General features: G+C 45.5%; 3 protein-coding genes across 7 annotated transcripts; 1 reads left to right on the forward strand and 2 right to left on the reverse strand.

Annotated features, from left to right (window-relative positions):
* Positions 1–6,924: 6,924 nt before the first annotated feature.
* Positions 6,925–16,463, forward strand: BCL2L1 (BCL2 like 1). Of its 3 annotated transcripts, XM_077253078.1 has the most exons (4): positions 6,944–7,131; positions 7,778–7,957; positions 9,317–10,005; positions 14,186–16,463. In XM_077253078.1, exons 3-4 carry the CDS (start codon positions 9,499–9,501, stop codon positions 14,321–14,323), a joined length of 645 nt encoding a protein of 214 aa, XP_077109193.1. In that variant the 5' UTR covers positions 6,944–7,131; positions 7,778–7,957; positions 9,317–9,498; the 3' UTR covers positions 14,324–16,463. The 3 variants fall into 3 exon arrangements, with proteins under 3 accessions (XP_077109195.1, XP_077109193.1, XP_077109194.1); XM_077253080.1 differs by lacking the exon at positions 7,778–7,957 and having other exon boundaries at positions 6,925–7,131; XM_077253079.1 differs by lacking the exon at positions 7,778–7,957 and having other exon boundaries at positions 7,124–7,244.
* A 2,504-nt stretch (positions 16,464–18,967) lies between these two features.
* COX4I2 (cytochrome c oxidase subunit 4I2) lies at positions 18,968–24,781 on the reverse strand. Of its 2 annotated transcripts, none has more exons than XM_077253082.1 (5): positions 24,632–24,781; positions 21,915–22,011; positions 20,142–20,300; positions 19,286–19,417; positions 18,968–19,208 (listed from the first exon to the last, which is right to left on the reverse strand). In XM_077253082.1, exons 2-5 carry the CDS (start codon positions 22,009–22,011, stop codon positions 19,072–19,074), a joined length of 525 nt encoding a protein of 174 aa, XP_077109197.1. In that variant the 5' UTR covers positions 24,632–24,781; the 3' UTR covers positions 18,968–19,071. The 2 variants fall into 2 exon arrangements, with proteins under 2 accessions (XP_077109197.1, XP_077109196.1); XM_077253081.1 differs by lacking the exon at positions 24,632–24,781 and adding an exon at positions 22,502–22,641.
* Positions 24,782–33,140: 8,359 nt separating this feature from the next.
* On the reverse strand, positions 33,141–89,940 carry LOC143765900 (bactericidal permeability-increasing protein-like). 2 transcript variants are annotated; one of them, XM_077253085.1, is made up of 16 exons: positions 89,804–89,940; positions 83,910–84,018; positions 70,689–70,803; positions 68,029–68,157; positions 67,406–67,561; positions 60,090–60,153; positions 59,957–60,017; positions 59,653–59,744; positions 59,405–59,581; positions 57,166–57,225; positions 56,766–56,936; positions 56,624–56,691; positions 43,370–43,412; positions 35,931–35,991; positions 35,633–35,706; positions 33,141–35,057 (listed from the first exon to the last, which is right to left on the reverse strand). In XM_077253085.1, exons 2-16 carry the CDS (start codon positions 84,013–84,015, stop codon positions 34,956–34,958), a joined length of 1,479 nt encoding a protein of 492 aa, XP_077109200.1. In that variant the 5' UTR covers positions 84,016–84,018; positions 89,804–89,940; the 3' UTR covers positions 33,141–34,955. The 2 variants fall into 2 exon arrangements, with proteins under 2 accessions (XP_077109200.1, XP_077109198.1); XM_077253083.1 differs by lacking the exon at positions 89,804–89,940 and adding an exon at positions 88,400–88,457.
* Positions 89,941–144,179: the final 54,239 nt, after the last annotated feature.

Consider the following 144,179-nt stretch of genomic DNA (forward strand, 5'->3'; position numbering starts at 1 on the left):
GGGCAGGATGCGAGAACATATGGCTGATGCCAGGAATGAGACACACGGGGGCTAGGATGGCGAATATTATTACCATAGGGGCTAATTAAGGGATATTATTACTGCAGTAATGTATTTATTTTATTTTTTGAGTATACTGTTTTAAATGGGGGGGCGGTCCTGTTACTTTGTAGAGTGATACTATGTTACCTTCTTCATGTGGTGTAATGTAGAAGTTGGGAAAATTAAGTAATGTGTTCTGCAAGTGGAACTCGAGATAACTGTGTTATTCCCTGCAGAAACGAGTCCTGGCTGGATGAAGTGATGGCGATCTGTTCTGGATGAAAAATGAAAGACTTCACCTAGAGACGTCACTGGTGAGTCAGTGTGTTACCTATACACTGACACTACACTGTACACTATATACAGAGCTCCTGTGTATAATGTCACCGGTGATCACTGTATTACCTGTACACAGACACTGCATACTAAGTACAGATCTCCTGTGAATACTGGCACTGATGGTGATAGTATTGTGGGGTGTTTTTTTTTTATTAATGATCAGTATTGTAGTATTCAGTCACTATGTGGTGGTAATATGTGGTCTGGTCATGGTGCTGTGGTATTTGTTCCTTGTATGTGGTATTATAGGTCATTTTAAAAATTGAAAAATAAATAAAAATAAACCTAAAATGTATTGCATATTTTAACAAATATTTAATAGGTTACAGTAGAGTAGGGCCTGGCCAAAAGTGTCTACCTTGTCATTTTGGTGGCTTAAAAGATCTTTTGGCCAAAACAAAAGCTGCCGGCTTTATGTGTGATCTGGTGATGGGAACTGTCAATGTGTGATAGGTGAGAAGTGGAGATTTTCCAAGAGAGAGCGGTGGGACTGTGGACAGTTCGAGGGGTGGAGCGTGGAGGCGGGGCTGGGGTGGAGCCTGGGCGGAGTCTCAAGGGGGCCCCGAAAATTTTGCCAGTAAGGGGCCCCAAAATTTCTAGTGGCAGCCCTGTCTGAGGTGCCCTGATGTGAAAACATCTAAAATCAGCTACAAAACATATAAAACTGGCACCGACAGGTGTTATTGAAAGCAGGGCCGTATTTGCCACTAGGCACTTGAGGGCACGTGCCTAGGGCGGGGCGACGCGGGGGGGGGCGGCACCTGAGCAGGTATGTGTTTTGTTTTTTTATTTAATAGAGTCCGGTCCGGCCGGGGTCACCCCCCCCCCCGCCCGCCGCTGCCTCCTTGCCACCTTGAAGATATCATGATACAATCATACTCACCTCACCTGCTCCAACGATGCCTGGTCTGCTCTCAGTGACTGCACGCCCTCGCCTCATCCTGTGTGAGCGGTCACATGGTACCGCTGATTAAGGTTCATGAATATGCATGCATATTCATGAACTTAATGAGCGGTACCACCTGACCGCGGCGCTCACACAGGACGAGGTTGCTGCGCCGCCGCTGGGAGTCGGGACAGAGGTGGAGCCGGCCGGGATTCCGTTCTTCTGCGCGGTGTGAGGTGAGTATGATGATGACAGCCGTCAGCCAGGGAGGACGGGGGGAGCCGGGGAGGATGAAGCAGGACCGTGGATGGGGGGCGGCGGGGCAGCCGATGAGCCACGAATTGGGGGGGCGGGGGGGGGATGGGAGATGACGAATCTGAGCCGCCCGCACCCATGCATACAGAGGGAGAGGGAGATGAGCCACGCATGGGGGGGGGATGGGAGATGAGCCAGCCACCCATGTATACAGGGAGGGAGGGGGGATGAGTCACGCATACAGCCAGGGAGGGGGAGATGAGCCACGCATACAGCCTACAGGGGGGGATGGGAGATGAGCCAGCCACCCATGCATACAGGGAGGGAGAGGGGGATGAGCCACGCATACAGCCAGGGAGGGGGAGATGAGCCACGCATACAGCCAGGGAGGGGGAGATGAGCCACGCATGGGGGGGATGGGAGATGAGCCAGCCACCCATGCGTACAGGGAGGGAGGGGGAGATGAGCCACGCATACAGCCAGGGAGGGGGAGATGAGCCACGCATACAGCCTACAGGGGGGGATGGGAGATGATGAGCCTTAGCCACCCATGCATACAGGGAGGGGGAGATGAGCCACGCATGCAGGGGGGGATGGGAGATGAGCCTGAGCCACCCATGCATACAGGGAGGGGAAGATGAGCCATGCATACAGGGGGGGATGGGAGATGAGCCTGAGCCACCCATGCATACAGGGAGGGGGAGATGAGCCACGCATACAGGGGGGGGAGATGGGAGATGAGCCAGCCACCCATGTATACAGGGAGGGAGGGGGGGATGAGCCACGCATACAGCCAGGGAGGGGGAGATGAGCCACGCATACAGCCTACAGGGGGGGATGGGAGATGAGCCAGCCACCCATGCATACAGGGAGGGAGGGGGGGATGAGCCACGCATACAGCCAGGGAGGGGAGATGAGCCACGCATACAGCCAGGGAGGGGGAGATGAGCCACGCATACAGGGGGGGGAGATGGGAGATGAGCCAGCCACCCATGTATACAGGGAGGGAGGGGGGGATGAGCCACGCATACAGCCAGGGAGGGGGAGATGAGCCACGCATACAGCCTACAGGGGGGGATGGGAGATGAGCCAGCCACCCATGCATACAGGGAGGGAGGGGGAGATGAGCCACGCATACAGCCAGGGAGGGGGAGATGAGCCACGCATACAGCCTACAGGCGGGGATGGGAGATGACGAGTCTTAGCCACCCATGCATACAGGGAGGGGGAGATGAGCCACGCATACAGGGGGGGATGGGAGATGAGCCAGAGCCACCCATGCATACAGGGAGGGAGGGGGAGATGAGCCACGCATACAGGGGGGGATGGGAGATGAGCCTGAGCCACCCATGCATACAGGGAGGGGGAGATGAGCCACGCATACAGGGGGGATGGGAGATGCGCCTGAGCCACCCATGCATACAGGGAGGGGGAGATGAGCCACGCATACAGGGGGGGGATGGGAGATGAGCCAGAGCCGCCGGCACTCATGCATACAGAGGGAGGGGGAGATGAGCCACGCATACAGCCTACAGGGGGGGATGGGAGATGAGCCAGCCACCCATGCATACAGGGAGGGAGGGGGGGATGAGCCACGCATACAGCCAGGGAGGGGGAGATGAGCCACGCATACAGCCAGGGAGGGGGAGATGAGCCACGCATGGGGGGATGGGAGATGAGCCAGCCACCCATGCATACAGGGAGGGAGGAGGAGAGGGATGGGAGATGACGAGCCTTAGCCACCCATGCATACAGGCAGGGGGAGATGAGCAACGCATACAGGGGGGGATGGGAGATGAGCCAGAGCCACCCATGCATACAGGGAGGGAGGGGGAGATGAGCCACGCATACAGGGGGGATGGGAGATGAGCCTGAGCCACCCATGCATACAGGGAGGGGGAGATGAGCCACGCATACAGGGGGGGATGGGAGATGAGCCTGAGCCACCCATGCATACAGGGAGGGGGAGATGAGCCACGCATACAGGGGGGGATGGGAGATGAGCCAGAGCCACCCATGCATACAGGGAGGGAGGGGGAGATGAGCCAGCGCACACAGGGGGGGGATGGGAGATGAGCCTGAGCCACCCATGCATACAGGGAGGGGGAGATGAGCCACGCATACAGGGGGGGGGATGGGAGATGAGCCAGAGCCACCCATGCATACAGGGAGGGAGGGGGAGATGAGCCACGCATACAGGGGGGGGGATGGGAGATGAGCCTGAGCCACCCATGCATACAGGGAGGGGGAGATGAGCCACACATACAGGATGGGAGGGGGGGTGGGCCATTATACAGTATGCATGTAGCATCATATGTGGCCCTTATAAAGTATGGAGCATCATGTGGGGCCATTATACAGTATTGAACATCATGTGGGGCCATTATACAGTATTGAGCATCATATGGGGTCATTATACAGTATGGAGCATCATGTGTGGTCATTATACAGTATGGAGCACTGTGTGGCCATTATACAGTATGGCGCATCATGTGTGGCCATTATACAGTATGGAGCATCATGTGTGGTCATTATACAGTATGGAGCATCATGTGTGGCCATTATATAGTATTGAGCATCATGTACGGTCATTATACAGTATGGAGCACTGTGTGGTCATTATACAGTATGGAGCATCATGTGTGGCCATTATAAAGTACGGAGCATCGTGTGTGGCCATTATACAGTATTGAGCATCATGTGGGGTCATTATACACCCATGCATACAGGGAGGGGGAGATGAGCCACGCATACAGGGGGGGATGGGAGATGAGCCTGAGCCACCCATGCATACATGTATGCGCCGCCTACACCCCAGCACCTTAAGGTAATGTCCTGACCCACCAATGGAGTTATAGCCCTCAGTTCCATGTTGCACATGGCCCGGGCATTTTCCATACTATTGGCTCACATAATGTATTTCCCCCTAGAGGTCTCCAACCCATGGCCCCTTTTGCCATTCATGCAAGCTACTCTTTGCTACCGCCGCATACAGCCTGTGTGGAGCCTTGCATATAAAGGTATTGTCTCCTAACACCTTTCTCTATGCACTATTGCTTTATATACGTTCTAACCGAATGCCACCTGACTTATACCATTTTGCCTGCAGAAGTCCCCTGTCTTCAGCTTCATTGTAGCTGCAGCTACCCATCTACTAATATTGCCAGAGGAACTCCACAAATAGCCCCATACTACCAGTAGTCCTAGGTAATATCCTGTATAACCGTTCCCTGTATAACACCTTTCTACTACCCGTATATATTCTAACCTGGTGCATTTATAATAGGCAGTACCTACGTTACGTTAGACCCATCTGTTGTCCATATACCACACGAGGCTAATCCTCTTACTACCCACAGAGCCTGCCAGGTAATACTATATAGCATTGTTCAACACACCCGCTTCAGGTTATGGCTATTTATATACACCCTAATTCTGTGCACTCTGTATAGGATTCGCTTTACGGCACAACAGGAATATCGCATTCTTTGAGCTACAAACATACCTTTAGTACTCCCACCAACTCTGAAAGGTAAAATAATCTTCCGATACCATCATTGAATATGCCCTTCCATGTGTCTTGTTCCATCACACATTCCTATTCCATGTATCCCTAACAGACTATACTTGCGGTACCATAAGGAAAGGCCACCTGCCTATTATTAATATCATTTTGTAAGGTAAATCCTCCTTATATTCTGGAATAGGTTGCATCTCATCTACGGTCCTTACTAACACCTTTTATTCTTTATAGATACTCTTTATGCTACGAGGATACTATTTATGCTATACTACTATTCACCTTGCTAAGGTAAACGTCACTTCGGCCTCTTCTCGAACTCTCCGTCCTCTGAACTTTACGGAATCACCTCAACCACGCGGAATGACACCTTCACCTATAGAATGGCGATTCTTTCTCACCTGAGACAGGATCAAATACCTGTACTATGCTATGTCCTATATGTATATATTGTGTTTTTTTTCTCTCTCTCGGGTTGTTATGTGCTACCATCTTGTATGTAAATTATGTATATATTTGATGTACAGTCACTTACACTTGTTCTATTCTTTCCAGCGACCATTTGATAAAGACTCGGGAGGAGTCGAAACGTTGTCAGTTTGACTTCTGGTCGCATTCTGCATTGTTGAATGATATGTTTATAGCACTTCAATAAATTTCAAGTTTTCAATAATGATACACTTAGAGTGTGCGGTGTATTAAATTTAGTCTTATTATACAGTATGGAGCACTGTGTGGCCATATTTGTTTTTGGTTATAATTATTGTATATGAAACAGTGTGATCAGCAGTGCTAAATGGGTGTGGTAGGGACGTGGATATGGATGTGGCTAGTTGTGAAATGGGTGTGGTCAGAGGTGTGGCCTAAAATTTGCCACGGCGCATGTAGTGCGCCGCAACCTTTATGCCTCTTTCCCTTCAAGAGTTGGGAGGTATGGTACCGCATTTGCCAGATCACAGCAAGTGCCGCAAGTCCCATAGAGAATGAATGAAGCCAAACGCAGTGTTGCCATAAGTGATCCGTTACGCGGCAGATGCGAAAAAACTGCCCGATCTGCTGCAAAAGGCGACTTTCACAACAGCGATTGTTGCCAAAGTCACTGGCGATAGTGTCATACTCACCAAAGGGGGAGGCAACACTAAAAGTGCCTAGGGCAGCAGAAACTCTAAATACGGCCCTGATTGAAAGAGCTAAATGACTTTGATCACTGATATCACACGGCCATTACTCAGCTAGTGGCGGCCCGCATCAAATTCAGGTAACTCCAATCTGGTCAAAATGAGTCCCGGGTATCAGAACTGGCATAAAAGTGGGCAATTCACCAATTTTCACAGTTTTGAATAAGGATTCGGTGTTTTCAGGGATTAAATGACCTTGGGCCACTGATCTCACACCAGATTTATATACATAGTGATGCGTCTCATCAAATTCAGGCCACTCCAGCCTGGCCCAAACAGGTTCTGGGCATCAGAACTGGCATCACAGTGGGCAATCAGCCAGTTAGCTTTGTGCCAGGCTGGAGTGACCTGAAGGTGCTGAGGTCACCACGATCTGTGCGTCTGCAGTGTGACATCAGTGGCACAAGGTCATTTAACCCTTTCAATGACACCCTTTGGGACCCGTTTTATATTTTGCGCAGCTGCTGTTAGGTGTTGTCACACCAGGGCACCACCTCTATGCACTGTATTTGATTATTGTGAACCTTTTTGTTATTAATCCTGTAAAAAAACAGAAAGAAAAATTGCTGAATAAGAAACCAACTTCAGCCCCAAATTTAAAAAAAAAAAAGTATTCGACGAAAAGACATGGCCGTCGCTGAGCATGACGCAGCCCTTTCATCATCCCTTAACCTCAGGAAGCAATGCATGTCGGGAAATGTAGTCCACTGACGCTGCGCATGCTCTGAGCTGTCGGGCGCTGCCAGGACAACGGTCCGCTCACTGCCGCGCCCCCTGATTGGCTGTACACGGTCACTAAGGGAAGGGGCGGAGCCTCAGTGGACGGCGCGTCTCTGGGGGTTGTGAGGGGGACAGAGAGGTGTAGGTGTCCCCGGAGGGACGGACGGAGAGCCCAGCGGGGCCCCTGCTGTGTGAGTATCCCGGGCCCGCCTCCTTCCCTGTGTCCGGGGTGGGGACATATTTATAATGGGTGTGTGTCCTGTCAGAGATTTATAGCTGTTTATCCCAGGCTGTGCTGTGTGCGGTATGTACCCTTCTTCCTACCTGTGGCGTGCATGGCATTGGCCATATTGTGGGGGCCCCTATTTCTTATGCCCCCTTAATCTGCATTTGGCTCCTCAGCGTACATTCCCATAAAGCATTGCAAATTATCGCTCCCCCATTCATTTAAGGGGATGGTGCCTCTTCTCATAAGGGGGTGTTCCCCTTTAAATTCCCCATAGTGGCCTATGGGGTAAGGTAACGCCCCCTGCGCCACACATCTGGATCATATTTCATTGCCCCATGCCCAGTGTCAAGTGCCCACGATTTCACCAGTTCCATTTAATGTTTTGGGGGTCTTCCGTAAGAACAGCTGTTGGCAGGTGTGGAGCTACAAGTCCCAGCATGCCTACAGCTCCCTCCTGCACACTATACTTCTGCGCTGACTCATGGCTGGTTGTTGTAGGGTTTGTCCAATCTGTATCCCCTGTCCATTGATATCTCTAGAGCCCTTGATCATGTGCTCTCTGGCCGGTGTGTAATACGGTTATTACACTACAGCTCACTATATTGCAGTATTTCCTTCCATCATCACAAGATGTCCACTCTCTGAATCACTTTCCTGGAATATGACCTAAAACAACACAGCAAATCTACTCAGCACCCTTCTGTGTGTGAACGATACCCCGATTGTCTGAGCTTTTCTCACACCGCGCGAAGCTCACTACAGATGAAGAACTCCTCCGCTATCAGAGTGTAACGTTATATTCTGTACATAGGGGGCAGTATTATAGTAGTTATATTCTGTACATAGGGGGCAGTATTATAGTAGTTATATTCTGTACATAGGGGGCAGTATTATAGTAGTTATATTCTTGTACATAGGAGCAGTATTATAGTAGTTATATTCTTGTACATAGGAGCAGTATTATAGTAGTTATATTCTTGTACATAGGGGCAGTATTATAGTAGTTATATTCTGTACATAGGGGGCAGTATTATAGTAGTTATATTCTTGTATATAGGGGGCAGTATTATAGTAGTCATATCCTTGTACATAGGATCAGTATTATAGTAGTTATATTCTTGTACATAGGATCAGTATTATAGTAGTTATATTCTTGTACATAGGATCAGTATTATAGTAGTTATATTCTTGTATATAGGGGGCAGTATTATAGTAGTCATATCCTTGTACATAGGAGGCAGTATTATAGTAGTTATATTCTTGTATATAGGGGGCAGTATTGTAGTTATATTCTTGTACATAGGATCAGTATTATAGTAGTTATATTCTTGTACATAGGATCAGTATTATAGTAGTTATATTCTTGTACATAGGATCAGTATTATAGTAGTTATATTCTTGTACATAGGAGCAGTATTATAGTAGTTATATTCTTGTACATAGGGGCAGTATTATAGTAGTTATATTCTTGTATATAGGGGGAAGTATTGCAGTTATATTCTTGTACATAGGATCAGTATTATAGTAGTTATATTCTTGTACATAGGGGCAGTATTATAGTAGTTATATTCTTGTACATAGGGGCAGTATTATAGTAGTTATATTCTTGTACATAGGAGGCAGTATTATAGTGGTTATATTCTTGTACATAGGGGCAGTATTATAGTAGTTATATTCTTTGTACATAGTGGCAGTATTATAGTGGTTATATTCTTGTACATAGGGGCAGTATTATAGTAGGTATATTCTTGTACATAGGGGCAGTATTATAGTAACTATATTCTTGTACATAGGAGCAGTATTATAATAGTTATATTCTTGTACATAGGAGCAGTATTATAATAGTTATATTCTTGTACATAGGGGGCAGTAATAAACATAAGTGAGAGCCTCTTTAGATGTGCAGCTCAGGTGTCACTTCTGTCCTCAGTTGTGTCACAGCACATACATGGTGGAGTTACAGGAGGACCCTCTGCTCAGGGTAGAGAATGACGTTTGTGCTGTATCCTCAGGTCTGATGGGAGGAATATGTCACATAACAGCAGTTTTGCTATAGACAGGAGGTTCTGATCGTTCCCTGCTTTCTATAAGCTGTTGGTCATTATGTTCCTATATTTACCTTTTTCATGCTCTTCCTTCTTTTGCAGATGATCTCGATTTTCCCCTCACTCACCAGTCCATTTGGGTTTATTTACATCAGGCCTGAGTGATGCCCATCATGCCCTTTCATTGGAAACTCTAGATCCACATCTCCTACCGCCTCACATCGGTCTCTCTGCTTTCATGTGGTGCGGTGTTCAGCTGCGACCTCTCTATCCCAGGACATGATATGTTCTCACTCCTGAAGATGGACGGAGGCAATAAGAATCTTGTACATAACTTTATATGCAAAAAGCTTGCGCAGAAAGGCTTTAACCTGAGCTGCTGCAGTGATGGCGAGCCTGCAATACTGCTGAATGGATCCTCGCCCACTGCCCAGGCCGGTGCCCACGCTGCTGCACCCCTGCCAGACAGCGTGGCTGAAGAAGTGCTGCAGACGCTGCTGGACGCCTCGGTTGAGTTTGAGTTGAGGTATCGCAGGGCCTTCAGCGACCTCACCTGCCAGCTGCACATCACCCAGGACACTGCGTATCAGAGCTTCGAGCAGGTGGTGCACGAGCTGTTCAGAGACGGCATAAACTGGGGACGCATTGTAGCTTTTTTCTCTTTTGGGGGGGCGCTGTGCTTTGAAAGTGCAAACAAGGAAATGGAAGATCTGATACCTAGGATTATCGAGTGGATGGCCACCTTTCTGGACACGGCTCTAGGACCATGGATACAAACAAATGGAGGCTGGGTGAGCAGTGGGCTTGTGGGGTGGATGGGCTGTGGGTCTTTGAAAGCAGGTGAACAGCGGGTCACTAAGGGCTTGGCTAGTGGTTGAGCAGTTCAGGATGAGTAAGCAGCGGCTTTGTACTGTGGAGAATTGGTAATAAGTGGTCATGGATGTTGGTGGGCCGTGGATAAACATGGGTCATCGATGAAGGGCGGAGAAATAATGTTTGTCATTTCAGTTTGATGCAAGTTCTCACCCCCTTGACACGCGTGGGTTCTTGATGATTTTCACATGGGTTCTTAACCATAGTGATCGGTGGCCACCAGTTACTGCTTATAGGACATGTTGAATGTCATCCACCTAAGACCCCAGAATCAGGACCCCTGTGCCTTTTTTAATCACCAGGTCCCTTCATCAGTCCTGTGCTTTCTGCCCGGGGAATATTGCCTGACAAGGGGACTTCTCGTTGCCGCAGCTATTTACCTAGCTAGTATTGACTGAGAGTGTCCGCAATTGCGTGGCTTAATGCGGAGAGTCCCTACTAACTTGCAACAGTGCCAGCAACTTAATTTATTCATGTTCCTCATACCTGTGGGGATGTTGTAGTGGAAGCGGGGAATTCCAGACATCCCATTCACTAAATATATGACTGTAATATACTGTGGTTATTGCTCTGAACAGAGCACCCCTCCGCAGCCTACGTTCCTGCATGCTGTGTAGCTGAGCACTGTGGCCCTTCTGCTCTCTAAAAGTACAACTCTCCATCCCATCCACCATCTTTCCTCGGCAGCTTAGACCAAATTTATTGGGGGCGTGCATAATATGCAATAGTGTTCCAACCCAGAATAAAAAATCTTAGGCACAGACCACATAGTGCAAGCAGTGGTACTAGGCTAATTGCCCAAGCCACTCATCCCAATAGCTGTGGATATACTCCCACCAATTTGTAAACATGCAAGAAAGAATAGAGTATTCCAGCCACCATGGAATAAATTATCACAAAATGTTATTAAAATTAAAACAAAAAGGTGCTTGGCATCAATACCAAGTGACAAGAGTTACAGAAAGGGAAAGCAGGTGCAACACCACTTAAACAGCGTCATAGGCAAGAATATATTGTTTCAATCCATATCAAAGTAAAGTGACAGTGCAATAATGGATCCAAAAACCCGTTGTGGTCACATCAGCATAGACATAGTGTATCCTCAAGTGAGGTAATTGTACAAAGCTAGCCATATAGACCACAACCAGTCACATATCATTATTCCTCTTACCCATCACTGTAAAGGGTGTCTCACATGCCGCCCCGACGCACGTTTTGCTTGGGCTTCTTCCAGGGGGCTACTGCTACGTGATCTAATCTCATTTGTCCCCATAAATACTAATCTGCCAGGTGTTCTTACCAGTGTTCCAACCCAGTACTACCCAGCATCTGCTACTGGGAGAATCTAGGGAAAGACTTTAGCATTGAGCCACCAGTGCAGGAGCTTTCTGTACAGGCGATGGTGCCGGTGGATTATGACACCATGTAGCGCCACCCTAAGTGTAGTGATGTCAGTGGCGACACCTGACCTTGTGTGACCTCCTGGTTCCTATATCTATAGTGTAGAGACCACTGCATTGCTATCGGCATGAACACTACATCGTCCGCAGTGCAGCACATCTGGCCGTGTTCTGTTGGATTTTGCTAGGTGCAGATTGAAAAGTGAGTGTCTGAAAACTTGGCCCAGGTCCTATAATGCAGTGCATTCAGGTACATGCAAGAGCAATGCATTGTGGGAGCTGGGACAGTAGTGATATAGACATGCTGTTTGTCACAAGACTGGAGGGTTGATGAATGCATCCAGAAGTCAAAGACTGAACCCAGAAACTTGAATTATTTGTGAATGGAGAATTATAACACATTGTTCACCTAAACAGATCACAAGGCTGCATATTTTACAACTGTCCACTCGTCTGTCTGATGGCTACCTGTCTCGATATCCCCTTATACACAAGCACGCTCAGCCAAGAGACAGATGTCAGGAAGCCCCCATGCACTTTAGATGGCCAACTTAAAGAGGTTGGCCAGTACTTTTTATTGATTGCGTAGCCTCAGGATAGACCATCATTATCGGAAGGGATGTAACACCCAGAATCCCCCCCACCACCACCACCAATCAGCTGTTACCAGTGGGAGCCATAAGTTCTTGGATGCTGCCGGAACACGGCAGCCCTGTCATTTCTAAAGTGGTCGCAGTCAGGTATTGGAGGTGTAGATATCGCCTCCACTGATCATATATTGCTGGCTTATCCTAAGGATAGGCCATAAATTAAAAAAAAAAAAAAAGTAATGGTCAGTCCCTTTAAGACACTGAATCAGCAGGAGCAAAATGGTAATGAGTTGACGTGCAGCCTGAAAGCTAACAGAAAATCAGCCCAGCTCTGTATGTGACTATGGGATAAGACCTAGAGATGAGCCATTAGATTCTCACTGTCCTGGTCTGTAGTCCGGTCCGGTCCTCCATGGCAGCCAGTCTGTAATTCTGCGCCTGGTATCCTGAGCCCCACTGGCACTTACTAGGCACACAGTGTCATGATTACATCAGGCCTAGTAAGTGCAAAAGGTGTCCAGGATGTCGGGTGCAGAAGTAAAGACTGGCTGCCATGGAGGACCGGACTGACGTCAATCAGGGCAGTGCGACTCGCATTGCTCATCTCTAGGAAGACATATTGTAACAAGATAAGTGAAGTGTTTGCAGAGTTGCTCAATAGGTAGCATAATGTTGAAAGTCCTAAAGGTGCACCCTTCTGTGAGCTCATCAGGGTCGTGCGCACCTTTTCTACAGGCGAGTTACTAGGGGTGAGTTCACTGATGATGATGACTAGCCGGTGAGCAATGTCAAGAATGTTATTGTCTTCTCCTCACCTCCTACCGGGGACACTCCTGAGAACAGAACTGGGATTCATGCCTGGACTTAGCCGGCCGCTCCGCAGATTGCACTGTTCATTCTTCTGTAGCCGCATGTAAACATCTCGCTGATGCCCGAGACATTCCTGCACAGGGAGAGCTGGCCGAAGATATGTGGCTTGTGACGAAATCCTCTGTCCTCTCACATAATGACTAGGACTTGTTCTGTAAAGGTGGTCACACGGGCCAAGTGGGGATTTGCCTGCAAGCATTATGGGGGCTCGCTCACCTGGGCAGAGAGATGGGGGGGGAGTATCTGTGCTGGCTTATGTTAGGGCCTGTGGGAGGCAGATTGATGACGCCACGATGCATCCTCTCGCATGTATAGGCCCCGTCTCACATAGCGAGATCGCTAGCGAGATCGCTGCTGAGTCACTAGTTTTGTGACGCAACAGCGACCTCAGTAGCGATCTCGCTATGTGTGACACGTACCAGCGATCAGGCCCCTGCTGCGAGATCGCTGGTCGTGTCGGAATGGCCTGGACCTTTTTTTGGTCGTTGAGGTCCCGCTGACATCGCTGAATCGGTGTGTGTGACACCGATCCAGCGATGTCTTCACTGGTAACCAGGGTAAACATCGGGTTACTAAGCGCAGGGCCGCGCTTAGTAACCCGATGTTTACCCTGGTTACCATCGTAAATGTAAAAAAAAACAAACACTACATACTCACCATCTGTTGCCCGTCAGGTCCCTTGGCGTCTGCTTCCTGCTCTGACTGCCGCCGTAAAGTGAGAGCACAGCAGTGACGTCACCGCTGCGCTCTGCTCTCACTGTACGGCGGCAGTCAGAGCAGGAAGCAGACGCCAAGGGACCTGACGGGCAACAGATGGTGAGTATGTAGTGTTTGTTTTTTTTGGTAACCAGGGTAAACATCGGGTTACTAAGCGCGGCCCTGCGCTTAGTAACCCGATGTTTACCCTGGTTACCCGGGTGCTGCAGGGGGACTTCGGCATCGTTGAAGACAGTTTCAACGATGCCGAAGTCGTTCCCCTGATCGTTGGTCGCTGGAGAGAGCTGTCTGTGTGACAGCTCCCCAGCGACCACACAGCGACACAACAGCGACGCTGCAGCGATCAGCATCGTTGTCTGTATCGCTGCAGCGTCGCTGTGTGTGATGGGGCCTTATAGCACTGATCCAGAACTGAGTGGACTGATGGGATTACTTTGGTGGGAGGAGGGTGAGCTTCTGTGTCCCCCTGATGTCAATGCCGGACATTTTTGTTTTATTAACCTCCTTTTCCTTCCCCACAGGAAGCTTTTGTCAGCCTTTATGGGAGCGACGCCGCAGCCAAATCCAGAAAAAGCCAGGATCGCTTCGGGAAGTGGCTGCTCACTGGAGTGACGCTGGCCGGAGTCTTCATGTTGGCCTCCTACATGATCCGCAGATAGACCTCCGCCCGCCGGACCCAGATAAATCGGAAGGGAGAAGTTTTCACTGTTGACCCAGACAAAGAATGTTTTATCCCCTTCATCATACAGGATGCAAAAAAAGTTTAATAAAAATACCAAAATACCTGGGATTCCCTGTAGCCAACACCAACTTTTTTTTTTTTAACCTTTTGTTAGCTTGTTTTAAGTCTCTGTTCTGTGGATCAGATCCGTAATCTGTATCTAAATAAATAGGTTTTTCCTTTTACCCGTTTGTGCTGGATGTCACCTTGTGTCCTCGTCCTTGTCCTGGATGTTTGTGACATCACTGAGATTGGTCCACAATGCAGTGCAAGTCCCAGGAGGGTCACGTACCTCTCTAAGTAATGACAAGACCCTTATCGTAAATGAAAGGGGGCTTATCCACATCACCAGTACATAAGCGGCTGGCAGACGGGGGGTGTCTTTATTAGCCAGAGGACTCTGTCTCCTTCCAGTACAGGGGATGCCCATTCCTTTACGTGGCAGCTGCTCCAGTTGATGGCAAGAGGTCTGGACTGTTGAAGTCCCTAGTGATCAGCTGATATTGCCGCGTATATCTGCTAAGTAATAAACTATCATAATTGAATAAATTGGGTAGCCGTATGATACATGGACATTATTGTCCTCTACGACAAAGGGGATCCCAGGCAGCGGCACTATCATCAGGCATAGGATTTTGGGGTTCTTATCACACCGTCCCCAGCATCCTTTCTTGTAAGGCGGTGCGCTCCTCTCCAATGGCACTGGTGTATTCGTAAAGGCGAGAGCAGAACCATCCTGAGCATCATATCCTGCCCTGGGGTTGAAAAGCTCAACATAAGTCAAGTCTATGGATACAGGGATAGTGAGGGGTGCTGGTGGGATCAAGTTGCACTAGAAGAGCTCATATTTAATCTCTACCAGTATCTTAAGGAACTGGATGATAAATTTGGATTTTACACTTAATAGCAGCAGTAGTACTATTTGCTATCTTCTAGGGGGGATCTATAAGTAGATTTATCACCCCTATATAGAGCCTGATATGTGAGAACAGAATAAAGAAGATGTAAATAGAACTGTATCCTCCAACTTGCGGCTGTTGGAGCATGCTGGGAGTTGTAGTTTTGAAATAGGTTGGAAACCTTGAGGTATTTGCGGTAAAAGATGAAGGAGATGATAAATTGTATAACCATATAAGTGTGACTATAGTATGCCAAAAATAATATATTCACTAATCCTGGCAAATTAATAATCCTTAAAGGGGTTATCTGGAGCTTTCCTTTCTTTTTGCTAAGATCCCACCTGCCTGTTATGCTTGGTGCCATTTCAGAGTGGTCAGCTTCCAGTGACGACATGTCGACAGTGCGGCTTTTTTCACATTCTCTGTTGACGGGGTGTGACTGCTGACTCCTTGCTGCCTAACTGCAGGGAGCAGGCTGTCAATCAGCATGACGCCCCATCGACAGAGCGAAAGAGAGCTGCTCTGTTGACGTGTCGACACCTGAAGCTGCAGAATGACAGGCACGAGATGTCTGTAAACCACTTTGAGCCAGCAAACATAGGCAGGTCGCTAGCAACGCCATGCCTGTAAAACCTTGGCTCCATAATCTAAAAATAATCAAAATCCCAGATGATAAGTCCTTTCTCATTAAAGGGGTTACGATCTAAGCCCTAATGTCATGCTTAAAGTGAATGTTCATCTTTTATCATAAGGTAATCATTTCTACTGATTCATTTGATCTATTTTTATAGAGATCGAAGTGCTATTTTTTTTATTTATTTTTTTTTTTTTTAGTACAGAGCTCCAAATCTCCTGCACAGAGATAAATGATAGCTTTGTGGCTTCCTGCAGCCATCACCTGGGGGATCCTACTCTTGCCTCACTAGTAAGTACTGTGTATGACCAGTGAGCAGGAGGCTCCCTCTAGTGGTGGCTGTAGGGCATGTAACTACATTTATGCATGGGATGGGTGGTTGGAGACTTGTGGACACCTAATGATCACCTCTGTTACTTAGGTCGATTCAGCTTACTCGTCACTCTGTGAAGTTTACTGATCAATTTCACCTTTAAGATCTGAGTAACAATCTCCTGACACAAACAAATTCCATTGTGAAAATTAATAAATACATTTTCTGTAACAGATTACTCCTGTCTGGTTGTGTTTTTTTAAATATTATTTTGATGATTTTATTAAGTTATTGTCCAGGGCCTTACTGTCATATTTGTCAGATTTCCACTTTATTTATTAGATATTTTCTTTATTTTCACAAATAACATGTTGCAATAGCATAGCACTATACAATTTGTTTCCTGAATATTTCACAAGCCGTGGGTATGGCTGTAAGCTGAGGGGTACGCCAATAGGGGAATTAATGAGATTCTCTAGAAGGAGGGTTGGGCGTCTGGTGGTTTTAGAGGGTGGCCTAGAGGACCAGATGTTTCATTGGGATCCATGAAATTCCTAATTAATGGGGAGGATGATCCATGGGCTGCTTCCCCCTGAAGACAACAGGTGATTGAGGCTCCATAATTGAGGCATCTTTTAATTAAATGTAGTTGGCTATATTAAACACCCCTATTAAAGTGAATGTCCCCTTCATAATCTTGTACCGATCCTCAGTTATAGCCTGACCCTCCAAATCTACACTCACGATCTTGCAGACTTTAGAGGTGAAGCTGCCAGCAGCCCCTGCTTGTTATTTGTTTGCAGAAAACTTACCTTGGCAATTTGGCCTCGACCAGTTTTTTTGGCTAAGTGGCCATTACTGATATGTAAATGACAAAAGCAGGAGGAACAGGCCAGTGTGTACTGGGTGAGAGCCAGAACAGGATCTGCAGAAACTGGTGAGAGTTGAGTATTGATTCTTATTAGCGATTAGATGGAGGCCCGCTGCTATCGCATCGGGTGGGCGGTAATGTCATGACGGGGGCAGGCTTTGCAGCGTTGAGAATCTCTCCCCCCCCCATGTGCTCACCCACCTATCCACTCTCTAGCTCCTGGGCAGGGGAGGAAGCAAAAGACAATACTGACATTACAGCAGGAGATCAGAGGATACATTTTGTGAGGTAAACTATTGTTTAAAAACTGTGAAATATTTTACCTCACAAAAGCAATCCTCTTTAATCCCCTGCTGTAATGTAAGGCTATGTGCACACGTATTTGTGAGGGCTGTGGATTTTTCCACAGCGATTTTGAATAATCCCCCGAGCCAAAACACTGCGTTTTTCCTGCAGATTTATTGAGGATTGAGGCTACGTTCACACGATCAGGATTTCCATCCTTTTTTTTTCCTGCCCGTTTTTGGAAAACGGCAGCTAAATTCCGCAGTGAATTTGAGCTGCGTTTTCTGATCCTTTTTCTTCAGCGTTTTCCACTGCGGGTTTCCAATAGCAGTTTCCTATTGGAGCTGCTGGAAAACCGGTGCGGAATCCGCTGAAAGAATTGACATGCTACTTCTTTTTTCCGCTGGAAAATCCGCGCGGATTTTCCAGCGGAAAAACGGATCGTTAGCACAGCGGTTTTGGTTTTCCATTGGGTTACATTGTACTGTAACCAACATGGAAAACTGATCCGGATCCGCAGCTGAAAATCCGCTACGGATCCGGATCAAAATCCGGATCGTGTGAACGTAGCCTTACCGCGGTTTTTGTGCGGATTCCACTGCGGTTTTACACCTGTGGTTTTCTATTATGGAGCAGGTGAAATCCGCACAAAGAATTGACATGCTGCGGAATGTAAACCACTGCGTTTCAGCACGTTTTTTTTCCGCAGCATGGGCACAGTGGTTTTTTTTTTCCATAGGTTTACATTGACATTACAAGGTAAATTTTTATATGTATGCAAATGTGCTCAGATAAGGTGTTATCTGAGCATGCTCAGGTGCTGAGTGACTTCGGCGTGCTCAAAACATGTTCAAGTCTCCGCGACTACATGTCTCATGGCTGTTCGACAGCTACTAAATACTAAATAAAAGGAAAGTATATATGCAGTAACTCCACCAGCAGAATAGTGAGTGCAGCTCTGGAGTATAACACAGGATGTAACTCAGGATCAGTACAGGATAAGTTATGTAATGTATGTACACAGTGACTCCACCAGCAGAATAGTGAGTGCAGCTCTGGGGTATAATACAGGGTGTAACTCAGGACCAGTACAGGATAAGTTATGTAATGTATGTACACAGTGACTGCAGCAGCAGAATAGTGAGTGCAGCTCTGGAGTATAACACAGGATGTAACTCAGGATCAGTACAGGATAAGTTATGTAATGTATGTACACAGTGACCCCACCAGCAGAATAGTGAGTTCAGCTCTGGGGTATAATACAGGATGTAACTCAGGATCAGTACAGGATAAGTAATGTAATGTATGTATACAGTGACTGCACCAGCAGAATAGTGAGTGCAGCTCTGGAGGATAATGCAGGATGTAACTCAGGATCAGTACAGGATATGTAATGTAATGTATGTACACAGTGACTCCATTAGCAGAATAGTGAGTGCAGCTCTGGATGCACATGATGTAAGTCAAGGCAAGCAGACACAAGGTTGTTTGCAGTTTATCATTAGTTTTGGGACTACAATTATGGAATACAAATAGACCCTGATAGGATTGTCAGTAACAGAAGACACATGCACACCCGATCATGTGGATTGCTGACAGTTTATTTGCAGACAGTTGGTGAACTAGTACATGGCATACTGCAGTTAGCTGTTTACAGAGGGTGTGTGGTGGCTCCTATCTTGTCTTATTTTTTCCAGTCGTTCTTTTCGTAGTCCCATTTGGAGGAGAAGCCTTCAATGGGCCCCACACGCATGTCCAGCATTCTGCGAATCTGCATTGCTATCCAGTCTTCATGCAGGGTGTGTGGGAGAGGGGGGAAGACTACAGGGACAGAAAACATGGGGTCAGTGCCACTAAAAACAGGTCCCACAGAGCCCTGCCTCCCATATTATCCTCACCATGTACTCTCTGCCACCAGACTATGAGCCCTGTTATCCCAAAGAAGAAGAAAATGGCACCAAATACAGTTTTCCACTCGTTTGATGGTTTATTCAACTCCGCGTACGTCAGGTTAAACTTGATGCGGTAAACTGTAGGGGGATGGAGAGAAAGAAAAGAGTTAAAGCAGCACCAAACAAGGATCAACTTTACCCTAATGGGGTATGTACCATGGCAAGGGTCAAAACAGATCTTGGGCAGTTCATCATAATAAAAAGACTTTTCAAACCAAGCATAGAAACTATGTGCACCCTTGGCGCAGCCAGAAAAAAAAGTTCACTACATTGTCACACCTGCATATTTTCCATCTATCTCCATCCTTCTCTGATTCCCGTAAAGACAGAGCTGTCAATCAAGGAAGAGATGGATGCAAAACAAGTAGGTGCGAAGATACACTGAGCTGCTCCGCCACACCGAGGGTGCACCGAGCGCCTGTGCTTGGTTTGAACAGTCATTTTGTGCTCATAGATTCCCTTTAACTTCAACATTTTAATTTTGTGCCATTTCTGGCTTTAGTAATATAGATTGATTGATATTTTTCAACTGGAGCACCTTAATGGTGACCGTCAGGTATGTTAAGGCAAGGCAAGTGCTTAAAGGGCAAATTCAACCTCGCCTCATATACCATAGAAGCATATCAGCAGATCAGAACCATAGCTATTAAGCTTGGACCCATGCTTCTTTTTAAAGCTACAGATCATATAAACCAAATTAACGACACCCACAGGTTTCCATCACTGGACCAATACCAATCAAATCAAGAGTCCCAGTAATGTGAACCAGTAGACAACTGATCCTGATCACACTGTACATTACGTGATATCTTGTCTTCTGGACTCAGCTGCTTCCAAGGTCCTTTCTCCTTTTCCTTAAGAGCCTTCTCCTGTGAGCTAAGACCATCAATGAAGGGAATATCAGGTAATGGTAGAGTTCGGTGGTCAAAGTATGCCGGCTTTGTGTAATATGGTACCGCATCTAATGATGGAAAAAAATAATGCTGTTAGTCCAAATACTGACACCATTGCATTCATATTTTCATATTTATGGAGGCAGTATTATAGTAGTTGTATTATACAAAGTGGGCAGCTTGCCACAATATTGTAGTAATGTTTTTTACATAGGAGCAGTGTTATAGCAATTATAATCTTTTACATACAAGGCAGTATTATAGTAGTTATATTCCTGTACATATGGGCAGTAGTATAGTAGTTATATTCTTGTACATAGGGGGCTGTATTATAGTAGTTATATTCTTGCACATAGGGGCAGTATTATAATAGTTATATTCTTTGTACATAGGGGGCAGTATTATAGTAGTTATATTCTTGTACATAGGACAGTATTATAGTAGTTATATTTTTGTACATAGGACAGTATTATAGTAGTTATATTCTTGTATATAGGGAGAAGTAATATAGTAGTTATATTCCTGTACATATGGGCAGTAGTATAGTAGTTATATTCTTGTACATAGGGGGCTGTATTATAGTAGTTATATTCTTGCACATAGGGGCAGTATTATAGTAGTTATATTCTTTGTACATAGGGGGCAGTATTATAGTAGTTATATTCTTGTACATAGGGGGCAGTAGTATAGTAGTTATATTCTTGTACATAGGACAGTATTATAGTAGTTATATTTTTGTACATAGGACAGTATTATAGTAGTTATATTCTTGTATATAGGGAGAAGTAATATAGTAGTTATATTCCTGTACATATGGGCAGTAGTATAGTAGTTATATTCTTGTACATAGGGGGCTGTATTATAGTAGTTATATTCTTGCACATAGGGGCAGTATTATAGTACCGTAGTTATATTCTTGTACATATGGGCAGTATTATAGTATTCATGTACATAGGGAGAGAAGGTTTATAGTAGTTATATTCTTATATAGCGTGCAGTTTTATAGTTGTAGTTTTTTTTCTTTCTTGTAAATGTCTTGCCATTTCTGCTTTCTATCTGGGAAGCTGTAGCCTTGTTTAGATTTACCTATACAGACATGATTGTGAGCCTTTTTGATATAGGATTTTCCCAGGCAGTGTCAACACATGATGCTTTGCGTCTGGTGTTTTTAGGGGGTTTTGATGGAGGAACTGTTGTCACTGGTAGTAACCTATAACTAGAGAAGCTCCTGAAAACCTCTACGTGTCTTAAGCTCTTGGTTTGGTAACTGAGGTTCACACACTTCTACATCTCGTTTGTTACTGACTCTTTGTACAGGAGCCTCATTCTGTGCTGTTCTCACTTCGGAAACTCAGTACAGGCGCCTCACAGCTAGTTTTGGGCCCTTCACAATTTTTCTCCTCAGTCTCAATATAATTTATGCATTATACTGGATGTACTTCATGCCTCATTCTGTATGATAAGCTGTTCCTTATTAGTTGCCTCACGTTTGTGTCCTTGTTATTTACAGCTGTCTCATTGACAGATTTTCTTAAAGATGCCTGGTTCTATGGGATAACCACAGGAGCTTCCCGCCATTATTTCTGGTACCTCATGCCAGAGCTTTTATGTGGTTCATTCTGTTAATTTGTCAGTCAGGTCTCCTTCTCCCAGTGTGATATGATGTTATGACAAGCACTTACCACTGTCCCCATGGCCATGGGCCGCCCTTACGCTGACAGCTCCTAGTACCCTCATTTTAGCCAAAAGCGGCGACCTCTGTGCCAGAAGCGACAACATCTGTAATGAAAATGATCATAAGTCAAGATCTGCACCATTATATGTGCCCAAGCCTCTCCTGCCCCCCTTTATTGGGAATGAGGGTCATGTCCTATGAAGTACGAACAGAGTGGCGCTGTGTGGATCGCCCTGGCACTGCCACTTGGCACCTGTGTTGAGCATGCTTCTAACCTCTAGCAACTGGGAAAGGTCGAAACGTCTCATCCTGTGTCCGTCTATGTGGATGCAATAAGATTGTCAGCTTTTTGGTACAAGCTACTACTTTGCAAGGTAGGAGAGAGATTTGGGGTCCTGCACGGAAAACGATATGAGGTTACTACATGCACTGGCCTAGCCGGTAGATTAGCAGGGCCTTCTTGTCCTCGCTGCCCTGGCATCAGCAGCCGGTTTTTAATCCATTGCACAGAAATCGCTTTATCCCCCTCCCCCTATGTATCGAACAGCACCCACATTTTGGGAGATGGCAGCACAGGCCTTTTGCAGTACTCACAGTGACGGGGTAGGGAGCCGAGCTGTAGACTCTGTAAAATGGAGAGAGACTGAGGGACAAGGTCTGGGATCACAGCCAAACAAAGATTTTGAGAAAAAGCCAGGAGCAGTGCATTCTGGGACAGAGAGCCTTAATCCACCCCCTCCCCAGCAGATTGTGGCAAGAAATCAGAAAAGGAGGGGTACACACTAGATCACCACCTTCTTCCCGTCTCCTCCTCTCTGTTTGAGTCTTTCCCTTTTTCATTGTGCCACCAGCCATGAAAGACCCTACTGTCTACCACCTCCCCCGTTTCCTCCTCCGGCCTTTAAGGCTTTTTTTTTTTTTTTTTTTTTTTAAAGGGGCCCAGTTACCAATTTATGTATCAACAAGGTCGCCATAGTAGCTGACCCTATTATATAAAGGCCTACGGAAGGGGGAAATAGATCATATTCTGTCCCCTTAGCATCGCTTTTCTACAAAGCCACCCTGATGTTAAATAATAACCAAAACTGGACCATGAGACCAATAAAAAAAAAAGAAAAATCTACTTCCAACTTTAGAGCACTAAAGTTTTCTATGTGGCCGCAAAAACAGGGCCGCAATAATTCCACGGCGCGCCATGCACCGTATGGCCGTATTTACGGCTGCGACAAAAGATCGAGCTTGCTCGATCTTTTTCACGGCTTACGGACACGGCCCCCATTGTAAATCAATGGAGCCGCAAAAACAATGGAAGGTTGTTTTTGCGGTGCGCCGTCACTTCCGGTTTTGCGGACCGCCATTTGTTTTTCCCAATACTTTTGCTGTAGTATTCAGAACCTGGAAAACGGCAATCCGCAAGTTTTGGGGGGTCCATTATAGCGGCAGACCTTGAAAATTGCGGCAATACGGCCCGCAAAAAAGACCCGCAATAACGGGCTGCAAAAAAACACGGCAAGTGTAAAAGAAGCCTAAGGAGTACACCCAGAATTCTACAATATCCCACAAATTACTGTTCGGCCCCCCAAAATTAAATAAACTCTCAGTGTTTCAGACTACCAAATTTGAAGGTTTATTAATACAAAAGACTCCACAAACAAGTGACAAAAATCTAAAAAAAAAAAAAAACACAATTCAAATCTAATAAAGCAGTGTGGTCACAATAGAGTATGTGCACACTGAGGGCTCGATTCATTATTGCATTTCCGCCAGGTTTGCAGTGTAAATACCTCATTTTTTGTTTAAAAAAAAAAATCATCTATTCAGTGGCACACATAGAAATCACAGGGCCCCATAGCAAAATAACTCATTGCATTGCCCCCTTGCCTCTTACTAAAAAAAATAAAAATTATATTATATATATTAAACCAAGAGAGTCGTGGCACATACAGTACACAGTGACAATGCCCCTATTGAAACCCCTTAGTGTTGTCACCAGCAATAAAAGGGGTATGGTCATTATAGAGTATGATGCTCCCAATAGCATAAACTAAGCATGGCATCACCACAGTTTTACCCCACAAGTACAGTGCCACCAACACAGTATAATACCCCAAAGCCCCTTACACTCATACAGTATCATGGCCTGGAAGAGTGATGCGCTTACAGCCCCGTTGTCAGGTTGAGGGCCCCCCACAATCCCTCACACAGTATAAGAGCCCCACAGCCCACAACTCAATATGGGAGCCCACGCAGTTCCCCATAGACCCTCACACAGTATTGCGACCCCCCACTAGCCCACCTCCCACCAGCCTGCCCCTCATTCAGTATGATTGTCCCCCTCAATTATGGACATTGAAAGAAATAAGAAACAAACAAACAAACAAAAAAACACTCCTTGCCCCGGCACACTGTTCCCATCTGTGTGAGTACTGAGGCTTGAACACAGCAGGCGCAATGTAGTGACGTCTCTGCGCCAGCAGTGCCCAGAGTCAGACTCACCGGCACAGTCTGAATGGTGCATTACGGATCCGCAGCATTTCAGAGTCAAACTTAACTGGCTGAAATCATGCAGCCAGTGCCTGATACTTTGGACTTTGCCAAGTGTGGGATTGCACTTTTTTTTGCAATTTCACCACACTTGGAATTTTTTTTCCCATTTTCTAGTACACGACATGCTTTATTAGGGGGTCATGAATGTGAATATAACACCTGTAGTTATATACTCACCGCAGCCACCTTCACCTGTTTTCAGCCCCGTTCTGCCACCACGTGACTGCAGTTGGGAACAGCCAAATCACACAGATGAGTGAGGCGGCGGAGGTCCCTTTTTAAAAACTTCTCAATGCAAGTCTATGGGAATTAAGGATGAGGCTCTGTAGCCTCGTTCTGAGCCCCATTAACTTGTATTGAAAAAAAAAGTGACTTCCACTACACACAGTGATGCGGTGACTTACAAAGGCCGTAACGTCCTGCCGGAGCAACCGGAAAACAGATGGAGACACCAACTGATGAGTATATACAGTAACTACATTCAACATGTGATCCCTAACCAAGGGAACAAAAAACAATGGCTGAAGTAGGGCTTTAAATATGGTGCCCACCTAATGGCATATTAGTGGACCACATGGGAAAAAAAAAGTATATTGGGACTACCCAGAGGTTGGTAGACGCTGAAGATTCCTGAGGTACAACTGGGTGTTGTGACTTTGACAAATGTTATCTATCACCACCACCCTCAGTCCTTTCTGGTTTTGGCCTACAAATACTGATGTAAAATACTGACCAAATACTGAACTTGTGAACATGGCCTTAGGAGTCATGACTGACGACATGAGCCGACGTGGATTTACTGAATATTTCACACCTAGAAGATTCATAGAGTAAAGGAGGAATCTATTTTTCCACACTTTGACTGCAACTTGGGGAATAAATATATATATATATATACACTTATACAGCTCTGGCAAAATTAAGAGACCACTGCAAAATGTTCAGTTTGTCTGATTTTTCTCTTTATAGGTATATTTTTGTAAAATGTAAATTGTTCATTTATTCTATAAACTTCTGACAACATGTCTCCGAATTTCCAAGCAATAAATTTTGTAATTTTTTTCTGAAAAGGAGAAATGGTCTCAAAATAAAAAAAAACAAAGAAAAAAAACAAAAACAACAACAACAAAAAAAACAGTACTTTCAGACCTCAAATAATGCAAAGAAAACAAGTTCATAATCATTTAGAAACAATAATACTAGTGATGTGCGAATATACTCGTTACTCGAGATTTCCCGAGCACGCTCGGGTGTCCTCCGAGTATTTTTTAGTGTTCAGAAATTTCGTTTTTATCGCCGCCGCTAAGTGATTTACATCTGTTAGCCAGCATAAGTACATGTGGGGGTTGCCTGGTTGCTAGGGAATCCCCACATGTACTTATGCTGGCTAACAGATGTAAATCATTCAGCTGCGGAAATAAAAACTAAATTTCCGAGCACTAAAAAATACTAGGAGGACACCCGATCGTGCACGGGAAATCTCGAGTAACGAGTATATTCGCTCATCACTAAACAATACTAAAGTTTTAACTCATGGGGTCTGTCTTATTACAGGGTCTGACTATGCGGGTGCTGCCTTATTACAGAGTCTGCCTATGGGGGTGCTGCCTTATTACAGGGTCTGACTATGGGGGTGCTGCCTTATTACTGGGTCTGCCTATGGGGGCTGCCTTATTAAAGGGTCTGACTATGGGGGCTGCCTTATTACAGGGTCTGACTATGGGGGTGCTGCCTTATTACAGGGTCTGCCTATAGGGGTGCTGCCTTATTACAGGGTCTGACTATGGGGGTGCTGTCTTATTACAGGGTCTGCCTATAGGGGTGCTGCCTTATTACAGGGTCTGACTATGGGGGTGCTGCCTTATTACAGAGTCTGCCTATGGGGGCTGCCTTATTACAGGGTTTGACTATGGGGGTGCTGCCTTATTACAGGGTCTGACTATGGGGGTGCTGCCTTATTACTGGGTCTGCCTATTGGGGCTGCCTTATTAAAGGGTCTGACTATGGGGACTGCCTTATTACAGGGTCTGACTATGGGGGTGCTGCCTTATTATTAGGGTATCACGTGCAGTAATAGGGACACATACGGCAGCAGCGGCTAAGTATTGGGATATCAGGTGCAATAATAGGGACACATACGGCAGCAGCAGCTCAGTATTGGGGTATCAGGTGGAGTAATAGGGTCACATACGGCAGCAGCGGCTCAGTATTGGGGTATCAGGTACAGTGATAGGGACACATACGGCAGCAGCAGCTCAGTATTGGGGTATCAGGGGCAGTAATAGGGACACATACGGCAGCAGCGGCTCAGTATTGGGGTATCAGGGGCAGTAATAGGGACACATACGGCAGCAGCGGCTCAGTATTGGGGTATCAGGTGCAGTAATAGGGTCACATACGGCAGCAGCGGCTCAGTATTGGGGTATCAGGGGCAGTAATAGGGACACATACGGCAGCAGCGGCTCAGTATTGGGGTATCAGGTGCAGTAATAGGGACACATACGACAGCAGCGGCTCAGTATTGGGGTATCAGGTGCAGTAATAGGGACACATACGGCAGCAGCGGCTCAGTATTGGGGTATCAGGTGCAGTAATAGGGACAAATACGGCATTAGCGGCTCAGTATTGGGGTATCAGGTACAGTAATAGGGACACATACGGCAGCAGCGGCTCAGTATTGGGGTATCAGGTGCAGTAATAGGGACACATACGGCAGCAGCAGCTCAGTATTGGGGTATCAGGGGCAGTAATAGGGACACATACGGCAGCAGCGGCTCAGTATTGGGGTATCAGGGGCAGTAATAGGGACACATACGGCAGCAGCAGCTCAGTATTGGGGTATCAGGTGCAGTAATAGGGACACATACGGCAGCAGCGGCTCAGTATTGGGGTATCAGGTGCAGTAATAGGGACACATACGGCAGCAGCGGCTCAGTATTGGGGTATCAGGTGCAGTAATAGGGACACATATGGCAGCAGCGGCTCAGTATTGGGGTATCAGGGGCAGTAATAGGGACACATATGGCAGCAGCAGCTCAGTATTGGGGTATCAGGTGCAGTAATAGGGACACATACGGCAGCAGCGGCTCAGTATTGGGGTATCAGGTGCAGTAATAGGTACACATACGGCAGCAGCGGCTCAGTAATGGGGTATCAGGTGCAGTAATAGGGACACATACGGCAGCAGCGGCTCAGTATTGGGGTATCAGGTGCAGTAATAGGGACACATACGGCAGCAGCGGATCAGTATTGGGGTATCAGGTGCAGTAATAGGGACACATACGGCAGCAGCGGCTCAGTATTAGGGTATCAGCAGGATGAGGGGTTTGTGCAGGTTGGGAATAGATGGTGATGGGGCTGGAATATGAGAAGTGAAATGTGTCTGTTGTAATCTCTGCAGCCGAGTTGTAGCTGGAAGAAGTTGTCATGTCGGTCTGGGCCAGATGGAAAAGACGGGAAAAATGAACGATTCCATCAGAAAGAACGTCAGCGGTAAGTCATTATCTGTAACTGTGGTGTGATCTCTTATATGTTCTGTAGGACTGGTATCTACCACTGACCATATGGTGGTAATATCCATATTGGTCTTTATATAGAGATTATCTTCAGTAACAACGCGGTCATCTGCTGAGGTTTTCCTCCAGTATTAGGGGGCGTCACCCAGCTGTAATCAAGGTTACCTGGTTAGGGGCCCACTCAGAAGCTTCTCCCCCCCTGAACCAAAACCCTAGCTATGCTTCAGCATCCAGATGAAAGGAACTTATCTCCGTCATGTTTTAGGATAAAACCATAATTCCGTAATGTACAGTTTCATCTGCTATGCGGCCTCTCAATATGTCAGAAATTGAAAAGAGGAAAAAAAAGTAGCTTTTTTTTGTCTGTTTTTTTTAGGACATAAAAAATAATTTTTTCAGTGACCGCAAAATAAATTGTATGCCGTGCATAGTTACATAGGTTGAAAAAAGACCAAGGTCCATCAACATCAACCTTTCTCCACCGAATACTTTTTTTTACTGCAGTTTTTTATGCTGCGTATTTTTGATAAAATGCGAGTAACCTATTTTACTTACACAAATGGTGCAGAAAATCTGCAACATCAAAAACTCACCAAAAGCTCATCTTGGGAACGTAGCCGACTCTCCAATCAAAAGTCTTGGTTTTTGAACCTGCTGTGAAATAAACAGTTTCAGCTCTAAAGTTTTTTGGAGCCTAAGCCCCTTTAAGAAAAAAAAAAATCAGCTGGCACTTTGCTGTTGTATTTATAGCGCTGGTATATATTTTTTTTCTGTATTTTCTATTAGACTACGTTCCAACTATGAGCTTTTGATGCTGTAGATTTTCTGAAGCATTTCTGCGCTTATTATGTAAAATAGGTTACTTGCATTTTTTTTTTTTTAAATATGCAGCATAAAAAATTCACCAAAACTTATCATGGGAATGTAGCTTTAAAGTGGCAAGCAGCTTCTCGAAAAATGAAAGTGCTATTCCTTTTAACTAGATCAAGCTTTTTGAACACTGAAGCAGTTAATAGGAGCAAAAGCCTGAATATGTGCACAGTAATGTTGTTTCTACATTGTGGTGCACCATGTTCACTTTTTGCTGTGTTTTTTGTTTTTTTTTTTAGTCAAGTTTCACACCAAATCCATCTGAAAAAGATATTGTGTGCACATATTCTTAGGGCGTGCACACAGTTTTTCTAAGGCACCTAAAAACGACTACTTTGTAATTGAAACCACATCAGGAAATGCTCCTTCTTTGGGGAGTTTTTTTTGTTAGGAGTTTATCAATTACTGAAGAGGTTTTAAAGATTTTTTTTTTTCTGAATCGTGTTTTTTTTGTTTTGTTTTCTGCAGCCGTCTGATTGGACTGTATCTAGACAGTAGCTTTCAGTTTTCTCACCGTTTTTCACTACCTGAAGTAGAAAAAAGTGCTAAGATAAACTGAGCGTATGACGAGGTTTTATAGCAAAACTAATGAGTTTTTCAAGTGTATGTGAGGCAATATTTCAGTAATATTTCAGGTTTTTAGCTGACTCACTTAAAGGGAACCTGTCACCAGGTTTGGGCAATATGAGATGTGGCCGTCACCTTTCAGGACTTATACACAGCATTCTATAATGCTTTACATCTGCCCCCACCTGACCTGGAAGAACTGTAAAATAACTTTTATTATACTCACCTGCGGGGCGGTCCGGCCCAATGGCTGTCGCTGGTCTTGGTCCGGCGCCTCCCATCTTCTTATGATCGCCGCCCTCCTGTTGCTTCTTGTGAATGGCGCGTCCCTTCGTTATCCACACCATCTCCTCGGCATCATGCTCCGGCGCAGGTGTGCCTATCTGACCTGTTGAGGGCAGAGCAAAGTACTGTAGTGCATGCGCCGGAACAGGTCAGAGCACACAGTGCCTCCATCTGCATCATTACAATGGCCCTGTCAGTGCAAATGTCCAAATCCTGTTTTCCAGAGCTCCAGTTGTAATCCCCGATGGAGTCACTGATGAATGGCTAGAATGCAATATGAACATAGACTTACTCAGCACCAAGATTTCCTTTGAGAGCGGTGGTGTGATATCGGTAGCGGTAGCTGGGCATCTGGCTCATAGCTCAATGTCGGGCAAATGCCTTCTGATGGTTTGTGTAGACACTATTTGATGTCTTAATCTTGGTATTTCATATATTAATCATGGAACCAGTGGTCCAGCCATTCCTCTAGTGTTCAAAAAGCCGTTTTTCAGAATGACATCAGGCAGCATGATCCTCGTGCTAACGTGAGCAGCCTCCGTGTCCAAAACGTGCTACCATGGCCTGCAGTGTTTCCAGACTTGTCTCCTATTGAGCATATCTGCAATTGTAAAAGGAGCTGACAGCAGCGGATCTCGATGATTTGCCCAAGTGCATTCAGTGCGGCAGAACATTCCTCAGGCAACCATTAATAATCAAATGTAAGTAATGAAGCAAACATTTTTTTTTTTTTAGTGAGGAAAATTAATCATTATCACTAGGGTTGAGCGACTTTTGCTTTTTTAGGATCGAGTTGGGTTTTGTGAAACCCGACCTTCTCGAAAGTCGGATTGCGTGAAATCGGCCGATTCTACTGTAAAGTCGGGTTCCGGACCGGAACACGAAACCCAATGCAAGTCAATGTGGATCGATATCTCTCTCTCTCTCTTCATTCAGTTATGAAGTTATACAGTTCAGGTATTGTTGATTAGTCAACATGGAGGAATTTTAGCTCATTCCTTTCTACAAAACAGCTTTCAGCTCTGTTTTTAATCACTCTTTGGTTGTTTGTGGTTACTCCCTTTTGGTTCTTGTTGGGTTTCAGCTCTGTTATGTTGGTGGGTTTGCTCCCATGAGCTGCTCGTATCAGGTTTTTCCCAACATTTTTATAGGATTAAGATCAGGACTTCAAGAACTTTATTCTTCTTTAATCAATCCTTTGTATAATGATTTGTGACTTTGGGTCGTTGTTTTGCTGTATGAGCCATGTGCTCTTGAGATTCAGCTCATAGCTCAGATGCATCAATACTGGCCTAAACCATGATGATGCTGTCACCACCGTGTTTCACAAATAGTATAAGCTTTTTATGCTGTATGTGGGTTGTTGTTTTTTTCTCCAAACATAACACTTCTCAATTAAAGGGAACCAATAAAGTAAAAAAAAACACTATTAGCTTGTAGATATGGGATTAATCTTTCAGGTTAATAGTGTCAGGAAGTCGTGCAACTGCGGCACTGAAAGCTCTGCTGCCGGGAGGAAATTCCTCCCGGCAGCCTCTGGCTTTCAGTCAGAGGCTCGGCCTGCATGGCTTCAGTCACCGCTCAGAACATAGTGAGTGGCCGTTATAACCACGACCCGGCACTAACTGACAGTCGGCACACAGCGGTGCATCAATACAGAGTTAGCTGTCAGTCAGTGCCATAGCGTGGTTATACCGGCCATTCACTATGTACTGAGCGGTGACTGAAGCCGCGCCTTTATGACTGAAGCCCGATGCTACCGAGGTAAATAAAGTTCATTTCCTCTTGGTAGTTGCACTTTCAGTGCGGTGGTCGCAAGGATTCAAAATGCTATTAACCAGCAGATTAACACCATATCTGAAGGTCAATACCATTTTTTCACATGACCGGTTCCCTTTAAATCAAAAGCTCTATTTTGGTCTCATTCATTCACAAGACATTGTTCCAATAGCCTTCGGGCTTGTCCAGGTGATCTTTAGAAAACTGCAGACAGATAACATTGTTCATTTTGGAAAGCAGTGGCATTCTTCTTACGATTCTGCCATGAACACTATGGCTGTTCAGCAACCTCCTAATGAGGAACTTATGAACAATTACATCAATGTGAGAGAGGCCTTTAGATGCTTAGAGGTTATCTTGGGTCCCTTTTGTGATTTCACAGACTACTATACACCTTGCTCTTGGAATGATCTATGTTGGTTGAACACTTCTGGGGAAGGTAATGATGAATTTCCTTCATTTGTGCACAATCTGTCTGACTGTGAATCGTTGAAGGCCAAACTCTTTACATATGGTTTTGTACCCTTTTCCAGCCTGATGGGCATCAACATCTCTTCTTCTTAGCCTCTCAGAAATATTTTTTGTTTAATGCCATGATACACTTGCACAAAGACAGTATGTGTTGTGTAAATGAGAAATTGATAGATCCCTGTTTTGTTTTTTTTTAAATAAAACTGGTAGCACACTCACATCTGATTGTGATCCCATTGGTTGATTGAAAACACTAGGCTCTAATCAGACCTGTACATAAAACTAATGAAACACCATAGAAAATGTTGTAATTGGGACCCCTTAACTCTTGGAATAAAAAATATATATATTTGGCTATTCAATGATGTACTTGTCCTGATGATGCAGATGTTGCTGAAATCATGATGACGGGTGGGGGAAGGGGCAGGTGCTAAGAAGCGCACTGCCCCCCTGGCTTACGCACCCATAGTGACGGCGTGGTCTGTCACTATAGGTAGAATGCCTCTGGCTCTAATTTTACCCTCAAATTTTATGCTTATTCTAAAGGTTCACATATTTTGCCACTCAGACATGTGATATTGGATAATTTTTCTTCATTTAAAAAAATAACAAAGTATAATATTTTTGCCTCACTGTATTTGGTTCTTTTTCAGCTTTCAAACCTTTTTGAAAATGTGATTCCGGAGGGTTCACAAACTTTCTCTCGTAACGGGTGTGCAAGTCAGCGTGGCTATGGATGATATGAGAGGGCCAGCCGCTCCTACCCGGGCTAGGCTGTAGTTTATTGATAGTCATAAATTGATAAAACCTCACATGATTCCAAGTAATAAACAGAACATAAAAGAGGCGATTATATCTGGTAATTTCCAGGCGGCTTTATTACAGCGAGCGATTTATCAATCAGGGTTATTTTTGGACACTTCTCAACTTTCTGTTTCAGCTTTGATAAATTGCATTCTATTATTTCCATAAAATTCACATGGGACTACAGGAACCATGTTATAAATCTGGATGAGCAGGTTTGAAGAATTAAAGGTAGTTTCCAAAATTGTGCGGGATTCCTAAATCACTGATCCTGTCTGAGGATGAGACATGTACTGTCTGGATGAAGTGACCTGTCATGTAGGTATATTTTATTATCCAGTGGGACATCAGAACGCGCTAATTATACATTCACAGACAAATCAAAGGACAATAAGTTCCAATTAATAGATTTATTACAATGTCCAAAAATCTGCATTATGCATCATTGTTCTCTGTCACCACCTGGTGGCCATTTGGCGTACTGCATTTATGAGCTAAATTTCATTTTCTCTGTCACTTTAAATACCAATCTTCACCAGTTCATGAAGATTTTGAGATTGTCTCTGTTGCCAGAGAGCCATTCCAACATACTAGGGTTCACTAAAAAGTTTCATAGTTCTAGGTACGTTGTTAATAATTGCTGGGGGTCCCAGCTTGACCCCCACAATTCTGAGAACACAGATCCAGATTTCCCTGATTTAAATGGTGGTCAAGCATGCACAATGCTGATTCATCATTAATTGTCCATGGGGCTGATGGAGTGCTGTACTTGGTTATCTCCATCACTCCCATAGTCTTTGAACGGAGTGGCATTGTCTATGCTCCCATGCAGTGCTAGTCAAAAAGGAGACGAGAGACAAACAAATTACGACGTTTCAAATTTTTTTTTTTATGCCCTACTGTTGGCAAAAACTGCTTAATGAATCCTCCCCATAGTCTAATGGACCATGCACACGTTGCGGATTTGGCTGCGGATTTACAGCAGTTTTCCATCAGTTTTACAGTAGCATGTGCAGTGCACACAATGCAGAAAATTCCGTGTGGAAACGCTGCGTTGTATTTTCTGCAGCATGTCAATTCTTTGTGCGGATTCCGCAGTGTTTTACATCTGTTCCATAATTGGAATCCGCAGGTGTAAAAATGCAGGTGAAATCCGCAGGGCGTTTCACCTGCGGATTTTTCAGAATCTGCGCAGAAAAATCCGCAATGGAATCCGCAATGTGTGCACATACCCTAAGAAAGGCTTTATAGACCTAATGGTGTAGCACACTCTGCTAAACTGGCTGTATCAACAAAGGGGTTAATGTATTTCTGCCATCTAGTGGCAAAACGTGAAACTACATCACACCGCAGTTCTAACGGCAACGCGTTTGGAAAAACGAGGAAACCTTCTTTTATGTCCGACCTTGTATGAAGAACCTATGTAATCCACAGAACTGGAATTTTTTTTGCCGATGGATCCTGGACCCAATGAGGCACCTTTTTTCTAGCCGATTGTTCGTAAAGAAAACAAAAATGGAGTCAAATCTCACTTTGGTCTGTGTCCTGGATCAAACTCATCAATGCAAATCAATGGCCCCATGAAAAGAGAAAAAGGGAAAGTGCATGGATGTCATCCGTATTTTACTATTTGACATTTTTTATTTTATATGAGAAAAACTGATTCAACAAAGATTATAAAAGAACAGACACAAGGATCAAAAATGGATCCAGCATTTGGGGAAAAAAAGAACGGACCTTAGTTACACTGGATCTCTGACTGTCGATTCCTGGCTGTGTGATGCCGCGGAGCCGGCCACATCCATCACTGTGGTTCTGGGACGTAAGTCATCCTCAGCATTAGGCCACTCGCTTTCTTGGCCTCACATTAAAAAGAATTATTGACACTTCTTCCTCGCCCTAAATAGTGGAGCCTGCAGCTGCGGACTCGGGTGTGGGACTGGACCTGAAGGGCAGTTTATTATAATGGAGACGGTTTTTATATAATATTATTAGATAACGTCACAGATCACAGTGCAAACCTCAGTTATGTGGCACACCATGCTTTGCACTGCGGCTCTGCTTGCTCATTTTGCGTATCGAGAGCTGGTTTTCTTGACACCCAGCCATGACTGATAACAGAGAACAATAGATCCAATTACAGTAGGCTTTTTCTGATGATCACATCGGATTCTGCGTTGATGTCACGTCTCCGTGGGTGACGGCTGAGATCAGAGCACAGCGAGCGGCTCCCTGTAGGGCGGATACTCAGACTTCATAGTAGGGCGAGAGGATGGAGTCACTTGGAGATCAGTCATGATAATTAAATAGCCCTGAGGAGAGAGGAGAACCTGGTGATCATCCACGGGGAAGAGCCGGGTATCTAAGCCCATCGTGTACAATGCTGTATGATAAGACCTCATCCAATCATGTGTGATCATACATAAGCCTATTATGTGTGATACTGTGAATCTAATTCTCCTGATTTGTTGTATATTGTCAGGGTATCTAAGCATTTCATGTGTCTACTACTGTACCTAAACCAATTATGTGTGATACTGTTTGCTGAGCTCCTGCATTCAAAACTATGATGGTCAATACTGACTGCTGAGACGGAATATGTTATCCTTTCAGTTTACTGTATCTAAGCTTATTGTGTGATATTGTCTGCCGACTTGGTGTATCTAAGCCTATTGTATAATATTGTCTTCGTTGCTTCTGTATCTAAGCCTATAATGTGTGATACAGCCTACTGAAATGCAGTATTTAAGCCATTTGTGTGATACCATCTGGTTAGCTGCTGTATCTAACTTTATGAGATGTGATACTATCTGCTGTGCTTATGTACCTAAGCCTATCATATGCAATACTTTTTGCCCAGCCAGTGACTTAATGGAGGGGACTTCACCTGCAGCACACGAACGATGGGGTCTTGGAGCCGGACCAGAGGTGTTGGCAGTGGGAACATGTTCTTGAGTCGCTCTGCAGACAGATGACAGAGGTGAGAGACGCTGTAGTGTTCATCATGGGGGTTTATCACTCATAAATCCTCTGCCCCTGCGGGGAGCTATTGGGCTTCCTGGGCTACATTTTGTGTAGCTGGATGGACACAAGATGACTGGTTAAACATAAGATGGTCTGGGCAATGGCTGTCTGAGGACCCTCTTTGACCCACCGTAACATAACTCATATTAAAAGACCCTTACCATTCAGGAATGGGGTCATTATTTTCAGGCCTAAGTTAAGAGTTTTCTGCAGAGAGTCCATCTAATAGAAAAATACATGAAACATAGATCATAGAAGGTTCACATATTGTGCATTCATAGTGAAGCAGCGCTGCAATGTAAAGTATGAAGGTGGGAAATGGACTCCAAACTATGTACCTAAGGTGAAGTCACTGATTACAGCTGAGGTCTAAACGAGCAGAAATAAAAAGCAGCCGCATCCGAGGAATGGAAATATAAAAAGCTAATATAAAGTATGTACTCCACAAAGGCATTCAGTGCTAGGAATCTTTAGGCTATGTGCACACGTTGCGGATTTTGCTGCGGATCCGCAGCGGTTTTGACGTTGCGGATTCGCAGCTTTTTCCCATGAGTTTACAGTACCATGTAAACCTATGGGAAACAAAATCCGCAGTGCACATGCTGCGGAAAAAAACGCGCCGAAACGCTGCGTTGTTTATTCCGCAGCATGTTCATTCTTTGTGCGGATTCTGCTGCGGTTTACACCTGCTCCTCAATAGGAATCTGCAAGTGTAGAACCGCAGGTGGAATCCGCACAAAAACCGCATAAAATCCATGGTAAATCCGCAGTAAATCCACAGGTAAAACGCTATTTTTTTCCCTGCCTATTTCTCAAAACGGGTGAGGAAAAATCCGCAGAGGTTCCATCTACGTGTACACATACCCTTAGACTTTGTACTCCACAACATTGAAATTACACCAAGAAGGAAAAGTTGTGGAATTATGGAAATCACAGGAAGGAGACGTTACTGATCTGCAAATGATGGGAAAAAAACATTTTTAAAACATCTTGAGTTAAGTAATAAATCCCAACACTTACAGCCTCGGCTGGTATCAGTGAGGTTATTGATGGTTGTCTGAGGAAAGTTCTGCTGTGATTAATGCATTTGGAAAAATCATCAAGATCTGCTGCTGGCAGCTCCCTTTGCAATTGCCGAACAATGAAATCCTATACACCATGTTCCAAATTATTATGCAAATGATATTTTTCTCGGATTTTCCTAAATGGTCGGTACAAATGACAGTCAGTCTAAGGGTATGTGTCCACGTTCAGGATGGCCGGCGCTTTGGACGGAGCGGAAAACTCGCTTCGCCCAAAGCGCCGCCCCCTTCTGTAGAGGCGATGATGCCGGATGTGCTCATTGCAGACATCCGGAATCATCGCACCCCACACATAGGGCCCTGTGTTGTACCTTGTGGCGGCGCCGCGGAATCATCGCACCCCACACATAGGGCCCTGTGTTGTACCTTGTGGCGGCGCAGCGGCGCCGCAAGGTAAATGGACATGCTGAGTTCTAAAAAGACGCACCGCATGTCCGGAACCGCAGGGCCGCTGGATGCGTGTTACCACGCATAGTGGAGACGGGATTTCATAAAATCCCCTCCACTATGCTGTAACATCTGGACGCTGCGGATTGAACACTGCGGCTCCACGCTGCGTTCAATCCGCAGCTATTCCGGATGTAATACGGCCCGTGGACAAATACCTAAATAAGTCATCACCCGTTAGAGTATATATCGAACTTTATTGAAGAAACCTCCCAATGATAACAGTATAATCGCCAAAATGAATAAAAACTCAAAATGCAATGTTCCAAATTATTAGGCACAGTAGAATTTCTAGACCTTTGATATGTTTTAAAGAACTGAAAATGCTCATTTGTGGAATTTGCAGCATTAGGAGGTCACATTCACTGAACAAAAAAGCTATTTAACTCCAAAACCTCCTAACCGGCCAAGTTACATGTTACCATAGGCCCCCTTCTTTGATATCACCTTCACAATTCTTGCATCCATTGAACTTGTGAGTTTTTGGAGCGTTTCTGTTTGTATTTCTTTGCATGAAGTCAGAATAGCCTCCCAGAGCTGCTGTTTTGATGTGAACTGCCTCCCACACCCTCATAGATCTTTTGCTTGATGATACTCCAAAGGTTCTCTATAGGGTTGAGGTCAGGGGAAGATGGTGGCCACACCATCAGTTTATCTCCTTTTATGCCCATAGCAGCCAATGACTCAGAGGGATTCTTTGCAGCATGAGATGGTGCATTGTCATGCATGAAGATGATTTTGCTCCTGAAGGCACATTTCTGCTTTTTATACCATGGAGGAAAGTGGTCAGTCAGAAACTCTATATACTTTGCAGAGGTCATTTTCAAACCTTCAGGAACCTTAAAGGGCACTACCAGCTGTTTCCCCATGATTCCGGCACAAAACATGACTCCTCCACCTCCTTGCTGATGTCGCAGCCTTGTTGGGACATGGAGGCCATCCACCAACCATCCACTACTCCATCCATCTGGACCATCCAGGGTTGCGCGACACTCAACAGTAAACAAGACTGTTTGAAAACTAGTCTTTATGTATGTCTGGGCCCACTGCAACCGTTTCTGCATGTGAACACTGTTTAGGGGTGGCCAAATAGTAGGTTTATGCACCACAGCAAGCCTTTGAAGGATCCTACACCTTGAGGTTCGAGGGACTCCAGAGGCACCAGCAGCTTCAAATATCTGTTTGCTGGTTTGTAATAGCTTTTTAGCAGCTGCTCTCTTAATCCGATGAATTTGTCTGTCAGAAACCTTCCTCATTATGCCTCTATCAGCACGAACACGTCTGTGCTCAGATTCAGCCACAAATCTCTTAACAGTATGATGATCACACTTAAGTTTTTGGTAAATATCTAATGTTTTCATCCCTTGACCAAGGCATTGCACTATATGATGCTTTTCGCCAGCAGAGAGATCCTTTTTCTTTCCCATGTTACTTGAAAACTGTGGCCTGCTTAATAATGTGGAACCTGCACAAATTCTGCATAAAAAACGCGGTAAATCCGCAGGTAAAACGCGGTGCCCTTTACCTGCGGATTTATGAAATCCGCTGTGTAAAAATCCGCAGCCTTCAAAAATACGTGTGCACATACCCTTGCAAGGAAAATAATTTTTTTTTTGTCTTTTTTCCGCCAAGGGTTATTTGGACATTTATACCATTCTTTGGCGCTGTACCAAATTATTAACTTGGATATTGTCGTGCTATATTTGGTCAAACATTTAATTACCTCACCCCCAATGTGATGACAGGAACTGCTTCTCTTTGATGTGATGTGTGATGCTTGGTGGTATGGATGATGTTGCTACTCTTAACTGCTTTTCCAGGTTTGCGGCAGTTAGTCTCGAGCACAGACGAATCTTTGCGATGATAAGTTTTGTTTAGAACTCGCAGCAGTAAGTCATACTGAACTCAGATGTATAGTACACTGCAGGTCTCCTCACACGGGGAAATTCGTCATAGCTCACATTACATTTACAGAACTCAAGTAGTGGGAGGTCTGCATAAACATCACATAAAGGATACAGAGACTGCTGTCTACACATTACCTAGAAGACACCAAGACTGCTGTCTATAAGTCACATGGGAGAAACCGAGACTGCTGTCTATACATCACATGGGAGAAACAGAGACTGCTGTCTATACATCACATTGGAGCCTCCGAGACTGCTGTCTATACATCACATGGGAGACACCGAGACTGCTCTCTATACATTACATGGGAGACACCGAGACTGCTGTATATACATCACATAGGGGATACAGAGACGCTGTCTGTACATAACATAGGAGAAATCGAGACTGCTGTCTATCATCACATGGGAGAAACAGAGACTGCTGTCTATACATCACATGGGAGAAACCGAGACTGCTCTCTATACATCCCATAGGGGATACAGAGACTGTTGTCTATACATCACATAGGAGACACATAGACTGCTGTCTATACATCACATAGGAGACACTGAGACTGCTGTCTATACATTACATGGGAGACACCGAGACTGCTGTCTGTACATCCCATAGGAGATACAGAGACTGCTGTCTATACATCCCATAGGGGATACAGAGATTGATGTATATATGCAGTGCCCCAGAGTCCTGGTCGTTGCAGTACTGTCGCTCCGCCAGTAAGGGGAGTGATGGTACGTCTGATGGCACTAAAGGAGTTCACCTGACCAGGTATCACAGTCACACATTACACTTCACACTCTGGCCACCAGGGGGAGCAAAGGGTTCTATGTATTAGGCCACTCCTCACACTCTGGTAAAACTGGGGGTTGGATAGGAAGTTAGGGAGAAGCTGACTGGGTTTTGCCCAGGTAACATCTAGTGAGAGGAGAGCGTTCGTTGGGAAGATCCAGGGGGGTCCCTGTCAGGTGTGGGATCCTGACAGAGGCCTAGCACAAGGACAGATCGTTACAGAGCCGCGCCTGCACTTCATTGCGGTGGCATCTTAAGAAAGGACACGAAGCGAAGTATATTGTGGAGAAGTGAGAAACGAGATCACAGCACAAAGGCGATAGAACCAGTAGGAGTCATGCCCCGAGATCGGCAACATCCTACTGAGGCACGTAGCCGGTGGCCGGAACGCCGAGGAAGTATTGGGCTCTACGCATTACTTCAAACCAACGGCAGGGCAGTTAATTTTAGGTTGGCTGCCTCACCTTAATCACCTAATGAAGACAACGGAGGCAATTGTGGGAGAGGGGCATCTCTAGGGTCCCTATAAAATAACTCCAGGCCTACCCCGTCATACGGGTGCGTCCTATCCATATCATCTGGGGGACGGAGAGAGAAAGAACAGAAACATACATGACAGTTGTGAGGACTATCCCGTGGTGCTCAGCAGGGAAGTACTACAACACCCAGGCGCTAGTAGGTAGGCACTGATTTCCACCTGCAAAGTGAACTCTGGATGTGCCTTCGGACCGGCCGGTCTCAGCCAGCCCTGTTAGCAGTGCTCTGGATTGCGGATGCTGAAGCCTTCAGTAAAGAGGTAAAGAGACTGCAACCTGGTGTCCTCGTCATTTACTGCGACCTACATCTGCACCTACATCTTTAATTGGGCGCCCCTTAGCAGGGCCACGGACCGGGTCAGGCCACCGTGACATCCCCAGCACCGAGAGATAGACCCGGAACCGAGTACCCCGCTGCCCTGTGTTTGGGGGCCGCTCCATATACATCACATGGGAGACACTGAAACTGCTGTCTTTACATCCCATAGGGATACAGAGACTGATGTCTATACTTCACATAGGAGACACCGAGACTGCTGTCTATACATCACATGGGAGACACCGAGACTGCTGTCTATACATCACATGGGAGACACCGAGACTGCTGTCTATACATCACATGGGAGACACCGAGACTGCTGTCTATACATCACATGGGAGACACCGAGACTGCTATCTATACATCACATGGGAGACACCGAGACTGCTGTCTATACATCACATGGGAGACACCGAGACTGCTGTCTATACATCACATGGGAGACACCGAGACTGCTGTCTATACATCACATGGGAGACACCGAGACTGCTGTCTATACATCACATGGGAGACACCGAGACTGCTGTCTATACATCACATGGGAGACACCGAGACTGCTGTCTATACATCACATGGGAGACACCGAGACTGCTGTCTATACATCACATGGGAGACACAGAGACTGCTGTCTATACATCACATGGGAGACACCGAGACTGCTGTCTATACATCACATTGGAGACACTGAGACTGCTCTCTATACATCATATGGGAGACACCGAGACTTTTCTTTATACATCACATGGGAGACACAAAGACTGCTCTCTATACATCACATGGGAGAAACCGAGACTGCTCTCTATACATGCCATAGGAGATACAGAGACTGCTGGTTACACATCACATGGGAGACACTGAGACTGCTGTCAATACATCACATGGGAGAAACTGAGACTGCTCTCTACATCCCATAGGGGATACTGAGACTGCTGTCTATACATCACATGGGAGACCCTGAGACTGCTGTCTATACATCACATGGGAGACACCGAGACTGCTATCTATACATCACATGGGAGACACCGAGACTGCTGTCTATACATCACATGGGAGACACCGAGACTGCTGTCTATACATCACATGGGAGACACCGAGACTGCTATCTATACATCACATGGGAGACACCGAGACTGCTCTTTATACATCACATGGGAGACACCGAGATTGCTCTTTATACATCACATGGGAGACACCGAGATTGCTCTTTATACATCACATGGGAGACACTGAGACTGCTCTTTATACATCACATGGGAGACACTGAGACTGCTCTCTATACATCACATGGGAGACACTGAGACTGCTCTCTATACATCACATAGGGGATACACAGATTGCTGTCTATACATCACATGGGAGAAACCGAGACTGCTCTCTATACATCCCATAGGAGATACAGAGACTGCTGTCTATACATCACATGGGAGACACCGAGACTGCTATCTATACATCACATGGGAGAAACCGAGACTGCTCTCTATACATCCCATAGGAGATACAGAGACTGCTATCTATACATCACATGGGAGACACCGAGACTGCTGTTTATACATCACATGGGAGACACCGAGACTGCTATCTATACATCACATGGGAGACACCGAGACTGCTCTTTATACATCACATGGGAGACACCGAGACTGCTCTTTATACATCACATGGGAGACACCGAGATTGCTCTTTATACATCACATGGGAGACACTGAGACTGCTCTTTATACATCACATGGGAGACACTGAGACTGCTCTCTATACATCACATAGGGGATACACAGATTACTGTCTGTACATCACATGGGAGACACTGAGACTGCTCTCTATACATCACCTGGGAGACACTGACACTGCAGTACAGAATGGATCAATGATGAAACCAGTAGTATGGTCATTTCACCAAAGTGTCCCAGGAGCAATTTTTTATCCCATAACACCAGACCGAATGTTGCTTGTGCTATCGTGACCAGCCTGCATGGCTTAAATATGCTACCGTGGGCTCCAGGGTCTCCGGATTTGTCTCCCATAGATCACATTGCTGACATCATTAGTCGGCAACTGCACAAGGAGCTGTCAAAAGCGGATCTTGAGGATTTGCCCAAATGCTGTCAACGCAGCAGAACATTCCTCAGACGATCATTAATAACCTCACTGATAGCTTCGAAGGATGTAAGTGTTGGGATTTCTACCTGTGGCTAATACTGATGAAATTTAAATGTTTTTAAAATGTTGATTCCATTTTTTTCACCTTTTGCCGATCAGTAACGTAACTATCTTTCCTGTGATTTCTATAATTTCACAACTTTTCCTTGAGTAGGGAGAGCTGTGGCCAATCCATGCATTAGCAGTCCGTGCTCTGGACGGTTTGCACGGACGTCTGATTGAGCATTTAGCGTTGCAATTAAAATGTTGATTATAGGGTACAAACTAAATTACCAGAAATGACCAATAGGTGGCAGGCCTTCCATTGAAAGGAATGACAGGAGCTTCATTACTAAACAATAGATAATGGATAAGGCACTCACCTTCACAGGACCCACATCAGAATGTATCAGTGTCAGCGAAAAACTACAAAGAAAAACTGGAGTCATCTGCCAGAGAATGACACATCTCATCTGCACTTTGCTTCTGTAGAGCAGCAGTCTACAACCTATAGCCACTTTGTACATAAATTAGTCTTGTACTGATGGTATGTGCTCAATCATTCCACCAGCAGAGTAGTGAACGCAGGTCTGGGGTATAATAAAGGATGTAATTCAGGATCAGTACAGGATAAGTAAAGTAATGTATGTACAAAGTGACTCCACCAGCAGAATAGTGAGTGCAGCTCTGGAATATAATACAGGATGTAACTCAGGATCAATACAGGGTAAGTAATGTAATGTACGGTATGTAAAAGTAAATCCACCAGCAGAATAGTGAGTGCAGCTCTGGGGTGTATAATACAGGATATAACTCAGGATCAGGGCAGGACAAGTAATGTATGTACACAGTGACTGCACCAGCAGAATAGTGAGTGCAGCTCTGAAGTATAATACAGGATGTAACTCAGGATCAGTACAGGATAAGCAATGTAATGTATGTACACAGTGACTGCACCAGCAGAATAGTGAGTGCAGCTCTGGAATATAATACAAGATGTAACTCAGGATCAGTACAGGATAAGTAATGTAATGTATGTACACAGTGACTCCACCAGCAGAATAGTGAGTGCCGCTCTGAAGTGTAATACAGGATGTAACTCAGGATCAGTACAGGATAAGCAATGTAATGTATGTACACAGTGACTGCTCCAGCAGGATAGTGGGTGCAGCTCTGCTCAGCTGCTACTCACTGTGCTGATTGTGGGTGCGGTCGCTGCTGAACCTGCAGTGTGCTCCTGAGCTCCTGAGAACCACCACCTCTCCACCCGGGGACCTGCTCTCTCTCTTACCCAGGGAGGGAGTGGGTTTCCTGGGATGAGTGAAGGAGCCAAGTCCCAGGCTTCTGCTTCCCAGACCAGGCTGGCGGGGGGCAGAAGGAACCAGCAACCAGCCTGCACATCAGAGGATTCGGGGGTGAGACGCTCCACCAGGAGTCGCAGCAATGTGGCTCCTACTCCCCCCAGGTCTGCAGAGACCCAGAGAAGCCGCAAGGCTTCCATGGAGGAGAAGCCTGCTAGTGTGCAAGATGGCAGTCCTTCTGGAGGAAAGCTGAGTGCTCACGGAGGTGAAGCCGACCTCACTGAAGAGGGTTGGGCGCTGCAGAGCCCCCGGGAGTCTGTGTCCACCTACGCTTCCCGGGTCATGAGCCACCTTCGTGAGTATGAAGACGCAAGCAAGACCATCACGAGGCTCCGAGAGGAGCTGCGCTGCACAAGCAACAAAGCTGCAGGTTCCTCCAAACCGAGGAAGAATCAGCTCCAGGCGGAGGTAAGGAGACTGAAGGATGACATCAATGAGCTTGAAGTCAGAAAAGCTCTCATCAGAGAAAAAAGTGGACCATTTAAGGAAAAACTTATTAATGAAGATCGATTCAGAGAAATGGCTGATAACAGAGAGCAAAGGCAGATGGGGCTGCAGCCTGAGTGCCAGGTGGATGATGATGATGAGGAGGAGGATGATGACCAGCAGAAAGCTCCACCTGGCAGCCTGCTTAGTCACTCACAGGCCACGTGCAGCGAGGTCCCTGCTGGACAGGCGACAATGACATCTCGTCGCAGTTCTGCTGGGGAGGACAGTGACATCGACCAGGGAGGGGCACTAATGGCAGAGATCAAGCTCCTGGAGTCCCCAGTGTGCCTTCAGAACTTCCATCTTGGTGATGATTTGCCAGAGGAGGCACCTGGGGGCCGGAAAAAAAAGGTGAAGAAGATCAAACCTAAGCTGCAGGAAGCGGTAAGCTATGTATATGCCCCCCTCCCTGTACCCCCTGAGTCGGCTGCAGGGTCAGCTCGCTGTATAAGCCCCGTTGCCCAGCCCAGCCCGGGTTCTGCTGTGGATCCGGTGCAAAGGCGCGGGGAGACTACAAAGCAATGTAGTGAGGCGCAGAGCTCCGTTTCTGCTTGTAGTAGCAGGGACGTAGCAGCAGGTGCATCAGCCGAGAGGCTGGACAGTGAGGGCGGCCCGGCGGCGGGCGAAAAATCAGGCCACGATACTGTGGTGCGCTCCCCAGTGGGAGGGGGGAGCAGCCCGGTGTCAGGGGCAGCTCCGGTAGCCTCGGTGCCCCTGAATGCTGTTGCCGCTGATCACTTAGTTGAGAAGCGGCGGCAGTGTGAGGGGGTTACCGGGGCTGGGCGTTCCGGTCCTCCCACCAAAGTCCTGTTCTGTGTTGGCGCCGCTGGTCAACAAGATCCTGATGCTAAGGATCAGCGGTGCCTCACAACAGCGAAAGATCAGCGGCGCCTGGTAGCAACCATGAAGCAGCGGAAAATATCAACTGATGATGCGGAGGGCACACATAAAACCAGGGGTGAGGTCACCTCCAGTTCTGTGGAGGAGACTCAGCCCCTTGTGCCTGATGATGCGGAGGCCAAAATGTCACCCCCTGTTGTCACTGGTCCAGCAGGAGTGAATGTGGTGGTGGGTATGGATGAGGAAAACTCTTTGTCTAGTGGTGTGGTTGCTGGTTTGGTGGAGGGTGAGGAGGTTATGGAGGTGGGTAATGGTGATACTGTTGGTGTGGATGTGGTCACTGGTCCGGTTGCCCCCCCGGTGGTGGCAGCACCTGTCAGGAGTTATGCCGCTGTCACCTCCGGGGGAAATAGGGCGTCCTCCTCGTCTCTGGGCTCTGGGGACGGCATGTTGCAACGGCGTCTCCTGGAGGCTCTAAAGAAGGGAGAGAGATCACTAATGGTAGAGGGTCGAGAGGTTGATCTATCCTTCTGGATAGAGAGGCATGGCCTCGGGGCCTTCCGAGAGCAAAGAGGGGGGGATACAGTGTGGTCCCTCCCAACAGCCGGGCCGGGTAGTGTGCGTAGGAATGTGGTCCGTCTTCGGTGGAGGGGCAGTGATGCGTGTCCTCCAAGGTCGAAGGTTGTGGAGCTCCTGCTGAGGATGGGCTTCAAGGCGATTGACATCTACGCCTTGATACATCCCTATTCCACACCTGAGTTTGATGTCAGCTTTGTTCGGCCGGAGGGGCTTGAACTTTTCTGGTCGAACTATGAGTTGGCAAAAAGTGAGCCCGGCTGGCGAGACTTTGCCGTTCAGGCGGTGTCTCGCCAAAATCAAGTCAAGAAAGTGACCGTGATGACATGTAACGAGTCGCTTTCTTGTTATGACATCATGACGTGGCTTGGCCGGTATGGAGAGGTAGTGGAGATGCCAAAGAAAAACCGTGACGAGTTTGGTATCTGGTCAGGGGCCTGGACGTTTATGGTAAAACTTAAGCGTTCAGGTGGTACGGTTGCCCACATACCATCATCTGCCTTCCTGGGTAGGGATCGTATCCTGGTCTTCTACCAGGGGCAACCGAAGCTCTGTCACAAGTGTGGCGACCCCACACACTTCAGCGCAAACTGCACTGTGCAGAAGTGTGCATTGTGTGGGGATGTCGGCCATCTTGCTGCATCTTGTGTGGAGATTAGGTGCCACCTGTGTGGTGAGTTAGGTCACCCATTCAGCCGTTGTCCTCGCTCCTTCGCTAACGCAGTCGTGACCCCGGTGGGAGAAAGCCGTGAGGCTGATTCTGCTGGGGAAGGGACTAGCAAGGGTGAGGGAGCTGAGGGGCCAAGGAAGAAAAGCAATAAAAAGACGCCTGCCCAGCTAAGGCGTCTAGACAAGCGCAGACAGGATAGGGAGCTGGGCGAGCCTCGGGCTACTGGGGCGGCCCCTGTCCTGGATGCCAGTCTTGCTGCTGAGGCCCCAAGGGATGATGAGTTGGATGAGGAGGTCAGGAGGATCCACAGGGAGGAGAGTGCCACTGCCTCAGAGTCCTCCCATTATGAAAGTATGGATGAGGATAATAGGCAGTGGCTAGAGGACAAGCGTAAGCTCGGCACCAAAAAGAAGAGAAAGAAGGGAGATAAAAAATCTTCTCTCACTCTGACCAAGGTACCTAAGGAAGGAAAAACCGACTCCCCTCTGGTTGGTCTTTCTAACCGGTTCCAAGCCCTTGAAAACATCTCTTCCTCTGAGGAGGAAGCTGAGGGTGAGGTTCTGGCTTCGGCGGGGCTCACAGGGGGCGCCGAGTCTCCTCCTTCTGGGAACGTAAGATCCTTGGAGGGAGGGACTGGCCCAGAGTCCGGAGACGAGGACGAAAAAAATAAAAAACGCGTGGAAATGGATACCTCCATGTCATTAAAGAGGGGGAAGGATTCCTCCTCTGAGGCAGAGGATAAGGGGAGTGGGAAAAAGAAAGCCATCTAACTCAATCACCAATGATGGCGGAACCCACTCCGTTGACGCTGGCGTCCATTAATGTCGCCAGCATAAAGTCAAATACAGCTAGATTTGCGGCCTTTGATTTTCTCAGCCGGGTTGAAGCTGACATTTTCTTTTTGCAAGAGACCAGGCTGCCAAACATGGCAGATGTGTTTAAAGCTAAGAGGGAGTGGAGACTCGGGCCCTCCTATTGGTCTCTTGCGGCCGAGCCGTATAGCGGAGTGGCGGTCCTTTTTACCGCACCGGTGGAATGCCGACGGGTTATTGAGTTAGAAATGGGGAGGTGCCTGATCTTAGATGTCCTCATGAAGGGACAAGAGCTCCGGCTCATTAACATCTATGGTCCCCAATCTAAGTGGGACCGGAAGTGTCTCTTTATGAGGATCAAGCCCTACCTTTTTACAAGTCGGCAGGTTGTCTTTGGAGGGGACTTCAATGCTGTCACGAGGCCCCGAGATAGAGGAGGTTCCAGAGACAAGCTGACTTATGATAGCGTCGCCCTTAATAGTATAGCTAGTGAGGCTCGCCTGGTGGATGTCCACATTCGGCACACCCCAGGCCACGAGGGGTTCACCTATCATAGAGGTAACTGTAGGTCCAGAATAGATAGGTTTTATTTAAAGGAGGAAGCTGTCTCTTCAGCAGTGTCTGTTGTTGAGGTGGAGTTCTCCGACCACTGTTTAATTTTGTTTTCTCTGAATGTTACAGAGACCCTCCGGATGGGAAGAGGCTTTTGGAGGCTCAATTCGTCTCTCTTGGAAGAAGCGGAGATAAGACAGTCCTTTGAGGATTTTCTTCAGAGCCAGGTACCCTTACTGGATCTTTGTAGTAGTAGGTCAGAGTGGTGGGAGATGTTCAAGGAAAGGGTGGCGAGATTCTTCCGCCAGCTCTCGAGCCTCAGGAGTCTGAGCAGGTACCGCCTGTATCAGGGTCTGAGGAGGAAACTCGAGCATCTTGTCTCAACTGGAGGTAGCCGCGAGGAGATCTCCAGAGTGAAATCTTTGCTTATGAGGTGTCAGTACGATAGACACGCATCTTTGGTTTTTGAGAGGGATTACGGGAAGTACCGCTCACCCGACCCTTACAGAAACTGCAAGATGTCAGTGAATAGTAAAGTGGTTACAGGACTGGTCGACACTACGGGGTCCCTGAGGCGATCCAGATCAGGGATCCTGGAGGTTGTCAGATCCTTCTACTCGCACCTCTTGGGGAAGAGGGATCTTGATTGGGATGAGATGTCGGCTTTCCTGGCAGAAGCTGTCCCCGAACCAGGGGTAGACCCCTCTCTTGACGTTTTGACAGAAATGATCAGGGAAGAGGAAGTTCAGTTGGCGATTGAAGGGCTTGCTCCCAAAAAATCGCCTGGTCCAGATGGCTTAACATCTGAATTCTATAAGACCTTTAAGGACGTTTTGGTTCCCCTCTTGACTGAGGTATTCAATGAGTGTCTTTCCTCGGGCACTCTGCCGAAGTCAATGAGGAGGTCTGCTCTGATCATCTTGTCAAAGGGTAAGGACCCGTCTTGCATTGAGAATTGGCGTCCCATAGCGCTTCTCAATGCAGACAGGAAGGTTCTAGCAAAGGTGCTGTTTAATCGGCTGGTGAAATTTGCACCCCGACTCCTTTTGGGGGCCCAGCATTGCTCTGTTCCAGGCCGCAGCACATTTAGTGCTGTGCTCTGTGTCCGAGAGGCAGTGGAGCAGGGTAGGGCTGGTCACTGGAAGGGGTACATGCTGTCACTGGACCAGGCAAAAGCGTTTGATCGGGTTAATCACGAGTACCTCTGGTCCGTCCTTCTGAGATATGGCCTGCCGGGGGGGTTTGTTGATTGGCTTAAGACCTTGTACAGTGGGGCAGAGAGTTTCCCGCTTGTGAATGGTTGGATTGGTAGCTCTTTTGAGGTTGGGTCCGGTGTTCGCCAGGGTTGTCCCTTGAGCCCGCTGCTGTACGTGTTTGCGATTGACCCTCTTCTTAGGAGGGTGGAGCGTGGACCGTTGGCCGGGATCAGGATGGATCAGGCAGCACCGGAAGCCACTCTGAGGGTGGTGGCGTATGCCGATGATGTCACTGTGTTTGCTTCCTCTCACGAGGAGGCAGGGTGGCTGATGTCAGAGGTAGATCGCTACTCGGAGGCATCCGGGTCCAAGATCAACCGGGATAAGTGTGAGAGTCTCTGGCTGGGAGGAGGAGATCCTGGTTTTGATCTCCCGGACACCCTTCCAGGACCCAAAGTCTCTGCAAAAGTCCTTGGCATCGAATTTGGCCAGGGGGATTACCCCAAACAAAATTGGGACAGCAGGCTAGAGATCGCCACTCAGAAGGTGAACCAATGGAAGGGTTGGTCTTTGACCCTAAGGGAAAGGGTAAACCTGAGCAAAACTTACCTGCTCCCTTTACTGATTTATCTGGGCAGTGTGTGCATCTTGCCGGAATCTCTCTGGACTCGGGTCTACAGTTTGTTCTTCCAACTGTTATGGGGGAATAGACTGAACCTGGTCAAGAGGGAGGTTACTTACCGTACGAGGAGACTAGGAGGGTTGGGTATGGTCAACCCTGTGGTATTCCTTGTGGATACCTTCATTAAGATCAATATCGCAAACCTCTGGAAAGAGAGGGCTCCTCCGTGGGTATTCTCCTGTAGGGGATGGTTTCAGCCTTTCTTCCAGGAATGGGAGACAGGAGGGCAAGTGAAGGATCTTCGCACACCGCATGGACATCTTCCGGCTTACGCTACCTTGGTTCTGAAGGTAATTCGTCGGTGGGGTCTGGGAATGTGGGAGATCAGGACTCTGCCAAGGAAATTACTTGACAGTAGGGTTCTGTTGACCCATTTCCAGAGGCCTCTGGCGCTCAGGGACTGCCCAAGTCGGGATCTTGGGGTGGGTTTGCATCTTTTGAATTCTATCAGGATCCCCTCGAAGTTTTGGGACTTGGCTTGGCGCTGCTTCCATGGGAAACTGTGTGTGAGGGACAATCTGAAGTGTAGGAGCTCTGAGGACAGGAATTGTCCTCGGGAGCATTGTGGTACCTTGCTGGAAAGCATGGACCACTTCCTGCTTCATTGTCCCTTCAACACAGAGGTGTACAACAGGGTGGGCGCCTTCATTGGCTGGTCTCGGCTGGCCGGTCTCTCCTATGCGGAATGGGCCTATGGAGCATTCGGAGACCTGGGTGGTCGGGACCGCTGCACCTTATTTCTAGTTAGCGCAGTGGTTAGGTATCACACGTGGAACCGCACGGTGCTTAGTATCGACGCAACGAAAAATCCTCCCAGTGGACGATGTGTTTAGGACCATACTCGGTGACCTGGTGAAGGTGCGCTCTCTGGAGTAAGGGAGACTGGGCGCACGGAGGGCCGCGCTCCTCTGGAGGGGCTTTTCTTTTAGTGTGCCCTAGTCTGGTCATCTCCTTTCCTGGTGGTGGGCTGCTGCTGACACTGTAGATTTTTGTTTTGTTTGATCATTATACAGTGATGTAGGGCTGCAGGCGCCGAACTTGGGCTTCGTGTTTTGTAATTATTGTGGTGTGTGCTGCTGTATATAATGTATATGCAGCGCCCCAGAGTCCTGGTCGTTGCAGTACTGTGGCTCCGCCACTAAGGGGAGCCATGGTGCGTTCGATGGCACTGAAGGAGTTCCTCCAATCAGGTATCACAGACACCAATATGTTTCACAGCTGGGCCTCCGGGGGGAGCTAAGGGTGCTATTCATTAGGCCACTCCCCACCATAGTGGGTAAACTGGGGGTCAGGCAGGAAGTTAGTAGAGAAAGCTGACTGGAACGAACGAAGCAACACCTAGTGAGAGAGGGTGTTGTGGAGGAAGAGACAGTAGGGTCTCTGCCAGGGGTGGGATCCTGGCAGAGGCTTGGCATTGAAAGAACGTAACGGGACCGTGCCTGCTCAGAATAGCGGCGGTGCCCTAAGAAAGGATTAGAAGCGAGATAGATTGTGCTGAGTGAGAAACGAAATCAAGCAGAAGGAGAATACCAGCAGGGGTTTTGTTGAAAGAGGCAGCACCTTGCTGAGGCGCATTACCGGTGGCCGGAACGCCGAGGGAGTGGAATAATATACAGCTTTAAGCCATACTCCAAACAGTGGCAGGACAGTCAGTCTCAGGCGGGCTGTCTACCACATATCACCTATGAAGTCTTTGGGGGCAATTGCGGGAGAGGGGCGTCTCTAGGGTCCCGGAAGAACTCCAGGCCTACCTGACAAACGGGTGCCGTTCTTACTGTAACATCAGGAAGGGACGGAAGATTAGCAGAAGATCAGTTAATCGAGTTGTGAGGGAACTTAAGAAACAGACACAACAGTTGTGGGGTACTTTCCGTAAGCATAGCAGGGAAGGACTACAACACAAAGCGCTAAGAAGGAAGGCACTGATTTCCACCTGTGAGGAGAACTCTGGAAGTGCCATTGGACCGGCCGGACTTGCGCAGCCTGGTGGACCGGATTCCGGACTGAGGACCGAGAGATCTCCAGTAAAGAGGTAAAGAGACTGCAACCTGGTGTCCTCGTTATTTACCGCGACCTGCACCCCACAACTGCACCGCTACACCACCGTTAACAGCACCTATTTGCAACGGACGTCCCCCACTGACAGACAGGGCCACGGACCGGGTCTAGCCACCGTGACAACCCCAGGACTGAGATCCCAGAGGCCCGGCTCCGGGTACCCCTCGGCCCTGCGGCGGTGTGGGGGCGCTCCAAATCTTGGCGTCACGAACAGGATCTACTTAAGCCTGAAGAATCAGGTCATGTGTGCCTAGAGACTGTGATTTACTGTACTTGAACCGTACTTTATTGAAAAGACTGTGTGTTGTGCCATTTGTCGCCAAAATCCGCCGCCATTGCAGCGCTGAGGAGAGCGCAGGAAGAGAAGAGGGGCGTGGAGTGGGCGTAGACAAGTTGGAGAGCGCGAACAGCAATGGCCGCCCAGTCTAAATATTTCTGTGTGTTGAGGACGTGCCCGTCAACAGCAGAGGTCCGCCTCCTGATCCTGGCCGGAGGGTGGAGACCATGGGGACGGGGCCGCCCACGGAAGAGACCGTGGGAAGGAGACGCGGGAAAAGAACAAGAAATGGCGGCACCAGGAGCACAGCGCGGAGCTGACCCGGCCCAGTCCGAGGCCGCACAAGCTGGGACAGGCTCCGAAACGCCAACGCTGCGGGGTCTGACCCTCACCGAGCCACTGTTGGGCCGACCCCCTGTGCCACTGTCCGAAGAATGTGTGGCTGCAGCCGAGGCCCGACAGCTGGCCCGCCGCCTGAAGGCTGATGCCCGTGCCCTCACCTGGGTGGGCCAGCCCACCGAGATCAAGTTGTCTCCTGTTGCTGCTTACCCGGCCGCGGCGGAAGGTACGCTACCCGCACCGGGCCTGAAAATCATGCCGGATGCTGAGCACTTACGGCGTCTTATGGCAGAGTGGCGGAGCCGGCCCCAGGCGGAGCAAGTTAATTTGATTAGTGTTCCGGAGATTCCGTCCTCACACTGGGGTGTGGTGGTGGCCTTCAACCCCCGGTATGGAAGAGGGGTGATCCAGGAAATTGGAGAGCCGCTGCAGATCCGCGTGGACCGGGAGGAGGTGGAGCCTTGCAGCGGAAGGTTCGATCGTGACCTGGAGCCGGGAGACGCCGTCACCTACACGAGGTGGAGAAGGGGCACTGGAGAGACGGGCTGGTTCGCCCGAGGTGTCCAACGATGCGTCGCCCTCCAGGCTGCGGCGGAAGCACCGGAAGGAGATAATCCCGTAGGGAAGGCAGCAGGACCCGGCCCCGAGGAATCGCGAGAAGCTCGGCCTCGCCGTGCCCCGGAGGGACGGGTGCACCTGCCGACAAGGAGGACCTCCCGGCGAGGGATTTTATCGTTACTGGGACCGGAACGGCGTCCTGGCTCACCGGTGCGATCTGTTGGCCTGGTGAGGCCGGATAAGAGGTCGCCTTCCGCAGAACCCCAGTAAGATTTTATTGCTTCTAAAATGTAAATAGTTACTGTTTGTTCTTTAAGTTGCTGCTAAACCCGTCCAGGGTAAACTTTAAAAAGGTGACCCCTTTGTTGACCCGGGGTCACTATTGTTGTTTTCTTGAAGTTTTGCACAAAGTTACACAAACTGCGAAATCATGGACTGTGCATGATTTGAACTTTCTTGTAAATAGTTTGCACCTTCTTAAAGGTGCTTCCTACTGGTTTTGTTTAAAGACATTTTGCGAAGATACCATTCCGGAGCCTTTGCATGGACTGGTAGGCTGAGAAGAAGAGCTACCTCAGAAAGACTTGATCTTCTCTTAAAGGGGAGGTTAGAATTGAACTTGAAAGTGATACTGTTTTGGAACAGTAATGTCGAGATAATGCTTTGAAGGAAATGTAACTGTTTTTCATGGAAAAGTTATGTGTGTTTAATTTGTTTAAAATGTGAAACCTAGATAATGTTCTTTGGAGAGAAAGATGCAGAAAGCCCGTAGGGGTAGATGTAGAGTTCCATTTAACTGAAAGTAAAGAAGTAATAACGAATGTGAGGATAGAAGGTAAACCCTGCGTCCCCATAGAAAGTTAGTTCGTTACTAAGGACAGAAAGTAGACCCGTAGGGGTTAGTGAGTGAGTCCTTATAGGAGCCAAGCAGAGTGTGCTCCATGCTCTCAAATTGAAAGGCAATGTTAATTTATTGTTCCAGCATTTGCACTTAGTAGAATACCTGGTTGGGTAATGAGAGTTAATTGTAGCCTGTTGCTATGATATTTGATTATGTTTTGTAACGTTAAAGTGTCCTCACCTCCCATAAAGGGAAGCCTGTTCAAGTATGCTTATTGTTTTGCACTCAACAAATTTGTATGTCTTTTTGCTAACCTGTATTGTTGTTTTCTTCCCAGTCCCGGAGTACTGTGTTTAACCAGGGGGGAGTGCAGCGCCCCAGAGTCCTGGTCGTTGCAGTACTGTGGCTCCGCCACTAAGGGGAGCCATGGTGCGTTCGATGGCACTGAAGGAGTTCCTCCAATCAGGTATCACAGACACCAATATGTTTCACAGCTGGGCCTCCGGGGGGAGCTAAGGGTGCTATTCATTAGGCCACTCCCCACCATAGTGGGTAAACTGGGGGTCAGGCAGGAAGTTAGTAGAGAAAGCTGACTGGAACGAACGAAGCAACACCTAGTGAGAGAGGGTGTTGTGGAGGAAGAGACAGTAGGGTCTCTGCCAGGGGTGGGATCCTGGCAGAGGCTTGGCATTGAAAGAACGTAACGGGACCGTGCCTGCTCAGAATAGCGGCGGTGCCCTAAGAAAGGATTAGAAGCGAGATAGATTGTGCTGAGTGAGAAACGAAATCAAGCAGAAGGAGAATACCAGCAGGGATTTTGTTGAAAGAGGCAGCACCTTGCTGAGGCGCATTACCGGTGGCCGGAACGCCGAGGGAGTGGAATAATATACAGCTTTAAGCCATACTCCAAACAGCGGCAGGACAGTCAGTCTCAGGCGGGCTGTCTACCACATATCACCTATGAAGTCTTGGGGGGCAATTGCGGGAGAGGGGCGTCTCTAGGGTCCCGGAAGAACTCCAGGCCTACCTGACAAACGGGTGCCGTTCTTACTGTAACATCAGGAAGGGACGGAAGATTAGCAGAAGATCAGTTAATCGAGTTGTGAGGGAACTTAAGAAACAGACACAACAGTTGTGGGGTCACTTTCCGTGAGCACAGCAGGGAAGGACTACAACACAAAGCGCTAAGAAGGAAGGCACTGATTTCCACCTGTGAGGAGAACTCTGGAAGTGCCATTGGACCGGCCGGACTTGCGCAGCCTGGTGGACCGGATTCCGGACTGAGGACCGAGAGATCTCCAGTAAAGAGGTAAAGAGACTGCAACCTGGTGTCCTCGTTATTTACCGCGACCTGCACCCCACAACTGCACCGCTACACCACCGTTAACAGCACCTATTTGCAACGGACGTCCCCCACTGACAGACAGGGCCACGGACCGGGTCTAGCCACCGTGACAACCCCAGGACTGAGATCCCAGAGGCCCGGCTCCGGGTACCCCTCGGCCCTGCGGCGGTGTGGGGGCGCTCCATATATATTGTAAAAAAAATGGGGATATAGATTTGGGTGTAGGTGTTAGGTTGGGTGGTGGGAAAAGGGGGGAGGTGGGATTATCTTGTGGGACTATGGGACACCGGGTTGTTTGGGGGAAAAACTGGCACTGCCTGATCTGGCCTATGGACGTGGACATGGACTGAGGCATGAGACGCAGGACCAGCTCTCAGGTCAGTGCGGGGGGTTGGGAATGGAGGATAGCTTGTAGTATTGTATGTATTTGTTTAATTTGTAGTTATTTTATTTAAAACTAAAAAAAAAAAAAAAAAAAAAAAAATAATTCATGTATATAGTCTTTGTTTTCCATTGTTTATTTTATTTGTTATTATTATTTTGTTTGGTGACCGGACCTGAAGTTATTGTTCTGTATATACTGTATAATATGTGTGAGAGGAGAGAATGAGCGGCTGGACCAGTGTTCAGTATACTGATTATTTTCTGGCTAATATTTTTGTTATATTTTCTGCTATTATTGTTATGTTTTTCATTTTTATAATAAAAGATCTACAGGATATAACTCAGGATCAGAGCAGGACAAGTAATGTATGTACACAGTGACTCCACCAGCAGAATAGTGAGTGCAGCTGTGGAGTATAATACAGGATATAACTCAGGATCAGGGCAGGACAAGTAATGTAATGTATGTACACAGTGACTGCACCAGCAGAATAGTGAGTGCAGCTCTGGAGTATAATACAGGATGTAGTGGATTTAAAAATAAAATTACCTTTTTAAAGGTGTTTAAATGTAGGCTTACCCTTTAAAGAAGTTGGTAAATGAAATTTGCAAGGTTAGAATTTGGTTTTTGACTAATATTGATTTTTGGCTACATACTTCTTTATGGATATAGTTGCTCCCACTGTTTCTTCAGATAAGATCACATTTACTGCAGTCTCTGAGTCCTGTGCAGAGAATACTAGGATCATTACATGGATCATTAGTAAGACTCACATCATCTCTCCAAACAGCAACTCACGGCCTGCATCTGGAAAACTGGGAACCGCGTCTGGTTCGGATACACGGCAAATGCCTGGATCTCTGCAGACACCTGCACTGTTAGAGAGTCCAGCTGGCAGCTAACGGATGGGGCTGATCGGGCAGAGACCTGGAGGACAAGTGGCGGGGAGTCCGGGAAACATTTGGGGAGCTGTGGATGAAGGGGGAGACACTGTAGTTTAAAAGATTTTTGGGATCTCATACACTTTGTTGGTACTACCAACGCAGCGTTTTTGCTGCCGAAAAAAAACCAGAAATAAAATAAAAAAACACTGTGTGTACATCCACTTACACAATGTCATTTGGTTAGTAAGTCACAATCAATGATTGTCATGGAATTGCCACATCCAATATTGAGCAGATTCACAGGAGACTCTTACCTCCGGCACAAACATGGCGAGACTCTTCACATTCAGGCGGAGAGGAGATTGCTTCGGGATCTAAAACCAGAGCAATAGTAATTAGTGATGAGCGAGTGTACTCGTTGCTCGGGTGACGTCCGAGTATTTTTTAGTGCTCGGAGATTTAGTTTTCATCGCGGCAGCTGAATGATTTACAGCTACTAGCCTGCTTGATTACACGTGGGGGTTCCCTATCAACCAGGCAACCCCAACATATACTCAGCCTGGCTAGTAGCTGTAAATCATTCAGCTGCCGCGATGAAAACTAAATCTCCGAGCAGTCATAAATACTTGGAGGTCACCCGAGCAACGAGTACACTCGCTCATCACTAATAGTAATCCTTCTCATCACGTCGCAGACAATTCCCTCCCGAAACATAAAAAATTCCAGTAAATGTCGATTCTGATTAGCCAAGTTTCTACAGAACTCTCCACCCATCTCCTGCCCTGTGTTAGATATTCTTCAAGAGTTGGAGACCACATTTGTTAAAGTGGTCTGGCCTAGAGTCTAATTCATTTATGGGATCTAGTCTGGGTCTGTATTAGTTTACGCGGTCTGTTCTGGATTCTAAATAATTTTAGGGGTTTCATCTGTGTCTAAATTTGTTTTTAGGGGAGAATATATTCAAGGTGCCTGATTTAGTTAGGGGTCTGGTCTAGGGTCTGAATTTGTTTAGGACCTTAGGTTTAGAGAGTGTATTTATTTAGGTGATCGGGTTTGGGCTTTGCGTTTGTTTAGTAGTCCTCCACTTGGGTCTGTATTTGCTTCGGGGTGTAGGGTGGGGTCTATATTTGGGTTAGGAAATCTTGCTTGGGGTCATAATTTGCTTAGGAAGTCTCCTCTGAGGTATGTATTTGCTTATGGGGCCTAGTTTGGGTTTCATATATTTGCTTATAAGGTATTTTCTGAGGTCTGTATTTCTTTAAGGTGCCTGCCCAAAGTCTGATTCCGTTATGGGTCTGGTCTGAGGTCTGTATTTGTTTCAGAGCTCTGGTTTAGGGTCTGTATTTATTTAAGTGGTCTAGCAGGAGGTCTGTATTTATTTAGATGGTCCGGGATCCGAATTTATTTAGGGGTCCTAGATTGTGCTTTGTATTTGCTTAGAAGTTCTCAACTGGGGTCTATATTTGCTTTAAGGCCCCGTCTCACATAGCGATTTACCAACGATCACGACCAGCGATACGACCTGGCCGTGATCGTTGGTAAGTCGTTGTGTGGTCGCTGGGGAGCTGTCACACAGACAGCTCTCTCCAGCGACCAACGATCAGGGGAACGACTTCGGCATCGTTGAAACTGTCTTCAACGATGCCGAAGTCCCCCTGCAGCACCCGGGTAACCAGGGTAAACATCGGGTTACTAAGTGCAGGGCCGCGCTTAGTAACCCGATGTTTACCCTGGTTACCAAAAAAAACAAACACTACATACTCACCATCTGATGTCCGTCAGGTCCCTTGCCGTCTGCTTCCTGCTCTGACTGAGTCCCGCCGTACAGTGAGAGCAGAGCGCAGCGGTGACGTCACTGCTGTGCTGTGCTCTCACTGTACGGCCGGATCTCAGTCAGAGCAGGAAGCAGACGGCAAGGGACCTGACGGACATCAGATGGTGAGTATGTACTGTTTGGTTTTTTTTACATTTACGCTGGTAACCAGGGTAAACATCGGGTTACTAAGCGCGGCCCTGCGCTTAGTAACCCGATGTTTACCCTGGTTACCAGTGAAGACATCGCTGGATCGGTGTCACACACACCGATTCAGCGATGTCAGCGGGACCTCAACGACCGAAAAAAGGTCCAGGCCATTCCAACACGACCAGCGATCTCACAGCAGGGGCCTGATCGCTGGTACGTGTCACACATAGCGAGATCGCTACTGAGGTCGCTGTTGCGTCACAAAACTTGTGACTCAGCAGCGATCTCGCTAGCGATCTCGCTATGTGAGACGGGGCCTTAAGGATCTGGTCTGGGGTCTGTATTTATTTTGTGATCTGGTCTACGGTCTATATTTGCTTAAGAGCTTGGGTCTGAGCGCAGTATTCAGGGGGCTTGGTTTGGGGTTTATATTTGCCTAGACGGTCTCGTCTGGAGCCTATATTTATTAAGGGTGCCTGCCTAAAGTCTGATTTGGTTAGGGGTCTGGTCTTGGGGTCTGTATTTGCTTAGGGGTTTGGTCTTTCAGGAAATTGGACATCTGTTTCATAGTATGAGGCACCTCTGCTTACCATGTCATCAGTGACGTTAATCCCTAGTACCCCCGCCTTATAGTGCACAAATCCGGCAGAGTTTGCTGTGATCTCGGACAACGCCAGGAGCAGCATGCGGGAGTCGACATCTGGCAGGACCAGCTTCACGGGAGGAAACGGTAGATCCCAGTGCTGATACCGACCCTCAAATTCGCCCTAGTGGGAAAGACAAGTAATAATGGGGCCATATGTTCACTGGCCACTGACCCATCCAACATATCACTTACTTTCACCAGGAGATCAAAGCTATTTTCTGTGATGGGTGGAGGACCCAGCAATGAGACCTCAAATATGGAAACCTGGTCCACTAGTAAGGAAACTGCAGATATAAACAAGGTGGCATTATATTGTATTACTTTATTATATACTGTAAGATCTGTGTCAGTCTTCCATTTAGTTCTGCCGTTCTACCCATATAGAGGGCATGAGTACATAGAAATATGGGAGGACACAAGAGGACATCCCTCCCTGATGGGGCACATCAACTGGGGCAGTGGACTGTACAGGTGGGTGTCGTTGCAGACTGATTACCTGGTAATTTGCTCAGAATTTCCTCCATATATTGAACCGCTTTTGAAAACTCTGGACAAATCTAAAGGAAACAAAGTAGTCATGAAGAATTCTTCATCTACCCTGACCCTGGCGTGAGCATCCATGTTCTTACCTGTGTGTGTAGAGCATCATGAATGGGGCCCAATATTGAGTCTTTAAACATGTTAAGTAGCCACCTATGGATAGGTAGAGTTTCAAGAAACTAAGTGAACCCCATTGGAACTACCCATATTCATGCATTGATCACTACAAAAAAATTGGTCAGATTGTGTTTGTTTTTAATTGTGACTTAGATACAATCTAAGTCACAGTCACAGCTCACGAAGAAAAAGTAAGTGAACCTGTCTGATATAAATTTCTTCCATAGTTAAATGGCAAAATGTATTTCAATTAAGGAGGTGAAATTACAGGCGCACAATGGATTTTATAGATTCTTTGACCATTAAATTAAAGACAGAAAAACTCTGGTTACTGCTAAAAATCTGTTCTTTCAAGAAAGTATAGGATGAACAATACCCCTAGTCAGACACTGTTAAAGAACGTTTTTATGAGCAGACAATCCTTTATCATTCACAATAAATCTGTAGGGTAAATTGGTTGAGTGACCGAACGATATGTGCATAAATGCTCGTTCATTGTGTATGAAATCGAAAAGGCGACCCAAAAAAATAATTGCTGCTTAAATAATTGTTGGTTCAATATTGCTGGTGGGCTCCCAATTATCTAAGAGGTTAAATGTTCGCATGATTTATTACATGATCCTTCTCCTAAGTAAATACTTGTCTCCCATCTTGTACAGGTCACTTATTTGGATTGTATCGTCAATGGCTTACATGACTATGTTCTCGTGTTAATGGGCTCTTTGAACATCTTAAGGCTACATTCCGACAGTGAGCTTTTTTATGTTGCAGATACCCATGTAGGGAGGCATACATCTGTAAAATGCTATGGAGCAATGCCAAAGACCTGGCTGTACATCAATTCATGATTAGATTAATCGTCTCCAAATGGAGAAAAATCAGGACCCACACTTCTCCCTTTGAGTAGCTGTCCTGTTAAAATTACCACAGGAGCACAAATGGCAATCCTGAAAGAGGCCGGAAAGAACCTGAAGTCGCAGGTATCAGCAAAAGACCTACAAACTGCAAAACACTCTGTTCATGTATCATAGATAGATATGAGATAGATGATAGATATTTGAAAGACATGAGATAGATATGAGATCATGGGCGGACACACCGCCGGTTCAACCAGTGCTGCTGCATCGGGGCCCAGAGGCTCCGGAGGGCCCTTGCAGGGGGCTAATAATGAGGGCAATCTGGCCAGTATATCCGGCCCCGAGGCTCCGGGGGGCCCCTGGCCAGATTGCCCTCATGTGCGGTGGCAGGGAGCAATCCATGCACTCCGCTGCCTGCAACATGGATCCGTCTCGCTCTCACTTCCTGCCATTTCTTGCTGCAGTGCGAGTGCTGACTGAACGATCCTCCCACAATCCTCGGCGCATTGTGGGGGGCGGGGCCACAAGATCCCGGGAAATTTAGAGGCCCGTTTGCGCGGCTGCTCCCGACACCATGGCAACCACAAGCACAACCGGGTCCCCCAGGGGCCAGCCGCGCAGTCCGATGCAGGTGAGGAGCGGGCGTCCGTCCCCGAGGTGGGGGGTGTATGGATATGAAGCAACGAGGACGAGACGTCTGCTGTATAACTGGGAGGACAGAGTACAAGCTGGCGACATATACCCGAGGGAGCAGAAGTCCCAGCATGCCCGCCAGCCTGGATCTGGAGCTGTTATGACTCACACAGCAGCTGCTGAATGACATCATCATTCAGCGCCGCGGCTGTGCGAGACAGAAAGGTGCCGGCGATGGTGCGCTTCAGAATACCATGTGCAGAGGTGACGTGAAGTGTGTGTGTGTGTGCAGAGAGGTGAATGGTGCTGTGTGTGTGTGTGTGTATGTATGCAGAGAGGTGAATGGTGCTGTGTGTGTATGTATGCAGAGAGGTGAATGGTGGTGTGTGTGTGTGTGTGTGTGTGTGTGTGTGTGTGTGTGTGTGTGTGTGTGTGTGTGTGTATGCAGAGAGGTGAATGGTGCTGTGTGTGTATGTATGCAGAGAGGTGAATGGTGCTGTGTGTGTGTATATATGCAGAGAGGTGAATGGTGCTGTGTGTCTATGTAGAGAGGTGAATGGTGGTGTGTGTGTATGCAGAGAGGTGAATGGTGGTGTGTGTGTATGCAGAGAGGTGAATGGTGCTGTGTGTGTATGTATGCAGAGAGGTGAATGGTGCTGTGTGTGTGTATATATGCAGAGAGGTGAATGGTGCTGTGTGTCTATGTAGAGAGGTGAATGGTGGTGTGTGTGTATGCAGAGAGGTGAATGGTGGTGTGTGTGTGTATATACATATATATATATGCAGAGAGGTGAATGGTGTGTGTGTGTCTATATGCATGTGTATGTGTGAATGCAGAGAGGTGAATGGTGCGGTGTGTCTATGCAGGGAGGTGAATGGTGCTGTGTGTGTGTGTGTGTATGTATGCAGAGAGGTGAATGGTGCTGTGTGTGTATGTATGCAGAGAGGTGAATGGTGGTGTGTGTGTGTGTGTGTGTGTGTGTGTGTGTGTATGCAGAGAGGTGAATGGTGCTGTGTGTGTATGTATGCAGAGAGGTGAATGGTGCTGTGTGTGTATGTATGCAGAGAGGTGAATGGTGCTGTGTGTCTATGTAGAGAGGTGAATGGTGGTGTGTGTGTATGCAGAGAGGTGAATGGTGGTGTGTGTGTATGCAGAGAGGTGAATGGTGCTGTGTGTGTATGTATGCAGAGAGGTGAATGGTGCTGTGTGTGTGTATATATGCAGAGAGGTGAATGGTGCTGTGTGTCTATGTAGAGAGGTGAATGGTGGTGTGTGTGTATGCAGAGAGGTGAATGGTGCTGTGTGTGTATGCAGAGAGGTGAATGGTGCTGTGTGTGTATATATGCAGAGAGGTGAATGGTGCTGTGTGTGTGTATATATATATATATATATATATATATATATATATATATATGCAGAGAGGTGAATGGTGTGTGTGTGTATGCAGAGAGGTGAATGGTGCTGTGTGTGTGTGTATATATATATATATATATATATATATGCAGAGAGGTGAATGGTGTGTGTGTCTATATGCAGAGAGGTGAATGGTGCTGTGTGTGTGTATATACATATATATATATGCAGAGAGGTGAATGGTGTGTGTGTGTCTATATGCATGTGTATGTGTGAATGCAGAGAGGTGAATGGTGCGGTGTGTCTATGCAGGGAGGTGAATGGTGCTTTGTGTGTGTGTGTGTATATGCAGAGAAGTGAATGGTGCTGTGTGTGTGTGTATGCAGAGAGGTGAATGGTGCTGTGTGTCTATGCAGAGAGGTGAATGGTGCTGTGTGTGTGTGTGAATGCAGAGAGGTGAATGGTGGTTTGTGTCTATGCAGAGAGGTGAATGGTGCTTTGTGTGTATGCAGAGAGGTGAATGGTGCTGTGTGTCTATGCAGAGAGGTGAATGGTGCTGTGTGTCTATGCAGAGAGGTGAATGGTGCTGTGTGTGGGTATGTATATATATGCAGAGAGGTGAATGGTACTGTGTGTGTGTGTGTGTGTGTGTGTGTATATATATGCAGAGAGGTGTGTGTGTGTGTGTGTGTGTGTGTGTGTGTGAATGCAGAGAGGTGAATGGTGGTGTGTGTGTGTGTATATACAGTCATGGCCAAAAGTATTCACACCCCTGCAATTCTGTCAGATAATACTCCGTTTCTTCCTGAAAATGATTGCAAACACAAATTGTTTGGTATTATTATCTTCATTTAATTTGTCTTAAATTAAAAAACACAAAAAGAATTGTTTTAAAGCCAAATTGGATAAAATTCCACACCAAACATAAAAAAGGGGGTGGACAAAAGTATTGGCACTGTTCGAAAAATCATGTGATGCTTCTCTAATTTGTGTAATTAACAGCACCTGTAACTTACCTGTGGCACCTAACAGGTGTTGGAAATAACTAAATCACACTTGCAGCCAGTTGACATGGATTAAAGTTGACTCAACCTCTGTCCTGTGTCCTTGCGTGTACCACATTGAGCATGGAGAAAAGAAAGAAGACCAAAGAACTGTCTTAAGGCCGGTTTCACACGTCAGTGTCTCCAGTACGTGAGGTGACAGTTTCCTCACGTACCAGAGACACTGACACACGTAGACCCATTAAAATCAATGCATCTGTGCAGATGTCATTGATTTTTTGCGGACCGTGTCTCCGTGTGCCAAACACGGAGACATGTCAGTGTTCGTGGGAGCGCACGTATTACACGGACCCATTAAAGTCAATAGGTCCGTGTAAAACACGGACCGCACACGGACGGTCTCCGTGTGCAGTCCCTGTGGCGTGCAGGAGACAGTGCTCCAGTAAGCGCTGTCCCCCCCACATGGTGCTGAAGCCGCCATTCATATCTTCTGTGCAGCAGCGTTTGCTGCATAGAAGATATGAATAATAGTGTTTAAAAGAAAGATCTATGTGTCCGCCGCCCCCCCACCCCCTGTGCGCACCTCCGCTGTCCTGAAAATACTCACCCGCTTCCCTCGTTGGCTGTCGCTGCTTCCTGTCCTGGCCGCGGCTTCTACTGTATGCGGTCACGTGGGGCCGCTCATTTACAGTCATGAATAGGCGGCTCCACCTCCCAGAGGGGTGGAGCCGCCTATTCATGACTGTAAATGAGCGGCCCCACGTGACCGCATACAGTAGAAGGCACGGTCAGGACAGGAAGCAGCGACAGCCAACGAGGGAAGCGGGTGAGTATTTTCAGGACAGCGGGGGGGCGCACAGGGGGTGGGGGGGCGGCGGACACATAGATCTTTCTTTTAAACACTATTATTCATATCTTCTATGCAGCAAACGCTGCTGCACAGAAGATATGAATCGCGGCTTCAGCACGATGCAGGGGACAGCGCTAAACTTTAGCGCTGTCTCCTGCACGCTCCGTGTGGTACCCACTCGGCACACGGGCGGCACACGTGTGCCGCACGTATGGCCTACGTGAGCTCACGGGCACACGGACACGGATAACTCCGGTACCGATTTTTTCCGGTACCGGAATTATCTGGACGTGTGAGACTGCCCTAAGGACTTGAGAAACCAAATTGTGAGGAAGCATGAGCAATCTCAAGGCTACAAGTCCATCTCCAAAGACCTGAATGTTCCTGTGTCTACCGTGCGCAGTGTCATCAAGAAGTTTAAAGCCCATGGCACTGTGGATAACCTCCCAAGATGTGGATGGAAAAGAAAAATTGACAAGAGATTTCAACGCAAGATTGTGCGGATGTTGGATAAAGAACCTCAACTAACATCCAAACAAGTTCAAGCTGCCCTGCAGTCCAAGGGTACAACAGTGTCAACCCGTACTATCCGTCGGCGTCTGAATGAAAAGGGACTGTATGGTAAGAGACCCAGGAAGACCCCACTTCTTACCCCGAGACATAAAAAGCCAGGCTGGAGTTTGCCAAAACTTACCTGAAAAAGCCTAAAACGTTTTGGAAGAATGTTTTCTGGTCAGATGAGACAAAAGTAGAGCTTTTTGGGCAAAGGCATCAACATAGAGTTTACAGGAGAAAAAAAAGAGGCATTCAAAGAAAAAAAACACGGTCCCTACAGTCAAACATGGCGGAGGTTCCCTGATGTTTTGGGGTTGCTTTGCTGCCTCTGGCACTGGACTGCTTGACATTGTACATGGCATTATGAAGTCTGAAGACTACCAACAAATTTTGCAGCATAATGTAGGGCCCAGTCTGAGAAAGCTGGGTCTCCCTCAGAGGTCATGGGTCTTCCAGCAGGACAATGACCCAAAACACACTTCAAAAAGCACTAGAAAATGGTTTAAGATAAAGCACTGGAGACTTCTAAGGTGGCCAGCAATGAGTCCAGACCTGAATCCCATAGAACACCTGTGGAGAGATCTAAAAATGGCAGTTTGGAGAAGGCACCCTTCAAATATCAGGGACCTGGAGCAGTTTGCCAAAGAAGAATGGTCTAAAATTCCAGCAGAGCATTGTAAGAAACTCATTGATGGTTACCGGAAGCGGTTGGTCGCAGTTATTTTGGCTAAAGGTTGTGCAACCAAGTATTAGGCTGAGGGTGCCAATACTTTTGTCTGGCCCATTTTTGGAGTTTAGTGTGAAATGATCAATGTTTTGCTTTTTGCTTCATTCTCTTTTGTGTTTTTTCATTTAAGACAAATTAAATGAAGATAATAATACCAAAGAATTTGTGTTTGCAATCATTTTCAGGAAGAAACTGAGTATTATCTGACAGAATTGCAGGGGTGTGAATACTTTTGGCCATGACTGTATATATATGCAGAGAGGTGAATGGTGCTGCGTGTGTGAATGCAAAGAGGTGAATGGTGGTGTGTGTATGCAGAGAGGTGAATGGTGCTGTGTGTGTAGGTGTAGGAGAGGGCAATGATGGGGGTGATTGGGCAGAAGGCAATAATTGGGTTGACAGAAAGGGCATTGATGGGGCAGAGAGCATTGATTGGGGTGACAGAGAGGGCAATGATGGGGGTGATGGGGCAGAAGGCAACAATTGGATTGATGGAGAGGGCAATGATAGGGGTGTTGGGGGAGGAGGAAATGATGGAGGTGGTGAATGGGCAATAATGGGGGTCGTGGGGGAGGAGGAAATAATGGAATGGGTAATGATGGGGTGATGGGGAGGAGGCAATGATGGAGGTGTTGGAATGGGCAATAATGGGGTGGTGGGGAGAAAGCAAGAAAGCAATAGTGGAGGTGGTGAAGAAGGCAATCATGGGGGTGGGGGAGAGGGATATAATGGGATGCGGAGGGAGTAGGACAATGAGGGGTGTGGGGATTGGGATGGGAGGACGGGGATTTATAATTGATTTAGGAACAGGGGAAGGTGGAGGAAGACGTTATTGTCGATTATGCTGTCTAACACAGTCCCTTAGTATAAAGTGTACTCACTTATGTATAGCACAGTCCCTGTGTGTGTGTGTGTATGTGTATGTATGTGTGTGTGTGTGTATGTATATATATATATATATATATATATATATATATATATAATATATATGTGTGTATATATATATATATATATATATATATATATAATACATGTGTATATATATAATATATATATATGTGTGTATGTGTGTGTGTGTATATATATATATATATATGTATGTATATATATATATATATATATATATATATATATATATATATATAGCCTTGTCGCCTTAAAAGGAGGCCCCGACACATTTCCTGCACAGAGGCCCCAAGCTGTCTGTGTCCGCCCCTTCATGAGATAGATAGACATGAGAGAGATAGATAGATAGATAGATAGATAGATAGATAGATAGATAGATAGATAGATAGATCTTTTACTGACCCAGCTCCTCCATGAAACCACAGGTTGACATCTCTGGCACCGGAGGAGCACCCGGCGTTCCATACGGCTCCATGTCCATTATCATCACATGTGATCCCCAGAACTCCACTGAGAGTTAGACCTTTGACGCTGACCTCCAGCTGGGTGGATGCAGAGCTGCGGAGAAGAATATCCAGTTGTTTTGTCATTGGTTTCTTAGTTCTGTCTTTGGGAAAGCTGTAATAGCGGCAATGTACTGTATTTTTTATTTATTTATTTTACTCACTTATATAGTACCATTAATTCCACAGCTCTTTGCAGACATTATCTTCACTGTCCTCATTGGGACCCTATCAGTATGTCTTTGGAATGTGGGAGAAAACCAGAGAACCTTACCAGAAGACAACCAAGCAAAGCGAGGAGAACCTACAAACTCCTTGCAGATGTTGTCCTGGGTGGGATTTGAACCCAGGACCTCAGCGCACTACTGTGCTTGCCCAGCTTGTCATCCAAAATTTCCAGAATCAGGCATAATTAATAATTATTATTTTATTTGTTTTTAATAAAAGATAAGCCACTGACTTCTATATTCTCCACCCCCACATACCGGTACATTACAGTTCTCCCTTCCCCTAAACACTTACAAGAGGACCGTTTTGATGTACAAGTATCCAGTCACGTGGAGTTGTCCATCATTAATGGAGACTTTGACTCCAGTGTCGGGAGAGAATGCGATATCTGAAGAGGAGAGATCCACGTCTTGTATCTTTAAGCTGCAGAGGAAGCAATGACATATAGAATGTGAAACGTCACGTATGGTCAGCCGCATTACTTGTTCTTCTCCAGTCACATCCAGAATTCTGTTTTCTCTTCATACTGAAACTGCTGTATTGTAAGATACTGTTCACACCTGGCAGACATCACTGACTGTTAGCACCTTCATTGTAACACATGGGGTCATGTCACAGAGTTAAAGGACCATGGCCTATGGCTAGCTACAGTCCTGTATGACTGTTCATTATAGGAGCAGGAAAACAGAATTCATAGCTGTAACGGATCTGTCCCAGACCTAGGCAAAGTGCGGTCCAGGGCCACATGCGGCCCTTTAGGCGTTTCAGTGCGGCCTGAGGACATCCAGCATACTAGTGAATATAGGGATGGAACAGGAAGCTCTCTGTTATGACCTGGTGGTTAAGGAGCAACATGGGACGAGCTCTGAGGAGGTGGTATCTGTACTGACCACAGTTCCTAATCCTAACACCAACACTAGAAGTAGCCGTGGGATGTTCCTGTCACTCCCTAGACACCTCGTCACAGCCTGAGAACTAACTACCCCTAAAGATGGAAACAGAAAGCTATCTCGCCTCATAGAAATTCCCCAAAAGGAAAGATAGCCCCCCACAAATATTGACTGTGAGTGGAGAGGGAAATGACATACACAGAAATGAAAACAGATTTTAGCAAAGGAGGCCACTACTAATCTAGATAGACAGAACAGAAAAGGAAACTGTGCGGTCAGTATTAAAAACTAAAAGTCCACGCAGAGTTTACAAAAATGATCTCCACACTGACTCACGGTGTGGAGGGGCAAATCTGCTTCCCCAGAGCTTCCAGCTAGACTGAATATATAATACTGACAAGCTGGACAAGAAAAAACATAACATGAGCTGAACGATTAAGTCCACAGCAAATGGACAACAAAAGAACTAGTAAGAACTTATCTTTTGCTGAAATGGACAGGCCATAAGAGAAATCCAAGGAGAGATCTGTATCCAACCCAGAAACATTGACAGCTGGCATGGACTGAAGACCAGAGCCAGATTAAATAGCAGAGCCAGGAGAGACGATCAGTGAAGGCAGCTGCTAATACTAAACCCAAGGAGCAGCAGTTCCACTTGAAACCACCAGAGGGAGCCCAAGGGCAGAATTCACAAAAGTGCCATTCACAACCACCGGAGGGAGCCCAAGAACGGAATTCACAACAGCTCTCACCTCCTTGTTCCATCATTGAGTCTGTGCATCTGAGAGAACCGCAGGCCCGATGGCATCACTACATCGCACCAGCAGCGCGTCAGTACACAGCGCAGGCCACAGGGGTTAGGGGAGTAGCTTTTTTTTTTTTTTACATCATTCTGCATGGTGGTAGGGGGCTGTATGGGGACATAATACTATGTAAGGGGGCTGTATGGAGACATAATACTATGTAAGGGGACTGTATGGAGACATAATACTGTGTAAGGGGGCTGTATGGGGACATAATACTGTATAAGGAGGCTGTTTGGGGACATTGTACTGAGCGGAGGGGTGTATGGGGACATAATACTGTGTAAGGGGGCTGTATGGGGACATAATACTGTGTAAGGGGGCTGTATGGGGACATAATACTGTGTAGGGAGGCCATTTGGAGACATTATACTGGGTGGGGGGCTGTATGGGGACATAATACTGTGTAACGGGGCTGTTTGGGGACATCATTCTTAGTGGGGGGCTGTGTAGGGAAATACTTATTGTGGGGATATCATATTGTATGTGGTGCATTGTGGGTATACCATATTGTGTGTGTGTGTGGGGGGGGCCTTTGTGGGGGCATCATACTGTCTGAGGGGATATCATACTCTGTGGGAACTGTGGAGGCATCATATTGTACAGCAAGCTGTTGACCAAGGTACCAGGACTGAATAAAGAGAGCAATATGATTTACTGCCTTTTATATGCTCTATAAAAAAAACCCAGTAAATTATATCTTTTATTACAATGCAAGCTGCAATACGCTATATCCTAATATGTATTAACAGTAGCAGCTAATCAACATCCTTAAGTCTGCTCAGTATTAAGTGATAGAATCTAATATAAAACAATAATAATAAGCAGAATTAAGGTCGCCATGTTGGTTCAGCCCTCCACTACAGTCGCCGTATCTCATGTGGCCCCTTGGGGAAAATTAATTGCCCACCTCTGCTCTAATAGTTACATGATAAAGTTATGACTACCTGCAGCCACCACTAGGGGGAGATTACTATGTACAACTGTACATAGAACTCAATAATAAGACATGGGAGTGAGCTCCCTCTAGTGGTGGCTGCAAGGATACAGGAATTTATCATATAAAACTATGGGTATTTTGAGATCTGTACCAGAAAAAAAAATAGATACGACCAACTTTACGATGAAGAATGGTGGACACCTGAGGGAGCGGAGCATGGGATTCTCTATTCCTTTGCCAAGCTCTGCCCGGTACCAGACACAGTGACTGGAGTGTCCCTATAAGGATGAGTGGTACTCTGTACATCACACCAGAACTTACTCTGAGACATAATAGTAAATCCGACCAAGAACGGCAACAGAGACGGAGCCGCTGACATCAGGGATTTTAAAGGTTTCGAGTCTCCTGTGCATCTCTTCTAACCCCACCTGCCAACCTGTGGAGCAAAAATAAGTACAAGGACCGCCATGAAACTCATTACTATTGCTGCCTTTTGTACCGGAAACATAGATAGATAGAACAGCACCCTTTTATTTTATGGGTGGGTGGGTGACTATTCTACATTTCCAAGCTTTGTCCACGTTTAGCTAGAGGGGTTGGTGGAGCAAATACCTATTCCGAATCCTGGCGGCAAAAGAAAGGTATAAAGGCCAGGATTACCTAGACTGATACATTGTAACAAAACAGCAGGGTAAGCAGTTTCCATTATGTAATGATTAAAGCGACATCAAAGCATAAATGTGACTCTTCGATGCAGAGGAGACATGGTCCAGACTTTTCACAGCTCCCCATTCCTCTGCGGTGGCCACTTTGGAAATAAAGAAATTGAGGCAGCAGCAAAGCAGAGGCAGTATGGTTATTATAAATCAGAAAGCACATTTCCGCCTTTTACCATTGGATATTTTTACATTTTTGCACTTTTGTTTTTAGAGCCATAACTATTTTATTTTTCAGCCAACACAGCCGCATGGTCTCGTTCAGACGAGCGTATTATATGTACTTGTCTCGCCGTGTGTTGAAGTCGGTGAGCACCCAGACAGCACACAAACCAAGGGCTGCTCGGATGACAGGTTTTGTTTATACAGACCAAAAGTCAGCGTGAAAAAAAATTGCAAGATGCACGAATTGCTCCAGTAATCCTTGAGGATAATCACCCATTCAAGTCTGTAGGTGCGCAAAAAAAAAATTCGATCCCATCCAGATCATCTGTTTTGCATCTGAGTTTTATGGGTACGTTCCGATTCTTAACATATTAAGCTGTATTTCTTTTTGTACATTTTATTTACTGCTGATGTATAAAAAGGGATGTCACACGGATGTAAAATAAAGTACAAAAAGGATAACAATATGGGTGAGAATCAGATGATTTTCATTTTTTTTACGGGATGAGTTATCACCATTTATTTTTACCATATAATATACTGAAATTATAAATACAATTCTAAATATGGAGAAATTGCATAAACCCCCACAAAAAGTGCAATACCACTCCGAGAGGTAAATTTGCTGCTTTTTCATTATTATTATTATTATTATTATTATTTTATGTGGTACATTGGGGGCAATGGTTGTTCAGTAGTGAACAATCCCTTTTAGGGCATGGTCAGTATTTGGTCAGTATTTTACCTCAGTATTTGTATCCAAAACCAGGAGTGGGTGATAAATACAGAAGTGGTGACGTGTTTCTATTGTTCATTTTCCTCTGATTGTTCCACTCCTGGTTTTGGCTACAAATACTGAGGTAAAATACTGACCAATATTCAAAAAGGGGACAAAAACTGAACCCGGAAATTATAGGCCAGTAAGCTTAACCTCTACTGTGGGTAAAATCCTGGAGGGCATTCTAAGGGATACTATACTGGAGTATCTGAAGAGGAATAACCTCATGACCCAGTATCAGCACGGGTTTACTAGGGACCGCTCCTGTCAGACTAATCTGATCAATTTCTATGAAGAGGTAAGTTCCGGACTGGACCAAGGGAACCCAGTGGACACAGTATATGTGGACTTTTCAAAAGCTTCTGATATGGTGCCACACAAAAGGTTGATACATAAAATGTGGACAAATCTGAACTCATCATGTTTCCTCCACCTCATAGATCTTCCATACCTGACCTATCTATCGTAATTAACGACATCACACTTTCTCCCATACCGGAAGTCCGCTGCCTCGGAGTAACCTTCGACTCTGCCCTGTCCTTCAAACCGCACATGCAAGCTCTTTCCACCTCCTGTCGCCTCCAGCTCAAAAATATCTCCAGAATCCGTCCTTTCCTCAACCCTCAATCTACTAAAATGCTTGTGCATGCTCTCATCATCTCCCGCCTTGACTACTGCAACACCCTTTTCTGCGGCCTCCCTGCTAACACCCTTGCACCTCTCCAGTCCATCCTTAACTCTGCTGCTCGATTAATTCATCTCTCTCCTCGCTACTCCTCCGCTTCCCCCCTCTGCAAATCTCTTCACTGGCTCCCATTCCCTCAGCATATCCAGTTCAAATTACTAATACTAACCTACAAAGCCATCCACAACCTGTCTCCTCCATATATCTCTGAACTAATCTCCCGATATCTTCCCTCACGTAATCTCCGGTCCTCCCAAGACCTCATTCTCTCCTCCACATTTATCTGCTCCTCTACCAACCGCCTCCAACACTTCTCCCAAATATCCCCCATCCTCTGGAATTCTGTGCCCCAACACGTCCGACTATCAACGACATTCGGATCCTTCAAACGGAACCTGAAAACCCACCTCTTCAGGAAAGCCTACAGCCTGCACTGACCCCGTTGCCTCCTCACCACTACCGAAGCTACCGCCTCACCAACACCGGAGCTCCTGCAACCCTCAACCTATTGTCTCTATCCCCACCATCCTGTAGAACGTAAGCCCACAAGGGCAGGGTCGTCACCCCTCTGTATCAGTCTGTAATTGTTAGTTTGCTTACTGTAAGTGATATCTGTAATTTGTATGTAACCCCTTCTCATGTACAGCACCATGGAATCAATGGTGCTATATAAATAAATAATAATAATAAAATGAGAATAATGGGGATAGGGGAAAATATATGTAAGTGGGTTAAGAGCTGGCTCAGGCATAGAAAACAAAGGGTGGTAATAAATGGAGCACACTCGGACTGGATCACGTTAGCAGTGGGGGTAACACAGGGGTCAGTATTGGGCCCTCTTCTTTTTAACATTTATTAATGACCTTGTAAGGGGCATACAGAGCAGAATTTCAATATTTGCAGATGACACTAAACTCTGCAGGGTAATCAATACAGAGGAGGACAATTTTATATTACAGGATGATTTATGTAAACTAGAGGCTTGGGCTGATAAACGGCGAATGAGCTTTAATGGGGATAAATGTAAGGTCATGCACTTGGGTAGAAGTAATAAGATGTATAACTATGTGCTTAATTGTAAAACTCTGGGCAAAACCATCAATGAAAAAGACCAGGGTGTATGGGTGGATGACAAACTCATGTTCAGTGGCCAGTGTCAGGCAGCTGCTACAAAGGCAAATAAAATAATGGGATGCATTAAAAGAGGCATAGATGCTCATGAGGAGAACATAATTTTATTTCTATACAAGTCACTAGTTCGACCACACTTAGAATACTGTGCACAGTTCTGGTCTCCGGTGTATAAGAAAGACATAGCTGAACTAGAGCGGGTGCAGAGAAGAGCGACCAAGGTTATTAGAGGACTGGGGGGTCTGCAATACCAAGATAGGTTATTACACTTGGGGCTATTTAGTTTGGAAAAACGAAGGCTAAGGGGTGATCTTATGTTAATGTATAAATATATGAGGGGACAGTACAAAGACCTTTCTGATGATCTTATTAATCATAGACCTGAGACAGGGACAAGGGGGCATCCTCTACGTCTGGAGGAAAGAAGGTTTAAAGGGGTTGTCCACTACTTTCAATTAACCCCCCAATGTATCCCCCCGGGGCCCCTGATGAATTGTGCAAATACCTTTTGTTGCCGTTTTTGCCTGTGAGCGGCGCTTAGCGGCGGCTGAGTCCGGGTCACGTGACCTCCAGGCTGCAGCCGCCGCTTATTTCCGCCGACGTCACGTCAATTTCCAGGCTCTGGAAATTGACGTGACGTCAGCAGCAGGTGTGTCCCAGCCGCACAGTCAGAGCAGTCACTCATCAAGAGTGACTGGGCTGTGGGCGGGGCTGGTGGCTGCCTGCGGGGCTGTGCTGGGGGCGGGCGGGGCTAGGCAGTGATGATGAAGGTGCGGGCGCTGAGGTCTGTATGTACGTGCCGGCGCCGGTGCTCTGCGTGCCAGCGCCGGTATGTAGGTACGGCGCCGGGGCTCTGCGCCGGCATGTGGGGGTGGGGGCCGGCGCCGGTGCTCTGCGTGCCAGCGCCGGAATGTGGGTACGGCGCCGGGGCTCTGCGCCGGCATGTGGAGGTGGGGGTGGGGGCCGGCGCCGGGGCTCTGCTGGCGGTATGTGCTGGGTCTGCTGCGGGGGGTGGGGTGGTCTTTGGTGTGTGTGTGTGTGTGTGTCTCTGTGTGCAGGCATTGTCCGATGGGACTACAAGTCCCATCGTGCTCTGCCTGCTACAGTGACAGTCAGTGACACATTAGCCAATGATGGGACAGTAGTAGTCCCATCATCCGGCTAATGTGTTGAATGTAAAAAAAAAAAAAAACAACAAAAAAACACACATATACAGTACATACACACATACAGAACATGCTGCATGCGCCGACATGCGCCATGCGACGGCATGCGACGACATGCGCCATGCGACGACATGCGCCATGCGACGCCATGCGCATACAGTACATACAGACGTACAGTACATACATACAGACATACAGTACATATAACATAGATTACATACTCACCATCACTTGTCACTTTGATCCCCGAAGCCAGTGTCATAAAAAATATTAAAATAATAAACAACCAATATACTCCCTGATCCGCAGAAATCCAATTAAAACGAGTGTCCCACGACGATCTCCCGTGGAGAACAGGAGCATCTGCTGATGCAACCACTCTCCAGGGGCTCCAGGAAGACAATGAGGGGAGGAAGGTATCCTTCCACAATGTATTCCCCACAATGTATTCCTACGCCCCTGTGAGAAAATAGTCCCTAGTCTCACTTTATGGTATGCTGTATGAGAAAGTTCCCACGCAGCTTTTTGCCATAAAGTGAGACCACTGAACTATAGTAACCTCAGTGATGCACTGCAGGAGCCATTGTCTCCTGTCAGTGTGTCACTGAGGGTCCTATAGAGCAGTGACATCACCCGATGTCACTGTTCTATAGGGGAGATCGTCGTGGGACACTCGTTATTATTTGGACTACGGCGGACAGGTAGTATACGGTTTATTATTTTACGTTTTTTGCAGGGGCTGAAGTATGGTAAGTATGGTGAAATGAAGAATATTAAAATACTTTTTCCTAATGTGTGTGTGTTTTATTAACCCTTTATTAATATTGGATTAATAATGGATAGGCGTCTTATTGACGCCTCTCCGTTATTAACCCGGCTTAATGTCACCTTACAATAGCAAGGTGACATTAACCCCTTATTACCCCATATCCCACCGCTACACGGGAGTGGGAAGCGAGGGGCTTAGGCTGGTTTCACACTTGCGTTTTTATCTGCATGCGTTTTTTTAAAAAACGCATGTGTGAAAAAACGCATGTAAACGTGGTAAAACGCTGCGTTTTTTAGACGCATGCGTTTTAGCATGTAGAAAAAAAAGCGGCGTTTTGCCGCGTTTACATGCGTTTTTTCATGCGTTTGCGTTTTTAAAACGCATGCTGAGAAGTGTGTGACAGCTGCCAATCATCAAAATCCACAAGAAAACCCACTATAAATAGAAATAGCTAGGGGTAGGGTTAGGGCCTAACCCTAAACGTGACAGAAATACGTGGCACTGAAATACGTGGCACTGAAATATGTGGCACGTGGCACTTACATACGTGGCACTTAAATACGTGGCACTGAAATACGTGGCACTTACATAGGTGGCACTTAAATCCGTGGCACTGAAATACATGGCACGTGGCACTGAAATACGTGGCACTTAAATCCGTGGCACTGAAATATGTGTCACGTGGCACTTAAATACGTGGCACTTACATACATGGCACTTACATACATGGCACTTACATACGTGGCACTTACATATGTGGCACTTGCATACGTGGCACTTATATACGTGGCACTTACATACGTGACACTTACATACGTGGCACTTACATACGTGGCACTCACATATGTGGCACTTACATACGTGGCACTTAAATATGTGGCACGTGGCACTTACATACGTGGCACTTATATATGTGGCACTTACATACGTGGCACTTACATACGTGGCACTTACATACGTGGCACGTGGCACTTACATACGTGGCACTTACATATGTGGCACTTAAATACGTGGCACGTGGCACTTACATACGTGGCACTTATATACGTGGCACTTACATACGTGACACTTACATACGTGGCACTTACATACGTGGCACTTACATACGTGGCACTTATATACGTGGCACTGAAATATCGTGGCACTATGTCATAAAATGTTCATTAAACGGTTAGGGGTGAGGTTAGGGGTAGGGTTAGGGTTTGGATCCCTTTATCACCCTGATGGTGGTGGGTGGTTTTTCAGTGTTTTTTCTGTTTTTTTTTCTATAAAAACGCATGCGTTTTTAATGTTAAGTATAGGAAAAAACGCATGCGTTTTTTAGCGCTAAAACGCAGCGTCCAAAAACGCAAGTGTGAAACCAGCCTCAGTGCCGGAATTACGTTCACATTTGCGTTGTGCGCCGCAGCGTCGGAGACGCAACGCACAACGCAAACAAAAACGCAACAAAACGCACGCTAAAACGCTGCGTTTTGCGACGCATGCGTCCTTTTTGGCCGAAAGTTGGACGCAAAAAAAAGGCAACTTGCTGCGTCCTCTGCGCCCAACGCTTGCGGCCAAAAAAACCCATGCGTCGCAAAACGCAGCACAATGCATGTCCATGCGCCCCCATGTTAAATATAGGGGCGCATGACGCATGCGGCGACGCTGCGGCGCCGAACGCTAATGTGAACGTAGACTTATAGATGCGCCATTTCTGGGATGGCTGCGGACTGGCCCCTCTCTAGGCTATTAATATCAGCCCGCAGCTGTCTGCGTAGCCTTTCTGGCTATAAAATATAGGGGGACCCCACGTCATTTTTTTTGGGGGGTCCCTCTATTTTAATAGCCAGTAAAGGCTACGCAGACAGCTGCGGGCTGATATTCATAGCAGGCTACAAATATTGGCCTCGGCCATCGGCTTTCCCCCTCTGGCGCAGAAAATTGCGCGGGAGCCCACGCCGTTTTTTTCAGTTTTTTATTAAATTAAACGCTCATTAAGCCCTGTTTCACACTTGCGTCGGCACGGGTCCATCGCTATGCGTTGGGCCGACGTACCGACGCACGTTGTGAAATTTGTGCACGTCGTGGGCAGCGGATGCAGTTTTTCAACGCATCCGCTGCCCATTCTGAAGTCCGGGGAGGAGGGGGCGGAGTTTTGGCCGCGCATGCGCGGTAGAAAATGGCAGACGTGACGGATGTGCCAACGGTCCGCCAAAACACGACGCATCCGTTGCACGATGGACGCGACGTGTGGCCATCCGTTGCGATCCTTCACTAATACACGTCTATGGGTAAAAAACGCATCCTGCGAGCACTTTTGCAGGATCCGTTTTTTTCCCAAAAAGACGGATTGCGAAAAACGCAAGTGTGAAAGTAGCCTTATAGAAACATCGGCCTTTCTATTATATATCTATGGATATATCTATCTATAGATATATTTATCTATAGATATATCTATAGATACATAGATGTATCTATCCATATATTTGGCTGCTTTCACACATCAGGTTTTTGCCGTGAGGCACAATCCGGCGAGCTTTGAAAAAAACGGATCCATTTTTTTCCAACGGATCCGTCTTTTTCTCATAGAGTTTCATCCGTTTTTTGCTGGATCCGTCAAAAAAGCTGTTTCCGCCGGATGGAAAACACATACAGAGGAACGTTTTTTCTGTCCGGCGAAAAAACGCACAGCGACGGATCCGGCAAAAAAAGTATGAAACTGAGCTGTGAAATGATGAATCCGGCCTTGGAATCCGTTTTTTCATGCATGTTTCCATTCAAATCATGCACATTTTCCGTTTATTTACTTATTTCCAAAAACGGCATTAAAACCGCACCCAAAAAAGCATAAAAACTGCACCAAAAACTGCATCAAAACTGCACCAAAAACTGCATCAAAACCTGGTGCAGTTTCGCAGTTTTGGTGCGGTTTTGATACAGTTTTTGGTGCGGTTTTGATGCAGTTCTTGGTGTGGTTTTGGTGCGGCTTTTTCCGCAGCATGTGCACAAGTCTGCGGCTCCCATAGACTTACATTGGTTGTACACTACACGTGCAGCAAAAAACGCTGCGGATCTGCAATCAGATCCGCAACGTGTGCACACAGCCTTAGCATTTAGTGAACCTAGCCAAAAAGCCAAGCAAAAAACAAGCGTGGGATTGCACTTTTTTTGCCATTTCATTGCACTTTAAATTTTTTTCACATTTTCTGCTACACGACATGCTAAAACCAATGATGGCGTTCAAAAGTAGAACTTGTTCTGCAAAAGATAAGCCCTCACATGGCCATATTGACGGAAAAATTATGGCTCTGGAAAGAAGGGGAGCGATAAACGAAAACAAAAAAGCTCCAGGGGGTGAAGGGGTTTAGAAACATGGATATGGACATATCTATGGAAATAGACATAGATATATCTGTATGTATGTATGTATGTATGTATCTATCTATCTATCTATCTATCTATCTATCTATCTATCTATCTATCTATCTATCTATCTTTCCCTCTATCTATCTATCTCTATCTATCTGTGTGTAATGGAGTGTGGGTTGGACAAATGTAAAAGAGGAGGTTGGACAGAAATGACATCACAAATCTTTTTGAAGCTAGAGGAGGGAGAGGAGGGAGGGGTTGGGGTGTGTTTTGGAGAGGGTGTGCTAGGTTCAGGCTTAGTAGCAGTGCAATGCATCATGGAACTTGTAGTATTAGAGCACAATGACTCAGGAGAAAGGAAGTTGTCGATTAACCCCATGAGAGCTGAATCCAGCACTAAAATGTGCTGCTACAGCATGATAAAAGGTAATATTGCTAAAATAAACACAGTAGATGTTTTCAGTGGCCCATAATAGCAAGATTTATGAAAAAAAAAAAAAAGGTTATAGTAGTGGACAACTTCTTTAAGCATAATAACAGACCCGGATTCTTTACTGTAAGAGCAGTGGACTATGGAACTCTCTACCGTGTGATGTAATGAGTGATTCATTACTTAAATTTAAGAGGGGACTGGATACCTTTCTAGAAAAGTATAATATTACAGGGTATATATACTAGATTCCTTAATAGGGCGTTGATCCAGGGAACTACACTGTGTTCCAAATTATTATGCAAATTGGATTTAAGTGTCTTAAAGATTTAATTGTTTTGTTTTTCAAATAAACTCGTGGATGGTATTGTGTCTCAGGGCTCAATGAATCACTGAAATCAATCTTAAACTCATGTGATAATTAGTTTTCCAGGTGATTCTAATTAAAGGAAAACTACTCAAAAATGATGTTCCACATTATTATGCAGGTCACAGGTTTCAAGCAATATGGGAAATAAAAAGGATCTCTCTGCTGCTGAAAAGCGTTAAATAGTGCAATGCCTTGGACAAGGTATGAAAAAATTAGATATTTCACGAAAACGTAAGAGTGATCATCATACTCTGATGAGATTTGTGACTGAAACAGAGCACAGACAGAGTTCATGCAAATAAAGGCATAATGAGGAAGTTTTCTGGCAGACAAATTCATTGGATTAAGAGAGCAGCTGCCAAAATACCATTACAAAGCAGCTTACAGTTATTTGAAGCTGCTGGTGCGTCTGGAGTCCCTCGAACCTCAAGGTGTAGGATCCTTCAAAGGCTTGCTGTGGTGCATAAACCTACTATTCGGCCACCCCTAAACAGTGTTCACAAGCAGAAACGGTTGCAGTGGGCCCAGACATACATGAAGACTAATTTGCAAACAGTCTTGTTTACTGATGAGTGTTGCGCAACCCTGGATGGTCCAGATGGATGGAGTAGTGGATGGTTGGTGGATGGCCACCATGTCCCAACAAGGCTGCGACGTCAGCAAGGAGGTGGAGGAGTCATGTTTTGGGCTGGAATCATGGGGAACCAGCTGGTAGGGCCCTTTAAGGTTCCTGAAGGTGTGAAAATGACCTCAGCAAGGTAAATAGAGTTTCTGACTGACAACTTTCTTCCATGGTCTAAAAAGCAGAAACGTGCCTTCAGGAACAAAATCATCTTCATGCATGACAATGAATACCTCTGAGTAATTGGCTGCTATGGGCATAAAAGGAGATAAACTCATGGTGTGGCCACCATCTTCCCCTGACCTCAACCCTATAGAGAACCTTTGGAGTATCATAAAACAAAAGATATATGAGGGTGGGAGGCAGTTCACATCAAAACAGCAGCTCTGGGAGGCTATTCTGACTTCATGCAAAGAAATACAAGCAGAAACTCTCCATAAACTCACAAGTTCACTGGATGCAAGAATTGTGAAGGTGACATCAAAGAAGGGTTCTTATGGTAACATGTAACTTGGCCTGTTAGGATGTTTTGGAGTTAAATAGCTTTTTGTTCAGTGAATGTGACCTCCTAATGCTGCAAATTCCACAAATGAGCATTTTCAGTTCTTTAAAACATATCAAATGTTTAGAAATTATCCTGTGCCTAATAATTTGGAACAGTGCATTTTGAGTTTTTATTCATTTTGGAGATTATACTGTTATCATTGGGAGGTATCTTCAATAAAATTCGATGTATACTCTAACGGGTGATGACTTTTATTAGACTGACTGTCATTTGCACCAACCATTTAGGAAAAGCCGAGAAAAATGTCATTTGCATAATAATTTGGAACATAGTGTAGTCTGATTGCCGTATGTGGAGTTGGGAAGGATTTTTTTTCCCCCAATGTGAAGCTTACTCTTTGCCACATGGGTTTTTTTTTTTGCCTTCTTCTGGATCAACATGTTAGGACATGTTAGGTTAGGCTATGGGTTGAACTAGATGGACTAAAAGTCTTCCTTCAACCTTAATACTGTAACTATGTTACTATGTTACTTCTCCTCTGATTGTTCCACTCCTGGTTTTGGCTACAAATACTGAGGTAAAATACTGACCAAATACTGGACGTGTGCACGTGGCCTTAGGCTTCTTTCACACTTCAGTTGTTTGGCGTCAGTCTGCTCCGCCATAATGACGGATCGACGGATCCGTCACAATTGCTGAGAAAACGGTTCTAACGGATCCGTTTTTTTGACGGATCAGTTACTTGTGGGTTGTATATACTTTTTGGAGCATGCGCAATTGAAAAAACGGATTGGGGCGACGGATCCGCCGAAATGACGGTCACGACGGATCCGTCGCCCATAGGTGGCCATTCAAAGGAATGACGGACGCGACGGATCTGTCGCGATCCGCCATTTCAACGCAGACAAAAAACGTTGCAATGACCGTCAATGTCTAGATGACGTCCGCCAAATTTTGACGGATCCGTCGCATGACGGATGGAACGGACGACCATCCGTCACAATCCGTCGCTAATGCAAGTCTATAGGGAAAATAACGGATCCGTCACAAAAAATGAAAATATATTGCCCAGTTACGTAGTATACAGCATAGAGCCACGTAGTATATTGCCCAGTGACGTAGTATACAGCACAGAGCCACGTAGTATATTGCCCAGCCACGTAGTATATTGCCCAGTTACGTAGTATATTGCCCAGTGACGTAGTATACAGCACAGAGCCACGTAGTATATTGCCCAGCCACGTAGTATATTGCCCAGTTACGTAGTATATTGCCCAGTGACGTAGTATACAGCACAGAGCCACGTAGTATATTGCCCAGCCACGTAGTATATTGCCCAGCCACGTATGTCACAGTTTAAAAAATAAAAAATAAACATATACTCACCTTCCGAGGGGCCCCTTGTAGTTCTGTCGCCTGTGTTCGGTTCAGGCGGCAGCTTCCGGTCCGAGGGTGTGATGACGTCGCGGTCACATGACTGTGACATCACGGCAGGTCCTTCTCGCGCAGGTGCGCAGGGCCTGCGATGACGTCGCGGTCACATGACCGTGACGTCATGGCAGGTCCTTGTCGCACACCAACCTTAGCACCGGAACCTGGCGCTTGCATGGACCGGTCACCGGAGCGTCGGAAAGGCGGCGGAAGGTGAGTATATAATGATTTGTTATTTTATTATTATTATTTTTAACATTAGATGTTTTTACTATTGAGGCTGCATAGGCAGCCTCAATAGTAAAAACTTGGTTACCCAGGGTTAATAGCGGCGGTAACGGAGTGAGTTACCCGCAGCATAACGCGGTCCGTTACCGCTGGCATTAACCCTGTGTGAGCCGTGACTGCGGGGAGTATGGAGCGGGCGCCGGGCAGTGACTGCAGGGGAGTAGGGAGGGACTAATCGGACTGTGCCCGACGCTGATTGGTTGCGGCAGCCATGACAGGCAGCTGGCGAGACCAATCAGCGAATGAATATCCGTGACGGAAGTTGCCAACAGAAAGACGGAAGTACCCCTTAGACAATTATATATAGATTAATCCGACCTGTAAACGGTGTAACAAACAAAAAACAAAACGCTAGAATTTAATTTATTCTTGGTCGCCTCAACATTGCAATGAAAGTGATCAAAGTGATCAAAACATCGTCTCTACCTAAAGATGGCATCAATAAAAACGTCAGCTCGGCGCACAAAAAATAAGCCCTCATCCAGCCCCAGATCTGAAAAATGGAGAAACTGCAGGTCTCGGAAAATGCCGCCATTTATTTATTTTTTTAAACAAACTTTGGATTTTTTTTTCACCACTTAAATCAAAAATAACCTAAACATGTTTGGTATCTACGAACCTGGAATTTCACCGCACTTGGATTTTTTTCCCGTGTTCCAGCACATTATATGGTAACATCAATGGTGTCATTCAAAAGCACAACTTTTCCGCAAAAAAACAAACCCTTACATGGCCATATTGACGGAAAAATAAAAAAGTTATGGCTCTGGGAAGAAGGACAGCGAAAAAACAAAAGTGAAGAGGTTAAAGAGTTACTACTAGTGTTGAGCGCGAGTGCTAGTTATTCGAGTTTGCCTAGGGTGCTCGGGCACGTACTAAGAATCACGGGTGCTCCAGTGACATGTTCGTGTCCCCGAGCCCGAGTGTTTCGCGGCTGTTAGCCACAAAGCATGCGGGGTTAGCCGTGTATGTCAGGCAATCCCTGCATGTTTTTCGGGTGTCTAACAACTGTGAACTATGCATGTCACTGGAGCACATGCGATACTGGGTGCGTACCCCAGCACCCTAGGAAACCTCGAGTAACGAGCACTCGCGCTCATCACTGGATACTGCCATTTTACTGCCATGCACTCACCATACTGCAGTCCTTTTAGGGTCAGCCGCCCCTTTATTCCAGGATCATCGGCTTTGGTATCAGAAACAATTAAACCAAAAGTGAGAAAGATCAGCCTGAGCTCCATTATCTGAAGGAGAGAAATATACAGATATACAGCAAACATTGCACCATGGAGATGAGTCGATGCTCCATTTTTTTCCTTTTTTGCTGTCATCCAGAAGCTGAACCATTAAGGCCGGCGTCACACTAGCGAGTTTTACGGACGTATGAGCTCAGAAAATACATCCGTAAAATACGCATAACACACGGCCCAATGATTCTCTATGTCCCAGCTCCTATCAGCCGTATTTTACGCATCCGTATTATACGGTCTTCTACGGCCGTAGAAAATCGCAGCCCTCTGCTGGATGTCCTCATGAACTGGAGCCTTGGAAAAGTTCCCACGCTCGAGTTGATATGAGGACATCCAGCAGAGGGCGCCTCACCGCGACTCAAGGTAACTACAGGTCACCCCGCTTTCCATTCATTCCCTGGGGGTTTTACAGGCACGAGCACGGCTTTAGCAGAGCTCCTGTCTGTAAAATGATTTAACCCCTTCAGATGGATTTACTTCGTGGGACTTGACCTGAGTGACGGAAGGTATGAGATATTGTTTTTTTTATTTTTCCTTTGTTACAGAACGAGGGTCTTCAGGTGGATTACCAGTATAATAAAATATTACAACACCCTGTGTCTTTATTTCATTAAAATACTTTTAAATAATGTGTGTGTGTTTTATTAACCATTTCGTACTATTGGATTAATAATGGATAGGTGTCATAATTGACGCCTCTCCATTATTAATATGGCTTAATGTCACCTTACAATAGCAAGGTGACATTAACCCTTCATTACCCCATATCCCACCGCTACAGGGGAGTGGGAAGAGAGTGGCCAAGTGCCAGAATAGGCGCATCTTCCAGATGTGCCTTTCTGGGGTGGCTGGGGGCAGATGTTTGTAGCCAGGGGGGGGGGGGGGCAATAACCATGGACCCTCTCCTGGCTATTAATATCTGCCCTCAGTCACTGGCTTTACCACTATGGTGGATAAAATTGCGCGGGAGCCTACGCCAATTTTTTCCGCCATTTAACCCTTTATTTTACAAGCTACAGCGCCCAAATTTTGCACATACACACTACTAACATTAGTAGTGTGGAATATGCAAAAAAAAAAGGGATATGAGATGGTTTACTGTATGTAAACCATGTCTCATATCCTGTCGGGTTTGGGAAGGAGAAATGAAAAGCCGGCAATTGAATTACCGACTTTTCACATATCTCGCGCTGAATTAAATATAAATACAGTATATATATATATATATATATATATATATATATATATATATATATATGTGTGTGTCTCAATGACATATATATACACTCACTGGCCACTTTATTAGGTACACCTGTCCAACTTCTTGTTAACACTTAATTTCTAATCAGCCAATCACATGGCGGCAACTCAGTGCATTTAGGCATGTAGACATGGTCAAGACAATCTAATGCAGGTCAAACCGAGCATCAGTATGGGGAAGAAAGGTGATTTGAGTGCCTTTGAACGTGGCATGGTTGTTGGTGCCAGAAGGGCTGGTCTGAGTATTTCAGAAACTGCTGATCTACTGGGATTTTCACGCACAACCATCTCTAGGGTTTACAGAGAATGGTCCGAAAAAGAAAAAAAATCCAGTGAGCGGCAGTTCTGTGGGCGGAAATGCCTTGTTGATGCCAGAGGTCAGAGGAGAATGGGCAGACTGGTTCGAGCTGATAGAAAGGCAACAGTGACTCAAATCGCCACCCGTTACAACCAAGGTAGGCCTAAGAGCATCTCTGAACGCACAGTGCGTCGAACTTTGAGGCAGATGGGCTACAGCAGCAGAAGACCACACCGGGTACCACTCCTTTCAGCTAAGAACAGGAAACTGAGGCTACAATTTGTACAAGCTCATCGAAATTGGACAGTAGAAGATTGGAAAAACGTTGCTTGGTCTGATGAGTCTCGATTTCTGCTGCGACATTCGGATGGTAGGGTCAGAATTTGGCGTAAACAACATGAAAGCATGGATCCATCCTGCCTTGTATGGAGCATCTTTGGGATGTGCAGCCGACAAATCTGCGGCAACTGTGTGATGCCATCATGTCAATATGGACCAAAATCTCTGAGGAATGCTTCCAGCACCTTGTTGAATCTATGCCACGAAGATTTGAGGCAGTTCTGAAGGCAAAAGGGGGTCCAACCCATTACTAGCATGGTGTACCTAATAAAGTGGCCGGTGAGTGTATATATGTATATATATACACTGTATATATGTTTTAACGAACATTTGAGCACATAAATCGATTAGATGTCGGTTTTGCAAGCCTGCGAGAAAATATCGCAGTACGGATGCCATATGGATTACATACGGAGGATGCCATGCTCAAAATACGCTGCCACACACACCCTGCCTACGGATGACATACGGATCACTATTTTGGGCACATTTCTGCGTATTACGGCCTTAATAAACGGACCGTATTTACATACGCTGAGTGTGACGCCAGCCTAACAGCTGAGGGTTTGTTACTGCTGTATTCAGTCTTGTAAATCCTCTGTGAGCTACCCATCTCTCCAGCCCTGATAGTTGCTACAATGTATCAGTACAAGCAAAATATATAAGACTGGGGCTCATAGAGGATTGTCCAGACCGGATACAATCAGAAAAGCCCACAGCTGTGAGATGTACCAGGTCTGCGGGGGCTACGGTAATCCACCTGGAAAAACAGGTTGGAGATAAACCTACTGCATCTTATTGTATCATCCTGAGCAGTGCTGTATGTATCTGATCTGCCATCTATTCCATATTTTATCATCTATTATTTCTATAGCTCCAACACATTCTGTAGTGCTGTACACAGGTTGTGTTCACTCAGTCCCTGTCCCATGGGTGGTTCACAATTTAATATCCCTGAATTGGGGGAAGAAACTGAGAAAAACCAAGTTCTTGGCACAAAAAGGACATAAAAACTTGTAGGAGAAGAAACAGTTAGAGGATATTAAGCTGCTCCTGCATTACATCCAATGATTGTGCCCCTCATACATCTCTTTACCACCCGCAGCGAATCTGTGACCCTTGCATTCTATAGCTATCATCCTTCCCATATATACACTCACCGGCCACTTTATTAGGTACACCATGCTAGTAACGGGTTGGACCCCCTTTTGCCTTCAGAACTGCCTCAATTCTTCGTGGCATAGATTCAACAAGGTGCTGGAAGCATTCCTCAGAGATTTTGGTCCATATTGACATGATGGCATCACACAGTTGCCGCAGATTTGTCGGCTGCACATCCCAAAGATGCTCCATACAAGGCAGGATGGATCCATGCTTTCATGTTGTTTACGCCAAATTCTGACCCTACCATCCGAATGTCGCAGCAGAAATCGAGACTCATCAGACCAAGCAACGTTTTTCCAATCTTCTACTGTCCAATTTCGATGAGCTTGTACAAATTGTAGCCTCAGTTTCCTGTTCTTAGCTGAAAGGAGTGGTACCCGGTGTGGTCTTCTGCTGCTGTAGCCCATCTGCCTCAAAGTTCGACGCACTGTGCGTTCAGAGATGCTCTTAGGCCTACCTTGGTTGTAACGGGTGGCGATTTGAGTCACTGTTGCCTTTCTATCAGCTCGAACCAGTCTGCCCATTCTCCTCTGACCTCTGGCATCAACAAGGCATTTCCGCCCACAGAACTGCCGCTCACTGGATTTTTTTTCTTTTTCGGACCATTCTCTGTAAACCCTAGAGATGGTTGTGTGTGAAAATCCCAGTAGATCAGCAGTTTCTGAAATACTCAGACCAGCCCTTCTGGCACCAACAACCATGCCACGTTCAAAGGCACTCAAATCACCTTTCTTCCCCATACTGATGCTCGGTTTGAACTGCAGGAGATTGTCTTGACCATGTCTACATGCCTAAATGCACTGAGTTGCCGCCATGTGATTGGCTGATTAGAAATTAAGTGTTAACAAGAAGTTGGACAGGTGTACCTAATAAAGTGGCCAGTGAGTGTATGTTCAAGACTTCTCTTGTGCTGCAGCTGTATCCTTGAATACTCCCCCATTGGCAGTCACATTCTGGTCATAGACAGTCAATCTGTTCCTGATCCAGCTATCTTTTTAGTATTTTTTCTTGTTGTTAAATAGCAAAACACAACATGATATCTGTAACGACTGGAAAGTTTTACCGTATGAATTGTAGTTTGTGCATTTCCTTGTACAATACATTGACTTGGCAGCAACAACCAGGAAAAACCTCAAGCAAGCCCTTCATAGGGATCATGGTTAGGGCTGACTTTCTACCTAATAATATTTAGGAGAGGAGTTAAAGCTACCAGGTCAATTCAGTGTATTGTCAGGGTGTCAGGAGAAAGACAAAGGCATCCATAAGTTGTCAGAGATTGTTATAAGTTGTCAGGAGTAGTCAGGGAACACTAACCTGGTGACAGCGCCCTCAGTGATCTCAGCCTGCAGCTGGCAGACACTTGTCTAATGGCACAAATACACTAAAAATGAAAGAAGGAACTGCACAAGGGAGGAGCCGCTACACAAAAGTATTGAAAACAACCATTCCCAAACATGATCATAATCTGCACTGACACACAAGAAGAACACAGAACAGGTGACTTATCGCAATAAACTCTTTTTTTTCAGTTTTTTCGCTGCAAACATACAGCATATCTAAAGGAAGCAACATAAAATGGGGGTATCCAAGCCTACACTCTGTAACCCTTTTACAGTGCAGTATCTAAGCCAATCACATGCGGCACTGACATTTAATCTACAGTATCTAAGCCTATTCTTTCTGATAGCTAAACTGTTGTATCTATGCCTATAATATGTGATGATGTCTGCTAAGCAGATGTATCTAAGCCTATCCTATATGATACTGTCAGCTGAACTACTCTATGTATATTGGATCCTAGGTGGTTTTTGCAGCTTAAAGGGAAATAACCATCAGAAAAAATACCTGATGCTTAAATCAAGTTTTTGTGTTAAATGTAATTTTTTAAAAATGTTGGCAATATTTATTTTTTTTCAGATCACAATCTGTATAAAAAAAAACAAAAAAAAACATCCAGCAGATTTCACACTTGTCACTAGAGATTTATCAGTATCATACTCCAGTTGTTTCAGGAAACAACACATGTACATAGCCGTAATGAACAGACTGATGAGTTGGGCCAAATAGTGTGCAAGATCCAGTCCAGAGGCCATATCAGTAGTGTGCGGCTGCTGGATGGGAGCAGAGAAAATCACCTCTTACTTGATGGCATCTGTGGCTTTTCTTTTGATTAGCCAGCCTGGCATGGTATCAAATGTGCGTTCCGCAGCAACGATGGCGTCGTGCCAGGCTGGCTAATCCAAATAGGATCCGATGATGGAGTTAGATAGGTGGCGGTTCTCAGGTCTCCCTTTCAGCAGCCACAAATTGCAAGATTACTAATGTTGTTTTATAATAAAAATCGCGAGACTGAAACAATTGTCAAAAATGAAAAAAAAATAAAAAATGAATGTAACACAAAACCTGATTTAAACAATAGGTAATTTACGATGACATGTTCCTTTTTATGAACAGTTTCTGTCAGCAGCCATTCTGTCACATGTTAGTAAAGTCGGACGGAATGGCGAGGAGCCGGATTTTATACACCAGGGACGAAGGGCCACATTATACACTTGTGACAATGGGACTAAATGAAAAAACTGAATTCAGTGAGTAAGATATGTGCCCCAATACTTTTCTCCATACAGTGAATGAGGCTTTTGCGTTCTGGACAGGAGACTCATGGCTGATCTTGATATCGATACTAAGAACATTGAATGTCAGACACGTAAAACCGACCTTAGTTTCTTCTCATGTGATGAATCATGTCATGTAGCGTTGGTGCAGATAATTCCTTTTTACCCCCACCAAGATCAACAAAGCAGAAACTTCCCAGCTATAGAACTATAAACGGAAGCCTCATTGTCACAGAACAGGGAACAGAAACTCAAAAGCATAAATAGCAGAAAAATAAGAAATGCAGACTAAATAACCCCAAAATATTTCTTTATAAAACATGAGGGCGGAAACGACTAAAAGAAACTCAGCCTCGTAAACACCATGTAGTCCACCCAACGTCTACCTCAGATAACTGCAACTAACATAGTAACATAGTAACATAGTTAGTAAGGCCGAAAAAAGACATTTGTCCATCCAGTTCAGCCTATATTCCATCATAATAAATCCCCAGATCTACGTCCTTCTACATAACCTAATAATTGTATGATACAATATTGTTCTGCTCCAGGAAGACATCCAGGCCTCTCTTGAACCCCTCGACTGAGTTCGCCATCACCACCTCCTCAGGCAAGGAAATAGTAATAGTAACTGTTTAAGTATAATTTATATAAACCTCCCATTAGAGTTATGTTTGAATTTGTCTGAGTTTTGTTAGCCTGTAGGCAAAATAGATACAGTATGTAGGGTGTGATTTGTTTAATTTATAAATATTTATGTTCTATACATTTTCCACAAGAATAAACTGTACCATAATGTGACTCCCTATGTACAAAAATATAACTACTATAATACTGCCCCCTATATACAAGACTATAACTACTTTAATACTGCTCCTATGTACAAGAATATAACTACTATAATACTGCTCCTATGTACAAGAATATAACTACTATAAGAGTGCTCCTATATACAAGGGTATAACTACTATAATACTGCTCCTATGTACAAGAATATAACTACTATAATACTGCTTCTATGTACAAGAATATAACTACTATAATACTGCCCCCTATGTACAAGAATATAACTACTATAATACTGCCCCTATGTACAAGAATATAACTACTATAAGAGTGCTCCTATATACAAGGGTATAACTACTATAATACTGCCCCTATGTACAAGAATATAACTACTATAATACTGCTCCTATGTACAAGAATATAACTACTATAATACTGCCTCCTATATACAAGGGTATAACTACTATAATACTGCCCCTATGAACAAGAATATAACTACTATAGTACTGGCCCTCTATGTACAAGAATATAACTACTATTATACTGCCCCATGTACAAGAATATAACTACTATAATACTGCCTCTATGTAAAGAATATACGGTAACTATTATTATACTGCCCCTATGTACAAGAATATAACTATTATAATACTGCCTCTTATGTACAAGAATATAACTACTATAATACTTATAATACTGCCCCATGTACAAGAATATAACTACTATAATACTGCCCCCATGTACAAGAATATAACTACTATAATACTGCCCCTATGTACAAGAATATAACTACTATAATACTGCTCCTATGTACAAGAATATAACTATTATAATACTGCCCCCTATGTACAAGAATATAACTACTATAATACTGCCCCTATGAACAAGAATATAACTACTATAATACTGCCCCCTATGTACAAGAATATAACTACTATAATACTGCCCCTATGTACAAGAATATAACTACTATAATACTGCTCCTATGTACAAGAATATAACTACTATAATACTGCCCCCTATGTACAAGAATATAACTACTATAAGAGTGCTCCTATATACAAGGGTATAACTACTATAATACTGCCCCTATGTACAAGAATATAACTACTATAATACTGCTCCTATGTACAAGAATATAACTACTATAATACTGCCTCCTATATACAAGGGTATAACTACTATAATACTGCCCCTATGAACAAGAATATAACTATTATAGTACTGGCCCTCTATGTACAAGAATATAACTACTATAATACTGCCCCTATGAACAAGAATATAACTACTATAATACTGCCCCTGTGCACAAGAATGTAACTACTATAATACTGCCTCTATGTAAAGAATATACGGTAACTATTATTATACTGCCCCTATGTACAAGAATATAACTTATAATACTGCCTCTTATGTACAAGAATATAACTACTATAATACTGCCCCATGTACAAGAATATAACTACTATAATACTGCTCCCTATGTACAAGAATATAACTACTATAATACTGCCCCTATGTACAAGAATATAACTACTATAATACTGCCCCTATGTTCAAGAATATAACTACTATAATACTGCCCCTATGTACAAGAATATAACTACTATAAGAGTGCTCCTATATACAAGGGTATAACTACTATAATACTGCCCCTATGTACAAGAATATAACTACTATAATACTGCTCCTATGTACAAGAATATAACTACTATAATACTGCCTCCTATATACAAGGGTATAACTACTATAATACTGCCCCTATGAACAAGAATATAACTACTATAATACTGCTCCTATGTACAAGAATATAACTACTATAGTACTGGCCCTCTATGTACAAGAATATAACTACTATAATACTGCCCCTATGAACAAGAATATAACTACTATAATACTGCCCCTGTGCACAAGAATGTAACTACTATAATACTGCCTCTATGTAAAGAATATACGGTAACTATTATTATACTGCCCCTATGTACAAGAATGTAACTACTATTATACTGCCTCTATGTAAAGAATATACGGTAACTATGTGGCCTCCCTGCTAACACCCTTGCACCTCTCCAGTCCATCCTTAACTCTGCTGCCCGACTAGTCCATCTCTTTCCTCGCTACTCCTCTGCTTCCCCCTCTTCAAATCTCTTCACTGGCTCCCATTCCCTCTGCGTATCCAGTTCAAATTACTAATACTGACCTACAAAGCCATCCATAACCTGTCTCCTCCATATATCTCTGAACTAATCTCCCGATATCTTCCCTCACGTAATCTCCGGTCCTCCCCAGACCTCCTTCTCTCCTCCACACTTATTCGCTCCTCACCCAACCGCCTACAAGACTTCTCCCAAATATCCCCCATCCTCTGGAACTCTTTGCCCCAACACGTCCAACTATCAACCACATTCGGATCCTTCAGACGGAACCTGAAAACCCACCTCTTCAGGAAAGCCTACAGCCTGCGCTGACCACGCTGCCTCCTCATCACTACCGCAACTACCGCCTCACCAACAGCGGAGCTCCTACAACCCTCAACCTATTGTCTCCTTCCCCACCATCTTGTAGAATGTAAGCCGGCAAGGGCAGGGTCCTCGCCCCTCTGTATCAGTCTGTAATTGTTAGTTTGCTTACTGTAAGTGATATAATTATGTAATTTGTATGTAACCTCTTCTCATGTACAAAAATAGATCAATGGCCACCTTCGTCTGTGCTAAAAACTAAGAAAATGTGAAATATGTGAAATGTGAATAGCATACTGGCTTATGAACTTTATGAACAAACATATGAGATTTTTAGCACAAGATTTGCAAACGTTGTGAGCCCATTCACCAAAACGTCAAGGTAATCTCAGATCGAATGGGTAACTACACTGACTGCCTGGTGTGAACACTTACCTATGGTATCTGAGCTGACTGCCTAATGTGAACACTTACCTATGGCTAATAACAGGATAAAGCCTACTTATATAGGAGGCTCAGAACCAACTGTGTTGAGATGTAATTAAAACCTGGAGAAGGGCGGGACGTTCAAGTCAGAAAATAGTATATAATAAAATAGATCAACTGACCGAACAATATATATATATATACAAATAATTTGTAGCCAAAAAAAGTCAAATACAAAAATAGATCAATGGCCGCACTCATCTGTGCTAAAAACTAAGGAAATGTGAAATATGTGAAATGTGAATAGCATACTGGCTTATGAACTTTATGAACAAACACATGAGATTTTTAGCACAAGATTTGCAAACGTTGCATATTTCACATTTCCTTAGTTTTTAGCACAGACGAAGGTGGCCATTGATCTATTTTTGTATTTGACTTTTTTTGGCTACAAATTATTTATATATATATATATATATATATATATATATTGTTCGGTCAGTTGATCTATTTTACTATATACTATTTTCTGACTTGAACGTCTCGCCCTTCTCCAGGTTCTAATTACATCTCAACACAGTTGGTTCTGAGCCTCCTATATAAGTAGGCTTTATCCTGTTATTAGCCATAGGTAAGTGTTCACATTAGGCAGTCAGCTCAGATACCATAGGTAAGTGTTCACACCAGGCAGTCAGTGTAGTTACCCATTCGATCTGAGATTACCTTGACGTTTTGGTGAATGGGCTCACAACGTTTGCAAATCTTGTGCTAAAAATCTCATATGTTTGTTCATAAAGTTCATAAGCCAGTATGCTATTCACATTTCACATATTTCACATTTCCTTAGTTTTTAGCACAGACGAAGGTGGCCATTGATCTATTTCTGTATTTGACTTTTTTTGGCTACAAATTATTTATATATATATATATATTTATATATATATATATATATATATATATATATATATATATATATATATATATATATATATATATATATATATATATTGTTCGGTCAGTTGATCTATTTCCCTTCTCATGTACAGCACCATGGAATCAATGGTGCTATATAAATAAATAATAATAATAACTATTATCATACTGCTCCTATGTACAAGAATATAACTATTATAATACTACTCCTATGTACAAGAATATAACTACTATAATACCACTCCCCACATATAAGAATATAACTTCTATAATACTGCCCCCTATATACAAGAATATTATAAAGAAAATATTGATCCCCACATACAAAAATATACAGTTGAAACCAGAAGTTTACATACACTATATGAAAAGACACATATGCTCGTTTTTCTCAATATCTGACATGAAATCAGAATAAGCCTTTCAAATTTTAGGTTAATTAGGATTACCATAATTATTAATATTTTCCAGTATAGTGAGATAAAGAATGTATTAAGGCATCTGTATTACTTACTGCAAAAGTAAAAAGTTTACATACACTAAGATCAGGGGTGGATTAAGGGTAGCCAGGGCCCCGGGCTGTTCAGACTCTGTGGGCCCCCCTGTCATGTGACGGGGTCATGCGACGGGGTCATGCGATGGGGTCTTCATATACCTGAACCAGATTATTCCAGAAAAATAGTTGCTGAGTGAAACTCCACTTCTCACCTATCACACATTAACAGTTCCCATCACCAGATCACACATGTAACTGGCAGCTTTTGTTTTGGCCAAATGATTTTTCAAGCCGCCACCATAACACGGTAGACACTTTTGGCCGGGCCCTACTCTGTTGTAACCTATTAAATATTTGTTAAAATATGCAATACCATTTAGGTATATTTTTTATTTATTTTTCAATTTTTTAAATGACCAATAATATCACATACAAGGAACAAATATAATACCATGCCCAGACCACATATTACCACCAGTGACCGAATAATATCACATACAAAGAACAAATACTAGTGCACCATGACCTGACCACATATTACCACCACAAAGTGACCAAATAGCACATACAAGGGACAAACACCGCAAAACCATGACCAGACCATATATTACCACCATATAGTGACTGAATACTACAATACTGATCAGTAATAAAAAAAAACCCCACAATACTATCACCATAAGTGCCATTATACACAGGAGATCTTTACATAGTATGCAGTGTCTGTGTAGAGGTAATACAGCAATCACTGGTGACATTGTACACAGGACCTCTGTATATAGTATACAGTGTATAGTGTCAGTGTATAGGTAACACTGACTCACCAGTGACGTCTCTAGGTGAAGTCCTTCATCTTTCATCCAGCACAGACCGCCATCACTTGATCCAGCCAGGACTCGTCTCTGCAGGAAATAACACAGTTATCTCGAGCTCCCCTTGCAGAACACATTACTTAATTTTTCCCAACTTCTACATTACACCACATGAAGAAAAAAAGGCGACATAGTGTCACTCTGAACAGTAACAGGACCGCCCCCCCCCCATTTAAAGCAGTATACTAAAAAAATAAAATAAATACATCACTGCAGTAATAATATCCCTTAATTAGCCCCTATGGTAATAATAGTATCCCCCATCCTTGCCCCGTGTATCTCATTCCTGGCTCCAGCCATATGTTCTCCCATCCTGCCCTCATGAGTATCCATCCTGCCCCATATGATCTCCCCATCCTGCCCCATCGGTCTCCACCGTATCCATCCTGCCTCATGATCCTGCATGATCTGTCTCCAATCCTGCCCCATGTCTCCAATCATGCCCCGTATCTACATTCAGCCCATGTCTCCAATCCTGCCCCCAGTGTGTCCAGCATCTCTGCCCCCAGTGTCCAGCATCTCAGCCCCCAATGTGTCCAGCATCTCTGCCCCCAATGTGTCCAGCATCTCTGCCCCAAATGTGTCCAGCATCTCTGCACCCAGTTTCAAGCATCTCTGCCCCCAGTTTCCAGCATTCTGGCCCGGGTCCCCCGGATTGCCGCTCTCAATAATAAAAAAAAGAGTTCTTCTCACCTGACCGCGCTCCTTCGGCAAAGCTTCCTCCTCGCAGCTGAAGCGCACACTCGCCGGCGACTGACAATGACATCAGATGCCGGCGACGTGCGCGCTGCGGATGACATCAGCTGCCAGCCTCCGATTGGCTGGCGGCTGTTAACAGTTGACGTGTGGGCACGGGCTCACACATCAATAGCATTAAACTGCTGCAGCGCCAGTAGGGGCCCGGTGAGCAGATGACACGGAGCCTGATGCGGGCCCCCTCTGCCCACCGGGCCAATACGCCAGTGATGCCCTGATGGCGGCGGTCAATCTGAGCGGTAGCCCAGGCCCCCCCCCCACACCACTGGGCCCTGGGCTACCGCCCAGATTGACCTCATTATAATCAGCCCCTGACTAAGATTACTATGCCTTTAAATAATTCTGGACTGCCCATATCATGATGTCATGTGTTTGGAAGCTTCTGATGTTTTTTTTGCAACATCTGAGTTAATTAGAGACACACCTGTGGATGTATTTAAATGCACACCTGAAACACACTGCTTTTTTGTGTAGCTTCATGGGAAAGTCTAAAGAAATCAGCAAGGAATCAGGAAGAGAATTGTGGACTTGCACAAGTCTGGCTCATCCTTGGGTACAATTTCAAGATCCTGAAGGTGCCTCGTTCATCTGTACAAACAATTATACGCAATTACTAACCAGATGGGAATGTCCAGCCATCATACCCCTCAGGAAGGAGATGGGTTCTGTGTCCCAGTGTTATGACCCCAATGGCGAGGGTCTCAGAGATATCAGCAAGTCTGCAAAGTACAAAAATCCAGCTCATAGGGCAGTGGTAACTGGGTTGACCATATATCTACTCCTAACGCCAACCCTAGAAGTAGCCGGGGAACATGCCTACGTTGGTTGCTAGATGTCTCGCGCCAGCCGGAGAGCTAACTACCCCTAGAAGAGGAAAACAAAGACCTCTCTTGCCTCCAGAGAAAGGACCCCAAAAGTAGGATACAAGCCCCCCACAAATAATAACGGTGAGGTAAGAGGAAATGACAAACACAGAGATGAACTAGGTTTAGCACAGAGAGGCCCACTTACTAATAGCAGAATATAGTAAGATAACTTATATGGTCAACAAAAACCCTATCAAAAATCCACGCTGGAGATTCAAGAACCCCCGAACCGTCTAACGGCCCGGGGGGAGAACACCAGCCGCCCTAGAGCTTCCAGCAAGGTCAGGATACAGATAATATACAAGCTGGACAAAAAATGCAAACAATAACGAATTGCAAAAAGCAAAAAAGCAGACTTAGCTTAATCAAGCAGGAACCAGGATCAGAAGACAAGAGCACTACAGATTAGCTCTGATATCAACGTTGCCAGGCATTGAACTGAAGGTCCAGGGAGCTTATATAGCAACACCCCTGACCTAACGACCCAGGTGAGCATAAAAGGAATGACTGACAAACCCAGAGTCAAATCACTAGTAGCCACTAGAGGGAGCCAAAAAGTAAATTCACAACAGTACCCCCCCCCTTAGTGAGGGGTCACCGAACCCTCACCAAGACCACCAGGGCGATCAGGATGAGCGGCGTGAAAGGCACGAACTAAATCGGCCGCATGCACATCAGAGGCGACCACCCAGGAATTATCCTCCTGACCATAGCCCTTCCACTTGACCAGGTACTGAAGCCTCCGCCTGGAGAGACGAGAATCTAAGATCTTCTCCACCACGTACTCCAACTCGCCCTCAACCAACACCGGAGCAGGAGGCTCAGCAGAAGGAACCACAGGCACAACGTACCGCCGCAACAAGGACCTATGAAATACGTTGTGAATGGCAAACGACACCGGAAGATCCAGGCGAAAGGATACAGGATTAAGGATCTCCAATATCTTGTAAGGACCAATGAATCGAGGCTTAAATTTGGGAGAGGAGACCTTCATAGGAACAAATCGAGAAGACAGCCATACCAAATCCCCAACACGAAGTCGGGGACCCACACCGCGGCGGCGGTTGGCAAAACGCTGAGCCTTCTCCTGTGACAACTTCAAGTTGTCCACCACATGATTCCAGATCCGCTGCAACCTATCCACCACAGAATCCACCCCAGGACAGTCAGAAGGCTCCACATGTCCCGAGGAAAAACGAGGGTGGAAACCAGAGTTGCAGAAAAATGGCGAAACCAAGGTGGCAGAACTAGCCCGATTATTAAGGGCAAATTCAGCCAACGGCAAGAAGGTTACCCAATCATCCTGATCAGAAGAGACAAAACACCTCAAATACGCCTCCAGAGTCTGATTAGTTCGTTCCATTTGTCCGTTAGTCTGTGGATGAAAAGCGGACGAAAACGACAAATCTATGCCCATCCTACCACAAAAGGATCGCCAGAACCTGGAAACAAACTGGGATCCTCTGTCCGACACAATATTCTCAGGAATGCCGTGCAAACGAACCACGTTCTGGAAGAACACAGGAACCAGATCAGAAGAGGAAGGCAGTTTGGGCAAAGGAACCAGATGGACCATCTTGGAGAAACGATCACATATCACCCAGATGACAGACATGCCCTGAGACACCGGAAGATCCGAAATGAAATCCATAGAGATGTGTGTCCAAGGTCTCTTCGGGACAGGCAAGGGCAAGAGCAACCCGCTGGCACGAGAACAGCAAGGCTTAGCTCGAGCACAAGTACCACAGGACTGCACAAATGACCGCACATCTCTTGACAAGGAAGGCCACCAAAAGGACCTGGCCACCAGATCTCTGGTGCCAAAAATTCCCGGGTGCCCTGCCAACACTGAGGAATGAACCTCGGAAATGACTCTGCTGGTCCATTTAGCAGGCACAAACAATCTGTCAGGTGGACAAGAGTCAGGCCTAAAAAGGGAACCTTCTGTACACCAAAGAGACACTTTGAGCCTTTAACAAACAAAGAATTTTCACGCAAAATCTTGAAAACCATTCTGACCTGTTCCACATGCGAGTCCCAATCATCAGAAAAAAACAGAATATCATCCAGATAAACGATCAAAAATTTATCCAGATACTTCCGGAAAATGTCATGCATAAAGGACTGAAAAACTGAAGGTGCATTAGAGAGCCCAAATGGCATCACCAAGTACTCAAAATGACCTTCGGGCGTATTGAATGCGGTTTTCCATTCATCTCCTTGCTTAATGCGCACAAGGTTGTACGCACCACGAAGGTCTATCTTGGTGAACCACTTGGCACCTTTAATCCGGGCAAACAAGTCTGACAACAACGGCAAAGGATACTGAAATTTGACAGTGATCTTATTCAAAAGCCGATAGTCAATACAAGGCCTCAAAGATCCGTCCTTTTTAGCCACAAAAAAGAATCCCGCACCAAGAGGGGAAGAAGAAGGACGGATATGCCCCTTCTCCAGAGACTCCTTGATATATGAACGCATCGCGGTATGTTCAGGTACCGACAGATTAAACAGTCTTCCCTTAGGAAACTTACTGCCTGGAATCAAATCTATTGCACAGTCACATTCCCTATGAGGAGGCAATGCACTTGACCTAGACTCGCTGAAGACATCCTGATAATCAGACAAATACGCCGGAACTTCCGAAGGCGTAGAAGTAGCAATAGACACGGGCAGGGAATCTCCATGAATACCATGACAGCCCCAACTTGACACTGACATTGCCTTCCAGTCCAAGACTGGATTATGGGTCTGTAACCATGGCAACCCCAAAACAACCAAATCATGCATTTTATGCAGAACAAGAAAACGTATTACCTCCCGATGTTCGGGAGTCATGCACATGGTAACCTGTGTCCAAAACTGCGGCTTATTTTCTGCCAATGGCGTAGCGTCAATACCCCTAAGAGGGATAGGATTTTCTAATGGCTCAAGAACAAAACCGCAACGCTTGGCAAATGACAGATCCATAAGACTCAGGGCAGCACCTGAATCTACAAACGCCACGACAGGATACGATGACAGTGAGCAAATCAAAGTTACAGATAGAATGAACTTAGGTTGCAAATTACCAATGGCGACAGGACTAACAACCTTAGTAAGACGCTTAGAGCATGCTGAGATAACATGTGCAGAATCACCACAGTAGTAACACAAGCCATTCTGGCGTCTATGAATTTTCCGCTCATTTCTAGTCAGGATTCTATCACATTGCATTAAATCAGGTGCCTGTTCAGATAACACCATGAGGGAATTTGCGGTTTTGCGCTCCCGCAACTGCCGGTCAATTTGAATCGCCAGGGCCATGGAATCATTCAGACCTGTGGGAATGGGAAAACCCACCATCACATTCTTAATGGCTTCAGAAAGGCCATTTCTAAAATTTGCAGCCAATGCACACTCGTTCCACTGGGTCAGCACGGACCATTTCCGAAATTTTTGGCAATACACCTCAGCCTCGTCCTGGCCCTGAGACATAGCCAGCAAGGCTTTTTCTGCCTGAATCTCAAGATTGGGTTCCTCATAAAGCAAACCGAGCGCCAGAAAAAACGCATCAATATCAGCCAATGCCGGATCTCCTGGCGCCAGCGAGAAAGCCCAATCCTGAGGGTCGCCCCGTAAAAAAGAAATAACAATTTTCACTTGCTGAGCGGAGTCTCCAGAGGAACAGGGTCTCAGGGACAAAAACAATTTACAATTATTCCTGAAATTTCTAAACTTAAATCGGTCTCCGGAAAACAGTTCAGGAATCGGTATCTTAGGTTCTGACATAGGATTTCTGGTAACATAATCTTGTATGCCCTGCACACGAGCAGCAAGCTGGTCCACACTTGTAATCAAGGTCTGGACATTCATGTCTGCAGCAATCACAAGCCACTCAAAGGTAAAGGGGAAAAGAAAAAAAAAACTCAGAACTTTCTTTCTTATAATCCCACTTCTGCAATGCATTTAACATTTAGTACTGGCCTGGCAAACTGTTATGACCCCAATGGCGAGGGTCTCAGAGATATCAGCAAGTCTGCAAAGTACAAAAATCCAGCTCATAGGGCAGTGGTAACTGGGTTGACCATATATCTACTCCTAACGCCAACCCTAGAAGTAGCCGGGGAACATGCCTACGTTGGTCGCTAGATGTCTCGCGCCAGCCGGAGAGCTAACTACCCCTAGAAGAGGAAAACAAAGACCTCTCTTGCCTCCAGAGAAAGGACCCCAAAAGTAGGATACAAGCCCCCCACAAATAATAACGGTGAGGTAAGAGGAAATGACAAACACAGAGATGAACTAGGTTTAGCACAGAGAGGCCCACTTACTAATAGCAGAATATAGTAAGATAACTTATATGGTCAACAAAAACCCTATCAAAAATCCACGCTGGAGATTCAAGAACCCCCGAACCGTCTAACGGCCCGGGGGGAGAACACCAGCCGCCCTAGAGCTTCCAGCAAGGTCAGGATACAGATAATATACAAGCTGGACAAAAAATGCAAACAATAACGAATTGCAAAAAGCAAAAAAGCAGACTTAGCTTAATCAAGCAGGAACCAGGATCAGAAGACAAGAGCACTACAGATTAGCTCTGATATCAGCGTTGCCAGGCATTGAACTGAAGGTCCAGGGAGCTTATATAGCAACACCCCTGACCTAACGACCCAGGTGAGCATAAAAGGAATGACTGACAAACCCAGAGTCAAATCACTAGTAGCCACTAGAGGGAGCCAAAAAGTAAATTCACAACACCCAGAGATTAATGTGCTTTGGTCCGACATGTGCATATCATCCCAAGGACAAAAGCAAAAGACCTTGTGAAGATGATGTCGGAAGCTGGTAAGATTGTGTCATAATCCAAAGTGAAACAAGTACTGTATCAACATGCTCTGAAAGGCCACTCTGCCAGGAAGAAGCCATTACTCCAAAAGAAACATAAAAAAGCCACATTAATGTTTGCAAATCCACACAGGACCAAAGACCTTAACTTTTGGAGACATGTCCTGTAGTCTGATCAGCCAAAATTGAACTTTTTTTGGCATAATGAACATCATTATAATTGAAGGAAAACGGAGGAAGCTTTGAAGCCTAGGAACACCATCCCAACTGTGAATCATGGGGGTGGCAGAATCATGTTGTGGGGTTGTTTTGCTTTAGGAGGGACTGGTGCACTTCACAAAATAGATGGCATCATGAGAAAAGAAGATTATGTGACAATACTGAAGCAACATCCCAGGAAGTTAAAGCTTGGGCAGAAATGGGTCTTCCAAATGGGCAATGACCCATACTGCCAAAATGGTAATAAAGTGGCTTAAGGATAACAAAGTCAATGTTTTGTAGTGGCCATCACAGGCCCCCGATCCCAATCTTATTGAAAATTTATGGGCACAACTGAAAAGGCAGGTGCGAGCAAGGCGACCTACAAACCTGGATCAGTTACCCCAGTTTTGTCAGCAGGAATGGGACCAAATTCCGACCTACTACTTTGAGAAGCTTGTGGAAGGATATTCCAAATGTTTGACCCAAGTTATTCAGTTTAAGAGCAATGGTACCAAATATTAATGAAATGTAGGTAAACCTTTGACTTTGCAGTAACTAATAAAAATGACTTAAAACATTTGTCTCTCATTATTCTGGCACTTGGCAAATATTAATAATTATGGTAATCCTAACTGACCTAAAACGGGAAAGGTTTATTCTGATTTCATGTCAGATATTGAGACAAACATGCAGATGTGTCTTTTTACATAGTGCATGTAAACTTCTGGTTTCAAATGTATCTACTATAGTACTACTTCTATGTACAAGAATATAACTAATATAACACTGCAAAACATAAAAAACTGGAATCCAGCATCCTCACATCTCACATGAATAAAAGTATCAATCAGAAGTTTATTGTCCACATATAATAAAATCCAGAAAGAACCAGAAACAGAAATTCCTCTGACGCGTTTTGAACAGTAAAAATGTTCTTAGTTGTAGCTTATGGTGAATTTCACAAAGATTGAATGTATAGTTTAAGACAACCCATAAAAACATGGCAAAAAGATCACACGAGACATTAGACTTCGGAATTAGAATCAAGTGAGCAGTAAAGTCTTTTGGAATTATTTAACCCATTTCGCAGGATCACACCATTAACTTATTGGTAGGTGAACAATATGATGTGATTTTCTGCAAAGGGTCATACATGTAATGTCATATATGTACACATATACGATATATATATATATCTACTATATAATTGTCTAAGGGTCACTTCCGTCTTTCTGTCTGTCTGTCTTTCTGTCTGTCACGGATATTCATTGGCCGCGGCCTCTGTCTGTCATGGAAATCCAAATAGCTGATTGGTCGCGGCAAAATGGCCACGACCACGACCAATCAGCGACGGGCACAGTCCGGCGGCAAAATGGTTGCTCCTTCCTCCCCGCAGTCTGTGCCCGCTCCATACTACCCTCCAGTCAGCGCTCACACAGGGTTAATGGCTGTGCAATGTACTACGTGGGCTGTGCAATGTACTGCGTGGGCTGTGCAATGTACTGCGTGGGCTGTGCAATGTACTGCGTGGGCTGTGCAATACACTACGTGGGCTGTGCAATATACTACGTGGGCTGTGCAATATAATACATGGGCTGGGCAATATACTATGTGGGCTGTGCAATATACTACGTGGGCTGTGCAATATACTATGTGGGCTGTGCTATATACTACATGGGCTGTGCTATATACTACGTGGGCTGTGCCATATACTACATGGGCTGTGCAATATACTACGTGGGCTGTGCAATATACTGCATGGGCTGTGCTATATACTGCGTGGGCTGTGTTATACACTACGTGGCCTGTGTTATACAATACGTGGGCTGTGTTATACACTACGTGGGCTGTGTTATATACTGCGTGCTTGGGCTGTTATATACTACGTGAGCTGTGTTATATGCTGCGTGGGCTGTTATATACTACATGGCCGGCCGCGAATTGGCGCAGGATTTGAACCACGCTTCGCTAATTGGTCGCGAACGGCCGAATCCTGTGTATTCAATGTATTATTCTAAAATCTTCATAAATAAACTATACATATTCTAGAATACCCGATGTGTTTGAATCGGGCTACCATCTAGTATATGTATATATATATATATATATATATATATATATATATATATATATATATATATACACACTCACTGGCCACTTTATTAGGTACACCTGTCCAACTTCTTGTTAACACTTAATTTCTAATCAGCCAATCACATGGCGGCAACTCAGTGCATTTAGGCATGTAGACATGGTCAAGACAATCTCCTGCAGTTCAAACCGAGCATCAGTATGGGGAAGAAAGGTGATTTGAGTGCCTTTGAACGTGGCATGGTTGCTGGTGCCAGAAGGGCTGGTCTGAGTATTTCAGAAACTGCTGATCTACTGGGATTTTCACGCACAACCATCTCTAGGGTTTACAGAGAATGGCCCGAAAAAGAAAAAAAATCCAGTGAGCGGCAGTTCTGTGGGCGGAAATGCCTTGTTGATGCCAGAGGTCAGAGGAGAATGGGCAGACTGGTTCGAGCTGATAGAAAGGCAACAGTGACTCAAATCGCCACCCGTTACAACCAAGGTAGGCCTAAGAGCATCTCTGAACGCACAGTGCGTCGAACTTTGAGGCAGATGGGCTACAGCAGCAGAAGACCACACCGGGTACCACTCCTTTCAGCTAAGAACAGGAAACTGAGGCTACAATTTGCACAAGCTCATCGAAATTGGACAGTAGAAGATTGGAAAAACGTTGCTTGGTCTGATGAGTCTCGATTTCTGCTGCGACATTCGGATGGTAGGGTCAGAATTTGGCGTAAACAACATGAAAGCATGGATCCATCCTGCCTTGTATGGAGCATCTTTGGGATGTGCAGCCGACAAATCTGCGGCAACTGTGTGATGCCATCATGTCAATATGGACCAAAATCTCTGAGGAATGCTTCCAGCACCTTGTTGAATCTATGCCACGAAGAATTGAGGCAGTTCTGAAGGCAAAAGGGGTCCAACCCGTTACTAGCATGGTGTACCTAATAAAGTGGCCGGTGAGTGTATATATATATATATATATATATATATATATATATATATATATACTAGATGGTGGCCCGATTCTAACACATCGGGTATTCTAGAAAATGTATGTATGTATGTATGTATGTCGTGCTTAGCACAGCCACGTAGTATATAGCACAGCCACGTAGTAAATAACACAGCCAAGTAGTATATAACACAGCCACGAAGTATATAACACAGCCACGTAGTATATAACACAGACAGCCACGTAGTATGTAGCACAGCCACGTAGTATATAGCACAGCCACGTAGTATATAGCACAGCCATGTAGTATATAGGACAACCACGTAGTATATAGGACAGCCACATAGTAAATAGCAGCCACATAGTATATAGCACAGCCACGTAACAGACAGCCACGTAGTATATAACACAGCCCACGTAATATATAGCACAGCCCACGTAATATATATAGCACAGCCCATGCAATATATAACACAGGCCACATAGTATATAGCAGCCAGGCAGTATATAACACAGCCCACGTAATATATAGCACAGCCCACTTAGTATATAACACAGCCCACGCAGTACATAACACAGCCACGTACTATATAACACAGCTCACGTAGTATATAGCAGTGTGAGCACCATATCCCTGTTAAAAAAAAAAAAAAATTAGTTATATACTCACCCTCCAGCATCCACCGAAGCTGTCCCGATGCACTCGATGCTGCCGCCAGCTTCCGTTCCCAGTGATGCATTGCGAAATTACCCAGATGACCGCTAAGTCATCTGGGTAATTTCGCAATACATCACTTGGAATGGAAGCTGGTGGCAGCATCGCGCGCATCGGCAGACAGCGGAAAGTGAGAAAAGCACAATTTTGTATTTATTTTTTATTATTTTAACATTATATCTTTTTACTATTGAAGCTGCATAGGCAGCATCAATAGTAAAAAGTTGGTCCGGGATGGGGCGACACACTGGCACTGACTGAAGGGGAGTAGGGAGGGGGCACTGACTGGAGGAGAGTAGGGAGGGGCCAATTAGCGGCCGGACTAAGCCTGTCGCTGATTGGTCACCAACATAGAATTCTTTACATTTAGGGCAGTGAGAATCTGGAGTTCCTTGACTGAGGAGGTGGTGATGGATATCTCAGTCAAGGGGTTTAAGAGAGGCCTGGATGGTCTTCCTGGAGCGTAACAATATTGTATCTTACAGTTATTAGGTTCTTTAGAAGGACGTAGATCTGGGGATTTATTCTGATGGAATATAGGCTGAACTGGATGGACAAACGTCTTTTTTCGTCCTTGCTAACTATGTTACTACGTTACTATGTAAAGCTAGGGGCACTCTAGCCATTGCTGCTCCCTGGATTATTTCTGATGGTGAAGATGCCAGGGCCACGTGCCTTATCATGGACTGGACCATTTGGAAAAGTCTTTCCCTTTCCTAGTCATATACATCAGAAGTTTGGCCACTACGAAAAGTTTTTGATGAACTTAAGGTAGCAGTTGGCGAAACCCAAAAACCTTTGTAACGCTTTTAAGTCCTCAGGACTATCCCAATCTAATACCGCTGGGACTTTCGCTGGATCCATGCATAAACAGGTGGACGATAAGAAATAACCCAAGAAGAAAAATGCCCAGGCTTGGGGGTCACCCTGAAGGAGAGAAATTATGATCCCCACCCATTGCTCTTCGGTTCGGCTTGAGGAGTATGAAATTTAAAGTAAAACTTACAGGACTCCCTGAAAACAGCAAACTTGTCTCCCCCCCCCCCAGAGAACCTAACAGGCAAAGCTATCTTGGGTTCCACCAGGGGTTGCCTGGGAGTCACAGTCCCTAAACTGGACATGTTTGCGCGCTGGAAAACAACAGTGCTTAGGTCTGCCACCTCCAGGCTTAGTTGCTGCAGTTGCCCTGTCAGAGCAGTCACTGGATCCATGATGGATTAAAAAATGGTTTGGGCCAGTGTTGATGTCACAGCATTATGGCAGGATATCCCGGGGCTTGGGGCTCCTTCCCTATCCCTAAAACTAGGCGCACACTAGCTATCCCTGCTCCTGGATTACTTCTGATGGTGAAGCACTGCTGGCAGAAGAATAAGAAAAGCGGCACTCATCAAGTCGATGAAGATAAAGTCCTTTATTCCATATTTCAGGACATGGACAGGGTGTGCAGGGAGTTCAGAGGGGTGCAGAGAAGAGAGTGTGCCTCTTATGTACACGAATATAACTATTATAATACTGCTTCATCTGTACAAGAATATAACTACTATAATACTTCTTCTTATGTACAAGAATATAACTACTATAATACTGCTCCCTATGTACAAGAATGTAACTACTATAATACTGCTTCTGTGTACAAGAATATTACTATAATACTGCTACCTATGTACAAAAATGTAACTACTATTGTTGAGGGAGGATCTAAAGTGATCCTTCACGGTTAACTCAGTGATTTCCAAATTAATCTACAGGGCGTTGCCGGCAACTGAAAATGACCAGACGGAGACGTGTGTCTCTGTTTGGGGGGATCGAGCAGATCTCTGGGCCCCTGTTTATTGTGTATCACTTTTCATAGTCATAGAAATTATACTTCAACCAATCAGCATAAGAACACGCTCAGAGCTCTTAACCTATAAGAATGCAGAAACAGTCTGTACATAAAAGTCTCGTAGAACAATACACCCTCAGTCTCATGTCCTGTCCAGATTGCAACAATCAAGGTCTCATAACAGCTATGAACTTTAGCCTAGTAACAAAATTTATCTTAAAACAGCAAAATGGAGTCGAAAAGCACAAAATGGAGAATCTTTCTTAATTTGTTCCTTCACATTCCCCCCTAGATAAATTTTGTTAATTAACGTCCAGCATCAGAGGTACTATCCTGAGCTATAAGCTCGAGGGGTACTGGTCTTCACATGGCTGGTGCCATGTTACCAGCCGTGGCTGTTGTGGCGTACCCCTCCCCCCTGTATACTCGAATTTACGAATAACAATTATTGATAACAGTGGTGGGGATCTTTTGAAGATAGCCATGCGCTTGGCTTCAACATCTTCATCAGGTAACTTTGTGAAATCGGTGTAGAGAAGAGCAGGGGTGGCAACGCTTTTGGTTTCATCATTAGTTGTCCTAGTGCAGAATTTCCTAATACATACAGAAATACACCAAAGAATAAGTTTTAGTATTACATACATAACAAGGATAAAGGCAACGATGTGTAACAAGCTTTGCAAGATTCCAGCTATCCAGCCCCCAAGTCCCTTAAACCAATTGGCTGGATTAAAAAAGGAGAAGGTGTCTGCCCACCAACTGTCCTTATTACGGTCATTGTCTTTATCATATTAATCTCTAAGTCTTTGAGTGTCTTCTAACTTTAACTTTAGAGTACTATTGGGATCTGTATAATGACAGCATGCGGGTCCAATAACCTGACACATACCACCCTGTGCTGCTGTTAAGTAATCCAGTACTACAGTATATTGATTAGCGACTATGATAAGTTGGTTTTGGACAACAGTAGTATTAAGTATATCCAATATATCCCAAATTTGGTCATCTAGATAATTTATCCCACATTTGTGTAATCCTAGGGTAAATTAAAATAGAACTGACAATTTTATTGGCTATGCCCATCTGCACTACTAATCTTTCATGATTAGTGTTGAGCGATACCGTCCGATACTTGAAAGTATCGGTATCGGAAAGTATCGGCCGATTCCGGCAAAGTATCGGATCTAATCCGATACCGATACCCGATACCAATACAAGTCAATTGGACTCAAGTATCGGACGGTATTCCTGATGGTTCCCAGGGTCTGAAGGAGAGGAAACTCTCCTTCAGGCCCTGGGATCCATATTAATGTGTAAAATAAAGAATTAAAATAAAAAATATTGATATACTCACCTGTCCGACGCATCCTGGACTTTACCGCCGTAACCGGGAGCCTTCTTTGCTTAAAATGCGCGCTTTTACTTCCTTCCGTGATGTCACGGCTTCTGATTGGTCGCGTGCCGCCCATGTGACCGCGACGCGACCAATCACAACAAGCCGTGACGTAATTTCAGGTCCTGAATGCCTAATTCTAGGCATTCAGGATTTGAAAATTACGTCACGGCTTGTGATTGGTCGCGTGCCGCCCATGTGACCGCGACGCGACCAATCACAACAAGCCGTGACGTAATTTCAGGTCCTGAATGCCTAATTCTAGGCATTCAGGATTTGAAAATTACATCACGGCTTGTGATTGGTCGCGTGCCGCCCATGTGACCGCGACGCGACCAATCACAAGCCGTGACGTAATTTTCAAATCCTGAATGCCTGGAATTAGGCATTCAGGACCTGAAATTACGTCACGGCTTGTTGTGATTGGTCGCGTCGCGGTCACATGGGCGGCACGCGACCAATCACAAGCCGTGACGTAATTTTCAAATCCTGAATGCCTAGAATTAGGCATTCAGGACCTGAAATTACGTCACGGCTTGTTGTGATTGGTCGCGTCGCGGTCACATGGGCGGCACGTGACCAATCAGAAGCCGTGACGTCACGGAAGGAAGTAAAAGCGCGCATTTTAAGCAAAGAAGGCTCCCGGTTACGGCGGTAAAGTCCAGGCTGCGTTGGAGAGGTGAGTATATCAATATTTTTTATTTTAATTATTTATTTTACACATTGACATTAATCCCGATACCGATTCCCGATATCACAAAAGTATCGGATCTCGGTATCGGAATTCCGATACCCGCAAGTATCGGCCGATACCCGATACTTGCGGTATCGGAATGCTCAACACTATTCATGATATTGTACAAACTTATTATTCAAGGATGTTGGGGAATTTAGGCTGTCCCATGCGGTTACCAATATTATTATATGGAAATACGAAAAACCTAAACATTATGTCCCCTTATTTGCTACTAGTCTGTTTGACCAGCTTGCAGTGCGATGCGTGGATCCACGTCTGCCTTCCTTCCAGTTTTACTGACGTAGGAGTGATAAGGAGGACCTGATAGAGACCATCATACAAGGGTTCTAGTCCGTGTTTTCTGAAATGCCTTTTCACGACTACAAAATCACCAGACTTCAAATTGTGACAATTGTTGGTATCTGATGAATCTGGAAGGGAAGAAAAAAAACTAAAGCATGGGTGTTAGCAAGATTTTTACTAAGCTGAATAACATATTGAACAGTACGGTCAGTTTCCTCTGACAACTGCTGAGGCTGGAAATTTACAACTGGGTCCCTAGCACCAAACAATATCTCATATGGGGACAGGCCATGTTTTAGGGGTAGTACGAATGTGGTACAGTACAATGGGTAGGAGCTCTGGCCATGGAGCCATACTCTCCTGCATCATTTTGGTCAATTGTCCCTTCAGTGTGCCGTTCAGCCTCTCAACTTTCCCACTAGATTGTGGATAGTACGGATTATGGAAGGCTACAGTGGATCCAAATATTGTCAGAACCTCCTGATACACATGAGAAGAAAAGGCCAGGCCTTGGTCACTTTCGACGATTCCTGGGATTTCTGGAACGCTATATCTGCATATGACTTCCATCACCAGTTTCTTTGCGGTGGTCTTTGCAGTCATCTTGGTAATGGGGAATGCTTCCGGCCAACTGGAGAACATATCAACCACCAGACAATATTCATACCTTCCAGACTTAGGCAACGTGATGTGGTCCATCTGGAGCCTTTGCAAAGGATAGTCGGGCTTAGCAAGGTGCTTCGGGGGCACACTTTGAAGTTGACCGGTTGCAGGTCTGACAGATATTACATGCACGGTTGAGTGCTGTTGGGACTGTAGAAATACCTGGAGCCCAGTAGAATTTTTGTACCAGGGCTAGGGCCTGTTTTTTTTCCTCGATGTGTGGGCCCATGTGCCCTCGTGGCAATAGGCTGCACAGGAGGAGGAACACAAGTCGGTCCTTTTTCCAGAGACCATTGTCCATACATGCTCCATCAGCCTTCCACTGCTTCACTTCTTCCTTTGGGGTCATTCTCTGCATCATCATTAAGCGGTCTCACAGGGTCCGGCAGAAAACCTCAGTCTGTCGTGGATAATCAGGTTCCTGTAGAGTCAGTGTTTCTTGTAACTGTTTACGCTGAGAGCGTGTGGTCACCATAGTTGGTATAGTCAGTTCAATGGGTAGGAGAGCAGCAGCTTTTGCTTGCATATCCGCAAAGGCATTACCAACTGTCTGTGGACTGTTCCTAGGACCGTGCGCCTTGACCTTGATAATGGCCACCTGGGTAGGTAATTTGATTGAGTCCATGAGGGTTTTAACAGCTTAAGGCATTCTTCACTGGAGTCCCGGCGGTAGTAACAAACCCTCGATTGGCCCATAGGGCTCCGAAATCATGAGCAATACCAAATGCATACTGTGAGTCCGTGTATATATTAGCCCGCCTGTCTTTGGCCAGAACACATGCAGTAGACGGAGCCTGAAGTTCTACTTCTTGTGCTGACAGTGAGGGAGGGAGTGCAGCTGCGTGCACTACAGTATCTTCCGTAGTAACAGCGTATCCGGTGTGGAATCTACCAAAATCATCAGCATATCTTGAACCATCTTTCAGGGCATTGTAGAGAGGTTGCATTATGCGGGATCCGCACGGTATCCACTGACAACAATAAGTACATAGTCCAAGAAAACACTGGAGTTCAGTCTGATCTTTCGGAAAAGGAAGGGAGCTGATGGCTATTTTTCTTTCTTTTATGAGGTGTCTGACACCCTGAAGGAGACAGTGACCCAAAAATATCACTTGACCAAGGCAGAACCGAAGTTTCAAGGCCGAAACCCGACTGATCAGATCTGCCAGATACTTGAGAAGGCTAACAGTGGCAGCAATGGTTTGCTGCTCTGTTTGTTTTTCTCTTATTGTGTGGCGGAATAAGAGAAAAAAGAATGGATCTACCTGTGGCAATACATTTTTGTCTCCCAAATCATAACATTATGGACATGAAATTACTTGTGTTAAAAGGTAGCTTCAAATCTAAGAGAGACAGAAGAGTCTGGGAATATAAACTGATGACGACCTTTGACAGTCTCACTGCAGGAATGAATGTGTCGCATGGATTTATGTCTTTTTACATCAACTAAGGAACTTGCCCCTCAGACCATGTGGGCTTATCACAACAGAACTAACTCCAATCAGAGGACAATAAAACATTACTTATCTAAGAACTGACACAATATTTATGGACATAACTGTCTATCACTCATGGTAATTCTGTTTCATGTCACCTATCTTATCCATGTTTTTTTCTTTTTTTTTTTCTGTGCTATGTTGTGCATAAATATGTGATTCTTCAGAATTTCTTTTAGTCTTTGCCTGATGAAGAGACCTGTGTAGTCTCGAAAGCTTGCAATTTGTTACCATCTTTTCAGTTAGCCATTAAAAAGGTATCAACCACTGAGGACTCTCAATTCTAAATATTTTTCCCTCCCACGTATTTTAGAGATTTCACACAGAAACAGAATACAGCAGTTCTCAGACTTAATTAATTTCTTCAAAACCTTCATCACACAATTCATGTGCCAGACCACCTTAGAAAAACCCATGATTGAGAATATTTTTCCAGCATTCCTGACAGATTTGTTTCCCATCTTTGGGCTAACAGTATCAGATTCATCACACAAATTCAAAGTCTTCTTCTTCTTTCACGGAAACTTATTCTTCTTTAGAGCTAAATATCCTTACTTTAGTCGTGCACAATACCAAAACGGCCGTATTAGTTTGTTCCACTGGGTCTCTCTGTCCCCCGCTGGGACAACCCAAAAACGCGGTACTCAGTGAAAGGAGGAGGGCATCTCAAACTAACCCTCCGAATACCCCTGGAAATATACATATATATCTATATATTCCTGAGTTATCATCCTACCCATCTTCGATCACCTCACTGCGCCTGATTCAGGATATTACATCACTGGTCAATCTGGGGTGTCTGTCCCTTATGAGGTACGGTTTGAGCACTGGGCTCCCAACGGAACTACACCTCTATATGATTCCACCCAAAAATCACCCCACCATCAGGGACAAACCTCAGATCCTCTTTGCAGCACAAACACAGGAAAACCACACCTAATGGTCAGTCTGGACAGTATAACTGCCAACTTACCGTGGTTGTTGTGGGGGATGATCAGTCCCAATTTTACAGTGCCTGTGTCCGGCCCGAGGGTCCTTTGTCTTGTTGTCCTAAAGGTGGGCAGAGGCGTTCATGTTTGGAGCCCCACGTTCGGGCGCCAACTGTTGAGGGAGGATCTAAAGTGATCCTTCACGGTTGACTCAGTGATTTCCATATTAATCTACAGGGCGTTGCCGGCAACTGAAAAAAATGACCAGACGGAGATGTGTGTCTCTGTTTGGGGGGATCGAGCAGATCTCTGGGCCCCTGTTTATTGTGTATCACTTTTCATAGTCATAGAAATTATACTTCAACCAATCAGCATAAGAACACGCTCACAGTTCTTAACCTATAAGAATGCAGAAACAGTTTGTACGTCAAAGTCTCGTAGAACAATACACCCTCAGTCTCATGTCCTGTCCAGATTGCAACAATCAAGGTCTCATAACAGCTGTGAACTGTAGCCTAGTAACAAAATGTATCTTAAAACAGCAAAATGGAATCGAAAAACACAAAATGGAGAATCTTTCTTAATTTGTTCCTTCACACTATAATACTGCTTCTGTGTACAAGAATATAACTATTATAATACTGTTCCTGTGTACAAGAATGTAACTACTACACTGTGTTTCAAATTATTATGCAAATAATATTTCTTCATATTTTCTCTAAATTACCTATCTGAATTGCAGTCACTGTTATTTTCCAGTCATCTACTATTCTAGTATATTTGCAATGTTTTGGAAAAAACTGCCTATGAAAACAGTATCTTTAAAAAAAAAATAAACACTCAAAATGCATGTTCCAAATTATTATGCACAGCAGAGTTTTCAACCTTTTTTTTTTATTTTGAACAAAAAAATGGTAAATTGTGAAGTTATAAGCATTATCAGCTTATTACAAAATGAAATCAAACAGTTTTCAAGTGAAAACTTTATTCTAGGTGATGTTACATTTGCACATAGGACCCCTTGTTCAAAAGAAGCTTCTGAACTCTCTCGTCCATTGAATTTGTCAGCTTCTGGATGGTTTCTGCTTCAATTGTTTAGCATGTGGACAGAATACCCTCCCAGAGCTGTTGCTTAGATGTGAACTGCCTCCCGCCATCATAGACACTCCTTTTGATGATGCTCCAGAGGTTCTCAATGGGGTTGAGGTCAGGGGAAGATGGTGGCCACACCATAAGTTTGGCCTCTTTTATGTCCATAGCAGCCAGAGATGCAGATGTGTTTTTTGCAGCATAAGACGGTGCATTATCATGCATGAAAATGATCTTGCTGCGGAAAGCACGGTTCTTCCTCTTGAACCATGGCAGGAAGTGTTGTTTTAGAAACTCCACATAGATTATGGAGTTCATCTTTACCCCTTCAGGGATCATAAAGGGGCCGACAATCTCTCTCCCCATGATTCCAGCCCAAAACATTACTCCACCTTCTCCTTTTTGGTGCCTTAGCTGTGTTTTCATGGGGTGTCCATCCTTCACTCCATCCATCTGGACCATCGAACGTTGCACGGCACTCATCGGTGAACAAAACAGTTTGGAAGTCAGTCTTCATGTATCGTTTGGCCCACTGGAGCCGTTTCTGCTTGTTGCAGTGGATAGAGGTGGTCAACAGGATGGCTTACGCACAGCTGCAAACCTCTGAAGGACCCTGCATCTTGTTGTTCTGGGGACGTTGGAGGCACCAGCAGCTTCAAAAACTTGTCTGCTGCTATGACAAGGCATTTTTGCAGCTGCTCTTTTAACCTTACGCAATTGCCTGTTGGAAAGAGTCCTCAATTTTTCCTTATCAGCACGCACACGTGTGTGCTGGGAATCAGCTACATACTTCTTGATTGTGCGATGATCACGATGAAGTGTCTTGGCAATGTTGATTGTAGTCATGCCTTGACCTAAATACTCCACAATTTGTTGCTTCTCAGCAGCCGACACATCCTTTTTCTTTCCCATTTTGGCAAAAAATGTAGGCTGCTTAATAATGTGGAACAGCCTTCTTAAGGGTACCGTCACACAGTACCATTTTAATCGCTACGACGGCACGATCCGTGACGTCGCAGTGATCGTATGATTATCGCTCCAGCGTCGTAGACTGCGGTCACACGGTGCAATCACGGCGCTGGAGCGATGCCGAAGTCCCCGGTAACCAGGGTAAACATCGGGTAACTAAGCGCAGGGCCGCGCTTAGTAACCCGATGTTTACCGTGGTTACCAGCGTAAACGTAAAAAAAACAAACAGTACATACTTACATTCCGGTGTCTGTCCCCGGCGTCTCAGCTTCTCTCCACTGTGTAAGCGCCATAGCCGGAAAGCACAGCGGTGACGTCAGACGTCACCGCTGTGCTCGCTTTCCGGCTGGCAGACGCGCACACAGTGCAGAGAAGCTGAGACGCCGGGGACAGACACCGGAATGTAAGTATGTACTGTTTGTTTTTTTTACGTTTACGCTGGTAACCACGGTAAACATCGGGTTACTAAGCGCGGCCCTGCGCTTAGTTACCCGATGTTTACCCTGGTTACAAGCGAACACATCGCTGGATCGCTGTCACACACAACGATCCAGCGATGTCAGCGGGTGATAAAGCGACGAAAGAAAGTTCCATACGATCTGCTACGACGTACGATTCTCAGCAGGATCCCTGATCGCTGCTGCGTGTCAGACACTGCGATATCGTAACGATATCGCTAGAACGTCACGAATCGTACCGTCGTAGCGATCAAAATGGTACTGTGTGACGGTACCCTAAGTAGTCTTGCCTTTATTTGGACACACCTGCCGAACTAATTTGCACAGGTATCTGCAATTGCTTTCAGTGATATAAAGAGCCCTGACACACATCACCAACAATGAGTTTAAATGACAAACAAAAAAATTCTAACCTTATCACTCCTAAACTCTATGTGCATAATAATTTGGAACACAGTGTATAATACCGCCCCTATGTACAGGAATGTAACTACTATACTACTGCCCCTATGTACAAGAATATAACTACTATAATACTGTCCATGTGTACAAGAATGTAACTACGGTACTATAATTGTGTCCCCTATGTACAAGTATAATAATACTATAATGCTGCCCCATGCACAAGAATATAACTAATATAATACTGCCCCTACGTACAATAATATAACTACTATAATACTGCCCCTATGTACACGAAAATAACTACTATAATACTGTCTCCCATGTACAAGAATGTAAATACTATAATACTGCCTCCTATGTACAAGAATATAACCACTATAATACTGCCCCTATGTTCAAGAATATAACTACTATAATACTGCCCCCTATGTACAAGAAATATAACTACTATAATACTGTCCCTTATGTACAAGAATATAACTACTATAATACTGTCCCCTATGTACAAGAATATAATTACTATAATACTGCTCCAATGTACAAGAATATAATTACTATAATACTGCCCCCTATGTACAAGAATATACCATAATACTGTCCTCCATCTAATCAACCAGGCAGACTTTAAATATAAGCGGTTCTTATGTCTACCTCTTTAAGAAGCTAAGTGAGACAATCTACCAGTAATATACAGTTGTGGCCAAAAGTATTGACACCCCTGCAATTCTGTCAGATAATACTCAGTTTCTTCCTGAAAATGATTGCAAACACAAATTCTTTGGTATTATTATATTCATTTAATTTGTCTTAAATGAAAAAACACAAAAAGAATTGTCTTAACCCCTTAAGCCCCGAGGGTGGTTTGCACGTTAATGACCGGGCCAATTTTTACAATTCTGACCACTGTCCCTTTATGAGGTTATAACTCTGGAACGCTTCAACGGATCTTGGCGATTCTGACATTGTTTTCTCGTGACATATTGTACTTCATGATAGTGGTAAAATTTCTTCGATATAACTTGAGTTTATTTGTGAAAAAAATGAATATTTGGCAAAAATTTTGAAAATTTCGCAATTTTCCAACTTTTAATTTTTATGCCCTTAAATCACAGACATATGTCATGCAAAATACTTAATAAGTAACATTTCCCACATGTCTACTTTACATCAGCACAATTTTGGAACCAAAATTTTTTTTTGTGACGGAGTTATAAGGGTTAAAAGTTGACCAGCAATTTCTCATTTTTACAACACCATTTTTTTTTAGGGACCACATCTCATTTGAAGTCATTTTGACGGGTCTATATGATAGAAAATACCCAAGTGTGACACCATTCTAAAAACTGCACCCCTCAAGGTACTCAAAACCAATTTCAAGAAGTTTATTAACCCTTCAGGTGTTTCACAGGAATTTTTGGAATGTTTAAATAAAAATGAACATTTAACTTTTTTTCACACAAAATTTATTTCAGATCCAATTTGTTTTATTTTACCAAGGGTAACAGGAGAAAATAGACCCCCCAATTTGTTGTACAATTTGTCCTGAGTACGCTGATACCCCATATGTGGGTGTAAACCATTGTTTGGGCGCAGGGCAGAGCTCGGAAGGGAAGGAGCGCCATTTGACTTTTCAATGCAAAATTGACTGGAATTGAGATGGGACGCCATGTTGCATTTGGAGAGCCCCTGATGTGCTTAAACATTGAAACCCCCCACAAGTGACACCATTTTGGAAAGTAGACCCCCTAAGGAACTTATCTAGATGTGTGGTGAGCACTTTGACCCAACAAGTGCTTCACAGAAGTTTATAATGCAGAGCCGTAAAAATAAAAAAATCATATTTTTTCACAAAAATGATCTTTTCGCCCCTATGTTTTTATTTCCCCAAGGGTAAGAGAAGAAATTAGACCACAAAAGTTGTTGTGCAATTTGTCCTGAGTACGACGATACCCCATATGTGGGGGTAAACCACTGTTTGGGCGCATAGAAGAGCTCGGAAGGGAAGGAGCGCTATTTTACTTTTCAATGCAAAATTGACTGGAATTAAGATGGGATGCCATGTTGCGTTTGCAGAGCCCCTGATGTGCCTAAACATTGAAACCCCCCACAAGTGACACCATTTTGGAAAGTAGACCCCCTAAGGAACTTATCTAGATGTGTGGTGAGCACTTTGACCCAACAAGTGCTTCACAGAAGTTTATAATGCAGAGCCGTAAAAATAAAAATTCTTTTTTTTTTCACAAAAATGATTTTTAGCCCCCAGTTTTGTATTTTCACAAGGGTATCAGGATAAATTGGACCTCAAAAGTTGTTGTCCAATTTGTCCTGAGTATGCTGATACCCCATATGTGGGGGGGAACCACTGTTTGGGCGCATGACAGAGCTCAGAAGGGAAGGAGCGCCATTTGGAATGCAGACTTAAATGGATTGGTCTGCAGGCGTCACGTTGCATTTGCAGAGCCCCTGATGTACCCAAACAGTACAAACCCCCCACAAGTGACCCCATATTGGAAACTAGACCCCCCAAGGAACTTATCTAGATGTGTTGTGAGAACTTTGAACCCCCAAGTGTTTCACTACAGTTTATAACGCAGAGCCGTGAAAATAAAAATTCTTTTTTTTTTTCACAAAAATGATTTTTTAGCCCCCAGTTTTGTATTTTTACAAGGGTATCAGGATAAATTGGACCCCAAAAGTTGTTGTCCAATTTGTCCTGAGTATGCTGATACCCCATATGTGGGGGGGAACCACTGTTTGGGCGCATGACAGAGCTCGGAAGGGAAGGAGCGCCATTTGGAATGCAGACTTAAATGGATTGGTCTGCAGGCGTCACGTTGCATTTGCAGAGCCCCTGATGTACCCAAATAGTACAAACCCCCCACAAGTGACCCCATATCGGAAACTAGACCCCCCAAGGAACTTATCTAGATGTGTTGTGAGAACTTTGAACCCCCAAGTGTTTCACTACAGTTTACAACGCAGAGCCGTGAAAATAAAAAATCTTTTTTTTCCCACAAAACTTATTTTTTGGCCTCCAGTTTTGTATTTTTCCAAGGGTAGCAGGAGAAATTGGACCCCAAAAGTTGTTGTACAATTTGTCCTGAGTACGCTGATACCCCATATGTGGGGGTAAACCACTGTTTGGGCGCATGGGAGAGCTCGGAAAGGAAGTAGCACCGTTTGACTTTTCAATGCAAAATTGACAGGAATTGAGATGGGACGCCATGTTGCGTTTGGAGAGCCACTGATGTGCCTAAACATTGAAACCCCCCACAAGTGACACCATTTTGGAAAGTAGACCCCCTAAGGAACTTATCTAGATGTGTTTTGAGCGCTTTGACCCACCAAGGGCTTCACAGAAGTTAATAATGCAGAGCCGTAAAAATAAAACAAAAATTTTTTCCCACAAAAATTATTTTTTTAGCCCCCAGTTTTGTATTTTCCCGAGGGTAGCAGGAGAAATTGGACCCCAAAATTTGTTGTCCAAGTTGTCCTGAGTGCGATGATACACCATATGTGGGGAGAACCACTGTTTGGGCGCATGGGAGGGCTCAGAAAGGAAGGAGCGCCATTTGGAATGCAGACTTAGATGGAATGGTCTGCAGGCGTCACATTGCGTTTGCAGAGCCCCTAATGTACCTAAACAGTAGAAACCCCCCACAAGTGACACCATGTTGGAAAGTAGACCCCCTAAGGAACTTATCTAGATGTGTGGTGAGCACTTTGACCCACCAAGGGCTTCACAGAAGTTTATAATGCAGAGCCATAAAAATAAAACAAAAATTTTTTCCCACAAAAATTATTTTTTAGCCCCCAGTTTTGTATTTTCCCGAGGGTAACAGGAGAAATTGGACCCCAATTGTTGTTGTCCAATTTGTCCTGAGTGCGCTGATACCCCATATGTGGGGGGGAACCACCGTTTGGACGCATGGAAGGGCTCGGAAGTGAAGGAGCGCCATTTGGAATGCAGACTTAGATGGAATGGTCTGCAGGCGTCACATTGCGTTTGCAGAGCCCCTAATGTATCTAAACAGTAGAAACCCCCCACAAGTGACACCATGTTGGAAAGTAGACCGCCTAAGGAACTTATCTAGATGTTTGGTGAGCGCTTTGACCCACCAAGGGCTTCACAGACGTTTATAATGCAGAGCCGTAAAAATAAAACTAAAAATTTTTCCCACATAAAATATTTTTCAGCCCCCGGTTTTGTATTTTCCCGAGGGTAACAGGAGAAATTGGACCCCAAAAGTTGTTGTCCAATTTGTCCTGAGTGCGCTGATACCACATATGTGGGGGGAACCACCGTTTGGATGCATGGGAGGGCTCGGAAGGGAAGGAGCGCCATTTGGAATGCAGACTTAGATGGAATGGTCTGCAGGCGTCACATTGCGTTTGCAGAGCCCCTAATGTACCTAAACAGTAGAAGCCCCACACAAGTGACCCCATTTTGGAAACTAGACCCCCCAAGGAACTTATCTAGATGTGTTGTAAGAACTTTGAACCCCCAAGTGTTTCACTACAGTTTATAACGCAGAGCCGTGAAAATAAAAAATCTTTGTTTTTCCCACAAAAATTATTTTTTAGCCCCCAGTTTTGTATTTTCCCAGGGGTAACAGGAGAAATTGGACCCCAAAGGTTGTTGTCCTATTTGTCCTGAGTACGCTGATACCCCATATGTTGGGGTAAACCCCTGTTTGGGCACACGGGAGAGCTCGGAAGGGAAGGAGCACTGTTTTACTTTTTCAACGCAGAATTGGCTGGAATTGAGATCGGACGCCATGTTGCGTTTGGAGAGCCCCTGATGTGCCGAAACAGTGGAAACCCCCCAATTATAACTGAAACCCTAATCCAAACACACCCCTAACCCTAATCCCAACAGTAACCCTAACCACACCTCTAACCCTGACACACCCCTAACCCTAATCCCAACCCTATTCCCAACCGTAAATGTAATCCAAACCCTAACCCTAACTTTAGCCCCGACCCTAACTGTAGCCTTAACCCTAGCCCCAACCCTAGCCCTAATGGGAAAATGGAAATAAATACTTTTTTTTTATTTTTCCCTAACTAAGGGGGTGATGAAGGGGGGTTTGATTTACTTTTATAGCGAGTTTTTTAGCGGATTTTTATGATTGGCAGCCGTCACACACTGAAAGACGCTTTTTATTGCAAAAAATATTTTTTGCGTTACCATATTTTGAGAGCTATAATTTTTCCATATTTGAGTCCACAGAGTCATGTGAGATCTTGTTTTTTGCGGGACGAGTTGACGTTTTTATTGGTAACATTTTTGGGCACGTCACATTTTTTGATCGCTTTTTATTCCGATTTTTGTGAGGCAGAATGACCAAAAACCAGCTATTCATGAATTTCTTTTGGGGGAGGCGTTTATACCGTTCCGCGTTTGGTAAAATTGATAAAGCAGTTTTATTCTTCGGGTCAGTACGCTTACAGCGATACCGCATTTATCTCATTTTTTTATGTTTTGGCGCTTTTATACGATAAAAACTATTTTATTGAAAAAATAATTATTTTTGCATCGCTTAATTCTCAGGACTATAACTTTTTTATTTTTTTGCTGATCATGCTGTATGGCGGCTCGTTATTTGCGGTACAAGATGACGCTTTCAGCGGTACCATGGTCATTTATATCAGTCTTTTTGATCGCGTGTTATTCCACTTTTTGTTCGGCGGTATGATAATAAACCGTTGTTTTTTGCCTCGTTTTTTTTTTTTTTTTCTTACGGTGTTTACTGAAGGGGTTAACTAGTGGGCCAGTTTTATAGGTCGGGTCGTTACGGACGCGGCGATACTAAATATGTGTACTTTTATTGTTTTTTTTTATATATTTAGATAAAGAAATGTATTTATGGGAATAATATTTATTTTTTTTTTTCATTATTTTGGAATATTTTTTTTTATTTTTTTTTACACATTTGGAAATTTTTTTTTTAACTTTTTTACTTTGCCCCAGGGGGGGACAATACAGATCGGTGATCTGTCAGTTTGCATAGCACTCTGACAGATCACCGATCTGAGAGAAGTGCAGGCTGCTTCACAGTGCCTGCTCTGAGCAGGCGTCTGTGAAGCCACCTCCCTCCCTGCAGGACCCGGATCCGCGGCCATCTTGGATCCGGGTCTGGAGCAGGCAGGGAGGGAGGTAAGACCCTCGCAGCAACGCGATCACATCGCGTTGCTGCGGGGGGCTCAGGGAAGCCCGCAGGGAGCCCCCTCCCTGCGCGATGCTTCCCTGCACCGCCGGCACATCGCGATCATGTTTGATCGCGGTGTGCCGGGGGTTAATGTGCCGGGGGCGGTCCGTGACCGCTCCTGGCACATAGTGCCGGATGTCAGCTGCGATATGCAGCTGACACCCGGCCGCGATCGGCCGCGCTCCCCCCGTGAGCGCGGCCGATCGCGTATGACGTACTATCCCGTCACCGGGAATTAAGTCCCAGGTCACCTTGACGGGATAGTACGTCATACGGGATTAAGGGGTTAAAGCCACATTGGATTTAATTCCACACCAAACATAAAAAAGAGGGTGGACAAAAGTATTGGCACTGTTCGAAAAATCATGTGATGCTTCTCTAATTTGTGTAATTAACAGCACCTGTAACTTACCTGTGGCACCTAACAGGTGTTGGCAATAACTAAATCACACTTGCCGCCAGTTGACATGGATTAAAGTTGACTCAACCTCTGTCCTGTGTCCTTGTGTGTACCACATTGAGCATGGAGAAAAGAAAGAAGACCAAAGAACTGTCTGAGGACTTGAGAAACCAAATTGTGAGGAAGCATGAGCAATCTCAAGGCTACAAGTCCATCTCCAAAGACCTGAATGTTCCTGTGTCTACCGTGCGCAGTGTCATCAAGAAGTTTAAAGCCCATGGCACTGTGACTAACCTCCCTAGATGTGGACGGAAAAGAAAAATTGACAAGAGATTTCAACGCAAGATTGTGCGGATGTTGGATAAAGAACCTCGACTAACATCCAAACAAGTTCAAGCTGCCCTGCAGTCCGAGGGTACAACAGTGTCAACCCGTACTATCCGTCGGCGTCTGAATGAATAGGGACTGTATGGTAGGAGACCCAGGATACTCCACTTCTTACCCCGAGACATAAAAAAGCCAGGCTGGAGTTTGCCAAAACTTACCTGAAAAAGCCTAAAATGTTTTGGAAGAATGTTCTCTGGTCAGATGTGACAAAAGTAAAGCTTTTTGGGCAAAGGCATCAACATAGAGTTTACAGGAGAAAAAAAGAGGCATTCAAAGAAAAGAACACGGTCCCTACAGTCAAACATGGCGGAGGTTCCCTGATGTTTTGGGGTTGCTTTGCTGCCTCTGGCACTGGACTGCGTGACTGTGTGCATGGCATTATGAAGTCTGAAGACTACCAACAAATTTTGCAGCATAATGTAGGGCCCAGTCTGAGAAAGCTGGGTCTCCCTCAGAGGTCATGGGTCTTCCAGCAGGACAATGACCCAAAACACACTTCAAAACGCACTAGAAAATGGTTTGAGAGAAAGCACTGGAGACTTCTAAGGTGGCCAGCAATGAGTCCAGACCTGAATCCCATAGAACACCTGTGGAGAGATCTAAAAATGGCAGTTTGGAGAAGGCACCCTTCAAATATCAGGGACCTGGAGCAGTTTGCCAAAGAAGAATGGTCTAAAATTCCAGCAGAGCATTGTAAGAAACTCATTGATGGTTACCGAAAGCGGTTGGTCGCAGTTATTTTGGCTAAAGGTTGTGTAACCAAGTATTAGGCTGAGGGTGCCCATACTTTTGTCCACCCCCTTTTTTATGTTTTGTGTGGAATTATATCCAATTTGGCTTTAGGACAATTCTTTTTGTGTTTTTTTCATTTAAGACAAATTAAATGAAGATAATACCAAAGAATTTGTGTTTGCAATCATTTTCAGGAAGAAACTGAGTATTATCTGACAGAATTGCAGGGGTTTCAATACTTTTGGCCACAACTGTATATACATATATATGTACATATATATCTACTATATAATCGTCTAATTCTGTCTGTTTGTCTGTAACGGAAATCCCGCTTTGCTGATTGGTCACTACATAGTTCACTCACGTTTACTGAACAAGTTCTGTCAGTCACAGTGCCACGCAGTTCAGTCACATTTACTGAACAAGTTCTGTCAATCACAGTGCCACGTAGTTCAGTCACGTTTACTGAACAAGTTCTGTCAGTCACAGTGTGATGTAGTTCAGTCACGTTTACTGGACAAGTTCTGTCAGTCACAGTGCCACGTAGTTCAGTCATGTTTACTGAACAAGTTCTGTCAGTCACAGTGCCACGTAATTCAGTCACGTTTACTGGACAAGTTCTGTCAGTCACAGTGCCACGTAGTTGTCACATTTACTGAACAAGTTCTGTCAGTCACAGTGCCACGTAATTCAGTCACATTTAGTGAACAAGTTCTGTCAGTCACAGTGTGATGTAGTTCAGTCACGTTTACTGGACAAGTTCTGTCAGTCACAGTGCCACGTAGTTCAGGCACGTTTACTGAAAAAGTTCTGTCAGTCACAGTGCCACGTAGTTCAGTCACGTTTACTGAATAAGTTCTGTCAGTCACAGTGTGACGTAGTTCACTCACGTTTACTGAACAAGTTCTGTCAGTCACAGTACCACGTAGTTCAGTCGCGTTTACTGAACACGTTCTGTCAGTCACAGTGCGACATAGTTCACTCACGTTTACTGAACACGTTCAGTCAGTCAATGTAGTGTACAAAAATATTTGGGGTTGATATTGTTAACAAATATATTACATTGTCGATCTACTTCTTTCGTCCGATGATTTATTTAAATACAGTTAGATATTCATGTAATGGTTTATATATTTTGATGATCTGTTTAATAATTTCGTTCAGTTGTATTAAGTTCTATGAGCAATAAAATTTAATGATAATGTATATATTTACCCGGAAAATCCTGTGTATTCATTGCATTATTCTTAAATCTTCATAAATAAACTACATACATATTCTAGAATACCCGATGTGTAGCGCCCCCACTGCCGCAGGGCCGAGGGGTACCCGGTACCGGGCCTCTGAGTCTCTGCTCTGGGATTGTCACGGTGGCTAGACCCGGTCCGTGACCCTGCTGAGGGGCGTACAATAAAGGTGGAGGGAATGGTGATGATATTGTGGTGGTGCGGTGCAGTGCCGGTCGCAGTAAATAACGAGGACACCAGGTTGCCGTCTCTTTACCTCTTTACTGATGGCTTCAGGGTCCTCAGTCCGGAATACGTTTAACCAGGCTGCGCAAGTCCGGCCGGTCCGATGGCACATCCAGAGTTCCCTTTGCAGGTGGAAATCTGTGCCTACCTTCTAGCGCTTGTGTGTTGCGGTCCTCCCCTGCTGTGCTCACGGGATAGTCCCCACAACTGTTGTGTCTGTTTCTCGTGTTCCCTCACAACTCGATTCTGATGTTCTTCCACGTCCCCCAGATCTTATGGTTAGGACGCACCCGTATGACGGGGAGGCTCGTAGCTCTTCCGGGACCCTAGCGTCGCCCCACTCCTGTTGTTACCCCCCTGTGTCTTCCTGGGTCAATTGGGTGAGACAGCCCACCTATAGCTGACTGTCCTGCCGTAGGTTTGAAGTTTGGCCTGGAGCTCTATACTTCCTCGGCGTTCCGGCCACCGGTTATGCGCCTCAATAGGATGTTGCCTCGTCTTACAGCACGACTCCTACTGGTATTCTCCTTGTTGCGTTGATCTCGTTTCTCACTCAGCACAATGAACCTCGCTTCTTGTCCTTTCTTGGGGTACCACCGCTATATCGTGCAGGCGCGGTCCCATAACGTTCTCTCTGTGTGCTAGGTCTCTGTCAGGATCCCACCCCTGACAGGGACCCCTCTGAATCTTCCCCCTACAACACCCTCTGCCACAAGGTGTTGCCTGGTTCCAACCCAGTCAGCTTCTGTCTAACGTTCTGCCTAACCCCCAGTTTTACCAGATTGTGAGGAGTGGCCTAATACATAGAACCCTTAGCTCCCCCTGGAGGCCAGACTGTGAAGTGTATTGGTGACTGTGATACCTGGTCAGAAGAACTCCTTCAGTGCCATCAGACGTACCATAGCCCCCCTTAGCGGCGGAGCATCAGTACTGCAACGACCAGGACTCTGGGGCGCTGCACTCCCCCCGGTTAAATCCAGTACTCCTGGACTGGGAAGAAAACAACAATACATGTCAGCAAAAAGACATACAATTTTGAAAATGCAAGTACAAGTAAACTTTTTAACAGAGCTTCCCTTTATGGGAGGTGAGGACACTTGAACGTTACAAACATGGTTAAATACTTTAAATAACATACTATAAATAACTTTTCTTACCCAACCGGGTGTTCTACTAAGTGCAAAATTTTTGAACAATAATTTAACATTGCCTTTAAGGACGTACTCGCTGAATCCACTAAAGACCCTCTTATAAAACATTATAAGGCTAATCAACTTTTCTGCATTCTCCTTCTTTACATCTGCAGGACCGCCTGTCCTATCTGCTCCAGGCCTACTGCCTCTCCTTTCTGTTACAGGACCGCCCTTTTCTGCCCGGGCCTACTGCCTTTCCACTACTATACACGGTATAGAACTTATCATCCATCTTTCAGTTCAGGATTACTGAGCCATCTCTATATGGCTCCTAGGAGGACTCACTGACTAACCCCGTACGGGTTCACTTTCTGTCCTCATTCTTCTATCAACATCATTAAACATTTCTCACAATCAACTAGTTGGCTACATGTAACTTTTACATATCAGCATTATTCAATACATCATCATTCTTTAAGTGCTTTTGATGAACATCCCCTTTAAGAAGGGACTAAGTCTCTAAGAGGTAGTGCAACTTCTCAAGCTGCAAGTCTGTTCGCAGCAAGGACTCCGGTGCTGGTTCCAAGACCAGTGTCTTCGCAAAGAGTCCTTTCTTTGTGTAAAACCAGTAGAGGGCACCTTTAAGAAGGTGCAAACTATGTACAAAAAGTTTGTAATCATGCATTGTTAATTATTCAGCAGTTCTTGATAACTTGTGCAAACAGGTAGAAAACAAAAAAGTAAAAAGCAATAGGGATCCCGGGTAAACAAAGGGATCCCTTTAAGAGTTAACCCTGATCGGGTTGTAGCAGCAAAACAGCAAAAGACAAACAGTTAACTATTTACATTCGCAGAGTGTTAGGATATTTACTTGAACCACTCAGGAGGCAGCACCGGCGGAGGCAACCCCGTTGGATACTGCCCACCGCCTGGTACTGCGTAAGGGGGAGTGTTGTCCCACCTGGGGGTCTGCGTACCCACCGTCTTCCGTTCTGGGGCAGCGGGAGCACCGACCACCCGAGAAGACGCCCCCTTGGCCACGACAGTGGTTGAGGTGACAATGTTGCAGGTCGTGGTTTTGATGATGGTGTACGTCGGAGTGACCTCGGTGGTCTTGGTGATGATCATGGGCTGACCACAAGGGGGCACCATTGCTACGGGGGTCAGCTTCTCTGGCACCTTAGTCGGGGGTGTCACGGGGTTTCGCTTCTTATGGACATTCAGGGCGAACCACCCCTTTTCCCCAAAGTGCCTGGTGTAAGTAACTTCATCCCCTGGGTAGAGGTCCCGGTCCGGATGACCCTCCCTCAGGTGAGACTCGACGTCCCTCCGGTTGACAAACACTTCCGCATACAGGCCCGGCTCTTTAATGAAGCCCCAGCCTCCGCGGAGCTTGAAGGCGGTGATGGTGCCCTGCCTGCGCGGGGCCTGGTGAGCGGTGGGGTCCTTGCGGGCCCGGGCCTTGACCGCCAAGTCTTTTTGATGGTAGGCCTCCAGCCCGGCCTGGTACGCCTTCTCCTTCTCTTCCCACTGCTGTTCTAGTTGGGCCTGGTATTCCTCCCAACTAAGGGCCTGCAAAATCTCACCCTCCTGGGTCGCCACCCCGGGGAACCCCATCAAGTTGGTCCCGGGGTTCACCCATCGGCACACCGTGCGCTCCGCATGGACTACGCCCGGCTGGGTGACTGGCAAGATCAGGGCCTTCAGGAGGTGTTCCATGCCCGTGGCCTGGTCCCAGGGAAGGAGGTGCTGGAGCCGATAGGTCCCAGGGGGAGGTGGCGCTGCAACTGGGCCTATCAACAGACCCTCAGGCCACGGGACAGGGTCAGCAGACTCACCGATCGGTGCGTGCCCTTCCTCCTCGGTCGGCTCCGCTGGCGGTCTGGTCGATGGGGGCGTCGGCTGGGGCTCCGGCAGCAACGCAGGGTCCGACGTTAGAAGGTCCTCCGCCGGCGCCTCCGTCCGCAGCTGGAGGAGTTGTTCGATCAGGCCGTCCATCTCCATTTGCAGGAGGCCAGTCCCAATCGCAGAGAGCTGGCCACTGTGCTCGTCCGGGTGGTTGGGGGAGTCTTCGGCTTCAACCCCGCATTCCTGGTCTGAGCGACTCGTCATGGCGTCCTCCGCATGGGTCGCTTCCTGGTTCTTTTCCCGCTCTCTCCTTCGTGGGCGGCTTCTTTTCTCTGTCTCCGCCCACCATTGAGAATCAGGAGGCGGATCTCGGCTGCTGACGGACACGTCCTCATGGTGCAGAAGTATTTAGACTGGGCGGCCATTGTCTTTCGCGCTCTTCAGCTGGTCTACGCCTACTCCACGCCCCTCTTCTTCTCCTGCGCTCTCCTCAGCGCTGCAATGGCGGCGGTTTTGGCGGGCACTTCTGGCGGCAAGTGGAAACACACAGTCCTTGCAATAAGTCACAGTCCAAGTATAATAAATCACAGTTCCAAGGCACACATGACCCGATTCTTCAGGCTTAAGAAGATCCTGTTCGTGACGCCAAGTTGTAGCGCCCCCACTGCCGCAGGGCCGAGGGGTACCCGGTACCGGGCCTCTGAGTCTCTGCTCTGGGATTGTCACGGTGGCTAGACCCGGTCCGTGACCCTGCTGAGGGGCGTACAATAAAGGTGGAGGGAATGGTGATGATATTGTGGTGGTGCGGTGCAGTGCCGGTCGCAGTAAATAACGAGGACACCAGGTTGCCGTCTCTTTACCTCTTTACTGATGGCTTCAGGGTCCTCAGTCCGGAATACGTTTAACCAGGCTGCGCAAGTCCGGCCGGTCCGATGGCACATCCAGAGTTCCCTTTGCAGGTGGAAATCTGTGCCTACCTTCTAGCGCTTGTGTGTTGCGGTCCTCCCCTGCTGTGCTCACGGGATAGTCCCCACAACTGTTGTGTCTGTTTCTCGTGTTCCCTCACAACTCGATTCTGATGTTCTTCCACGTCCCCCAGATCTTATGGTTAGGACGCACCCGTATGACGGGGAGGCTCGGAGCTCTTCCGGGACCCTAGCATCGCCCCACTCCTGTTGTTACCCCCCCTGTGTCTTCCTGGGTCAATTGGGTGAGACAGCCCACCTATAGCTGACTGTCCTGCCGTAGGTTTGAAGTTTAGCCTGGAGCTCTATACTTCCTCGGCGTTCCGGCCACCGGTTATGCGCCTCAATAGGATGTTGCCTCGTCTTACAGCACGACTCCTACTGGTATTCTCCTTGTTGCGTTGATCTCGTTTCTCACTCAGCACAATGAACCTCGCTTCTTGTCCTTTCTTGGGGTACCGCCGCTATATCGTGCAGGCGCGGTCCCATAACGTTCTCTCTGTGTGCTAGGCCTCTGTCAGGATCCCACCCCTGACAGGGACCCCTCTGAATCTTCCCCCTACAACACCCTCTGCCACAAGGTGTTGCCTGGTTCCAACCCAGTCAGCTTCTGTCTAACGTTCTGCCTAACCCCCAGTTTTACCAGATTGTGAGGAGTGGCCTAATACATAGAACCCTTAGCTCCCCCTGGAGGCCAGACTGTGAAGTGTATTGGTGACTGTGATACCTGGTCAGAAGAACTCCTTCAGTGCCATCAGACGTACCATAGCCCCCCTTAGCGGCGGAGCATCAGTACTGCAACGACCAGGACTCTGGGGATTTGCAGATGCGTTAGAATCGGGCCACCATCTAGTGTATATATATATATATATATATATATATATATATAAATATATATATATATAAATATATGAATATATATATATAACAACTGTGGAAGAGACCTAAAGCTTGCTTTGTAACATCATTTATTTTTATTTTGTTAGCCACTAAAATGTATCATAACTACAAGATTATCTTGTTTTTTTTTATCTTGTTTTTCTTGTATCTTGTTCTCCCAACTCATGCTGTGCATGCCGATATAGGTAACAGTGGCAGTAGCTCCGGTGGGCCCCGCAGTGTTTAGGCCCCGTCTCACATAGCGAAATCGCTAGCGAGATCGCTGCTGAGTCACAAGTTTTGTGACGCAACAGCGACCTCAGTAGCGATCTCGCTATGTGTGACACGTACCAGCGATCAGGCCCCTGCTGTGAGATCGCTGGTCGTGTCGGAATGGCCTGGACCGTTTTTTGGTCGTTGAGGTCCCGCTGACATCGCTGAATCGGTGTGTGTGACACCGATCCAGCGATGTCTTCACTGGTAACCAGGGTTAACATCGGTTAACTAAGCGCAGGGCCGCGCTTAGTAACCCGATGTTTACCCTGGTTACCAAAAAAAACAAACAGTACATACTCGCCTTTCGGTGTCCGTCAGGTCCCTTGCCGTCTGCTTCCTGCTCTGACTGAGATCCGGCCGTACAGTGAGAGCACAGCACAGCAGTGATGTCACCGCTGCGCTCTGCTCTCACTGTACGGCGGCACTGTCAGAGCAGGAAGCAGACGGCAAGGGACCTGACGGACACCGAAAGGCGAGTATGTACTGTTTGTTTTTTTTGGTAACCAGGGTAAACATCGGGTTACTAAGCGCGGCCCTGCGCTTAGTAACCCGATGTTTACCCGGGTGCTGCAGGGGGACTTCGGCATCGTTGAAGACAGTTTCAACGATGCCGAAGTCGTTCCCCTGATCGTTGGTCGCTGGAGAGAGCTGTCTGTGTGACAGCTCCCCAGCGACCACACAACGACTTACCAACGATCACGGCCAGGTCGTATCGCTGGTCGTGATCGTTGGTAAATCGCTATGTGAGACGGGGCCTTTTGTCTATACACTTTAAGGTACCTTCACACGAAGCGACGCTGCAGCGATAGCGACAACGATGCCGATCGCTGCAGCGTCGCTGTTTGATCGCTGGGGAGCTGTCACACAGACCGCTCTCCAGCGACCAACGATGCCGAGGTCCCCGGGTAACCAGGGTAAACATCGGGTTGCTAAGCGCAGGGCCGCGCTTAGTAACCCGATGTTTACCCTGGTTACCAGCGTAAAAGTAAAAAAAAACAAACAGTACATGCTCACCTGCACGTCCCCCAGCGTCTGCTTCCTGATACTGACTGAGCTCCGGCCCTAACAGGAGAGCAGTGACGTCACCGCTGTGCTTTCACTTTCACTTTAGGGCCGGATCTCAGTCAGAGCAGGAAGCAGACGCTGGGGGACGCGCAGGTGAGCATGTACTGTTTTTTTTTTTTACTTTTACGCTGGTAACCAGGGTAAACATCGGGTTACTAAGCGCGGCCCTGCGCTTAGTAACCCGATGTTTACCCTGGTTACCAGTGTAAAATATCGCTGGTATCGTTGCTTTTGCTTTCAAACACAACGATACACAGCGATCGGACGACCAAATAAAGTTCTGGACTTTATTCAGCGACCAGCGACATCACAGCAGGATCCTGATCGCTGCTGCGTGTCAAACGAAACGATATCGCTAGCGAGGACGCTGCAACGTCACGGATCGCTAGCGATATCGTTACAAAGTCGTTTTGTGTGAAGGTACCTTTAGCCTCACACCTCTCTGGGTGGGAGAAAGAACAGATAAGGGTAAGATTGGAGCACAGCAAGGTACGAGACCCCAGCATCGCCACCATCCGGGGACAGGGATAGCTTAGGGTGCCCCTAGATTGAAGGATTGGGTAGGTGCCCACAGTCACTTGTCACTACGTGACGTTTATTTTTCTCATTGGATGATCAGTAGCCTGTTTATACTACCAGACATATGTGATATTTATTTACATACTGTACATTCTGTCTATCAGGGTTCGGTGATTTGTATACACTCACCTTATGTGACATATATTGTACATCTACACATTGTATTACTCTGCGGTATGTATTTGCTTTTTGACTAATCTTTGTTAGTTACATATTATTATCGAACACCGTTTGTCTTTTTGGCATATCCAGCACCAATCACTTTATTTATATAAGTGTTTTCATCATTTCTTTGCCATTTGTTTCATAGGGCAGAATTAAAACTCTATTATGGGTTTATGTGATCAACAGCCATTTGGCTTTAAGTGTTTTTAGTCTTGCTTTTGGTTTCATGTACAATAAACATTAATTATTTTAACTGATCCCTTTGTGCAGACTTCTTTTTTTTCATGCATTCTCTGATATGCTGCAGATTGATCCCTCTGGTGGTGCCCTCTACTATTCAGTTGTTCACTTTTTTCTGAAAGGAATGTGTTAAGTGACTTTTTATTGTCATATATTGCGATTTTATGATGAACAAAAAAAGAGAATTGTGAGAATTTTTATGTGAATTGGCATGTGTTAGATAACAAAGGATGAGACCCTGCATGGGATGTGCAGAACATACATATATGCTCTGGGGTTTTTTGTGTGTGATTGTTCACATGAAGTTTCATTAAGTGTGTAAATGTAATGATTCCTTTTCTTTGGTTTTATGTTTATGCAGATATTTGTGTGGTGGAATAGATAACCTGAAAAACTGGTTTAAATTGAGCTAATTAATGTTTGAATATTGTGTTTGGAAAACTGATGATTGTGATGAATTGTTTCCGCAATTCTGAACAATGGATGTAAAGAACGTCTGGTCTTCAACTGCAGTAATTATTTGTGGAAAAAAAACACCTGATCCAACTGTGCTTCAGTGCTGAAAATCAGAAAAGAAGAAAAACACCTAAATCGCTAGATAATTATGTATTTGATTATAAAAAAAATTGTACAAAAGTAAGGGCGTTACAGGGACTGTTATATGCCTGTCACTCTTAAAACAGTGTTTGTACTAAGTGTGTGACTTTATTGCATTTTTGTGATTGTTATGATATGTGAAACTGCGCACAAATTTATAGGCACTAATGTACTCGGTTAATGCAATGTATTGTCATTAATGTGTGCAGCGTATAAGGTTAGGTTTAGAGCATCAGGTATAGGATAGGGCTCATAGTTTAGATTAGGAATGGGAAAGATTCAGCTGTGGGCATATTATAGAAGGTGGAGCACAAGATTAAATACAGCTAATGTTTAGGACCAGTCCAGCATGGGAGGGGGTTTGGTCATATAAAAAGGAGAGCACTTCCTGGTTAGATTAGATACAGAGATAGATTAAAGATTAGTAAGAGTTCAAGGCCAGAGGGCTGGAAAAGTACGAATTATTCTGGGATATGAGAACATCAGCAACGGTCTACAGTGGATATTCAAGTAATGTCCGGGGCCCACGACCCAAAGTAGGCATTGGGAAGTGTGCCTTATTGCCTTCCAAAAAGTGGAAACCAGATGAGGAAAAGTGTGAGAAAGACATGATGGGTGTTGTGAGTACTGTGGAGCAGGACTGAATATCCTGGGGGCTGAAGGAGCCAGTAAGCGAAGGGATAGCTCAGGCTGAATTAATGGAAAACATAATGTGCTGTTGGACTGTTTGATAAGAAGCGAGTGTCCCGATTTGTGTGCTGCTGTTCCTGGACCAGAATTGAATGCAGTGGAGGGCTCCGTCCTGAATGTGAGTACACAACATAGCACTAAGTGACTGGAACACTGTTTATTTGTGGGGTGTCAGGGCGTGGGAACACAGCCCCTTAACCATGACTACTGCCCTGCGCACCTTACAAAAATATGTCTTCTATTTCTGTTCGTAACTAAAGAAATTGTGAGTTTTTACTACAGACATGATGGGCCATTGAGGTTTATAAAAGGTCCACCTTACAGTGTGTTTTCTTTTTCTGTCCTCTGTAGATGGGGTGTGAATGTAGGATGTGTTTGGCATGTTGGCGTTTTGTATGCTTATCTTTCAATTTATTATGTTGAACTTCCTAGTTTGATATGACAAATATACAAGTGTGTTGTTAACTCTATGCAAGTTTCTCATTCTGTTTTTTTTTTTTAATTTGCTGCCCATAACATTGCAATTTTCTGGGGAAGTGAACTTCCAAGGCATGAGCTTCCTCTCATCAAAGCACTGGGTCACAGACTTTTTGGAGCCAGCGGTCAGTGATGAATATTGGATTTTGCATAGATCGATATTTATGGGGGATATACTTTCGGCGTGATAGCAAAAGAGACAAACATAATGCATTCACTCCCATCACCGTAAGGCTGGTAGAACGCCTCAACTTAATATTGGCCGATGGATGATGCTATCCATGTCGTGTTTCATCTCTACAAAACAGGTAAAATCGCAATAGGAAATATGACGACAAAATCTACCGCCTGAGACCTCAAGGGGCGAAGATATTCTGAAAGTTAGAGATCTCAGAAAATTCTAACAGACCTAGCACACCCAATAATCATCCCCCATATGAGCTTTCCAAGGTTGGGTATGTGTGTGTAACCAGGGCCGTATTTGCCACTAGGCACGTGAGGGCACATGCCTAGGGCGGGGACAATGCAGGGGGTGGCACCTGAGCAAGGTTTTTTTTTTTTTTTTTTTTTTTTTTTTAATAAAAGCTGGGTCACCTCCCGACCGACCCCGCCCCCCCCTCCTGGCTGCCCGCCTCCCACCTACCCTCCTTGAAGACGATACTGACCCTGCTTCAGCGATGCCTGGTCTCGGCTTCTGCAGCACTCCTGAATGAACAGTCACGTGGTACCGCTCATTAAGGTCATGAATATGCGCATATTCATGACCTTAATGAGCGGTATCACGTGACCGCTCAAGCAGGAAGAAGGTGCTGCGCCGGGAGTCGGAACAGAGCCAGAGGGATGTCGGTGTGGATGCGCGGTGAGGAACAGGTAAGTATGAGGGACAGAGGGACAGGGGGATGGGGGGACAGGGGAGGGGGGATGAAGGAGGACGGTAAGCCGCGCCATTCAACATGGGAGCGGGGGGTGGAGAGATGAGCAATGCATACCGGAGGGGGTAATATGAGCCATGCATATAGGAGGGGGGTGAATATGAGCCATGCATACAAGGGGGGGGGGAATATGAGCCATGCATACGGGGGGGATGTGAGCCATGCATACAGGGGGGGGGGGGGTTATGAGCCATGCATAAAGGGGGGGAAAAATGAGTCATGCATACAGGAGGGGGGTGAATATGAGCCATGCATACAGGCGGAATATGAGCCATGCATACAGGGGGGGAAATATGAGCCATGCATACGTGGGGGGGGGGATGAGCCATGCATACAGGGGGGGATATGAGCCATGCATACAGGGGGGGAATATGAGCCATGCATACAGGAGGGGGAAATATGAGCCACGCATACAGGAGGGGGAAATATGAGCCATGCATACAGGGGGGAATATGAGCCATGCATACGGGGGGGGGGGATATGAGCCATGCATACAGGGGGGGATATGAGCCATGCATACAGGGGGGGGATATGAGCCATGCATACAGGGGGGGGAATATGAGCCATGCATACAGGGGGGGGGGAATATGAGCCATGCATACAGGGGGGGGTGAAATGAGCCATGCATACGGGGGGGGTGAAATGAGCTATGCATACAGGAGAGGGAATATGAGCCATGCATACGGGGGGGGAAAATATGAGCCATGCATACAGGGGGGGAAATATGAGCCATGCATACAGGGGGGAAATATGAGCCATGCATACAGGAGGGGGGGTCATTATATAGTATTAAGCATCATGTGGGATCATTATACAGTATGGAGAACTGTGTGGCCATTATACGGTATTGAGCATTATGTGTGGCCATTATACAGTATGGAGCATCATGCGTGGCCAATGGCCATTATACAGTATGGAGTATCATTTGTGGCCGTTATACAGTATGGAGCATCATGTGTGGCCAATGGCCATTATACATTATGGAGCATCATGTGTGGCCATTATACAGTATTGAGCATCATGTGGGATCATTATACAGTATGGAGAACTGTGTGTGGCCATTATACAGTATGGAGCACTATGTGTGGCCATTATACAGTATGGAGCACTGTGGCCATATTTTTTTTGTTTATAATTATTGTATATAAAACAGTGTGATCAGCAGTGCTAAATGGCTGTGGTTGGGGCGTGGATATGGGTGTGACTAGTTGTGAGATGGGTGTGGTCAGAGGCGTGGTCTAAAATTTGTATGGAGCACTGTGTGGCCATTATACAGTATGGAGCACTGTGTGTGGCCATTATACACTATGGAGCATCATGTGTGGTGGCCATTACACAGTATTGAGCATCATGTGTGGCCATTATACAGTATTGAGCATCATGTGGGGCCATTATACAGTATTGAGCATCATGTGTGGCCATTATACAGTATGGAGAACTGTGTGTGGCCATTATACAGTATGATGCATCATGTGTGGTGGCCATTACACAGTATTGAGCATCATGTGTGGCCATTATACAGTATTGAGCATCATGTGGGGCCATTATACAGTATGGAGCATCATGTGTGGCCATTATACAGTATTGAGCATCATGTGTGGCCATTATACAGTATGGAGCACTGTGGCCATTTTTTTTGTTTATAATTATTGTATATAAAACAGTGTGATCAGCAGTGGTTAATGGCTGTGGTTGGGGCATGGATATGGGTGTGACTAGTTGTGAAATGGGTGTGGTCAGAGGCGTGGTCTAAAATTTGCCGCGGCGCACTACGCGCGCCGCAAACTTTATACCTCCTTCCCTTCTTCAAAAGTTGGGAGGTATGGTACCGCATTTGCCAGATCATGGCAAGTGCCGCAAATCCCATAGGGAATGAATGAGTCCGAACGCAGTGTTGCCGTAAGTGATCCGTTACGCGGCAGATGCAGAAAAACTGCCCGGATCTGCTGCAAAAAGCGACTTTCACATCAGCGATTCTTGCCAAAGTCACTGCCGATAGTGTCATACTCACCAAAGGGGGAGGCAGCACTAAAAGTGCCTAGGGCAGCAGAAACTCTAAATACGGCCCTGTGTGTAACCTTCATCTACTAAAAATGAGAGTTTCGGCATCCGCCATTGTTTTTTCTGGAAGACATAGATCACTGTGTGTTCCATTTCCCTAATCAGAGCGCTTCCCTCGATAACGATAAAAGTCATTCCTGCAACATCAGGTTTAGTATTTCGCTTTCCTTTATAATTTATGCAATTGTATATATCATATTGCTTTGTTCCCATTTTTTATCATCTTTTATAAACGCTGCCTATCTTTCCATATTAAATATATAAATTGTAATTGCTCTGTTCCTCTGGCTCTGTAAACTGCACCCTTGAAGCCATACACTACCTTTAACGGGTGTCCAATCGGCCTGTATAAATGAATGGTGATGGCAGCAAGTAGTTCATTTTGTTGTTGTGGAGTTGGCAGAACCGTACTGGGGTGTGTGTATATATATATATATATATATATATATGATAGGCAGCGTTTATATCTAATATATAAAGCTGAATGTGTGTGTGTGTGTATGTATGTATGTATGTATGTCCGGGATTGGCATCTGAACCGTAGCAGCTACAGCCACAAAATTTTGCACAGTCACACGTCTGGACCCCGAGAGCGTCATAGGCTATGTTGTGAGGTGAAATTTTAACCCCGCGCTTTCCAATTCACCAAACAATTTTGCCCCTATCTACATAATGGGGAAAAAGTGAAAGGAAAAGTGTTGGAGGCGTCGCAGCTACAGGCACAAAATTTTGCACAGTCACACGTCTGGACCCTGAGAGCGTCAAAGCTATATTGTGAGGTGAAATTTTAACCCCGCGCTTTCCAATTCACCAAACAATTTTGCCCCTATCTACATAATGGGGAAAAAATGAAAGGAAAAGTGTTGGAGGCAAATTAACAGCTGCCAGATGTGAACAAGGGGGACTTAAAGAATGACAGCGATGGCACCAAAGAGTATATACTGTACAGTTGCTAAGGTGGGGCCCCAACATGGGATAATCACACCACCACGGGGATATGAACACACACACAAAATGCGCCACACACTACCACGTGCTCGAACACATATACCACCCTCAGTGCACATTTCACCACACATACACCAACCTCGCCACATAAAAGTAGAAACACAAAAGTCGCCGCTCAAAACTCGCCACGCGCAAAACTCTCTACATGCAAAACTCGCCACACGTGCAAAACTCGCCACACGCAAAACTTGCACACGCAGAAAAATTGCCACACGCAGAAAAATTGCCACATGCACAAAAGTTGCAACACATGCAAAAGTTGCCTCACACAAAACTTGCACATACTCAAAAGGCACCACACATAAAACTCGCCACGCGCAAAACTCGCCATGCGCAAAACTTGCTGCACACAACTTGCTACACTAACCTGTCACATGCAACTCGACACACAAAAAGTTGCTACACGCATGTCGCCACACAAAACTCATCTCACAAAAGTCCCTACATGCATGTCGCCACACGCAACTCAACACACACAACTTGACACACGAAACTCGCCCTAAAACACACACAAGTCTGGTATCCTTCAAAAATAAAAATCTGATTAATAAGCAGACAAACTACAAGAGCAACAAATGTACCATATAGGAATCCGGCAGCTGTCAGTCACATGACCAGTCTATTATGTGTATGTGTGAGCTAATATATACTGCCAGGGGGTGGGCTTACTGTTGGCTGGGGATTTATCAGGCTGCCATTTTAGCTTACAAATACTGAGGTAAAAATACTGACCAAATAACGTGTGAACGAGGGCTAATACAGGAGGAGATGACATACAGCTATATACTATATACAGGAGATGACACACGGGTATATACTATTTACAGGGGAGATGACACACAGGTATATACTATATACAGGAGGAGATGACACACAGATATATACTATATACAGGAGAGATGACACACAGGTATATACTATATAGAGGAGGAGATGACATACAGGTACATACTACATACAGGAGGAGATGACATACAGGTATATACTATATACAGGAGGAGATGACACACAGGTATATACTATATACAGGAGCAGATTACCTACAGGTATATAGTATATACAGGAGGAGATGACACAGGTATATGCTATGTATAGGAGGAGATGACATACAGGTATATACTATATACAGGAGATGACACACAGATATATACTATATATAGGTGAGATGACACACAGGTATATACTATATACAGGAGATTACATACAGGTATATCTAATATATAAAGCTGAATGTGTGTATGTATGTATGTGTGTATGTCTGGGATTGGCATCTGTACCGTCGCAGCTACAGCCACAAAATTTTGCACAGTCACACGTCTGGACCCCGAGAGCGTCATAGGCTATGTTGTGAGGTGAAATTTTAACCCCGCGCGTTCCAATTCACCAAACAATTTTGCTCCTATCTACATAATGGGGAAAAAGTGAAGGGAAAAGTGTTGGAGGAAAATTGACAGCTGCCAGATGTGAACAATGAGGACTTAAAGAATGAGAGCGATGGCGACAAAGAGTATATACCGTACAGTTGCTAAGGTGGGGCCCCGACATGGGATACTCACCACACACGGGGATATGAACACAAACACAAAATGCGCCACACACTACCACGTGCTTGAACACATATACCACCCTCAGCACACATTTCACCACACACACACACCAACCTCGCCACATAAAAGTCGAAACACAAAAGTCACCACTCAAAACTCGCTACATGCAAAACTCGCCATATGCAAAACTAGGCTCACGCAAAACTCGCCACACGTGCAAAACTCACCTCATGGAAAACTCACCTCATGCAAAACTTGCACACACAGAAAAATTGCCACATGTACAAAAGTTGCACCACATGCAAAAGTTGCCTCACACAAAACTTGCACATACTCAAAATGCACCACACATAAAACTCGCCACGCGCAAAACTCGCCATGCACAAATCTTGCTGCACACAACTTGCTACACTAACCTGTCACATGCAACTCAACACACAAAATGTTGCTACACGCATGTCGCCACACAAAACTCATCTCACAAAAGTCGCTACATGCATGTCGCCACACGCAACTCAACACACACAACTTGACACATAAAACTCGCCCTAAAACACACACAAGTCTGGTATTGTCCTTCAAAAATAAAAATCTGATTAATAAGCAAACTACAAGAGCAACAAATGTACCATATAGGAAATACGGCAGCTGTCAGTCACATGACCTGTCTATTATGTGTATGTGTGAGCTAATATATACTGCCAGGGGGGAGGGCTTCCTGTTGGCTGGGGATTTATCAGGCTGCCAATAGCAACCAATCACAGCTCAGCTTCTATTTTGCTACAGTTAATTAACCTGAGCTCTGATTGGTTAATATAGGCAACAAAGACATTCTCAGTATAACAAAGCTAATATATGTTGTGAAATGCTTCTATTTGCTTAGTTTTTGCCTTTTAATAATTACATTTCTATCTATTTGTTTTGTGGTTTTTGTGTGCAGAATAAATTTTTGTTAACACATTCTATTTTGCTAACAGCAGTCATTAACCCGGGCGAAGCCGGGTAGTACAGCTAGTATGTATATATATTACATGTGTTTGAATCGGAGGTGTATCTATATATATATATAAGAGGCATCGTGATTACTCCCTAATCCCGCCCCCTGCATAGTAGCTCCGCCCCCCACATCACCACACATAATCCCACCCCTCCACCACATTACCACACACAATCCCGCCCCCCACATTATTACACACAGTCCGCACTACATCACAACACAAACCCGCCCCCCACAACATATAATCCCGCCCCTTCAACACATCACCACAGATAATCCCGCCCTCCACATTACCACACACAATCCGCACTACATCACCACACACAATCCCGCCCACCACATCACCACACAATCCCGCCCCATCACATCACCACACAATTCCGCCCCCCCACATTACTACACATAATCCCGCCCCCACCACATTACCACAGATAATCCCGCCCCCCCACCACATTCCCACATAATCCCACCCCCCCACCATATTACCACACATAATCCCGCCCCCACCACATTCCCACCCCCATTACCACACATAATCCCGCCCCCCACCACATTACCAGATAATCCCGCCCCCCACCACATTACCACAGATAATCCCGCCCCCACCACATTACCACATATAATCCCGCCCCCCCCACCACATTCCCACACATAATCCCACCCCATTACCACACACATTCCCACCCCCCCACATTACCACACATAATCCCACCCCCACATTACCACACATAATCCCGCCCCCCACCACATTACCAGATAATCCCGCCCCCCACCACATTACCACAGATAATCCCGCCCCCCACCACATTACCACAGATAATCCCGCCCCCACCACATTACCACAGATAATCCCGCCCCCACATTACCACAGATAATCCCGCCCCCCACCATATTACCACACATAATCCCAACCCCCAACACATCACCACACAATCCCACCCCATTACCACACATAATCCCACCCCCCACCACATTACCACATAATCCCTCCCCCCACCACATTACTACAGATAATCCCACCCCCACCACATTACCACACATAATCCCGCCCCCACCCCATTACCACACATAATCCCGCCCCCCACATTACCACACACAATCCCACCCCCCCACATTACTACAAATCTAGCCCCCCCACCACATTACCACACATAATCCAGCCCCCCACCACATTACCACATAATCCCGCCCCCCACATTACCACACATAATCCAGGCCCCCATCACATTACCACACATAATCCCTCCCCCCACATCACCACACATAATCCCGCCCGTCCACATCACCACACATAATCCCGACCCCCAACACATCACCACATAATCCAGCCCCCCACATTACCACTCATAATCCTGCCCCCCACTCCATTACCACACATAATCCCACCCCCACATTACCACAGATAATCCCGCCCCCACATTGCCACACATAATCCTGCCCCCCACCACATTACCACACATAATCCTGCCCCCCACCACATTACCACACATAATCCCGCCCCCCCACCACTTTACAAGAGATAATCCCGGCCCCCACATTACCACACATAATCCCGGCCTCACCACATTGCCACAGATAATCCCACCCCCCCCACATTACCACACATAATCCCGCCCCCCCACATTACCACATAATCCCGCCCCCCACCACATTACCACACAAAATCCCGCCCCCCACATTACCACACATAATACCCGCCCCCCACCACATTACCACACATAATCCAGGCCCCCACCACATTACCACACATAATCCCGCCCCCCACCACATCACAACACAATCCCTCCCGCCCACCACATCCACACATAATCCCGCCCCCCACCACATCACAACACAATCCCTCCCGCCCACCACATCCACACATAATTCCACCCACCCACATCACCACACATAATCCCGCCCACCCACCACCACACATAATCCCACCCACCACATCACCACACATAATCCAGCCCCCACACCCCACATAATCCTGCCCCACCCCATCACCCTACATAATCCCGCCCCCCCACATCACCACACATAATGCCGCCCACCACAGTACTACACATAATCCCGCCTGTTGTGAATTTGGATTCTGGGCTCCCCCGGTGGCTACTGGTGGAATTGAACTTGTGACATCATCTTCCCTGTTCACCTGTTCTGATTAGATCTGGGTGTCGCTATATAACCTGGCTTCTCTGTTAGATGCTTGCCGGTCAACAATGTTATCAGAAGCCTCTCTGTGCTTGTTCCTGCTCCCAGACATCTACTAGATAAGTTGGACATTCGTCCATGTTTTGTTTTTGTATTTTGGTTCCAGTTCACAGCTGCAGTTTCGTTACTGTGTCTGGAAAGCTCTTGTTGATCAGGAATTGCCACTCTGGTATTATGAGTTAATGCCAGAGTCCTAAAGTAATTTCTGGATGTGTTTTGTTAGGGTTTTCTACTGACCATGAAAGTATGCTTTCTGTCTTCTGCTATCTAGAAAGCGGACCTCAAATTTGCTAAAACTATTTTCCTGCTGCGTTTGTTGTTTCATCTCATATCACCGCCAATATATGTGGGGGGCCTCTGTCTCCTTTTTGGGCATTTCTCTAGAGGTGAGTCAGGTCTTATATTTCCCTCTGCTAGCATTATTTAGTTCTCCGGCCGGCGCTGGGCATATAGGGATAAAAAGTAGGACATGCTACCTGGCTACTTCTAGATGATGCGGTAGGTTTAGTTCATGGTCAGTATAGTTACATCTTCCAAGAGCTTGTTCCTTTTGAGGCTTATGCTAGTTCTCTGGCCATGGAGATCATGACAGTTTGACCGGCCCACTAAAGGGTTAAAATCCTTGGCTGAGAAAGGAGAGAAATAAGAAGTCTGCTGAAAATTTTTTTTTTTTTTTTTTTTCTCTAGTAGTTAGTGTGCTCTTAATTGGATCACTTGCCAGTCTGTCTATGCTGCAGTCTTTCTTTTTTTTCTCTCTCCTTCTAATCTTTGAATGGCTCTATGTTCACCTGTCTATAATGGATCTACAGAGTGTAACTGCAGGTTTGAATAATCTCGCCACGAAAGTACAAAGTTTGCAAGATTTTGTTGTTCATGCTCCGGTATCAGAGCCGAGAATTCCTTTGCCGGAATTCTTCTCAGGGAATAGATCTAGCTTTCAGAATTTTAGAAATAATTGTAAGTTATTTTTGTCCCTGAAATCTCGTTCTG

This window comes from Ranitomeya variabilis, chromosome 4 (assembly GCF_051348905.1).
Source record: "Ranitomeya variabilis isolate aRanVar5 chromosome 4, aRanVar5.hap1, whole genome shotgun sequence".
Classification (NCBI taxonomy): domain Eukaryota; kingdom Metazoa; phylum Chordata; class Amphibia; order Anura; family Dendrobatidae; genus Ranitomeya; species Ranitomeya variabilis.

Coding starts and splice junctions, on each gene's coding strand:
- COX4I2 (XM_077253082.1), bottom strand. CDS start 22,011: ATGTTGTCGCTTCTGGCACAGAGGTCGCCGCTTTTGGCTAAAATGAGG. Junction 20,301..21,914: donor CCATGGCCATGGGGACAGTG/GTAAGTGCTTGT, acceptor TTCCATCATTAG/ATGCGGTACCATATTACACA. Junction 19,209..19,285: donor CTGGTGGCAGAGAGTACATG/GTGAGGATAATA, acceptor CTGTCCCTGTAG/TCTTCCCCCCTCTCCCACAC.
- LOC143765900 (XM_077253085.1), bottom strand. CDS start 84,015: ATGGAGCTCAGGCTGATCTTTCTCACTTTTGGTTTAATTGTTTCTGAT. Junction 70,804..83,909: donor CCTAAAAGGACTGCAGTATG/GTGAGTGCATGG, acceptor TTTGCTCCACAG/GTTGGCAGGTGGGGTTAGAA. Junction 35,058..35,632: donor CCATCGTTCGTGTGCTGCAG/GTGAAGTCCCCT, acceptor CTCTCTCCTCAG/GGCTATTTAATTATCATGAC.
- BCL2L1 (XM_077253080.1), top strand. CDS start 9,499: ATGTTCTCACTCCTGAAGATGGACGGAGGCAATAAGAATCTTGTACAT. Junction 10,006..14,185: donor TACAAACAAATGGAGGCTGG/GTGAGCAGTGGG, acceptor CCTTCCCCACAG/GAAGCTTTTGTCAGCCTTTA.